The following is a 106,133-nucleotide window of genomic DNA, read 5'->3' as shown; positions in this document are numbered from 1 at the left end:
CACACCATCATTTCTCACTCACCTGGTCTCCCTGTCTACCCCCTCCTCCCTTGCCTCCCCAAATTCATTCTCCACACTACAGTCAGCACTATGTTTTAAACTAGAGCACATCACTTTCTCACTTAAAAACCCTTCAGTGAATCTCATTATACTTAGAATAAAATCTGAGATCTTTACTCAAAAGTGTCACTTCCCCGAACTAACTCATCTTCTATCTTCCACCCTCAGGTCCACTCCGCACTGTGCTCCAGTCTCTCTGGCCGTCTTTGTGTTCCTCTGACATGTCATGCTAGTTCCTACCTCAGGGCCTTTGTACTTGCAGTTACCCTTTTGGCTGAATCTCTTTCTCTCAAGATTTTTCCCTGGATGGGTTCTTGGTGTCCTTCAGGAAGGTCTCACTTCTTAGACAGGTCGTCCTTGACAACTCAAAAGCAGCTCCTTTAGTCTTACAGTCTCTTTACATAGTGTCTTCATAACACTCACTACTATCTGAAAATGTCTTATCCATTTATTTGCTTACTGAAAAATTTTTTTGTCTCCCCCACCTACCCTGGTAGAATCCAAGAGTCTTGAGAGCAGGAACCTTGCTCTCAAGTACCCAGCACAGCTCAGGACATGTAACAGGTCCTCAGTACACATGGGATGAAGGAATGGATGGCCTCAATCACATGCTGTGATAATTTTACTTGCTTCTTTTTTTTGAGATGAAAGTTTCATAAATAAAATTAACCATTTAAAAGTGCACAATTCAGAGGCATTTAGTACATTCACGATGTTGTGCAACCACCACTTCTACCAGGTTCTAAAACATTTTTATCATCCCCAAATAAAATCTTGTTCCCATTCCCCTCTCCCCTCAGCCCCTGGCAACCACTATCTACTTTCTATCTCTATGGATTTGCCGGTTTTGTATATTTCATTTAAACTAATCTTACACTGTGTGACATTTTGTGTCTGGGACCTCTTTCACTTAGTGTGATGTTTTTGAGGTTTGTCCAAGCTGTAGCATGTATCAGTACTTCATTCTTTTTTATGGTTGTATTCCATTATATTTATATACTGCAACTTTGTTTACTCATTGATTTATTGATGGACATTTAATGTATTTTTTACTCGTCTCCTTTGTCTACCTTCCCCATCAGACTGTGAGATTCATGAAGGCAGTGACCTTGCCTATTTTATATATCACTGCATCCCAGCACCCAGTACAGATGGTGGCTCATAGTAAGTACTCAATAAACATTTATTTAATGAATATATGAGTGAAGGAATGAATAAGTGTTTTCTTATTGAGTGACTGAGAAACGCAAGGAAGAGAAAGGAATGAATGACCCTGGCTTTGCAAAATCAAAGGATCATTTAGTAATGGGGAGGAATAAGATGGAAAACTGAAGGCTCCCAGGTCAGCCATGCTGGAGACCCACCAGGAAGAAATGGGGGTAGGTAACCTTTGGTGATGGAGGCTTGTTTCAAGGATTCTCAGGAATGTGGGTTTAGTACAGACATTAGCCCCTGGGCCCAATGGTATCTGACTCAACAGATCTTCACTAGAGTCAGGATAGTACCATGGTCAAGATTCTGGAGTCAGATGACTTGGGTTCAAATTATGATTCTGACACTTGCCATCTGTGCGATCTTGGGCAAGCCACTTGACTTCTCTGTGCTTCCGTTTCCTCATCTGTCAACTAGGATAATAGGATTGTGGCATGGATTAAATGAGTTAATATGAATGACGTGCTTAGCATGGTAAATCACACAGAGTAATCATTATGAAAGTGCTTACATTTCATTTTTACTAATTGAATAAATAGACGAATGAGCTATTTTAATACCAGGACATGCAGAGAGGGTTTCACAAAGAACCAGGGAGATAGCTCATTTGGGACAACATTCTGGACTCAACCATCCACCTTTGCTCTGTTCATTTAATGCTTCCATTTTCCTAACTGGAGGATTTCACTGGATTGGGTTGCTGCCTGGTGTATGGAGCACATCTATTGGGCAGTGTTTGTGCTAAGCTACCCGAGGGACGCCTGTGTCAGACCTACATATGGAGGATTTTGGCTCCAACTTGGGTCTTTGGTGAAATTCATTAGGGCGACGGGTGAGGGTGTGGTCTGTCCCATTCTGGCTTTTAATTTGTTCTCCTCTTTCTTGCCAATATACTCCTAGTGTGTATTACATCATCTGAGCATTGAAATTGGTGCATACTACTGCCCATTGCTCAGTCTGCCAACTTCTCCTCATTTTCATCTTCCAACACAAGTTTGACTATATCAACTTCTAAAACTCACCTCCAGTTCCTGGCTTTGGTGGCCCGTTTTGGACACTTTTTTTTCCCCTATCCTGACACACATGCCCATTTTTAGGAATAGGTGAACCATCTTCTGCACTGCTTTCAAAGTCTGCTGGTCAGAGCCTGGGTTGGCAGGTGCTAGAGACTGAAAGTTTGTGTCCTTCCAAAACTCATATGTTAAATCCTAATGCCCAACGTGATGGTATTTGGATGTGGGGCTCTGGGGAGAGGATTAGATCATGAAGGTGGTGCCCTCGTGAATGGGATTAGTGCCCTTTTAAAAGAGACCCCAGAGAGCTTCCTCACCCCTTCCACCATGTGAGGACATAGCGAGAAGAAGCTGTCTATGAGCCAGGAAGCTCTCACCAGACACATAATCTGCCACTACCTTGACCTTGAACTTCCCATCTTCCATAACTCTGAGAAATAAATGTCTGTTGTTTATAAGCCACCAGTCTGTTATTCTGTTATAGCAACATGAACACAGTAAGACAGCAGGTGCCTGGAAGGAACCAGAGCAGGGATGGGGTTGGCCCTCAGTCTCCAAGAGATTGAACTATGTGTGGCTGAACAGAAATAATGAAGTTTAAAAAATGCTACAGAAACACTTACATACATGAGTTGAGGGCTGGGAAACTACTCTCCAACCCCAAATACCTTCTCAAGCTAACAGATAAATCTATTTTCATGATATGAAAATAATGTATGCACATTGTGTAAAACACAGAAAATATGATGAGAATAAGAATCATCTGTAATTTTACCATCCAGAGATAACTATTCTGAACATGTTTTGATTTCACTCTAGCCATTTCCCTATCTCCCCCCCCTCCATATATATAGTTACAGGTATACACATCTCCCTCCTCCCAACATACTAAAGCTCAAATATTTCTAACTCAGGCCAGTGGGGAATAATACTTGTAAAATTAGCTCTCTGATTTTTATAACGAAGAACACTTTAAAGAAATTCCTTTTTGTAGCCATCTTTGGTGGGACCACCTGTTCTATATAATGAGTCCTACAAAGTGGGGAGCAGAAGTCTGCCCTTGCATTGAATAGAGTGAAAATGCAGAATGTATGAAGGAGGACCTTCTAAAACTTCTGGCTTTTCTTTCCTTTTTCTTTTGATGTTACATGGAGATGCCCTTCACTCTGAAATCTTGGCAGGTAATTATCAGAAACCCTTTTTTAGGTTCCCCGATGTCTTCCCTTCTGGGGCACCAGGTTCTACTTTTAGTAGGTGCCCCCTTTCTCTTGGAGATAATCACATCAATTGGTCTCTTGTTCCAGGGGGATATGACCTAGAATCAGTTTTGTCTTTGAGAAATGAGGTCGCTTTCCTGCGGGAGGTGTCAGGAGACTGTGGGAAGTCCCAGGCTGGGAGAGGAGGTTCTTCCTGGTTTTTCCTGGTCACCTCCTGCAGAGGTGGTGACCGTGCTGGTCAGTGAGGGATAAAGACTAGTCCGTATGTCTCTAGTCCCCATCAGTCCTCTGAAATGGTTTAGGCAAAGGTTATCAGTGTCCTCCTGCAACTGACCAATTCCTAGTTTCTTTTCCATCCCATTCAACTTGACCTCTAGGCAGTATTTGAAATTATCAACCATCTGAAACTTGAATATCCTCCCCTATACTCTTTCACACTCTTCCCTTTTGCCTTTAGTCTTGGTCTTTCACTGGCTGGTTGTCTGCCATCCACCCTCAAATACTGAGTGTTCTTTAGGTGAGTTAGGCAGTCTTGAAGATGGCTCCTAGTGGTCCCCACCACTGATCTTCATGCCCTGTGTAATTCCCTCTTTTTGAGTGTGGGCTGAACCTAGTGACTCACTTCTAACCAATAGAATATAGTGAAAGTGATAGGATGCCCTTTCTGAGATTAGGTTATAAAGAGATCATGGCTTCTGTCTTGCTCACTCTTTCAGAAAAGGAGAGGCCACATGGCAAGGAACTGAGGGAACCTCTGGTTATCAGCCACTGAGGACCTAAGACTCTCAGTCCAATATTTGTGAAGAACTGAATCTTGCCAACGACCCCATTAGTAAACTTGGAAGCATATCCTACCCCAGTCTAGCCTTGAGACTAGATAGATGACCTGGCTGACATCTTGTCTGCAGCCTGGTGAGAGACCCTGAGCCAGAAGACCCAGCTAAGCTCTGCCCAGATTCCTGACCCACAGAGACCCATGTAATAAATGTGTTGTTTTAAGTTTTATGCTGCTAAGTTTGGGGATAATTTGTTATGCAGCAATAGCTAGCTAATACATTAGATTTCCATTCTCCATTCACTTCTCATCCATCGCCTTCTCCCTGGAAAATCTCATCCACATTAGTGGATTTGGGTATCACTTATTTGGTTAGGATGACTGTGGCTTTAAGACCAATGGGTAGGTTTAGTGAGATGAGCCTCAAGTCTAGAATAGCATCCAAATTCCTTACCATGATCTACAGAATTCCAGTTCTTTACCATCTGGTCTACCTTTTCTTCCCCCTATCCCATCACTTTGTCCTTGGATCATGAAGCCATGCTGGTGCTCAGACTCCTCAAATTTATTTAATCTCATGGTCTTTGTACTTGCTTTCACCCTCTCTGGAATATTCTTCCCTTTCTGGAATGTTTTTCACCTGCATTTTTATATGGTTTACTCCCTCTCATCTTTTAGGTCTCTGCCCAGGTATTATCTCCTAAAGGGCCTTTCCTTGACCATCTGAAGTATCACACTGCCATGGTGTACTGCATCTCTCCTACATCAGTTTGTGATTCTCTCAGTTCCCTCTCTAAATATCAGCTCCTTGACAGGGACCTCACCTGTCCTAGTCATCACTGAATCCCTGGTGCCTAGCCCAGTTTCTGGCACAAAGCAGCTTCTTAATACTTATTTGTTGAATGACTGAATGATGGTGGCCCTACCATGCTTGGACTGAATTCATGTGTGGACCAACCAAAGAGTTTCTGCTGCTTCTGCCATGGGCATTCCTGTTTTGGTTGCTCAACCTCCAAGTGTCCTTCTTATGAGGGAACCCAAATCAGGTGGGAGGCAGGACAGATGAAGGGTCTTGCCCACTTTCGTGGGTTGAAGTGTGTCTTCCCCAAAAGATATGTTGAAGTTCAGACTCCTTGTACCTATGAACATGACCTTATTTGGAAATAGGGTCTTTGAAGATGTAATTAGTTAACATGAGTTTATACTGGAGTAGGGTGAGCTTTTAATCTAATGACTAGTGTCCTTGTAAGAAGACTGTGTGAAGAGACAGAAACACAGACAAGGAAGGTGGCCATGTGAGCAAAGAGGCATGGACTGGAGTGATGCCTACAAGTCGAGGAATGCCAAGGATTGCTGGCAACCACTCGAAGCTGGAAGAGGCAAAGAAGGATCCTCCCCTAGAGCCTTTGGAGGGAGCATGACCCTGCCAACCCAGGGTCAAACCAGTTTGGTCTCAGAATTCCGGGCCCCAGGACTGTGAGAGAATAAATTCTTATTCTTTTAAGCCACCCAGTTTGTGGTAATTTGTTATGGTAGCCCTAGGAAACTAATATAATGGTGTCTGTCTCTTTAAGTCTGGGGTCCCCTGATTACTTCTGGCCTGTCTCTACGTAACACTTCCTATCACCTGTGCACACTGGAAGCACCTCTTCAATGCTCAAAATGCAGAACCAGAGAGAATCAGCCATTTCTTCTCCTGACTGTCTGAGCTCATCTTCTAATTTCTAGGTTTCCCACCTCCATCTTAACCTTCCTCTCATCTCCTGCTGGGGCCTCCTTCAAACCAAACTCACCAGATCCCCGGAGGCATGGAGCTCACTGATATGGTCCACAAAGATCTGCCTCCTTGGGTTCAGAGCAGGTTGGAGGTAGATGGAGAGAGGATGTGAGGGTCCACCAGAAAAATCTGTCTTTCCTAATGGATTGATTGGTTGAGTTATTTGACAAATATTTACTGAGCACCTGCTCTGTGTCAGGCACTGGGCTAAGAACCAGGAGAAGAGAGTGACAAGACAAATCCCCTTCTCTCATGGACCTTCCCATCCAGTGGGGGAGACAGAAAATGAAAAGCTAAAATAAACCACCAAGATCATGTCAGATAGAGGTAATTGCTTAAGTTGCAATGACAAGTCATAATAATGACAGGCAGAACAACAAACTGCCAAAATGACATGATTCTTATTTTTTTTTATTGTGGTAAAACATACACAGCATAACATTTACCATCTTCACCATTTTTAGTGAAGCATAAGTACATTCACATTGTCATGCAATTATCATAACCATCCATCTGCAGAACTTGTTCATCTTCCCAAACTGGAACTCTGTCCCCATTAAGCACTAACTCCCTATTCCCCCTCCCCGGACCCCCTGGCACCCACCATGCTACTCTCTGTCTTTATGAATCTGACTGCTCTAGGGGCTTCATATAAGTGGAATCATAAAGTATTTGTCCTTTTGTCTCTGGCTTATTTCACCTAGCATAACGTCCTCAAGGCTCATCCACATTGTAACATATAGGCATGATTCTAATTTTGAACTGGGAAAAATATCCCCACTTGGAAAGTAACCCACCAACATTTTTTTTTTCTGTTTCTTTTTTCTCCCATCAACATTTTAATGATGATTATGAATAGGATTTCGGTGACTTTTTTGTCTCCTTCTACACTTTCTGCATTTCCCAAATTTTCTACAATGAATATGCATTACCTCGATCATAAAAAAAAGTCTTTAAAAAATTTGCCCTCTGTTCATCTCTCTCTCTTCCCTGTCAGCAATGCTGCTGGGGCTGCCCAGCTCCTGGATATGCCACCGAAGACACTTCTCCTACTACAGTCTACTCATTGCCTGTTTATGTTTTTATTGCCTCTTCTAAATACCTCTCTAGAGAGGAAGTCTCAGCAGGAAGCAGATATACCCTCAAGCTGGATAAGCTGAGGAGAGTTTGGTGAAGGTGTGGTCGGAGGGCAAGGAAACCACATGGGATGGCCCAGTAACAGAGCTAGCAGCACCTGGTAACAGTTGTCCATCCCTGGAAGAACATTCTGGAGAGGTGGGAAGCAAAAGCAGAGAGAGAGGAGGGAGCAGTTACTTCTAGAATTTGGAGAGAGCCACCTGCCAGGACCTGTGGTCTACAGCAGTGGTCCCCAGCCTTTTTGGTGCCAGGGACCGGTTTCGTGGAAGACAAATTTTCCATGGACGGGACGATGGGGGGCGGGTGGTGGTTCAGGTGATAATGTGAGTGATGGGGAGCTGCAGATGAAGCTTTGCTCCCTAGCCCGCCTCTCACCTCCTGCTGGGCGGCCCGGTTGCTAACAGCCCGCGGATCCAGTACGTGGCCCGGGGGTTGGGGACCCCGGTCTACAGTCTAGGGGCACAGACATCTGCAGTGAGTGTGTAAGGAGGAACCTGAGGGAAAAAATACCCTGGCCTCACTCTCCTCCATCCCTCTGCCCTCCTGAAAGGGTCTCCCTTGCCAGAATCCAACCAGAAGTCAGAGAGCGAAGGGAGCCTGTTGGTATGATCCATGAGGGTCAGCGTCCTAGGACACAGACCGAAGGGAGGATGGAGAGTGTCTTAGGCAGCATTATGCAAGTTCTCCAGGGCCATTTCTCCTTGAGATAGAGCTCTGAGCGCAGTGCTGGGCTTCCCCACCCAGTACAATGCTGGGAACAAAACAGGTGTTCATTAATGTTGAATAAATAATCATGAACTAGGAGACAGATTTTTAAATTTTAAAACACACTTGTTTACCACTGTAGCCATTTTTTCCAGCCTTATTGAGATATAATTGACACATAAGATTGTATAAGTTTGAGGTCTACAATGTGTTGATTTATTTATATGTTGCAAAATGATTACCACCATAGCCATTGTAACTATTTTAAAGTCATAAGTTAGTTTTATTCTTTTTAAAAAATTTTTTTAAATTTTTTGGCTGTGCCACGCAGCATGCCGGATCGTAGTTCCCCAACCAGGGATCGAACCTGCACCCCCTGCCTTGGAAGTATGGAGTCTTAACCACTGGACCGCCAGGGAAGTCCCTAAAGTCATAAGTTCGTGATGTTAAGTACATTCATGATGTTGTGCAGGTATCACCACTACCTAGCTCCAGAAATTTTTAATCACCCCAAAAGGAAACCCTGTACCAATAAAGCAGTCACTCCCCATACCCTCCTCCCTCTAGCTCCTGGTAACAACTAATCTGCTTTTTGTCTCTATAGATTTACCTATTCTGAATATCTCATATAAACATAAATGCAGGCTGAATTTTGGAGGTAGGTAACTTACACCTTCATCTCTGACTTTCTTCTCCCCTCCCCCATGAAATTCTGCTTGTAGTTTCAGACACTTTGCTTATCAGGCCACTCTGGTAATGAGGGTGGGGTCGGAGTATGGGGGCCTAGCCTTCCTCTTCCCCCTCCCTTGCTCCCTCTGGAGCCCAGGGGATGAGGGGGAAGCTGCCAGTGGATAATGAGACCCCTTTCTCCCTTAATGACTCTGGGGGCTGCGGGGATGCCGCAGGCTAGCTCTGCCCTAATTAATTAATAGGGAGTGCTTCCCACAGAGGAATTAGCCTCGATTCCTCCATCTCAGGCTCCTCTTGGCTCAGCCCTGGCTCAGGCCCCACCCCACAGCTGGAGCGATCATCTGGGACAATCTGGGGATGCTCTATCAGGGCTGGCCTGCCCTCCTAATGCTAGGGCCAGAGCTGGAGCCTCTGGTCAGAGTGGACCTGGGGTGGGCTCACACTCTGGCCACACCATTTATTAACAATGTGGGCTGTAACTTAAATTTCTTTGAGCCCCCTTTACACCTATAAAAGGGAGCCAGTAGCCTTTCCCTTATTGAAGGAATGAGAGAGAGACACAGGGCCGGGCTGAGGGTGAGGAGAATGAGGCACTCACCTGGGCTGTAAAATGTTTAGGAGAGCCAAAAAAACCTCTGTAATTAAGATAAATAATATTAGAATATTATTATTGGAATACTAACTTTGAGAAGTGGTAGATATGTTTATGGCCTTGATGGTGGTGATGGTTTCATGGGTGTATACTTGTTCCCAAACACATCAGTTTGTATACATTAAATACGTTCAGATTTTTTTTTTTAAAATAAATTTATGTATTTATTTTTGGCTGTGTTGGGTCTTCATTTCTGTGCGAGAGCTTTCTCCAGTTGCGGCGAGCGGGGGCCACTCTTCATCGCGGTGCGCGGGCCTCTCACTGTCACGGCCTCTCTTGTTGCGCAGCACAGGCTCCAGACGCGCAGGCTCAGTAGTTGTGGCTCACGGGCTTAGTTGCTCCGCGGCATGTGGGATCTTCCCAGACCAGGGCTCGAACTCGTGTCCCCTGCGTTGGCAGGCAGATTCTTAACCACTGCGCCACCAGGGAAGCCCCCACGTTCAGATTTTTACATGTCATTTTACCTCAGTAAAATGGTTAAAAAAAAGAAAAGAAAAGAATAGGGCAATGAGATACACAGTGAGTCTGTGTGTAACTGTAATTTTGAAATAATGAAATAAGTCAGATTTTTTTTCTTTATAAATTATTTGGGGATACAGTTATGTTATATTTTCCCCATTCAGAGATAATAAAGATATTCTCCTAGAAAAAAGATAAATAATATTCCAATGTGAATAATTAAAAAGTCACACAAAATTAATGCAAAAATCCATGGTAAGCAAATATCAAAATGTTAAAGATAGAAATCAGTAAGAGTGTTGAGCTGAGCCATATGGAAGTCTGAAGCACAAGGAAAAACCGGGAATTCTGATCCTGTCTTTATTTGAAATGTTGATATTTTGTTCATTGTGGATTTTTTGCGTTAATTTTGATTTTTAAAAATGTTGCATTGAAATATTATTTATATTAAATATCGAGGTTTTTTGGCACTCCTTTACTTTTCCTTAAATTGAGGTGAAATTCAAACAACATGAAATTAACCATTTCAAAGAGTACAATTCAACTACTCAGCCATGAAATGAATGAAATAATGCCATTTGTAGCAACATGGATGTAACTAGAAATTATCATATTAAATGAAATAAGTTAGAAAGAAAGATAAATGCCATATGAAATCACTTATATGTGAAATCTAAAATATGGCGCAAATGAACCTATCTATGGAACAGAAACAGAATCACGGACATAGAGAACAGACTGGTGGTTGCCAAGGGGGAGGGGGTTGGGGGAGGGATGGAGTGGGAGTTGTAAGCTTTTATATATAGAATGGATAAACAGCAAGGTCCTACTGTATATCACAGTAAGATGTTACAAAAACCCGAAAGAACTTTTGGGCCAACCCAATATATTCAATATGCCATGATAAAACATAATGGAAAAGAATATAAAAAATATATATATAAATATTATATCTACAATATGTATATTATAGATACAACTGAATTACTTTGCTGTACAGCAGAAATTAACATAACATTGTAAATCAACTATACTTCAATAAAAAATATTAAAACTAAAAAAAAAGTACAATTCAGTGGCATTTGGTACATTCACAATATTGTTCAACCATCATCTCTATCTAGTACTGAACATTTTAATCCTCTCTAAAGGACACCCACCCCCAGCCCCGGGAAACCACTAATCTGCTTTCTGTCTCTATGGATTTGCCTGTTTTGGACAATTCATATAAATAGAACCATACAATATGTGAACGTTTGTGTCTGGATTTTACCATTGTGCATAATGTTTTCGAGGTTGAGCTACGTTATAACATGCATCAGTGCTGCCTCATACATTTTGTACCCATGGTGAGTGCTTCACTTGCCTCAACCTCATCCAAGCCCTGAAGAATCACAGCAGCTAATTTTTTTTTTGGATTCCAATCTTTTTTATTTTAATAACAAATGCTCTCCTATCTGTGCCGCCCCTTCCTGCTGCTCCCACCCCGCATCATCCAAACTCATTCTCACACATCCTTTACTCTCTCCTAACCGCCTGCTTTCCATTCTTGCTCATCAACCCCATCAGCCCACTTCTAGCTTCTCCTGCCTTCACTCTGTGTCCCTTCCTTTTGCCTCTGCTCCTCTTTGTGTCCTACTGTCCAGTCTCATCCCTCCTGCCTCCATGTTTCCTTCAGTCTCTAATAGCAGCTAATTTTTATTGATCCCTTCATGTATGCTTCATTTTAAAAACTGAGATATAATTGACATATAACATTTTGTAAGATTAAGGTGTACAACATGTTGATCTGATACATTTATATATTGCGATATGAGTATCACCATAGCATTGGCTAACACCTCTATTACATCACCTAATTATCATTTCTTCTTTTGTAGTGAGAACATTTAAGATCTACTCTCTTAGCAACTTAGAAGTTTATAACACAGAATTGTTGATGATAATCACTATGCTGTGCATTAGATCTCCAGATCTTATTCATCTTCTGGCTCATGTAACCCTCACTACAACTCTACAGATGCAAAGGCTGTGAGCATTCCCATTTTACAGATAGGAAAACTGAAGCTTGGAGAAGTAAAGCAACCTGTTGTAAGCCTACAGAGCTAATTATTGGGGGAATGGATGGAATCCAGACTCAGGTAGCCTGATTCCAGGTGCAGTACCCTTAATACTGTGTAGGGAGAGTACCCGGGCAGTGCCTGGCATAGAGTGGGTTCTTGGTACATACAGAATAGCTCAGGTCATGTGGATCCAAAAAGGGCAGGCTCTGCCTGGGCCCAGACTAGGCTCCCTGATTTGCTTCCCAAAGGCTTCCTAGCTGGGGACAGGTAGATTTTGAATAGCCTGTTGGAATATGTTGGGGAGAGATGCACACGCTACCATCCTTGCTGTGTGTCAAACTCCCCAGGCACGTCCTGCTCATAGCCTTTGCATTTTCTGTTCCCTCTGCCTGGATTGCTCTTCCTCCAGATATCCTCATGGCTCTCTCCCTTATCTCCCTTGTGCCTTTGCTCAAATATCACCTTCACACCCAGATCTTTACCCAATAAAGAATGTTACTCCTTCCCTACCCTTCATACATTCTTTTCCTGATGATTATTTTTTCCATAGGGCTTATCACCATCTGACAACAGTTTACAAAGTGCAGTCTTGCAGAACCCTAAGGTGTGGTATCCCTGAGATTCTTTCAGGGGGTCTACGTGGTCAAAACTATTTTCATACTAATTTTTAAGGTATTAGGATACCCTAATTTACTAGGATATTATTTGCTTTTTTCACTATGTTAATTTATGCACTGATGGTACAAAAGCAATGGTAACAATTGCAACATTTTAGCATGGATCTTAATGGTAACATTTTAGCATGGATCCAGGCAGCAACACCAACCTGTGCTAGGAATTGTTATACTCTTTGCTGCTGCACACTAGTGGTTAAAAAACCCAACGAAAGCCAGTTTTGCTTTATCATGACCTTGATGAAGCAATCCTGGGTTGCGCAGTGGTTAAGAATCCACCTGCCAATGCAGGGGACACGGGTTCGAGCCCTGGTCCGGGAAGATCCCACATGCCGCGGAGCAACTAAGCCCGTGCGCCACAACTACTGAGCCTGCACTCTATAACTTGTGAGCCACAACTACTGAGCCCATGTGCCACAACTACTGAAGGCTACTACATGCCTAGAGCCTGTGCTCCGCAACAAGAGAAGCCATCACAATGAGAAGCCCGTGCACCACAGCGAAGAGTAGCCCCGCTCACCGCAACTAGAGAAAGCCTGTGCGCAGCGACGAAGACCCAACGCAGCCAAAAATAAATAAATAAATTTATATAAAAATTTCATGTGATTAAATAACAACTCTTGAGTGCATGTCTTTATTTTGCTCCGATTTTAATTGGAGTATTCTTTTCTTTTAGAGACAATTTTTTAGAGCAGTTTACGTTCACAGCAAAATTAAGCAGAAGGTACAGAGATTTCTCATACACATCCTGCCCCTACTCGTGCACAGCCTTCCTAGCTCTCAAAGTCCCCACCAAAGTAGTGTGTTTGTTACAACTGATGAGCCTACGTTGACAGGTCATTATCACCCAAAGTCCACTGTTTACATTAGAGTTCACTCTTAGTGTTGTATGTTCTAAGGGTTTGGAAAAATGTATAAAGGCATGTATCCATCTATACTACCTTACAGAGTAGTTTCACTGCCCTAGAACTCTTCTGTGCTCCATCTATTCATCCCTTCCTTTCCCCTAACCCTTGCCAACCACTGATCTTTTTACTGACTCTGTAGTTTTGCCTTTTCCACAGCGCCATATAATTGGAATCCTATAGTACGTAGCCTTTTCAGATTGGCTTCTTTTACTTAGTAATATGCATTTAAGATTCCTCCATGTCTTTTCATAGCTTGATACCTCATTTCTTTGTAACTTTGAACAATATTCCGTTGTCTGGATGTTCCACAGTTTATTTATCTATTCACCTACTCAAGGACGTCTTGGTTGCTTCCAGGTTTTGGCAATTATGAATAAAGCTGCTATAAACATCCATGTGTAGGTTTTGTGTGGACATAAGTTTTCAACTCCTTTGGGCAAACAGCATGGAGTGCAATTACTGGACAATATAGGAAAAGTATGTTTAGTTTTGTAAGAAATTGCCAAAATGTCTTCCAAGGTGGCTGTACCAGTTCATGTCTTTTTAATATCCAATATGATGAAATGAGAAGTATGCATAAAGCATTTTTGTTTCATGTTGAAGTACCGTGGTAGCTGTTCCCAGGAAAAAAACACTTGTGCGATTATTTGAATTGCAAGCTGAACAAGCCACTTTTTTCACGGAATACCATTTTTAGACAAACCTCAGTTATTCCAATATGGGTATTTGGCAGACGTTTTCACGAAAATGAAAGAAATGGGTCTGTCACTTCAAGGAAAACAGCTGATGGTATTTGTTGTCAATGATAAAATTTGGACTTTTAAGTGAAAATTAGAATTTTGAAAAACTTATATTTACTACTGCAATCTTGATGGCTTGCCAACCCTTAAAGACTTTTCTGATGAGATCAGTGGTCATACTAACAAATACTACTTTTTGATATTGAATAATGAAATGTGTTAATATTTGGATGATCTGTGTAATTCAGGAACCAATCTTTTTCAGATGACTAGTGAATGATGTTAAAAAGATGCACTCAATAGATTTTAATGTTAGTAGAATACTAAAGGTTCACTGACAGTTTCAGATTCCACTTTGCAACTATCCTTTAAAACGTGTCAAGTTTTGGTGTAGTCTCAAAGAATAGCCACGATAACTGAAAAAGCTGCTTAAAATATTCCTGTCTTTTCCAACCACCTGTCTGGGTGTTTCTGTTTAGAGACTCCTTATTTAATATATATTTTTGATTCATTAACGTTGAATTCACAGCCAACAGCCCTGTAACTCATGCCTGAATGAAGCTTATCTAACACATGGATTTCTTCCATAAGGCACAGCACATTCTTGTGCTAAAGAACATCAGACAGCACTTCAGCACTGTGTCTGGGGCCACTTCAAACAGCAAAATCAACCAAAAAAGCACAAAAATGGGGAAAATGCAGCATTAAACAGACCGTGGAAAGGACACTTTTTACAGAATGACACCTGAAACAAGAAGGTAGAGGGTTGCCTTGTTTGACCTTAGCTGGAAACTTGACCTTAGCATATCAACCAGTTCAAATTTTTTAACCATGCTGAGCATGTCTGCTAATGACCACAAAAGTGCCATGGGTGTCTATTTTGGGGTCACAGATAAATTTTAGCAAGTAGGTGAATTTGCAAATATGGGATCCTCACATACGGAGGATCAACTGTATGAGAATCTTGCTTTCTTTTTATTAAGCTAGTCATTAAGCAATTTGTAAAAGTGTAAAACATTGCCACTCTTCTAATAATTTTTTTCTTGGTTTGGAAAATATAGTTATTTTCATAAAAATCTGCTATTTATGTTAACATGTCATGAATTTATTATTATGCAAAAATGAATAAACAAATATTGAAATACTTTCTCAGTTTTCATTTCCAATAAAGATTAATAGGTATAACTTATACAGACAAAAACTCTTTCGAGTCTGCCATCATTTTTTTCCCCTCCATGATTTTTTTTAACCAATAGACACAATTTCTTAGAATGGTTTTAGATTTACAGAAAGACTGAAAAGATAGTGCAGAGTTCCCATATCCCTTCACCACCCCCCAAACATTTCCCCTATTATTTATTCCCCTATTATTAATACCTTCCATTAGTAGACACACTTGTTACAATTAATGAGCCAATATTGATACATTAGTATTAAAGTCCACACCCTATTCAGATTCCCTCAGTTTTCTCCTAATATCCTTTTTCTTTTCCAAAAACCCATGCAGGACCCCATATTACACTAGACAACATGTCTCCTTAGGCTCTTCTTTACTTGTTTGAGACTTTCCTTGTTTTTATGACTTGACAGTTTTGAGGAGTACTGGTTAGGCATATTGCAGGACGCCCCTATTGGAATTTGTGTGACTTAAAAAAACTCATGATTAGACTGGGGTTGTGAGTTTTGGGGGATCCTCCTTAATTTTAAGAGTGTAAAGGGGTTTCAAGACCCAATAGTTTGAGAATCACTGGTGTTTCTTCTTATTATTTTGTGTGAAAGAGCAAGGGGTGCTCTGTCTTCCAGCCTCTAGCACAGCTTGGAGCATAATGGGTGGATGAACAATAAATATGCGTGGAGTGAATGACTGTATGAACCAGGACCTCAGGGGCAGCTCGAGGCTCAGAAAAGGATGCAGAATCATCTGTGCACAGCTGGTGACTGAAACAGAGGGAGTGTGAAGGTTTCAGGGAGGAGTTGCAGGTGTGGCCCAGGAGAACCTGACATCTAGGGCAGGGGTTCAACTTCAGCCAGACATTGAAATCATTTGAGGAGCATTGAAATATGCCTGAGCCCCTCGCCCAGGGAAGCTGATGAGATTGGTCTGGGGTGCCACCTGGGTATCAGAATTTTTAAAGGCTCCCCTGGTGATTCTAAGGTACAGCTAAGTTTGAGAACTGCTTATCTAGAAGGTATTGTGTCAAGAAGGAGAGTGGGGGCTGTATGCACAAAGAATTGGAATCGGGGTGGCTGCTCCCTGGCTGTGTGACCTTGGTCAAGTTACTGAACCTCTCTGAGAGCCTGTCCCCTCATCTGCAAATGAGGGTAATGATATCTACTGCACAGGGGTGTGAAGATTAAATATGAGTAAAAGAGCCTGCCTAGACTAGGAAGTTGCCGTCAACAATTGCTCAATAACAATAATACCAGCAAACATGTATTGGGTTTTTATCACATGCCATGCTCTGTGCTCAGCTCTTAAAAATGGCAATTAGTTTTCAGGAGAGGTAGGAGATATTGGAAACAGCCAAGTCAGTGCCATTTGGGAAGAAAAGCAAAATCAACATTGCCCGGTGTATCCTAAAGAGTGCAAAGAAGAATATTAATTACAATACTAACAGCAATGATTTGCCTCCCACTTGCACAATGCTTCACGCTGCAGGGAGGATTTCCATGCTCACGCACTTCAATTTTCTCAGCTTTAATTTTCTGTGGGGTCGGCAGAGTCATCTCCGTTGTTTAAACGAGGAGACCAGGCACAGAGAGGGAGACGGGCTGGCCCAAGCTCACACAGCGGCCAAGTGGCCAAGGATGGAATGTGCACCCCGAGGGAGAAGAGGGCCAGCCGAGCCCACGCAGAGGCTGCTCTCACTCGGACGCTCACGCCCGCGCCTTCCCCAGACCTCCGCTGAGGATGCGGGCTTGGGCCCAGAGGTGCCAGGGCCTGGTCCCCGCGCTCTCCAGGGATGTTCTGGCCTCGGGAGGGCTCAGGAGGCGGTGGGAGGCTGGGGCTCGGAGGCGCGGCTCTGAGCTGGGGGGCGGGGGCTAGACGAGAGAGAGGCCAACCACCCCGCCTACCCCAGGATCCCCTCCCTCCCCAAACAGGCGGCGCCCTTTCTCCCGAGCTGCAGCTGAGCCAGGGCTGGGCGCGGGGGAGGCTGGGGGCATCCTGGAGGGGATCCCGCCCCCCCGACACCTCCAGCGACCCGGGGCCCCCACACCCACGTGATCGCAGGGCTGGCGCCGATCCCACTCGCTGCACAGCGCGTCGCGGCTCCGCGCGGGTACCTCGGCCTTTTGGTCCTGGAGCCGGCGCTGCGCGGTCTCTGGCGGGTCCCCGCTGCCCTGGCCGGGCGCTTCTCTGGGCTCCAGCTTCTGCCTCCCGGCGCAGCGCGTAGGCGGACACGCGGGCAGGCCGCCCCCGCAGCTCCTGGCCCTGGTGAGTGGGAACACCACGGCTCCTCGAGGGCGGGGGCTCTGAGGTTCAGGGCAGGCGCGATCCGAGGCCGGCTTGGCCTACCCTGGGGTCGGGCGGGTGGGGCGCCCCTGCGCCCACTGCGCCCACGTTCCCATCTCTCGGCTGATCTTTGTCTCAGCTGCTCCCCGACTCTTAGAGTCGTAACCTCCGCTTACCTCCCCGTAGCCCTGATCAGTTTCCTGTCGCCGTAGTTACCCCAGCTTATCCCTGCCCATCTGCCTTCCTTCTCATCCTGTCCCTCTATCCCTGGCCTCTACTGGTGGGCAGGTTTCCATCTCTGCCTGATGCCTGGTCCCTTTCCAGGGCTTGGTTCCCTTCCCTATCTGGGGCTTATTCCTCCAACTCCGGAGGGACCTGGTTGTGACAGACTTTGGCCATCGCTGCGGGGGGGGCGGGGGGCTGGGTCCGAAGTTGTGTGTGGGGTGGTGATGGTGTGTGTGTTTGTGTGTGTGTGTGAGACTGAACTTATGAGTAGGGTTGCCTTCCCAAAGAGGTGGGTGGGGCTGAATGTTTAAATGAGGGAAGGAATTTGGATGTCTGAAGTTTTGTGTCCCAAGTTGTGTGTGTAGGAATGGCATTTCTGCAAATGCCCGTATGGAGTTTCATTTACAAGGGGTGTTGTGCAAGGACGTGAAGGTGTGTATGTATGGGGTTGTGGAGGAGGGGTGTGGGGTTTTGTGTCTGACGGCATTCATGAATGTGTCAAGTGTGTGTGTGTGTGTGTGTAGGAATTGTATGACTGACGCTGCATGAATGGAGTTGCATTTTTTTTTTTAAATTGAAGTATAGTTGATGTACAATATTATATGTTACAGGTGTGCAACATAGTGATTCACAATTTTTAAAGGTTGTACTCCATTTATAGTTATTATAAAATATTGGCTATATTCCCTGTGTTGTACAATATATTCTTGTAGCTTATTTTATACATAATAGTTTGTACCTCTTAACCCCCTACCCTTAAGTTGCCCCTCCCCCCTTCCCTCTCCCCACTGGCAACCACTAGTTTGTCCTCTATACCTGTGAGTCTGTTTCTTTTTTGTTATATTCACTAGTTTGTTGTATTTTCTAGATCCTACATATAAGTGATATCATACAGTGTTTGTCTTTCTCTGTCTGACTTATTTCACTTAGCATAATACTTGGAGTTGTATTTCTGAAAGTGTGTGGGTTGTATGTTGAACAGTTCTGTGTGTGTGAGACTGTGTGTCTGTGTGCAGTTGTGTATATGTCAGTTGTACACAAGAGGTGTGTGAGGTTGTGTGTTCAAGTGTGTGTATGTGGTGTGTGATGTATGTGATTTCCTCCTTGTCTTTCCCTCCCTTCACTCACTCCTCAGGCTAGCAGAATATTGAGATAAAATGTATGGAAAGAATCCTTGTTTGCCCACTGTAGGTTGCTTCAGCTTTAGAATGTAGGAGTTCCTTCCTTTTTGCCCCTGGCTCTGAGAGATGCCCCTCTCATCACATCTAAGAGTCTGGAGGTTGTGAGAACCAGGTGGGGGACCCGTCCTTGAATACCTGAAGATCCTGGAACACTCGAAGGGCCGTTTCCTGAGTAGGAAGCCTAAGAAGCAGGGCCAAGAGAAGGCCTAGGACCAGGAAAGACTAGAAAAGAGAGAACCCAGGGTGAGGGGAGAAGGCCCCCGGGGGTCCAAGAGAGACTGAGAAGCGGCCAAGTGGAGGCCAAGATCCTGGGAAAACAAGTTCAAGTATTGCTTGGCAAGTAATGCAGTCAGGACCGAGCAAGGTTGATGGGAAGACCCTCTCCCTTGTCAACATTTTCCTCAGTCCTCAGTCATGTGTCTGTTGGATTTCTGCTTTTTATTAACCTTGGTTGTCATCTATTTCATGCTCACTAGGTGCTGTTCTAAGTGTCGCGTGAATTGGGCCATCAAAGCCACACAGAAAGTGACCAGTTCCTGAAAGGTGGAGTGGGATTTGAAACAAAGAGCTCATGTACGCTCTTCCTCTAGGCCAGGGACCTCCAAAATTTTTCAGTAAAGGGCCAGAGAGATTGTATGGAGACCCATAAAATCTCTGTTCCAACAACTCAACTCAGCAGTTGTAGCACAAAAGTAGCTGTAGACAGTACATAAAGAATGACTATGGCTATGTGCCTATAAAACTTTATTTACAAAGGCAAGCAGCGGGCCAGAATTGGTCCTTGGACCATTTTTTGTAAGGAAGAGATAGGAAATAGACAAAACTAGCTCTGGAGTTTTTTGTGACTAGTTTGGATCTCAGCTGAACACTCCCTTGGGACCCATGGGCAGCTTCATGCTATTTCTTGGTGACTGGGAACATACATCTTAAGAGATGAGGAAATAATTACACATTTCCTATGTAGTCTGTGGCCTCCTGTCCGGGATTTTTCACAGCCAGTTGAAAAAAAACCATCATGGTTTCAAGTGACAGATCCTTTGAAGCAGGACCCCAACTGGGGTTTGACACTGGGAACCAAGGCTTAGAGCTGGAGGAAGCAGGGCCTGGAAAGCTGAGGCAGATACCGCATCCTTGGGATATGGGGAAGGTGAAAGAGGATGAGAAAGATAATGATCTCAGAAAAGTAGCTGCTCAGCCAGCAGCAGCCAAAAAATAGTTCAGGGAACTACCTATTGGTCTGTCTCTGAAAGACTCCCTGCCTGATCTGGATGGATTCAGGCACTGGGGTTGGGGTTAGGGCTTGGGAGGGGGTTGGTGGCAAGGAGAGGTATCTGAAGCCCTGATACCTCAGAGAGGAGCTTGGGGAGGCCAAGTTCTCCTTACCTGTACAGCCATCCCAGGCAACCCAAATATGCACAGTCCAGCACAGGATACAATATTTACTGTCTTTCTGTGGCTTGGAGAGATTTTTCCTAGGAGTTAGATGAATCTAGTATATCTGTTGGGAAGCAGAGAGCACACTCAAAAAGGGGAATTGAAAATTAAGGACTATTTACAGGGTTAAACCAGTAAAGTTGGCACAGTACTCAGAGATCTGCAAGAGTCGGGGAGCTGCAGGGAGGGAGCAAGAGGGGGACCTGGGGAGAGCTGTGGCTGTAACAAAGGATTGTCTTTATTTTTTAATTATAATACATATCGATATATAACATTGTGTAAATTTAAGATGTACACCGTGTTGTTTTGATATATTTATATACTGTAATGTGATCTCCATTGTAGCAGTAGCACCTCTATCATGTCAAGGGAGCCAAGAACACTCAACGGGGAAAGGATAGTCTCTTTAACAAATGATGTTGGGAAACTGGATAAACAAACAAAGAATATTGAAATCAGACCCCTGTCTTACACCACTCACAAAAATTAACTTGAAGTGGATACATGTCATAAACATAAGGCCTGACACCGTAAAACTGCTAGAGGAAAATGTAAGGTAGAAGCTGCTCAACTTTGGTCCCAGCACTGATTTTTTTTTTTTTTTTGATATGACACCAAAAGCACAAACAACAAAAGCAAAAATCAAGTGTGACTACATCAAACTTAAAAGCATCTGCACAGCAAAAGAAACAACAAAATGAAAAGCCAACCTACAGAATGGTAGAAAAATTTTGCAGACCATATATTGGATAAAGGGTTAATATCCACAATATATAAAGATCTCATACAACTCAATAACAAAAGTCATAAACAATCTGATTGAAAAATGGGCAGAGGAACTAAATAGTCATTTTTCCAAAGAAGATGTCCACATGGCCAAGAGCTGCAGAGGATTGTTCAGTGGGAGCTGTGGCCTTAGGTAGAGGAATACAGTCAATGCCAAACAGGGGCCTGGCAGGGGGAGCTGAGAGAATGCTCCACCTACATCTCCTCCCACCGTCCATTCTCCTGCTGTTTTCCACTGGCCAGACTGAAAGGGCAAGGGAGCCCGGGCAATGCCAACTGTAGTGGTCAGCCTTTTGCCTGGGGATGAATCTATAGGGATAACAGAATTTCCAGTATGCCTACAAGAGGGGTGCTGCCACATTTTGCTGTGAGATCAATATAGGTAAGCCTGCTTATCTTTCTGGAATAGGAGGTGCCCAGGGCCCACGATACTTTTAGGGACACCCATGCAAACGTTTTTGCTTCTTTTAAAATCAGAATAAAGAATTTAACTTTCAAGTCAAAGAAAATGTTTTAATATGTAATATTACTGTTCTCATCTAAAAAATTGGGGTGAAATTTACACAACAGAAAACCAACCATTTTAAAGTGGCATTCAGTGGCATTTAGTTCCTTTGCAACATTGTACAACAATCACCTTGATCTAGTTCCAAAATAATATATTCCTTTTTATACCAATTTGGCATACCAAATTATACCAAATATAATTTTAATATATATTTTAATGGAGGAAGGGGCCTTGAAGGCAAATTTTCCTCAGACTCATGAAGGCAAATGTTCCTCACAATTTCCAAGCTGCCCTATACATGTAAGGTGTTTAGTTGGTAAAAGGTTAGGCAAGTTTTATTTCTTATATGCATTTTATTTAATGTGTATTAAGATATAATAAGCATTTCAAGTAATGATCTAAAGTTTCCAGTTTAGATTACATTTATTTAGGTAAGTAAATAAGGTGACATGGATATGGCTGAATGTAAAGAGTCTGAAGTTTGGGAAACAGTGCCTGGCACCCCAGAGTGACTGTGAACATCACATTTTTCCTCAAAAATGGATCCTGAGGAGGTGCTGGGATCAAGAATTATCACCATTTCCATCCCATGGGACTCTCCCTCTCCCTGTTGCTCACTTGGGCATTCACACAGAGCAGCTGCATTTATTGGGCACGAACTGTTCGCCAGGCACCTGCTGATTCTGTCGTTGTGGAAAGCCCATTTGGCGGCACCTCCAGGCTAGACACCAAACTGTACTAATTTGGGGGGCTAACCACAGAGTGCCTTGTTTAAGGCTCTGAGTGAAGTTGATGCTCAGCGAAGATTTGTGAGTCTGGTTTGTGAGCTGGGTCAGCTCTCAATTACTTGTGATGACCTCGTGAAATAAGGAGGGGGCTGGAGTTAGAGAATGGCAAAAAACGTCCATTATATTGTGACCTACTTCTCTGTCTCTTCCCAGCCATGCCTGGGAGTGATTCTGGAGACCTTGATCTTTTTCTGCCAGGACGTGACCGTTGAACCCCTGGTAGTGTTCTCAGGTGGCCCAGGCACACCCCAACAGACCGACACCGCCCCTCCCCTGCTGTTTGGACTCTCTCTGAGTTCATCACCAGCTTCTTCCACCTTTCCACTCTTCCCACATCCACCTTCTGTCCGGCCCCTCACCAGGCCCGGGCCCCTTTGTACCCCGCAGGTAGACGATGAGCAGCCATGGCAACAGCTTGTTTCTGCGGGAGAGTGGCCAGCGGCTGGGCCGGGTGGGCTGGCTGCAGCGGCTGCTGGACGGCCTGCAGCAGAGAGCGCTGCGAACGCGCTTGCGCCTGCAGACCATGACGCTTGAGCACGTGCTGCGCTTCCTGCGCCGGAACGCCTTCATCTTGCTGACCGTCAGCGCCGTGGTCATTGGTGAGTCGTCTGGGAGGGGCGGGCTCTGCCCCTGGAGGGCGAGGACTTGAGGGAAGTTCCCCGCACAGCATATTTCTTCCCTCCACTTACTTCTTCTCACCTGCACAGGTGCACACGTCCACCATGCCCCCTCCCCAGGACGTGCTCACACAAACAGGTATACATTCTTGCAAACACATCTGTGGGTACACACAATGTCACATCTATATGCATGTGTATATACAGGCATAAGTGTACACCATACAAACGCACACATTCTGCATACAAACACACAAACATGAACATGTTTTTATGCATGCACAAAACATACAGGTGCAAAAAAATAAACACACACTTGCACACATATACTAGAACTTATAAACACGTTCACACACACATGCATTCCTCTGCACACACATTGGCACACTTAAGAGCTTGAATACATGTGTACCCCCATGCTTGAAAACAGTAACATACACACAAGTCATACCTGTGTGACTTAAGAAAAACATGTGCATCTCATATACATGGACCCTCATATACAGGCACAGATACATGTGCACAGGTGAGTACACACTATCACATGTGTGTTCATATGTACACATGAATGTGTGCAGACATTTACACACATATCAACATAGTAACACATAAATTCATACATTCCACAATGTACACACAAACTCACACACTCATAGACTGTTTCTCTCTTTCTTTCACCTCTACCCACACACACGCCCTTCTTGGGATGGATGGATGGCCCCTGCTTGGGACTCAGTGACCAAATTCAACTCTACAGACCCCTCATTTTGGCCCTAGGGGTCAGCCTGGCCTTTGCCCTGCGCCCGTACCAGCTCAGCTATCGCCAGATCAAGTACTTCTCTTTCCCTGGAGAGCTTCTCATGAGGATGCTGCAGATGCTGGTGCTGCCACTCATTGTCTCCAGCCTGGTCACAGGTGAGAGAGCCCAGGCCAGTGTTGGCCTCCAAGACCCATCCCATAGTCCAAGCTCAAACCTGGAGCCGTGGCTGTTCCAAGCATGGGACCACCTCCCCAACTCAGGACCTCAAACATGGAGCATGCACGTAGCTCTGAGTCTTTGGCCAAAGCCCTGATCCCAATCAGACCTGGGTTCCAGAACCCAGATGATCTGCAATACTTATCTCAGTAGCTTTCCTGTACTTTTCCTTGGAGGTAAAATTACAGCCTGAGAGGGGCTTAGTATCATCCACAGATGAAAGGAAGGCTGTGGTGGGGCAGCCAGGGAAGGTAGCTGGGATGTGGTGTGGAAGGTAATGGGGTGAGACGTGGATGAAGGTGTTTGAGATAGAGGTGACAGGGTGGTGGGTGGAGGGGGGCGGTTGAAGTATGGATGGCCTATGCAGGGGTTGGCAAACTTTTTCTGTAAAGGGCCAGGTAGAAAACATTTTCAGCTTCAAGGACCATGTGGTCTCTGTTGCAACTCTTCAATTCTGTTGTAGTGCAAAAGCAGCAGCAGATTAGTATGTAAACAAATGGGCATGGCAGTGTTCCAATAAAACTTTATTTACAAAAACAGGCAGCGGGCCAGATTTGGCCCATGGGTGGTTGATTGCCAATCTCCAGATTTGGGGATGGGTACGAAGATAAAGGGATGGAAGAATGATTTCTTGGGTTGGGTTTCCTTAGAAGCAGAGACTGAGAAGGGGCTATTTGCACAAGTGATTTATTGAGGGGTAGCTCTCAAGAGAAACCTATGAGGAAGTGAGGTGAGCAGGATGGGATGGGGAAAGAAGCTAAGTAGAAATGTGGGTACAGAAGAAGGTTGGCCTCTCAGCCTGATCCCATGGGGAGCTCTGGAGAATGTGCAACACTACAGAATTGTTCTCCACAACTCTGCCACTGTCTAAATCAAAGGAGCTGACCTTTTGAATCCCTGGACCAATCAGTCATTGGCTGTAGGTCTCCCATGGGGACTTTGTGGGTGAGTAAGCTCCTGTTCTGCTGAGGGCAGCCCTTAAGAGAAGGGGGCAGCATGAGTTGTTAGCAGCCAAAACGCTCAGCTGTGGAAGGATAGGTGTATCAGCATGGTAAAGGGTGTCTTGATAGGGGACCAAAAGTATCTACTACAGATAGTGTATAGTGAGCTGGGTTGGAGGGAGGTGTGATTTTGGGGTGGATAGGAGGATGAAGAGAGCAATGCAGATGAGGTTATAGTGCAAAATAGGGGTGAATAGAGGATGGAGTGGGGGTTGAAAATGTTGGCTTGGAATAGAGGGAAGGTTAGTGAAGTGGTGCTTGGGATAAAGGATGGAGTGGAAGGTGTATTTGGAACATAGAATGGGAGTTGGAGGATGGCGATGTGGGGTGGGGCAAAGGAGGAGGGATGCTTGGTGGAATGGTTGTAGCAGTGTGGGGAGTGTGGAGCAAATGGATGGGAGAGTGGGTGGTGGGGTGTGGATGGGGCTGCTCGGGCTGCACCACCTGTCCTCCAGGTATGGCGTCCTTGGATAACAAGGCGACAGGGCGGATGGGTATGCGGGCAGCTGTATACTACATGGTGACCACCGTCATCGCGGTCTTCATCGGCATCCTCATGGTCACCATCATCCATCCTGGGAAGGGCTCCAAGGAGGGGCTGCACCGAGAGGGCCGGATCGAGACCATTCCCACGGCCGATGCCTTCATGGACCTGGTCAGGTGACGTCCTTTCCAATTTTGATGGGAATTCCAGCCCTACATGTAACAACCTATACTCAAGGGGAGACAAAGGGGACAGGCTAATCCAACCTGGAAATGCAACACCCAAGTTGGGCCTAGTTTTTTTGGTACCTATTTTCTGTCCTGGAGCCTTGCACAAATCCTCTGAGAGCAGCTTACTCCTAGGATATGATCTTTTGACCCGTAGGCTAGGGAGGCTATAGTAGCAGCATCTTGAGATGGGCTCAGGAAAAATGGTATTTGTCTGGTGTTCCCAAGATCCATTGGAAGGTGAATGATTCTATTAAAGTAGCAAGATTTTGCCTGCCAGAATCAAGGCTGATCATAGTTCTACCCTAGTCACTGACTTGGGGGAACCTAGCGTTGGAAGAGTTCAGGAGCTTTCCGTGTTTTTTTTTGGAGACATCACTGTGTGTGAAGTCCCTGAGGTGGCATAGGGTCCTACCAAAGGGCTCAGACAGGCCTGAATTTGAGGACCATCTGTACCCCTTAGGAGTTGTGTGGCTTTGGGTAACTTACATAAGTTCTTTGTGCTTTGGTTTCTTTGTATGTAAAATGGGGACATCAATAACACTCACTTTTAGGATTATTGTGGTGTTTAAATCAGATCACATAGGTAAGGCACTTAGATCAGTTTTCAGATGTTGCCTGCTATTATTATCGTTGCCATTGCAATTATTATTACTGTTATCAGTCTAGATTCTCTTCTAAGGTCTAACCACATTCATTCATCTGATATTTTTCTGCAGAAATATGTTTCCGCCCAACCTTGTGGAGGCCTGCTTCAAACAGGTCAGGGGGAAGTACATAGTCTGATCAAGGAGGTTTGGAGGGTTGGGGGAGCTTGCTGCTGAGTGAATGGTCCAGGAGTGAGGGATGGGAAGAAGGACCTGACAGAGAATTGCCCAGGGGCTTTTGGAAGAGTCTGAAAGAAAGAATGTGCTTCCTATTGGTGTGGTGATCAAGGCAAGGTTAGAGAGAAGGACTTAGGTCAAAGGCTGCCTGGGGATGGTAATGGAGGAGGAACCAAGGCTTCTGATCATAGACAGTTGAGGAGACAGACCCCAAAACCTGTCTGAGCATTGCCCAGGGAGCTTGTGAAAAATGCAGAATCTATACTCATTCTTCCATTCATTGGTTGTTCACTCCCTCATTAACCTGTTTATGCACTCAATTTACTATGCATTCGTCTATGGCCCAATATCTCCTTATTTCAGTTTAAGACGCAGTACAGCACGAGGTTGGTAACCAGGACCATTGTGAGGACAGATAATGGATCTGAGCTGGGCACCTCCATGCCTCCTTTATCCTCAATGGAGAACGGAAGCAGCCTCTTGGAAAATGTCACACGGGCCATGGGCACCTTGCAGGAGGTGCTGAGCTTTGAGGAGACTGTGCCTGTGCCTGGCTCAGCCAATGGCATCAACGCCCTGGGCCTTGTGGTCTTCTCGGTGGCCTTTGGGCTGGTCATTGGTGGCATGAAACACAAGGGCCGAGTCCTGCGGGATTTCTTCGACAGCCTCAATGAGGCTATTATGAGGCTGGTGGGCATCATTATCTGGTGAGTGCTGGGCTGTGACAGGGGCGGGGGGGTGGTGGTGATGGCACACAGAAGGGTGTTGTCAGGGCTGGGAAGTCAGGCTGTGGGGCAGCTCCTGAAGTGGTTGTTGGGACCACTTGGCCAAAGTCATTTATATATGTATTGGTTAATTCACACCCTCGCTCATTCACTCACTCATTCATTCATACCTTTGTGCAATGATTTATTCACTCATTCACTCCCTTGTTCATCTATTTATTCACTCATTTATTCATTTGTACTCAAGCTTCTGTGCATTGTTCATTCACTCCATCATTTATCTATTCATCTTCTCATTCTGCTATGGATTGGCCAAATTATCCATTCATTTATTTATCTATCTTCATTCTTCCATGAATTGGTTCATTCATTTTCCCATTCATTTGTTCATTTTTCTGTGCATTGGTTAATTCACTCATTCATACATTCATTCACTCATAAATTCATTCACAAACTCATCCATGCGTTAGTTAATTCTTTGATTGATTGATTTACTCACCAAGTCATCTATTCATTTGGACTCATTCTTTGACTCACTTGTTCATCTCTACATTTGTTATTCTCTCATTCACTCAGGCAAATATACCTTGTATTCATTCATCCATTTGCTTAACCCACTCATTCATTCACTCACCCATCATTCATATCTCATTTGCTCATTTTCTCACTCATTTATCCACTCACTGATTATTCCTTAATTGACGCATTCATTCATTCATTCTTTAAATCCCTTCACTCTTTCAGCTGACATTTTCCCAGGCTGACTTTGTTTTGAACTCTGGAATACAGAGATACATTGAATTCAGTCCTTGTCCTCAAAGAGCTTTCAAAGTCTTGGAGGAGACAGACACATATTAGATAAATATAATACAAGATGGAAGGTTCTAGAGTCAAGAGACATTAAAAAAGTATAGGGAATATGGATAAGTAAGCAGCCAATGAGGGATATGCAGTGAACTGTCTGGGAAGGTGAGGAGGAAGTCATGGAGACGTCCACCTCTTAGTTGGGTCTTGAAAGGTGAGTAGGAATCCAACAGGACAAGAAGAAGGGAGAGGCACTTCAATCAGAGGGAATAGAACATGCAAAGCTTGAAAGGACCTGAGTTGTTTGGAGAATGGTGAGGAGTTCAAGAAGGTGGGAGCATACCTTGGGAGTGGTGGTGGAAGATGTTAACGAGGCTGTCTTCCCAAATTGGGGAAGACTTTGTACATCATCCCAAATAATTTGAAAGTTGGGTGGGGGGCTAGAGGCTAAGTTGAGAGCTTGGAAAAGCAGCTGAGGGGATTTGGAGGGGAAGCTTATCAAGGACGAGCAAGAAGATTGAAAAGGAATATTGAAAGCTCAACTGAATTGGGAACCATGAGTTTATAGCGATGTCATTGGCATGTTTGGGAAAATATCCGTATGTGCCAGGTAGCCGAGTATAGGGGGAAAGAAGTCATGTGCAATTGATCCAGAGTTGAGGAATTTTGCAGAGTGTGAGAAAGGAAGGATGGAGGTGAGGGATTTGAGAAAAGAGTTTACAGATTATTCACAGAGGTAGGTCTAGGGTTGGAGACAACTCAGCAACCACCCACCAGGGCTAACCTCGAGCCCAGCTTGGGGAATACAGATGTGGCTGGAGGAGTCCCCTGTATCCTCATTCCCACAACCTCAGCTTGGGTCTCATCATTTCTGGCCTAAGCTGTTGTACCAACTCCCCAAGCGGTCCTCACCTCCTCCAGTACATCCCCCATGACAATGACCAAGTGTAGACTTCAATTTCTAAAGGGAGAGAAATAACAAAGGAAGCCTGGTGATGGGTTAATTATGGCATCACTGGCAGAAACTCACAAAACTAAGCAATGGGCTGGTTTGAGGGGAAAACAGGTGAGCCCCCTATGAACTTGCTTCATCTGTCTTCTCTACTCTTCTCACTGCTCCAGCTATACTGGTCTTCTTTCTGCTCCTCCAATACTCCTAGCTCACATCCATCTCAAGGTCTTTGAACTGTGTCTGCAATGCTTTCCCCTCAAATATGCATGGTTCCTTTTCATCATTCAGGTATCAGCATAAATGTCACCTCTTCAGAGAAGCCCTCCCTGACCACTCATTCTTACAGCCCCACTCACTGATTCTCTTTTGTAGTTATCACCACCTGAAGTTTTTAATGACATATTTCTCTGTGTATTGCATAGTTCCCCCATTAGGATGTAAGCACCATGAGGGCAGGGACCATGTGACTGGAACAGAGTAGGTGCTCAATGGATATTTGTTGAGTGAATGAACAGATAATTTAATAAGACAGATTGTTTATAATTAATTTTTTAGTGGAGTGTAGTTGATTTACAATGTTGTGTTAGCTTCTGCTATACAGCAAAGTGAGTCAGATATATATACATACATATATCCACTCTTTTTCAGATTTTATTCCATATAGGTCATTATAGAATATTGAATAGAGTTCCCTGTGCTCTATAGTAGGTTCTTATTAGTTATCTATTTTATCTATAGCAGTGTGTCTATGTCAATCCCAATCTCCCAATTTATCCCTCCCCCACCTTTCCCCCTTGGTATCCGTAAGTTTGTTTTCTACAGCTGTGACTCAATTTCTGTTTTGTAACTAGGTTCATTTGTACAATTTTTTTTAGATTCCACATATAAGCAATATCATATAATATTTAAGACAGGTTGTTTAAGACGTCTGTGGGAAATCCAGGTGAAATAACTTAGGGCTGGTGAATGAGTGAGAATATGCACTTATAGGAAAGAGAATAGGGGCATACAGGTTACAAATGTAGAGCAAAGAGTTGGGGGAAGTGAATAAGGGACGTTAGAAGGCCAGAGATAGGGAGTGTCTGGGCGATGTCTAGGGAAAGAGCCCTGAGGACAGTGATTATTTGGGGGGATTTGAGTCGGGGGGTGGAAGCAGGAAGAAAAGGTGGGATTTATTTGTGGGACCCAGCCCCATTTGTTGTCGTGTGGGGAAGGTTGGAGCGGGGTAGGGTGCTGTATGGGGGATGTTGTCTGGCTCCAGGGTCTATGTCGGCAAAGCCTGGGGGATGCTAGCTCCAGGCTTGTAGGGGAGGTCATGAGGGAGGCCTGACATGTGTCTGGCTTGGCCCAGGTATGCACCTGTGGGCATCCTGTTCCTGATTGCTGGCAAGATCCTAGAGATGGAAGACATGGCCGTCCTGGGGGGTCAGCTGGGCATGTACACCCTGACCGTCATCGTGGGTTTGTTCCTTCATGCCGGTGGCATCCTGCCTCTCATCTACTTCCTCATCACCCATCGGAATCCTTTCCCCTTCATTGGGGGAATACTGCAGGCCCTCATCACTGCCATGGGCACGTCTTCCAGGTATGGCCTTGCTCCTCACCACTGGTACCCTTCCTAGGTTCACTCTTTGCCTTTCACAGGCTCTCTTAGGAGTCCTGCCCTCTCTGCCACTATAGAACCTCATCTGGGTTGTATAGTAATGTCAGGTGCTCTTGAAGGTCTGCAGGTGGCTCAACACCTGGGCACTGATCTTTGTCCTGGGCTGGCTCTCCTAACCCCTTTCCCTCCTTTTCTGTTTCTCTATTTATTTGTTTATTTTTAAAAGATTTATTTATTTGGCTGCGCTGGATCTTAGTTGCAGCATGTAGGATCTTCGTTGCCACGTGTGGGATCGTCGGTGTAGCATGCGGGATCTTTTCAGTTGCGGCATGTGGGATTCAGTTCCCTGGCTAGGGATTGAACCCAGGCCCCCTGCATTGGGAGCATGGAGTCCTAGCCACTGGACCACCAGGGAAGTCCCTGTTTCTCTATTTAATATGGAGGGAGAACCAGCTGCAAATTTTGAGGTTAAGACAAAGGGTCCAACATGCCTCATGATCTCAGTCATTTTCTACCTCATAGGGTCTCATCTCCCCTTGAGATGGCCTCTGGGAGCTCCCTTGGCTTCCTTCTTTTTTGTGGTTTCAGGGGGTTCATAAAGAGCTCCCCTCTCCACCATCAATCAAATTCAAAGCAATCTGAGAGGTATCACTAGAGCCAATCAGATAGAAGAAAAGTATCATTTTTATTGCTTGTAACACCTATTGGAGAATGTGCCTTTTGATCTGTGGCCATGGAGGATTGGTGCCATTGTACCCCAGAATTAAACTCACCGGGTTGCCACAGGCATGGACACCCAAAGATCCCCTTTGTGGGTCCAGGATTCTCACTGCATGATATAAAGCTGACCAGACAGAGCACATGTTTTATGGACCAGCTGATCCCAAGTGGGGACAGAGACCTAGAAGGTTAGTGTAGCTGAGGTCACTCCCTGAGTAAACATGGGAAGTGGGGAATAGGAGTCTTCTGTAATACCCCTCTCTTAGCCCTGAGGTGTGGGAGCTCAGAAGGCCCTTTGCCTCCTTTCTGGGAGTGGATAGTTAGAGTGAACTGGTGACATGAACTAGTGTCTAGTAAGTAGCCCTCAGCTATTGGCTTTAGGTGGGTCCAGAGACCTTCAGCCTGGGGGACCTCATTGCTGTGTGCTCTCTGTGTCATGAGGAGTTCCTCTCCCCCACGCACAGTCTTCAGCCTCTGAAATGTTAGACAGCTGCCATCTTCCCCTTGCTCTAGCTCCCACTTTGCCTCCCAGTGTTCTCAGGGGGAGCCCTCCCTTGGCCCATTGCCACCACTTATTCTCAGCCCTTGGGGTTCTCTCTCCCAGCTCGGCGACACTGCCCATCACCTTCCGCTGTCTGGAGGAGGGCCTGGGTGTGGACCGCCGCATCACCAGGTTTGTGCTGCCTGTGGGGGCCACCGTCAACATGGATGGCACTGCCCTCTATGAGGCCCTGGCCGCCATCTTCATCGCTCAAGTCAACAACTACGAGCTCAACCTGGGTCAGATCACAACTATCAGGTGAGTTGGCCTTGGGTGGGACCTGCCAACAGCTGAGACCTAAGAAGTCATTAGCTTGGCTGGGGGTGTTGGAAGGGAGGGAGTCACAGCAAGAAGTAAAGGGAGCCTTTGGATGTTGGAAGGGGGATGTTTTGAGGGGTGCAGGAAAAAATAAGACATGGTTCCTGAACTCAGGGAAGATCCAGTCTAAGGAAGGAAAACGACACACTGATGATGATGATGATGATGATGATGATGATGGTGACAGTGTTGGTGATGATGATGTAGATTATGGAGTTGACAGTGGTGATGATGTTGATGGTGCTGATAGTGGTGATGGTAGTGATGGGGGTGATAAGGGTGGTGATGGTGATAGTGGTGATGATGATGATGGCCAACATTTGTAAAACACTTGCTATGTGCCATACACAGCATTAAATATTTTACAAGCGTGGGCTCTTTGAATGACATCTCATGATGTCCTATGCATAGTTCCATTACTGCCCTTGCCAAATTAAAAAAAAGATTATCTGCTTATTATGGGTAGCGTAAGAGTTTTGGGAATCCAGAGAAGGGTTATCTAACTCAACTGATGCTGTATAGCTTTCTTTTTCTTTCCATTCTCTTAGCCTCTCCCTGAATAATTTCAATATCCAAACAGGTGACTCTTCCATCATCTTCTTTTCAAAGTTCGCTGACTTTTGGAATTCCAGCCACCTACTCTTGGGGCCGTGTCCTGGACTTTGCCTCTGCTTAGCCCGCTCTGACATCTCGAGTATGTGCATCATGGCCACAGTCTCCAATCTCTCCATCCTCTTACTTTACTTCCCCTACGTATTTTCTTTAATTCCATGAAAATTTTTTTTCTTCAACTCCTCTCATTCCCTCCATTATGGTTTCACTTTCCCTTTTTGTGTTTTAGTTCAGTGCCTCTCAAACGTTTATGTGCATACTAATCACTTGGGAGTCTTGTTCAAAAGCAGATTCTGATTGAGTGGGTCTGGGTTGGGGCTTGAGATTCTGCATTTCGAACAAGTTCAGAGGGGATGCTGATGCTGCTGGTCTAGGGACCACACTTGGAACCATGAGCTTCCAGACCAGAGAGTATGGCGCTTCATTCTTTCATTTTCTTGAGAGCGTCTTTGACGTCCTTACCCCTTAGTCTTTCCAAATCCTCAACATTGGGGATTTCAACCAACCACTTTATCTATTCCTATGTCAAGGTGTCTGAACCCAGCTAGAGAAAAATCTACCCACTGTGGTGATTACTGCAGTGACCACTACAAGACGACGCACTACATTATCAGCTAAGTGTATTTCCACTCAGAAATCCCTTTATATCAGTGATTCGAAGTCTTGGCTACACATTAGCATTACCCAAGACCACCTGCTCCCTGAGGCTCTGACTTTGTTATGGTGGGGGTAGGGTATAGGCATCTGTATGTTTGTGAAGACTGCCCAGGTGATACTACTGTGCATCCAGGGTTGACAAACCACCCAGTTATATGGTGGCACCATTATCCATCCCTCATTCCAAATCTTCACTCTATTTATCTTCCAGCTCCATTCTCCAATTTTCTTCCGTGTAAAAGATCATATTGCCTTATACCTCAGGGGTGTCACTGAGGTTACTGAGTGTGAATGGACCCAACTTTCTGCTCCCACAACTCAAATTTATTGTGGTATGCATCCATCCATGCTTTCTTTCCCCTGATCTCAGTTTAAACATGGATCTGTTGCTCTATTCAAAACTCATTCCTCTACAATTCCCCAAATCTCATCCCTCCTATCTTCTAAGTCTGTCAGCTATTCCATTGCTTACTTGCATTTTCAACTCCACTGCCTCTACTTGACCTTTCTCTATAGCATATGAAGGCATGCTGATGTCTCTCACATATTATAAAAATAAAGACCTTAGACCTAGAATGCTAATGATCTCAGGGAAACTGGACTCCAGGGCCCATGCTCTTTAAGGGAGCATCCTACCCTCCCTAACAGCTCTCTGCCCCTCTTGGCTACATAGGGATTGTGGATAAAGGCAGGTACCACAGTGTCATGCAGTATAGTACAAAGCTGGCTTGGCTGGAGATACTGATAACTGGGGTCAGCAGCAGGATGGAGTGCTCTCTCTTTTTATAGGGGTTCTGAGAGACCACTCTGCAGATAAGGAAAACAGTCTGAACTTGGGTCCCAATGGCTTAGGGACATTCAGGGATACAGCTTATATCTGGGCACTATGGCTGATAGCATCTGGAGGTTCTGTGAGATGTTGAGCCCATGTGAAGTCCCTTCTACTATGGGTAGAGGAAGTCCCAGCTACCTTGTTACCACACAGCCCAGAGATCGCCTCTGAGTCTTTCGTCAAACAATCTTCCTTGCCTTTACAACAGAAGGCTGTGGTATGAGAAGCCTTTTCTAGGGGAAACCAAGGATGCAGTGAAGATGACATGAAGATAATTTCAAAGGATCACGTTTTGGTTTGTTTGTTTGTCTAGCTTAGGGTCCCAAACACTGCAGTGAGCACTTTTCATGGGGAGCTTTCACATTCTGGGGAGTAGAGAAGTCATCAAAAAGGGTAAGGACTTTTGAGGGGTGTTCTTAAATGGATCAGGGAACTGAGTATCACTTCTAGCTTCTAATCTATGCAAAGAGCTTGGTGGCAATGGCCAGCTTGAGACCCATCAGGTAATTGCTTCAGAATTTAGTGGCAGATTGTGATTGGATGGTTGGCGATTCCTAGTTTGGACCGAATCTAAACTTAAAAAAGTTTGAATTGGATTATTGGATCCAGGTGGAATTAGCTGGATCTTATCATTCCATTGAGAGCATGATGCCTGCCTCCCAAGGGCATGCACAGATCACTGTTTATGCCAGGGCCAGCACTTGGAAGAGATATTCTCTCTCACTTAGAATAATAGTAATAATGACCCTTCTTGGGGCCCTGTTCTCAAAGCACTGTTCTATTTTACTGCTCATAATAACCCCTCAAGGTAGGTATATGTCTACCATTCTATAGATGAGGGAATATAGGCTCTGAGTTATGTCCAAGGGTGTACAGCTGACGAATAAAATCTGCTGGACCCCAAAGTCCATTCCCTGTTCGTGAGCCCAAATGTTTGCTCAATCACTGTTCTGTAAGAGACATCATCTGTGTTAAGCATCTTGTGTAGCTTACGACTATAGAATTTGGGAAAGGGCTTCAGAATCCACCAGGGAGGGGGGGCGTCAACCTCAGGGCCCTAACGCCTTTCCTGGCAAGCCCAGTGGTTTTATAATTCTTCTTAGCACACCATGCTAGACATCCGAATTGATGCAGGAGCTAAAATCTAGCCTACTTGTGATCCAGTCTGACCCTCTACTTGATGGTGGATCACCATCTCTTTCATTTTCTATGTGTTTTACCTTTTAGTTTTCCAAAACCTTATATGTATAAATGTCTAATTTTTTAAAATTCACTCAACACCATAGACAATTTCTTCTTTTGACTCTAAATTTGGCCCACCTTCCAGAGTTCTGTTCCTGGCAGCTGGACCTGTCTATACTGACCTATTTACTTCTAGCATATGTGCACATGGGGAACTCAAGCTTCTGCTTTACGGCTGCTGCCCAGGTTGATTCTTCTGCCCTCTTCCAGTCCCCAGAAGCAGCTGGTTAAATCCTTACTCTTGCATCTGCAATCTGAATTGTTTAAAACCTCTATCATTGGGTGGACGTCTAACCAGATCCCAACAAAGGACGAGGGAACATAACTGCATTGGCATTCAATGAAAGTTGCTTTGGATTTGCTCTTTATTTTGGGGAATTTGATTTAAGACGCCCTGGGGAACTGACCCCTTCCCTTCTTTTGTGTCTCTTTTGCCACTGCCTCATCTCTCCCTTCCCTCCTCCTGCCTCGCTGTGTTCTCTCTCCACGTGCAGTATCACGGCTACAGCAGCCAGCGTTGGGGCTGCTGGCATCCCCCAGGCAGGTCTGGTCACCATGGTCATTGTGCTCACATCGGTCGGCCTGCCCACTGAAGACATCACACTCATCATAGCTGTGGACTGGTTCCTGTGAGTGCTCTTCCGACTCTGGTACCGTCTGTCCTCGAACCCTCCGCTTCCCCTGCAGCACTCCCAACACATGGGCTCTTATTCCAGCAAGGACAGAGTTCTAGAATTTTAGAATGAAAAGGTGGCCTGGGGGAATATCCCAAGCCATGTGGATCCCAAATTCTATAGAGTTAACCTTGGGAAGTAGGGCAGGGAGGAGGTAAACAATGGGGTCTTTACCCCATTATCCAGAAAAGCCCTGCTGTACCTGTTTTACGTAGAAGTCACCAAAAAAGGTGATCCTTGGGGGCAGAGCTGGCTTGCAAATTTTAAAAAAAATTCTCAACTTTAATTTTTTAATTATTTATTTATTTATTTTTGGCCACGCTGTGTGGCTCGAGGGATCATAATTCCCAGACCAGGGATCGAACCTGCACCTTCGGCAGTAAAAGCGCTGACTCCTAACCACTGGACCACCAGGGAATTCCCTCAACTTTTAAAAATAGGAGAGCTTCCCTGGTGGCGCAGTGGTTGAGAATCTGCCTGCCAATGCAGGGCACACGGGTTCGAGCCCTGGTCTGGGAGGATCCCACATGCCGCGGAGCAACTAAGGCCCGTGAGCCACAGCTGCTGAGCCTGCGCATCTGGAGCCTGTGCTCCGCAACAAGAGAGGCCACGATAGTGAGAGGCCCGCGCACCGCGATGAAGAGTGGCCCCCGCTTGCCACAACTAGAGAAAGCCCTCGCACAGAAACGAAGACCCAACACAGCCATAAATATATAAATAAATAAATAATTTTAAAAATAGGAGGTTTACATATAAAAATCTGGACTTTTGTCCCCACTTGGGAGCTGTCACCTGGATCTGAGGCTCATTTAGATGGTCTTCAGTCTGGCCTTGTTTTCTCACAGTGGTGACCTTCCTCATCCTGTACGCTGTTCAGCTCATAACCCCTAATTTTCTATATCAGATGTTTACATTTTTTTAAAAAAAGAATTGCATTGCTAATATCAAATATGAGCATATCAGAGCTTGGTCCACCCTGTGTTAGGCTGGAATGTGAACCCCAACTTCTAGGCACAAGGAGCTCCTGGCTGCTGCACCCTCTTCTCTGTGGAGCTCTTCAAACCTTGATTAACGGTGGCTTGTCTCTCCCCACCCTGCCCCCTCCAGTGATCGACTTCGCACCATGACCAATGTGCTGGGGGACTCTATTGGAGCAGCCGTCATTGAGCATTTGTCTCAGCGGGAGCTGGAGCTGCAGGAAGCTGAACTCACCCTCCCCAGCCTGGGGAAGCCCTACAAGTCTCTCATGGCACAAGAGAAGGGGGCGTCCAGGGGACGGGGAGGCAACGAGAGTGCCATGTGAGAGCCCCCAGCTCTGCCGCCTAGAGGACGGAAGGGGGCTGGGGAGGGGGTTCCTGGGGAAGACCACTGCATGAGTGACTGTGCACTGAACACACATGTTCTTTCCAGCGCGTCTGGGGGAAACAGATAAAAGAGCAGGGATGAAAGATGTCTAAGGGCCCTGTTTCTCACTGGGCATATGCTGAGAATTTGTGGGCGGGTGATGAGCAAGGCAGGGGAGGAGATGTTTTCCCTGGGATTGGGGGTAAGGGGAGCTTCAGGTTCCACAAGGTGAGCGATGAGCTCACGTTCCTCATTTTCTCAAGGATTGGTGGAACTCCACGAAGGTAAAGGAAAACTACTATTTCTCATAATAAAACAATATCCATGGCCTCTGTGTCGGGAGTCCCTATGACCACCTTCGGGTTTGATGATTTGCCAGAAGGACTCACAGAATTCAAAAAAGCTGTGATGCTCATATTTATGGTTTACTGCAGTGAAAGGACAGAGATTAAAATCAGCAAAGGCAAACGGTGCAGGGGGCAGGGGCCAGGAGAGACCAGGTGTGAGCTTCCAGTTGTTGTGTCCCAGTGGAATTGCATGGACAGCACTTATTTCTCCCAGCAATTATGTGTGACAACACATATGAAATACTGCCAACCATGGAAGCCCACCTGAGCCTTGGTGTCCAGAGATTTTATCAGGGTCTGTCATGTAGGCATGGAGTTCCTGCTGACCTTCACAACTCACTCTTTAGTACCCCCAGAGGTCAAACTAATGCAACATTGCCAGGGTCCCAGGTAAACAAAAACAGGCATTCATCATCAGCTACACTGTCAGCACAGACTACGTGGAATGGATTAAGGCCCCAGGTAAACAAAGACACTTTTTTTTTTTTTTTAAATTATTTATTTATTTAATTTATTTTATTTTTGGCTGTGTTGGGTCTTCGTTTCTGTGCGAGGGCTTTCTCCAGTTGCGGCGAGCGGGGGCCACTCTTCATCGCGGTGCGCGGGCCTCTCACTGTCACGGCCTCTCTTGTTGCGCAGCACAGGCTCCAGACGCGCAGGCTCAGTAGTTGTGGCTCACGGGCTTAGTTGCTCCGCGGCATGTGGGATCTTCCCAGACCAGGGCTCGAACCCGCGTCCCCTGCATTGGCAGGCAGATTCTCAACCACTGCGCCACCGGGGAAGCCCAACAAAGACACTTTTATCAGGCAGAATATTCCAGGGGCTTAGAGGTCATCTTTCAGGAGGCAGTCTAGGGCCAGTCCTTTATTTGGGATGTGCAGGCTTTGAGCACCCTTTATCCTCTGAGTTAACCCTTTACTGCATACACCCCATGGTTGGGAATAGGGGAAGCAGCTCCCATGGGGATGAGTAATTGGGACTTGTAGCCCTGACTCTTGACTTCTGGGGCTAATTGGCCTGGACATCCCCATGCTGGTGTCAGGGGGCTCTGTGTCTCCTTACTACACAAGGGTGGACGTTGGACTTTTAGCGTTATTTTCTTACAGCCTAATGAACCAAGTGGGACATTACATGAGACCTTACTAAAGGTGTGGGGAAAACACAAGTAAACAGAAGGTAACATGATTCTAGCTGCTATAGATATAACTCAACTCCATGATCCTTTTGTCCAAGAAACATGACATTAATTTTTTCTAAATCAAATTAAGCTTCATTTGAGCACCTACCTCTCCCAAAGAGGGGAGGGAAATTAAAGCATGGGTGTGTTTTGAGATGCTCCATCCTCCATTCCTTAGGATCCTAAGAGAACCCTTGAACATAAGCAATTGAGAGAACTTGGGAGAAGAGCTCCAGAAATCTTTAAGGTATTTTCAGTCACCATGGAGACAATTATGGTCAAAGTTTGGAAATAGTCCATGCAAAGGCAAAAGGCTCCTCCACTTATAAAACATCCTACTCTACATTTGACCATGGGTAACTTTTTTTGAGATCCCAGTCTCAAACCAGAATTTCAGCTTCTAGCCCCACCCACCCCATGGTCAGTGTTCTGTGTCCCCAGAGGGCTCCTCCGGAAGCAGGGTATATTAGTTTTCTAGGGCTAACATGACAAAGTACCACAGACTGGGTGGCTTAAACAACAGAAATTTATTTTTGTTTTGGAGGTTGGAAGTCTGAGATCAAAGTGCCAGGAGGGTTAGTTTCTTCTGAGGCCCCTCTCCTTGGCTTATAGATGGCCGTCTTCTCACTGTGTCTTCACGTGGTCTTCTCTGTATGTGTGTCTGTGTCCTAATCTCTTCTTATCAGGACACCAGTCAAATTGGAGTAGGGCCCACCTGAATGAACTCATTTTAACTTAACTACCTCTTTAAAGACCCTCTCTCCAAATACAGTCACATTCCGAGGTATGGGGAGTTAGGACTTCAACATATGAACTTTGGGGGGACACAACTCAGGCCATCACACAAGGTGTGACATACCATCAAGGGATGCATGACTTATCTCCTCCAATCCTTGGAAACTCCTCCAGCTCTATTTTTTTTATAAGTCTGGGTTTTAAAGAATAAAGGAGCAAGGGAAACATAGATCACTTTTTTGTTGGGGGGGATTGTGGCTTGGATTTGATTTTATCCCCTGGAGCAAGAGAAATATAGATCATTTTTTGAGGGGAATTGTGGATTGGATTAGATAATCTTTTCATTCTTTCACTCCTTCATGCCACCCAGAACAAGATAAATTTATCTCTGACCACAAAAGTTATCTGTTGTAAAATATGTGACCTGCTTTCTGGGTTTATCCTGAAAAGAGAAGATGGATGTAACGTGGGGTGTGATCAAAGGCAAACTGGAAGCTACAAGCAAGAGATGGAAACTCATAAGGCTGGAATAAAGCCTGTGACCAACTGTGTTGCTTCTGACCTCAGTGATGAGGGTATTCTGCAGAACCCAGAGCCCTTTGTCATGGAGATGAACACACACACTTGGCCCAAGAGGCAGAGATTCAAAGAGGATCTAGCAGAATGTAGAACATTTGCAGCTCCATCTGTTGCTTCATGTCAGTGAGGCAAATCAATAGATCTTCAGCAGTATGTATGTGTGCGTGTTTGTGTGTGTGTGTGTGTGTGTGTGTGTATTTCCACAAATAGCAGCTGCTTCCTGTAACCCTCCAAATATGCCAAGAATCTTCCTTATCATCTGTATTAGTTTCCTGTGGCTGCTGTTACACATTACCACAATGAGGGTGGCTTATAAGAACAGAAATTAATTTTCTTACAGTTCAGGAGGCCAAAAATCCAAAGTCAAGGTATCAGTAGGGGTGCAAGCCCTGTAAAGGCTTTAGGGGAGGATCCTTCTTTGCCTCTTCCAGCTTCTGGTGGCTCCAGGAGTTCCTTGGCTTGTGGCCTCATCACTCCAATTTCTGCCTTTACATCATAGGGCTTTCTCGTCTTTGTGTCTCTCCTCTTCTGTATCTTATAAGGACAATTGTCATTGGATTTAAGGCACACCTAAGTAATCCATAATTATGTCATCTCAAGATCCTTAACTAAATGAAATTGGCGAAGACACTTTTTCTAAATAAGGTCACATTCACAGGTTCTGAGTAGGCATATCTTTTGTGGGGCTGCCAATCAAGCCAATGTATGGCTCAGGAAATGTAGCTCAGTCTATTTAAGACAAAGATTTTAGTGGTCCCAGGCAGTGGAGTTGTGAGTCAGGCAAGGGAAAACAGCCATAAAGGGTATGTTTATCAAACCAGTTACCAACATGGTCAACTGGGATTCCTGCTGGGGAACGACTGGAGCCAGTGTAATATATGTGCTTCAGACTTATCTCACCCAATAAGCAAGTGAGTTATACACCAGCTCCTGTCAGTCTTTGGTTAAGGAGTGATTCTTGGGGCATTAATTCTCTGTGTACGTGGACAGGGAAGACTAGAGAAATTCTTCAGGCAAAAGATGCAGCTGTGAAAATTTGAAGCCAGACAGAATGCACTAAAATGGAAAATGATGATGGGATATCTTGTATATTATGCTTCTCCATCCTACCTTCCTGGAATGCAGTTGCAATGGCTGGAAGGGCAGAAGATATTTTGTGATCATGAGGGTGAAAACCCCATGCTAAAGGTGGTAGAGCAGAAAAGTAGGATCCTGAGTACTTGAGGGACAGCCTAGAACTGCTTAGCTCTAGAATTCATGTTTCAGGAGGAAAAAAGCTTTTTTGGTTAGGCCATGTAGTCTGGTTTCTACCATATGTAGCCAATTGCATTTTTTAACAGGAATAGGAGAAATTTGCTAGCAACATACCTGATCACCTTGACGGGGCATCCCTGTAGAGTGTTATAAAGAAAAGGCAGCGTCCTTCTACAGTCATACTCTCTGATAGAACTTTGTGAAATGTTCTCTATCTATATTGTCCACTATGGTGGACTAGCCATGCATAGCTTATTGAGCACTTGATATGTAGCTAGTATGACTGAAGCACTGAATTTTTAAAGTTTTTATTTATTTTTCATTATTTTAGACTTAGCCATATGTGGCCAATAGCTACCATATTGTATTGGACAGCACAGTTTTAAGGAATATTGTCTTTGGGGTAATGGAGCTATTTTAGTAACGTTAGGAGTGGGAGCTCTGATCCCTGTCCTAGAGTGTAGGGTTCAAGTTTCTTTATTTGACCTCATATCTATGACTAAAGTGAAACTGAGGGTTCCTTCTAAGGATGAGTATTTCTGGCTGAGACTCCAAAGCTGCTGTCCCTCTATGACCCCTTGAGGAGTCACATTCCTCTTAGAGCAGCTGAGACCTTGAAGTGACAAAGCTCAAGCCCAGATTTATAAATGACTGAGGAAAGGAGCTTCCTGTCTTGGAGATAAGGGAAATCAAAACCACAATGAGATATCACCTCACACCTGGCAAGGATGTAGAGAAAAAGGAACTCTAGTACACTCTTGGTGGGAATGTAAACTGGTGCTGCTGGAGCTTATATATATAAACCGGTGTGTGTGTATAAACACACACACAATGGAATATTACTCAGCCATAAAAAGAATGCAATTCTGCTATTTACAGCAAGATGGATGGACCTACAGAGTATTATGCTTAGTGAAATAAGTCAGAGAAAGACATATTCTGTATGATATCACTTCTATGTGGAATCTGAAAAAAAAAGAATGTGTACACAAAATAGGAAAAGACTCACAGATATAGAAAAGAAACCGTGGTTACCAAGGGGGGAGAGGGAAGGGGGGAGGGACAAATTAGGGGTATGGGATTAACAGATACAAAGTACTATGTATTAAATAGATAAGCAACGAAGATATACTGTATAGCACAGGGAATTATAGCCATTATCTTATAATAATCTATAATGGAGTATAATCTGCAAAAATACTGAATCACTATGCTGTACACCTGAAACTAATATAATATTGTAAGTCAACTACAATTTTAAAAAACCCCAGAAAAAACCGATAAGAATAGAAAACCTTAAGATGATAAAAGATCAAAGTATGTAAATAAAAATTTAGAAGGAATAGATACAAGTAAATATATATATATATATATATATATATATATATGATACTGTGCTCACCCTGATCACAATGAAAGGATGTCAGATTAAAATATTAGGGGAATCTTAATAAATCTTACTCTAGGGTTTGATTTATTTCTGAGCCTACAGCCTCAGAGACAGAATATTTCTTGCTGGGGGAGCTGACTTCCAGAAATAAGAGTTTTTATATTAGAGGGTTCCTGTTTCCTTGGAAATTGAGCTATTATTACAATAAGGTTTGACTAGAGACAACATAATACTGTGCTTAAGAGAGTGGTCTGATTTTTTTCTCTTTTTTTAAAATTCGTTTTTATTGGAGTACAGTTGATTTACAATGTTGTGTTAGTTTCTGCTGTACAGCAAAGTGAATCCGTTAATACATATACATGTATCCACTCTTTTTAAGATTCTTTTCCCATATAGGTTATTACAGAGTATTGCGTAGTGTTCCCCGAGAGTGGTCTGATTTAGACAGCCCTGGGTTTGAGCCTCCCTTCATCACATGTATGACCTTGAGCTAGTTATCAGATTACCATAATCTCTTACTTCCTCATCTGTAACTAGGGAAATGATAGTCATCACATAAAAGCGTTATTAGAAAACCTCAATGAGATAATGTGTTTAAAGTGCTGAAACAGTGCTAGCATATACCTAGTGCTGCTATTTTTGTTATCTATATCAATATCAAAAACGGAATCTATTTTCTAGCTCATAAGCTTTTATTAAATCAACACATTTGCATTTTTTGGTCCCGACTCTGTGTTTAATCATGCACTCATCCATTTTTCATGCCATTCAACAATATTCACTGGGCATAAAATTCTTCCTAAGAAATGTAGTAGGCACTGCAGTTTCAAAGATGGATAAGACATAGTTCAGAAATTCAAGATATCCATATTATGGATGAGTAGAGAAATTCACTAAGTTTGATGTGACTGAAAGGAAAGTGAATCAGAAAAAAAAGGCATTTTGAGTTGATTTCATTCACATAACTTCAGAAAACGTCTCTGTAAATGAGTTTGCTGGGCAACATTTCCATAATAGGTAAACATCCCATCACTTCGAGGATATATATTAAATACATGAGAATCTATTTTTTAAAAGAAATTTAAGTCGTCACTGGATATAACTGAGAAAATAACCAGGTTTTATTCATATGAAATTAAAATGATTACAAAGTGAAAAAGGGAACCTAAGATATAACCTGAAGGAAAGTAGAGAGGGCAGTGAAGACCCAAGGAAAGTTTTGCTTTAAAACATGAATATTAGGAAAGATAAAAATATTAAATGAAGGAAGCCAGGATTTCTGGTCCTCAATATTATGTGCCTAGTTACTTATGAGAGTCCTATAAAGGCCCCGTCACTGAGAGATGGTGCCCTGCTGAGGGGTCTCACCAGAGCTCCCTTCATGTCCCTGTTCCTCAGACTGTAGATGAAGGGGTTCAGCATGGGGGTGACCATGGTGTACATCACCGAAGCCACCAGACTTATCCTAGAGCATGAAGTGGCTATAGAACTAAGGTAGACCCCAAGGCCTGTGCCCTAGAACAAGGAAACCATCGAGAGGTGAGACCCACAGGTGGAAAAGGCTTTGTACTTGCCCCCGGCTGACGAAATTCTCAGGATGGAAGAGAAAATCTGCGAATAAGAAAAGAGGATCCCAGAGAGAGGAAAAACACCTAGGACAATAGTCACGAAATACACCGTTATGTTATTGGTGGGCGTGTTCATATAGGCGAACTTCAGGACTTCAGGAAAATCACAAAAAAAGTGTGCGATATTCATGTTTCTGCAGAAAGTCTCAAAAGGGTCAAGGTCTTGAGCAGGGATCCCATGACATTGATGCACCAGGACCCCAGAGCCAGCAGCCCGCAGAGCTGGGGGTTCATGATGACCGTGTAGTGCAGGGGATGACAGATGGCCACGAAGCAGTCATAGGCCATCAAGTCAGGAGTACATTGTCTAGGCATCCAAACACAATGAAAAAAAATACCTGGCTGAGACAGCCTGCATAGGGGATAACTTTGCTCTGTGTCTGGAGTTTCAGCAGCATCTTTGGGATGGTGGTGGAGGTGAAACAGATGTCAGCCAAGGACAGCTTGGAGAGGAAGAAGTACATGGGGGTGTGGAGGTGGGAGTCTGAGACAATGGCCAGGATGATGGGCAGGTTCCCAGTGAATGTGATCAAGTACATGGATAGAAACAGCCCAAAGAGGAGAGGTTGCAGGTCTGGGTCCTCTGTGAATCCCAGGAGGAGAAAGTTTCTGACTCCTGTTTGGTTTCCTCTTTCCATGAGTCTGTTGGGCTTGCCAACAAGGAGGAAAAAAAGCAATACAAAATTTACTCTAAATAAATATTCCCCAGAGTGACAAAAAAAAATATCCTTGATCCAAACGCAGGGAATTCATGAAGTCATTCATTTTTGGCTAAGGATTGGCTTTCTTGGATGACAGATTGTGGTTACTGTTGCTACCTAGAAAAATTGTCTCTAAGTCCAGCAGTTCTCAAATTGTGGTTCCTGGCCAGCACCATCAGAAACCCCTGGAAATGTTAGAAATGCACATTTTTAGGCTCATCTGACCTACTGAATCTAATACTCTGGGTGTGAAGCCAGCACGCTGTGCTTTAAGAAGCCCTTCTGAGAATTCTCACACACACAAGTCTGAGGAGCACTGCTTGCCTGCATCCCTAAGCAATCATCCTTTCCCAGCTCCCCCGGGGACTGCTCTTGTATTTTCTGCTTAGTGTTTATGAGAATGGGAAATTCCTTAACTCTAGGCAGATCTTCCAGTCATTGAGAGGTTCTTTCATTGTGCTGCCTTTCTGTCATTTCTATATCTTAGATCCTCTGGACCTTGGGTGCTCCTTCTGTTAAAAAATAATAACCCACATTATCATTAATCATCATTTACATTTCATTTGTATTATCACTGTCCCTATATAAATTTGACCAAAATTGAATTTCTAAATATAGTGTCCTAGAGTTTCTAAATATCGAGTTTGTCTTCATCTAATTTCATCTTTTATTTTTAGCTTTATTGAAGTATAAAACGATTTACAAAAACTTGCACATATGTGATGTATATATATCTCTGTAAGTTTGGACATAAGCATTCACCCTGATACCATCACCACAATCAAGTTAATAAACATATCTATCACCTCCAAAAATTTCCTTGTATTCTTTTGTGTGTTTGTTTTTTTTGTGTGGTAAGAGCCTTAAAATCTGTCCTCTAACATATTTTTTTTTTACATTCAAATAACTGTATTAAATGGATTGAATAAATATCTAACACTATCCCAAAGAAAATGTATATAATAACAATAAATTAATCACACCAAAATGGGTCTGTAATTTAAGATGAAATGGACAAAATCTTGGAAATAAAGAATAGGAAAATATACCTTTTAATACATAGTGGAGGAAGCAGTATTGAGGTTACAATTTTATCCTATATATAAAGGACTCAATCATGCTCATTAAAAAGATATGGTATCTTTAGTTGAATATGAAAGAATGTGTTCTACATCCTGAGCGATGATTGATATTTTTATTTTATTTATTTATTTATTAACGTCTTTATTGGAATATAATTGTTTTACAATGGTGTGTTAGTTTCTGCTTTATAACAAAGTGAATCAGCTATACATATACATATATCCCCATATCGCCTCCCTCTTGCGTCTCCCTCCCACCCTCCCTATCCCATCCCTCTAGGAGGTCACAAAGCACCGAGCTGATCTCCCTGTGCTATGCAGCTGCTTCCCACTAGCTATCTATTTTACATTTAGTAGTGTACATATGTGCATGCCACTCTCTCCCTTCGTCCCAGCTTACCCTTCCCACTCCCCGTGTCCTCAAGTCCATTCTCTACATCTGCGTCTTTATTCCTGTCCTTCCCCTAGGCTCTTCAGAACCGTTTTGTTTTGTTTTTTAGATTCCATATATATGTGTTAGCATATGGTATTTGTTTTTCTCTTTCTGACTTACTTCACTCTGTATGACAGACTCTAGCAACATCACTAATCATTAGAGAAGGGCAAATCAAAACTACAATGAGGTATCACCTCACACCTGTCAGAATGGCCATCATCAAAAAATCTACAAACAATAAATGCTGGAGAGGGTGTGGAGACAAGGGAACCCTCTTGCACTGTTGGTGGGAATGTAAATTGATACAGCCACTATGGACAACAGTATGGAGGTTCCTTAAAAAACTAAAAATAGAACTACCATACGACCCAGCAATCCCACTACTGGACATATACCCTGAGAAAACCATAATTCAAAAAGAGTCATGTACCACAATGTCCATTGCAGCACTATTTACAATAGGCAGGACATGGAAGCAACCTAAGTGTCCATCAACAGGTGAATGGATAAAGAAGATGTGGCACATATATACAATGGAATATTACTCAGCCATAAAAAGAAATGAAATTGAGTTATTTGTAGTGAGGTGGATGGACCTAGAGTGTGTCATACAGAGTGAAGTAAGTCAGAAAGAGAAAAACAAATACTGTACGTTAACACATATATATGGAATCTAAAAAACAAAAAAAAAATTGGTCATGAAGAACCTAGGGGCAAGATGGGAATAAAGACCTACTAGAGAATGGACTTGAGGATATGGGGAGGGGGAAGGGTAAGCTGGGACAAAGTGAGAGAGTGGCATGGACATATATACACTACCAAACGTAAAATAGATAGCTAGTGGGAAGAAGCCACATAGCACAGGGAGATCAGCTCGGTGCTTTGTGACCACCTAGAGGGGTGGGATAGAGAGGGTGGGAGGGAGGGAGATGCAGGAGGGAAGAGGTATGGGGATATATGTATATGTATAACTGATTCACTTTGTTATAAAGCAGAAACTAACACACCATTGTAAAGCAATTATACTCCAATAAAGATGGTAAAAAAAAAAAAAGAAATGAAGAGAACACAGTATGACATTGGTAGATGTGACTATACAAAATTTACATACAATCACAATTCCTCTAAATACGTCTATACTTACATTAAAAAAAACTAAAATCAAACAGCCAATTTTTGAGAAACTCGAATTCTCTGTTTGAGAGATTGCACTTAGAAAGAGGAATAAAAGTTCACAGATCCTACTGTACAAAGGAGGATTCACACAGATATTAGGAGATAGAGAAAGTAAATGGCTAAAAAATCCACATACATATTCAGCCTCAGAGGTAATGAAACAATTGCAAAGTAAGGTCATTAGTACACCCTTCTTCATATCTTAGGTTGTTTTTTCAATTTTTTCACAGAAGATAATGTGAAGGGTATGCCTTTTGCAACTGCTGTTTCAAGGATGCATTTGCAATAATTCCTTGGTGTGGATCTTTCTCATCAATATGGAAACATGGTCAAATATACCCTGTCATAAAAATTAAAAAGAAATGCCCTTACTATGTTTTATATGCCTCCATCGCTAATGCCCTATTTTTATACTCCAGTTAATTAATAAGATATAGGACACTGTTTCACTTTTACTGGAAGCAGTTTATGCCTTTCATCCCTCTTCTAATTGGGCTTCCATTCCTGTCATTTAACTGGTATCACTGAACATTGCCTTACTGACTTCAATGTTCAATTCTCTTTTTAGCATCATAAAAATACATTGATATTTAATCAAGCAAGCGAACAACCATACTGGTCTCTGGGCTCTGGGCTAGGCTGAAATGGTTCTCCGGTGACCTCTGGTAAATATTCTCTCTGACCTCTTCCTGCAGTGTCTTTTGGGCTCTTGGAATCTCTTGCATGGGAACTCTGAGAGGAAGGTCTCCGTGTGGAAATCTGAATCCATTCCTGGATGGTTGATAATGGAGACTGAAGCTCTGTCCCCAGATGACAGCAGAAAGGGGTCAAGCATTGGTCCTTTAGTCAGACTTAGGACTCCAAAAGCAACAACTGGGTCTTGTCTATGCCAAGGTTATACAAGCTCAGGGACTGCAGCAGAGGAGATGTTTACAGCTCTTTATGTCTGTTCATTAGGTACATCCACTCTTGTTACTACAAAACAAGACCCTGGTCTGGACAAAAAGGACTTTTTCTTCTGCTTCTCTGTTCCCAGGATACCAATTATAAGCCAGGAGATTTCAGTGTTTATTAATCCTTCTCCATTAACTCTCTTGCTTTCCAGAGGTCTAAACTCCCAGCACCTTATTCTAACCCTGAATTTAAGTTTTCTCCAACATATGAGACTAAGGCAACTGTCTTAACTAGGTCCCTTGGATCATTAAAGCATTGACTTGTGATGGCTACACAGCCCATAAAACCCTTAGAAAATTATTATTCCCCACTTTTTGAGAGGGACAACTTTGTTACTCTAATATAAAACATCGGGCAGTGCACTCTTTGGCTTCCTGACACTTTTGCACAATTTCATTCCCACCAACAGTGTACAAAGATTCCCTTTTCTCCACATCCTATCCAACATCTGTTGTTTGTAGACATTTGATGATAGCAATTCTGAGGTGATGTTTCATTGTTGTTTTGATTTGCATTTCTCTAATAATTAGCAGTGTTCAGTGTCTTTTCACGTGTTTGTTAGCTATCTGTATGTCTTCTATAGAAAAATGTCTATTCAGATCTTCAGCGCATTTTTTCATTGGGTTGTTTGGGTTTTTTTGATATTGAGTTGTATGAGTTGTTTGTATATTTGGGATATTAACCCCTTGTTGGCCATATTATTTGCAAATAAATTCACCCATTCAGTAGGTTGTCTTTTCATTTTGTCAATGATTTCCTTTGCTGTGCAAAAATGTTTAAGTTTAATTAGGTCCCATTTGTTTATTATTGTCTTTATTTCATTTGCCTTAGGAGATGGATCCAAGAAAATATTGCTATGATTTATGTCAAAAAGTTTTCTGCCTATGGTGCCTTTGAGTCAATGACTCCCGGGAACATACCTGTGATTGAATAAACTGGGCTTATTACTGGTTGCATCGAGGGAGAACACACAGCTGTGGTGTGCCAGAGGGTGTCTCAGTAAGAGACTGTTATAAAATAACGATGATAGAATTTGGTCTTTTGTTGGGTGATTTGGGGAAGGTCTATGGAAGTGAAGGGTTTGCTCTGGATTAGGTGTTGTTAGAAAGCAGGGCCAATTCTATAATTGGGTATTTTTGTGGATATACAAACACATAATCAGGTGGTAATTTAAAGTTTATACATACAGCTCTAAAATGTAATTTAACTGCCCGTTTACTAAATAAAACAATATATAGATCATATTACATTCATTATGTGAATGAACTGCAACAACTTTTAAAAATAAACACAGAAAATCAAAAAAAAAAAAAAGTTTTCTGCCTATGTACTCTTCTAGGACTTTTATGGTTCTGTTCTTACATTTAGGTCTTTAAAGCATTGTGAGTTTGTTTTTGTATATGATGTGAGGGAAGATTCTAATCTCATTGTTTTACATAGGGCTGTCCAGTTTTCCCAGTACCACTTGTTGAAGAGGCTGTCTTTTCCCCATTATATATATTCTTGCCTCCTTTGTCATAGAATAATTGACTATAGGTGCAGGGGTTTATTTCTGGGCTCTCTATTCTATTTCACTGATTTATGTGTCTGTTTTTGTGTTGATACCATGTTATTTTTATTACTGTAGCTTTGTAGTATGGTATGAAGTCTAGGATTGTTATACCTACAGCTTTGTTCTTTTTTTCTCAACATTGCTTTGGCAATTTGGGGTCTTCTCTGGTTCCATATGAATTTTAGGATTATTAGTTATAGTTCTGTGAAAAAGTCATGGGTATTTTGATGGGGATTGCACTTAATCCTTAGATTGCTTTGGGGAGTATGAACATTTTAACAATATTAATTCCTCCAATTCATGAACACAAGATATGCTTCCATTTCTTTGTACCATCTTCACTTTCCTTCATCAACATTTTATGGTTTTCATCATACAGATCTTTCACCTCCTTGGTTAAGTTTATTACTAGGTATTTTATTCTTTTTGATGTGACTTTAAATGGGATTTTTTTGTGCTTCCTTTTCCTGATAGTTCATTATTAGTGTATAGAAAAGCAATAGATTTATGTATATTGATCTTATATCTTGCAACTTTGCTGAATTAATTTATTATTTCTAATAGTTTTGGGGTGGAGACTTTAAGATTGTCTATATAAAATATAATGTCATCTGCAAATAGCAGCAGTTTAACCTCTTCCCTTCTAATTTGGATGCCTTTTATTTCTTTTTCTTGTCTGATTGCTGTGGCTAGAACTTCCAAATCTATGTTAAATAGAAGTGATGAGAGTGAGCATCCTTGCCTTGTTCCTGAATTTAGTGGGAAAACTTTCAACTTTTCATCATTAAGCATTAATTGGCTGTGAGTTTTTTGTAAATGGCCTTTATTATGTTGAGATATGTTTCTCTGTACCCACTTTGATGAAAGCTTTTATCATGAATGGATGTTGAATTTTGTCAAATGCTTTTTCTGTGTCTATTGAGATGATTGTGTGATTTTTATCCTTGCTTTTGTTAATATGGTGTATCACATTGATTGATTTGTGAATGTTGAACCACACTTGTATCCCTGGAATAAATCCAAGTTGATCATGCTGTATGATCCTTTTTATGTATTGTTGTATTTGCTTTGCTAATACTTTGTTGGGGGGTTTTTGCATCTATATTCATCAGATATTGGCCTGTAATTTTCCTTTTTTTGTAGTGTCTTTGTCTGGTTTTGGTATCAGGGTAATGGTGGCCTCATAAAATTAATTTGGGAGTGTTCCATCATCTTTGATTTTTTGAAAAGTTTGAGAAGGATAGGTATTAGTTCTTCTTTATATGTTTTGTAGAATTCCCCTGTGATCTGTCTGATCCTGGACTTTTGTTTTCTAAGAGTTTTTAAAATTTCAAATTCAATTTCACTTCTAGTGATCAGTCTGTTCAAATTGTCTGTTTCTTCTTGAATTGGTCTTGGCAGAACTTTATTTTTCTAGAAATTTGTCCATCTCTTCTAGGTTGTCCAATTTGTTGGCATATAACTGTTCATAGTATTCTCTTATGATTTTTTGTATTTCTGTGGTATCAGTTGTTATTTCTCCTGTATGATTTCTATTTTATTTGGGTCCTCTCTCTTTTTCTCTTTGTGAGCCTGGCTAAAGGTTTATCAATTTTTGTCTGTCTTTTTAGAAAAAACAGCTCTTGGTTTCATATATCTTTTCTATTGTTTTTTATCTCTATTTTATTTATTTCTGCTCTGATCTTTATAATTTCCTTCTTTCTGCTGACTTTGGGTTTTGTTTGTTCTTCTTTTTCTAATTATTTTAGGTGGTAGGTTAGGTTTTTTATTTTAGATTTTTCTTGTTTCTTGAGGGTGGCCTGTATCACTATGAACTTCCCTCTTAGAACTCTCATAGATTTTGGAAAGTTGTGTTTTCATTTTCATTCATCTCAAGGTATTTTCTGATTTCTTCTTTGATTTCTTCGTTGACCCATTGGTTTTTTTAGTAGCATGTTGTTTAGTCTCTACATGCTTGTTCTTTCTCTAGTTGATTTCTAGTTTCATACCATTTGGGTCACAAAAAATGCTTGATATAATTTCTATCCTCTTAAATTTGTTGAGGCTTGTTTTGTGACTAAGCATGTGATCTATCCTGAAGAACCTTCCATGTACACTTAAAGAGAATGTGTATTCTGCTGGTTTTTGATGTAAAGTCCTGTAGCTATTAATTAAGTCCAACTGATCTATTGTGTCATTTAAGACCACTGTAGCCTTATTGATTTTCTGTCTGGATGATCTGTCCATTGATGTCAGTGGGGGTGTTAAAGTCCCCTACAATTATTATATTATCATCAATTTCTCCCTTTATGTCTCTTAGTATTTGCTTTACATATTTAGGTGCTCCTGTATTGGGTGTGTATATGTTAACAAGTGTAATATCCTCTTCTTGTATTGATCCTATTATCATTACATAATGCCCTTTTTTGTCTTTTATTATAGACTTTGTTTTAAAGTCTATTTTGTCTTATATGAGTATTGCTAACCCTGCTTTCTTGTCATTTCTATTTCCATGAAATACCAACTTCATTCTGTGAGGTCATCATTACCCTGATACCAAAACCAGACAAAGACATGAAAAAGAAGGAATATTACAGGCCAATATATCTGATGTTTATAGATGCAAAATTCCTCAACAAAGCATTAGCAAAGTAAATTCAATCATATACTATGATCAAATGGGATTTATTCAATATTCCCGAATCAATCAATGCAGTACACCACATTAACAAAAGAAAGGATAAGAATCACATGATCATCTCAATAGATGTAGGAAAAGTATCTGACAAAATTCAACATCCATTCATGATAAAAACTCTCAACAAAGTTGCTACAGAGGGAACATATCTCAACATAATAAAGGCCATTTATGACAAACCTATAGATAATATCATATTCAATGGTGAAAAACTAAAGCTTTTCCTTTAAAATCAGGAACAAGACAAGGATGCCCATTCTCACCATTTCTATTTAATGTCGCAATCAGACCAAAAAAAAAAAAAAAAAAGAAATAAAAGGCATACAAATCGGAAGGAAAGAAGTATAACTGTCACTATTTATAGATTACATGATACTTTATATAGAAAACCCTAAAGTCTGCATCAAAACATTATTAGAACTAATAAATGAATTCAGTACAGTTGCAGGAGACAAGATTAATATACATAAATCTATTGCTTTTCTATACACTAATAATGAACTATCAGAAAAAGGAAGCAAGGAAACAATCCCATTCACAAAAAGAATGAAATACCAAAGAATAAACTTAACCAAGGAGGTGAAAAATCTATACTCTGAAAACTATAAAATGCTAATGAAGGAAACTGGAGATAATACAAAGAAATGGAAAGATACCCCTTGTTCATGAATTGGAAGAATTAATATTGTTAAAATGTCCATACTCCTCAAAGCAATCTAAGAATTTAGTGCAATCCCTATCAAAATACCCATAACATTTTCCACAGAACTATAACAAATAATCCTAAAATTCACACGGAATCACAAAAGACCCCAAATAGCCAAAGCAATCTTGAGAAAAATGAACAAAGTTAGCGGTATCATGCTCCCTGACTTTATACTATACCATAAAGCTATAGTAGTCAAAAGAGTACTGGCACAAAAAGAGGCACATAGATTAATGGAACAGAATAGAGAGCTCAGAAATTAACCCATGCACCTATGGTCAATTAATCTACGACAAAGGAGGCAAAAATATACAATGGGGAAAAGAGAGTCTCTTCAATATGTGGTGTTGGGAAAGCTGGACAGCTACATGTAAAAGAATAAAATTAGAACATTTTTTCAAACTGTATTTAAAAAAAAAACTCAAAATGGATTAAAGACCTGAAAATGTAAGACCAGAAACCATAAAACTCCTAGAAGAAAACATAAGCAGTACACTCTATGACATAAGTCTTAGCAATATTTTGGGGGATCTGTCTTCTCAGGCAAGGGAAACAAAAGCAAAAATAAACAAATGGGACCAAATTAAACTTAAAAACTTTTGTATAGTGAAGGAAACCATAGACAAAACAAAAAGACAACCTACTGAATGGGAGATAATATTTGCAAATGATATGTCCAATAAGGGGTTAATATCCAAAATATACAAAAAGCTCATACAACTCTGTATCAAAGAAACAAACAACCCAATCAAAAAATGGGCAGAAGAACTAAATAGACATTTCTCCAAAGAAGACATACAGATGGCCAACAGGCACATGAAAAAATGCTCATTGCTAATTATTAGAGAAATGCTAATCAAAACTACAATGAGGTACCACCTCATACCAGTCAGAATGGCCATCATGAAAAAGTCTACAAATAATAAATGCTGGAGAGGGTGTGGAGGAAAAGGAATCCTCCTACAATGCTGGTGGAAATGTAAATTTGTACAGCCACTATTGAGAACGGTATGGAGGTTCCTTAAAAAAACTAAAAATAGAGCTACCATATGATGCAGCAATCTCACTCCTGGGCATATATCTGGAGAAACCATAATTCAAAAAGACACATGCACCCCAACGTTCATTGTAGCACTATTTACAATAGCCAGGACAAGGAAGCAACCTAAATGTCCATCGACAGATGAATGGATAAAGAAGATGTGGTAGGTTGCTTCCTTGCAGCCGCGAGCTTTGGAGGCCGGGAGAGGTGGAGCTCGGGCGGGCTGAGATCTGCGCTGGGAAGGGCGCCGGACTTGGATCGGAGCAGCACTTAGGAGACACGGTGCAGTCGAACAGAGCCATCATGGGGACGACAGCCCCAGGGCCCATTCACTTGCTGGAGCTCTGTGACCAGAAGCTCATGGAGCTTGTCTGCAACGTGGACAATAAGGACATAGCGTGGCTGGAGGAGATCGAGGAGGAGGCCAAGCGCACGTTCACCAGAGAATTCAGCAAAGAGCCCGAGCTGATGCCCAAAACACCTTCTCAGAAGAACCGACAGCAAAAGAGACGGATTTCTTATGTTCAGGATGAAAACAGAGACCCCATCCGGAGAAGGTTGTCCCACAGAAAGACGCGGAGCAGCCGTCAGAGCTCCCGGCACCTCCGCAGCAAGGACAAGCTGGCCACAGTGGTCGGGGAGAACGGCTCCGTCCTGCGGCGGGTGACCCGTGCTGCGGCCGCAGCTGCAGCGACCTCCGCGGCAGCCGCTCCTTCGCCCACCCCTGAGTCTCCCACGGTGCTGACCAAGAAGCCCAAGGAGAGCCTGGCCCAGTGCCAGCTGGTACCCGTGGTGGAGACTGGCATCAGCGAGCGCCTGAGCGCTGAGCAGCACCTCAGCCAGCTCCAGTCTGCCCAGGCTCCGTCCCCCACCCCGGCTCCGGCCACGGCTTCGGCCTCCCAGATCACCTTGACCTCGGAGGAGGACTCAACACCCCCAGAAGCCAGAGGCCGGGAGACTGGAGTCTGTCACCGTGAGCTCCCTGATAACTACACCCCAGGACCCCAAGGGCCGAGGGGGCGTGGCAGAAAGGTCCGCCTCCAAGCTCAGAATTGCGGCGACCTCCCCAGGCCCGCAGGACTCGCCCAGCTCTCTGGCCTCCCCGTGGCGGGAGCGGGTGCTGGCTCCCATCCTGCGGGATAACTTTTCCACGCCTACGGGCTCCCGTGTGGACCGCGGGTCGTTGCGGCGCAGCCTGATAGCCCCGTCCTCCCCGGGTCCCCAGGTCCCGCTGGCCCAGAATGACTCCCTGGTTTCCAAAGAGGAGAGCACCGTCCGAAGATCAAGCAGAAGGATTGCCAGGAAGGCCACCAAAGAGCCGGCCGCCTCCGCCCGCATCATCTGCCACAGTTACCTGGAGAGGCTCCTGAATGTCGAGGTGCCCCAGAAAGCGAGCCCCAAGGTGGAGGAGGCGGCCGAGCCTGAGGTCCCCAAGAACAATGGCAGTGCCTTGCGGCTCCGCAGTGCCACCAAGATCGCCATTAGCATGCCCGGCTCGCAGCCTGCAGCCGGTGACCAGGGAACGCTCTCTGAACGGCGGCAGGAGGCCGAGACCGACCAAGCAGATGGCCCCAAGGAGCCGCCTCAGAGTGTCAGGAGGAAGCGCAGCTACAAGCAGGCAGTGGGTGAGCTGGACGAGGAACAGCAGCTGGAGGATGGGGGGCTGCAGCCCCCCAGCAGCAAGACCCCTTCCCCGCCCTGTCCCGCCAGCGAGGTGGTGCGGCCCCCCGCGCCTTCCTGCACGCCGTGCAGAGGAACGAGATGCTCATGACCCCGACCCCGACCCCCAACAGCAGCATCATGAAATCCTACATTAAGCGCAACGCTCCCCTGCGCGTGGACCCCAGGGAGCAGCGGCAGCGCCTGGAGAAGCTGCGGCGTTAGGAGGAGGCCGAGCAGCTCCGCGGGCAGAAGGTGGAGGAGGACAAGCGGCGGCGGCTGGAGGCGGTGAAGCTGAAGCGCGAGGAGCGCCTTCCTAAGGTGCTGCAGGCCCGGGAACGGGTGGAGCGGATGAAGCAGGAGAAGAAGAGGCAGATCGAGCAGAAGTTTGCTCAAATCGACGAGAAGACGGAGAAGGCCAAGGAGGAGCGGCTGGCCGAGGAGAAGGCCACGAAGAAGGCAGAGGCCGAGAAGATGGAGGAGGTGGAGGCGCTCAAAAGGCAGGAGGAGGAGGAGAGGCGCCACCAGGAGCTGCTGCAGAGGCGGAAGGAGTAGGAGCAAGAGCGGCTGCGGAAGGCGGCCGAGACCAAGAGGCTGGCGGAGCAGCGCGCAGGAGCGGCGGCGGGAGCGGGAGCAGGAGCGCTGCGGAAGGCGACCGAGGCCAAGAGGCTGGCGGAGCCGCACGCAGGAGCGGCGGCTGGCGGCGGAGCAGGAGCGGCTGCGGAAGGCGGCCGAGACCAAGAAGCTGGTGGAGCAGCGCGCAAGAGCGGCGGCGGGAGCGGGAGCGGCTGCGGAAGGCGGCCGAAGCCAAGAGGCTGGCGGAGCAGCGCGCAGGAGCGGCGCCTGGCGGCGGAGCAGGAGCGGCTCCAGGCCGAGAGGGAGCTGCAGCAGAGGGAGAAGGCCCTGCGGCTACAGAAGGAGCGGCTGCAGAGGGAGCTGGAGAAGAAGAAAAAGGAAGCACAGCAGCGCCTGGCTGAGCAGCGGCTGCAGGAGGAGCCGGAGAAGAAAGCCAAGGAGGCCGCGGCGGCCAGCAAAAGCCTGAACGTGACCGTGCAAGTGCAGTCTCCAGCTTGTACCTCGCATCAAATGACTCCACAGGGCCCCCCGCCCCAAGATCAACCCAGATAACTACGGGATGGATCTGAACAGTGATGACTCCACCGATGACGAGGCCCATCCCCGGAAGCCCATCCCCAACTGGGCCAGAGGCACCCAGCTTAGCCAGGCCATCATCCAGCAGTACTACCACCCCCCCGATCCTTCTGGAGCTCTTCGGAACCATTCTCCCACTGGACTTGGAGGACATCTTCAAGAAGAGCAAGCCCCGCTGCCATAAGCGCACCAGCTCTGCCGTGTGGAACTCGCTGCCCCTGCCGGGCACCAGGGTCCCTGGCAGCCTGACCTACAGCCCGAAGAAGCACTGAGCCAGGCCCTCGGGCCTACTCAGCAGTCTCAGCCTTCATCTGTGTCTGTATGTCTGTGTCTCTGTTGGTCTGGTGCCATCCTGCCTGGTATCCTGTGGCTGAGGGTTCGGTCAAGTGTATATAAACGTCCTCTGTGTGCTACAGGTGGAAAGCGGCTCGGGCCTGTCAGGAGGCTGAGCTTGTTGGGTGTTCGGGGAAGACCCAGGCCCAGCCTTGCCTGGTCTGCTGACAGCACTCTGTAAATAGATTGTTAGAGTTCAGCTGAATTTTAGCCTCTAGTGTTTGAGAGCTAGAGTAATAAAGTCTATTCCTTCAAGCCTGCTGTGAGTATCATGAAGACTGGGCTTCTCTGCAGAAAGCCCTGGACCCTGGCCCTGTCTCGGGCCGCTGGATGGGCTGGAGGAATAGGAACTGCTTATTCTCCTGGGGTGTGCGTCAAGGTCACCTGAGTCCCACCCCCAGAGATGCCGATGGAGTGGGTGATTCTGATGCCAGCCCTGGACAACCCTGAGAAACACTTCAGTTACTTTCATGTTGGGGCAGGTGACGATACTTCCTGTTCCTCTGGGGAGCGCCCTGCCTGTAAAGGGGGGCTCATTCGGTGGTAAGACCTGGAGTTGAGGTCAGGAGAATTGGGCTCTTGACACAGCTCTGCAGCTTAAGAGAGGCCCTCAGCCCCTCCACGCCTCAGGCTCCACCCACCCTTGCTGCACGGATGGTGAAAGGACTTAAGAACGTGGACGTGCTGCTGAAGCAGGAGATCTGGGTTAGGAAGGGAACGTCTCTTGAAACTCCCTCAGGACCAGTACGTGCAAGTAGTTGAGATGTTTCTCCAACAAATCCAGGCAGCTGCTAATTAAATGCTTAGTGTCCATGGAAGCTGGCCCTTCCCCATCGCTGCCAACCGTGTTCTAAACGTGCCACAGCTTCATCGTCTCCTACTCCAGCCCCTGGAACGGGGGTTGGTGAATTTGGGCCTATGGGCCAAATCAAGTCACAGTCCTTTTTTGTAAAGTTTCATTGGAACCCGCCCAGTAGAAATGAATGCCTGTTGAATCCGGCTACTCTGCTGAGGGCAGAGTTAAGTAGTTACAACAGAGGCCTTATGGTTTGCAAAGCTGAGAATATTTACTGTGAACCTTTACAGGAAATGTTTGCTGACCCTGCTTTAGGACAAAATCAGGGCTGAATATAAGAGAGCTTTTTAAAATGAGTAAAGAGTGAATGCACACAACAGGCTGAAATCTAGAAGATTCCACCATGCAAAGAAAATCATTTTACAGTTCATTCAAATATGGTGCAAATTTAAATTTGTTCCATATGTTCTCTGATGAGAAACTGTTGTGTTGAGTCAACTGGTGAGTGTGTCTTTGCCTGAAACCACGATGTCAATGTCAAAATATTACCTCTTATAAAAACATATTTATAGGGCTTCCCTGGTGGTGCAGTGGTTGGGAATCCACTTGCCAATGCAGGGCACGCGGGTTCGAGCCTTGGTCTGGGAAGATCCCACATGCCACGGAGCAACTGGGCCCGTGAGCCACAACTACTGAGCCTGCGCGTCCGGAGCCTGTGCTCTGCAACAAGAGAGGCCGCGATAGTGAGAGGCCCGTGCACCGCGATGAAGAGTGGCCCCCACTCGCCGCAACTAGAGAAAGCCCTCGCGTGGAAATGAAGACCCAACAGAGCCAAAAATAAATAAATAAATTTATTAAAAGAAAAAAAAGAAAAAACTTTTTAAAAAAAGACATATTTATATAGTGTGTATTTTTATAGTGTGTTTGAGAAAAAAATTGTTATTCAGCAAAAAGGTAGTTACAGGTTGCGCTGCATCTTCACTAGTACTTGATATTGTCCGTGCTTCTTATTTTAGCCATTCTAATAGACACGTAGTGAATTCTCATCGTGGTTTTAATTTGCATTTCCTTAATAGCTGGTGATGGTGAACATCTGCTCATGTGCTTACTTGCCATCTGTGTATCTTCTTTGGCAAAGTGTTTGTTCAACTCATTTGTTCTTTATTTTGGTTCCTTTTTTATTGGGCCACGATTCCCTCTTTCTTCATGTGCCTTGTGATTTTTTTTTTTGCCATGTCACATGGCATGTGAGATTTTAGTTCCCTTACCAGGGGACTAGGTATCAAACCCGTGCCCCCTGCAGTGGAAGCACGGAGTCTTAACCAGTGGACCACCAGGGAAGTCGCTCATTTGTTCATTTTTAAATTGAGTCATTAGTTTTCTTACTGTTGTGTTTAGAATCTCTATGTATTATGGATACAAATCTATTGTCAGATACGTACTTTGCAGTATTTTCTCCTAGTGTGCAACTTGTCTTTTCATTCACTTAACAGTATTTTTCATAGAGCAAAAATTTTAGTTTTGATGAAATCCAATTTATCAACTTTTTTTCCTTTTATGGATTGTGCTTTCTTTGGCTTCATGTCTAAGAAATCTTTGTCTAGCCCCAGTTCTCAAAGATTTTCTCCTATATTTTCTTCTAGATATTTTATAGATTTATATGTTACATTTAGGCTTATGATCTGTTTTGAGTTACTTTTTTTTTAATGTGAGGTTTATGTTTTTTGTTTTGGGGAGCATATAGATGGATGTCCAGTTGTTCTAGAGCCATTTGTTTAAAAGACTATTCTTTTTCACTGAATTTCTTTTGTATCTTTGTCAAGAGTCAATCAGCCATATTTGTATGGGTCTATTTCCAGACTTTGTATTCTCTTTCATTGATCTATGGGTCTCTCCTTTTACCAATACCACATGGTCAAGGTTACTGTAGCTTGTATAAATCTTAAAAATCTGGTAGTGTGATTTCTCCATCTTTATTCTTTTCAAAATTATTGTGGCTTTTCTATCAATTTTGCCTTTTTGTATAAATTTTAGAATCAGCTTATCTATACAAAAACACTGCTGGGATTTTGATTGAAATTACATTAAATCTATATAAGTTTGGGGAGAACTCACATGTTTATGATAGTGAGTCTCCTAATCCATGAACATGATATATCTCTTCATTTATTTACATCTTTAGTTTCTTTTATCAGCATTCTGTAGTTTCAGCACGCAGATCCTATATAAGTTTTGTTAGATTTATAGCTAAGTATTTGTTTTCTTGGAGCTGTTATAAATGGTATTGTCTTTCTAAAAAAAAAAAAGAAAGAAGATATGGTATATATATACAATGGAATATTACTCCACCATAAAAAGAATGAAATAATGCCATTTGCAGCAACGGATGGACCTAGAGATTATCATACTAAGTGAAGTAAACCAGACAAACATGTGATATTGTTTATATGTGGAATCAAATAAGTGAACTTATGTACAAAACAGAAATAGACTCACAGACATAGAAAACAAAGTTATGGTTACCAAAGGGGAAAGGGAGAGAAGAATAAATTAGGAGGTTGGGATTAACACATAAACACTACTATACGTAGAACAGATAACCAACAAGGACCTACTGTATAGCCCAAGGAACTATACTCAATATTTTGTAATAACCTATAAGGGAAAAGAATCTGAAAAATAATATATATGTATATAGATATATGTGTGTATATAACTGAATCACTTTGCTGTACACCTGAAACTAACATGACATTGTAAATCAACTATACTTCAAATTTTTTTTAATTAAAAAAAGGAATCTGAGGGCTTCCCTGGTGGCGCAGTGGTTGAGAATCTGCCTGCCAATGCAGGGGACACGGGTTCAAGCCCTGGTCTGGGAAGATCCCACATGCCGCGGAGCAACTAGGCCCGTGAGCCACAACTACTGAGCCTGCGCGTCTGGAGCCTGTGCTCCGCAACAAGAGAGGCCACGATAGTGAGAGGCCCGCACACTGCGATGAAGAGTGGGCCCCACTTGCCGCAACTAGAGAAAGCCCTCGCACAGAAATGAAGACCCAACACAGCCAAAAATAAATAAATAAATTAATTAATTAAAAAAAGGAATCTGAGAGATCAAAGTGAAAAAAAAGTGGGCAGAATACCTGAATAGAAATTTTTCCAAAAAAGACATACAGATGGCCAACAGGCACACGAAAAGATGCTCAACATATTAACCATCAGGGAATAGCAAATCGAAAGCACAATGAGATATCACTTAATACCTGTCAGAGCGGCTATCATCAAAAGACCAAAAATAGCAAGTGTCGGCAGGATGTGGAGAAAAGAGAACCCTAATACACTGTTGGCGGTTATGTAAATTAACACAGCCACTACGGAAAACAGTGTGGAGTTTCCTCAAAAAACTAAAAATCCAGCTATTCCATCATGGGTATATATCTGAAGAAAACAAAAGCCATAATTCAAAAAGATACATGCACTCCAATGTTCATAGCAGCATTATTTACAATTGCCAAGATTTGGAAGCAACCTAAGTGTCCATCAATGGTTGAATGAATAAAGAAGATGTGATATATATATCTAGGTATATATATATATATATATATATATATATATATATATATATATATATATGTATGTATATATACACACACATATAATTATATATCTAGTTATACATATAATTATATACCTAGTTATAGACATAGACATAGGTATAGATAGAGATAAAATGGAATATTACTCAGCCATAAAAAGAATGACATTTTGCCATTTGTAACAACATGGATGGATCTGGAGAGTTTTATGCTGAGTGAAATAAGTCAGAGAAAGACAAATAGTACATGTTTTCAGCTTATCTGTGGAACCTAAAAACAAACAAATGAATGTAATAAAACAGAAACAGACTCACAAATACAGAGAATAAACTAGTGGTTACCAGTAGGAAAAGGAGTAGAGGGAGAGGCAATATGAAGTAGGGGATTAAGAGGTACAAAATACAAGGTATAAAATAAATAAGACACAATATAATATGTTGCACGGAGACTATAGCCAATATTTTATAACAACTTCAAATGGAGTATAATCTACATAAATATCGAATAACTATGTTGTACACCTAAAACTAGCATAATACTGTAAATCAACTATACTTCAATTAAAAAAAAAAAGTATTCCCTGTCTATGTGACTTTGCCGAACATCAGAGTAGACCAGGAAGGAGGGTGTTTTGAAAAACAAGAACGGGGGTCGGAGACCTGTCTAGGTGGAGCTTGTCTATTTCCACACATTTGTAGCTCAAAGAACTCTGTGTGGCCTGGGGAAGGGCAGTTGTCTGGTACCCACTGAAAACTGGGTCTGACATTGTGAGCAGTGGCAGAGGTCAGGTATTTAAGAAGGCTTCCCACCTGCTAGTGGAGGTAAGATGAGAGCAGGTCCAGGTCAGCTTAAATGGAGAGCACTGAGAGAGATACATCTCCTCTAGATGTCATGTCATGGATCGCCATGTGCCAAACAAGCAGAGGGTTTGAGACTATTTCACATTCCATAGTATGAGGCTCTGGAGCCCCTTGGGAAGGAGCTGTGTGACATAAGGCAAAGTGAGGCAACAAGACAAGACTGTTGGCCAAAAAAGCTGAGAGCGACACGGTCCCATCTCTTCATTGCATGTCAGCCCACTCTACATTGATGCTTCCAGTGTTTGGAATGTTCAAATGCTCGTTCCCTCCTTCACTCCTCTCCCCACACTCTTACCACAAAGCCAGACTATTTTCCTTGAATTTTTCCTGATAGAAGGGGTATGACAATCAACCTTGAAAATGTTTAATTACTTTATTCATTCACGGTAACTTTAAAATCACTTCAGTTCCTGTCTAGCGTGGAATGGAGGCAGACAACAAGGTAATTCAGTGTGAGCTCACTGCGATGGCTATTTGGAACTCCTGAAGCAACAGGCAGAATACCACTTCCAGGGAAAGTGTGACTTCCTATGGGAAGGGAGGGAGGGAAGAATAGAGAGGGAGAGAAGGAGAATATTCTTTTTATAAATGTTACAGAGGCCTTGTTGTATAAATGTGAATACGTGAATTTGCTAATTTTCAGTAAGGCAGAAGTTGATAGAAAAAAGAACAAATGTGAAGTGAATTTACACCAGAGGCCCTAGAAGGTGGGAAGTATAAAGAAGACAAGATGTGGTTGGAGAAAAGGGGATAGGGAGGATGAATCAAAGGAAGGGAAAAAAAAGAATCTAGGAAAAAACAGTCAGTTCAGTTTGGGGAGAGAGGTGTTGGAACCACCTGTGTGTGCCGTGTAACCGGATGTAGAACTGCCAGGGTGTGGACTGGGGCTGGATGTCCATCTCTTATGGACAATAAAAGGGAGCAATAGAACAAGGAATGGTAGGTCAGACTAGCTGTTTCAGGTGAGGCCTCGCCCAAGCCTTTTTTTTTTTTTTTTTTTAAATTATTATTTATTTATTATTTATTTTTGGCTGTGTTGGGTCTTTGTTTCTGTGCGACGAGGGCTTTCTCTAGTCGCGGCAAGCGGGGACCACTCTTCATCGCGGTGCGCGGGCCTCTCATTATCGCGGCCTTTCTTGTTGCAGAGCACAGGCTCCAGACGCGCAGGCTCAGTAGTTGTGGCTCACGGGCCTAGTTGCTCCGCGGCATGTGGGATCTTCCCAGATCAGGGCTCGAACCCGTGTCCCCTGCATTGGCAGGCAGATTCTCACCCACTGCGCCACCAGGGAAGCCCCTCGCCCGAGACTTTGATGAAATCCCCAGGTAGGTGGCCATGGGGCTCAGGTCTGCAGTTTCAGAAACTCAGGTTTCTTGAATTATTCATAAATCTGAGGAATCAATGCAACCAAAATCCCCAAGAGACTATGTAAATGAAAATTCCACTCCCTGACAATTTACACTACTGTCAGCAGAGGGCGCCCCTGCCCAATGAAGACCAAATGCAAATTAAAAACTTGCCTCAAGGCAGTTAATCTGGGCAGTGGGGTTATGGATGAACTTTGTTTTCTTTTTATTTTTCTACATCTTACAAGAGTTATACAATGAAAATATACACTACTTATAAGATCAGAAAAATTATGGGAAAATAAGATTTATTCTGCAACTTTCTGTCAAATGGTATAGAAATTTATGTATATTTGCCATATTACAAAATATTAATTGTCATATCATCTCAATGGAAGGGATATGAGTTTTCTTGGTACCAGTCTTTCAACTTCTCTATGGGCTTGAAAATTTTCATAATAACAACTTGGGGAGTATTTTGAATATAAATTTGAAAACAAAAAAAAAGCTTGGGGAGGAAAAAAAAGATATTCACATCTATTAATTCAAGGACCACTTCTACCTAAAAAATAGAGCCAGTCTCCTAGATAGCAATATCCTCACCGCTAGGGATTGATGAGTAAATGTTTAAAAATTCTTATTCTCAAAATATTTGTTTAAACATTCCCTTCTGGTTACATAAAATCTTACATTTCAGTGACAGAACATAGTACCTAAGACCACCAGGTACCACTGTCCCTTAACAAACTACCCCAAAACTTGGCATCATGAAACAACTGTTTTATTTTGCTCCCTATTTGTGGGTCATAAATTCAGGAAGTGTTTGGCTGGGCAGTTGTCACTTGGGGTGTCCCATGCAGTTTCAGGTAGGTGTCAGCAGGGCAGCAGACGTCCAAGGATCCCCCCCCCCCACCCCGGACTGGATATACAATGTGGCTGTAGCCTCTCCAGCAATGCAGTCTCAGGGTCACTGGACTTCTTACAAGGCAGCTCCACACAGCTCAAGGCTCAGAATTTGTGCAGTCCAGCAAACGAGGCAGAACCCAGCTCCCCTTTCATGACCTGGGGCCTCACTCCTGCCCACTGCATGATTTCATGTAGGCCAAGGTGGCTAGTACCACCATGGTAAGAGAAGTTTTAGCTGAACACATGGCTGCCACCCCATTTCCCTGTCTCCCCTGCAACTGGGGGGACTAGAGCAAGTTCTGGTGACTGGGAGATGCGGGAAGGAGATATGCACAAATTCTAGGTTTCATTCTAAAAAGAAAGAGGCTTGCCCTCCCCTTCTCTTTCCTTCCTATCTGACTCGAGCCAGGGCACCATCTTTGACTGGGTGCTGTGAACCATGTGTTGAAGATGGTAGGACGAAGAAATGGAAGACTGAGTTCTTGGTGGGTGTGAATCTGCTGTAGCAGCCTCAAAATACCACCCACCTGGACTTCTGAGTGAATGAGAATTAAAACATCTTATTTAGGCCACCATCGTGTTGGGTTTCTGTGTTTCGGCTACCAGACTCGATACACTACAAGGTAAAAGTCTGCTGCTTTTAATACAAGCGCATCTCCTGGAAGGGACACACAGATCCCTGTGAAACAGAGCAGGACCCCGTGGGGCCTTTCTGGGGACAGATCTCCACCACCCCCACTCTCGTTGTGAAAAAGCTTTAGCTTTCTAGGCCTTCCCTGAGTTCCAAAGAGCAAATTTAATCAGCGAAGTGAGAAAATGCAGAAGCAATGGAAAGCAGTCAAGCAAGATTCTGTGCCTCAAGACAGGAGATACGGTGTCTGTCCCCATACCAGCAAGGGCCCTGACCTCTGCTCGTAGGTGGAGGGTATGTGGGAGAACAGACAGAGATTCAAGGCCCCAGCTGGGCTGTAGGCAAACCCCTGATCCCTAAGGAAATCCTTTCAGGTAGCCTGGAGTCCCAAGTGTTTGTTAAAGATATTTAAGGAAGAGGGTAAATGATTAAAATTATGGTGAAGGTGAATATTTGACATGGTTATACGTAAATGTTTAACTTACATAAAGCTAAATAAATATTTATGTAAATTTATGGCTTTTATAGATGATTTACCTATTTATCTACATATGGGAGAAAGAAGCCTGATAGGAGTAAACAGAGACGGGACTGGGGGTGGGTATGTACGTGTGAATGTTTTATTATCTGCTTTCTGATTTCTAAAATGAATATATTTTGCTTCTGTAACAAGAAAAAAAGGAAATGATACCTTTCACTTTATAAGGTTGTTGTATCTAACAATCTAAACCCAGCACACACACCCCCAAGCTCCTCTTCCCCCGACCCCACCTCCACCGGTCCCAATCCCCATCCTCAACTCCACGGTCAGCCCTACACCTGGCCCCCTACCACGCCCCCAGGTGTGACCCCCAGCCTTGGTCCGGTTTTGAACAAATCCCAGGGGATCAACCCAAGGCTCAGGGGGACCCTGGCCAGAGACTGTATCCAACACATGTGTCCACACCGGGATGACTCAGCCCACAAATAAAATCCCACCTGAATGACCCAGATAAGACAAGAGGACCTAGGCCGAGAGACTTGTGCAGTGGAGGGAAGGCGGAAACAGCAGTGGTTGGAGAGAACGGCAGGAAATGGAGGAGGAAGGGCTTTGGGTCACTGGCAGAGGCTGAAGGGCCAAGGCCAAGGCGCAGGAGTGATGGGATGGCCCAAGCCGTTTCTGGGCCCACAAACACACCAGGTCCCCGTGAGGCCTCCTGTAGGCAGCTGAGACGCGGACAAACCCTCCGCCCACAGGGACTTGCAACCTGCAAGCACCTTGCCAGTCGGTCCCCGACGTTTCAGTGAGGGCCTGAGGTAGGAGGTAGATGGGCCCCTGGGCTGGACAGCTGGTGTTTGTCAAGTGGAGTGAAACTGGAGCTTTTTTTCACCCAGACACTCCAAGGCCAAAGTTAATGTCAGGAGCTGAGCTCTGCTGGAGTAAAGAGATAAGATGACCATTCCTGAGATCAAGGAGACCTCCCTGACTACACATGCGCAGAAAGGCTCCTCGGGGGTCAAAAAGGAGGGGGTGCCCCCCCCACAATAGGTGATGCCAAAACTCCCACAGGCCTCTGTGCTAGAATCCATCTTGGCAAAATGTCGTGCACGCATATGGGGAGGGTCCTAGGGCAGGTCAGGTGTGGGAAAAGAAACAAGATAATTGGCCAAAGGTAAACAAAGACCGGGAAAAACTGCCCTATATAAATGATTTAACTGTCTTTTTACTGGGCTCCTCCCCACTAGGGAGGACACCTACACCCTTTCTCTCCTGGTGTATATTTCTGCCTTGCTCCTGTGTTAAATAAATCAACAGTTTCTCTGTGTGCTCTCCCACACGTTATGCTGTGTCTCTGATAATAAACTTTGTACCTGTTTTTTTACAGTTTTTGCCTCATTGAGAAATTCATTTTTCAAATGGGGCAAGAGCCAGGGGAACTTTGCTTCTAGCCTCTGGCCCCTGGTGGTCTAGCGGTTAGGGTCCCTGGTTTTTCACCCAGGTGACCCAGGTTCAGTTCCTGGGCAGGGGACTAAGATCCTGCTTTAAGCCACCACTCACTGCTGTCTCCCGAGATCAGGCCCACCCGGCCTGGGAGCCGTGTTGAGCTGGGTGAGCTCTTTGGTATTATCTTTAATCTCCAAAGTCAAGGTTAGCAGAATTCTGAAGGATTTAAGGACGCCATGTTTTTCCATTTGGCATGTCCGCTTGCTTTGTTATCCACAGGAGGCTCACGGTCCGAGGGATGGCAGCATGCACACATGAATCACACCTGAGGATGCCTTGGCATAGTGAACGTGGCCTCTCTGGGGACCCGCATCAAAAGGAAGAGAAACAGGACACAGAGACCCCCTGAAAGGGCTCCTCACTTGAGGAGAAACCTGAGAAACCAGCCTGAATCTTCTGAGGGTCTCCTCCTCTGCAATCTCCCTGGGAGGGCTGCCCTCCCACCCCCACCTGCTGTTTGGCCTGGGAGCCCAGGCCCACCCACCAACCTGGAGCCTGTGGGAGGGGAGACCAGAGTACAAGGAATGCAGAGGAGACGGCCTTGGAGGAAAGGCTGTAAAGGATAGAAAGGGAAGGGTCCTGATTAAGTAGTGATTAACAACGTGGGTTCCATCCAAATCCTGGCTCCACCCCAACCAGGTGTGTGGTCTTGGACAAAGGACCCTCTCTGTGCCCGTTTGCTCCTCACCTGTAAAATGGAGCAATATTTAACTACCCATGATCTCTTTGAGGATTAAAGGAGTTCATTTTAATTTGTGGAGCGCTCAGAACAATGCACTTGGTAAGCAACTGTTAAATTAATTTAGTGCTAAGAACATGGATTCTGTCAGCCAAAGCACACCTGGCCCAGTTGTGTCGAGACGGAGAGCCTTGCAAATCGCGGATAATGATCATCTCTCTACCCCCAAACAGGGTTTAAACATCCATCTAAGAGCACGTGGGAAGACAAAACTAGCTCTACAACGATCTGAAAGGTTAAAATGAATGTCTGACTCTGGTTCACTTAGCCCAGAAAGGAGGCCAGAGCTGCTCCCTCAGGGACCTGGTGACACCCCCTTCTCCACAACTCATCCATCTGGTGTGAAGCTCGAGGATGGTTTCTGTCAACAAAGTCACCTAGCCCAGGGTTTTCAAACCCACTGATGAAATAAAGTTGGTAGGTCACAAGCAGCATTAAAAAAAAATTAGTGGAAAACAGAAACTCTCAGGATAGTTTCAGGCGAAGTTTGCCATTTATGTGTGGGTGTTTTGGGTGGCAGTGTATAAGGCATCCTCACACTCTTAGTGCTACTGCCAGCGTTGATCCAGCTGTCAGCTCTGCGTCCTGGAAGGTGCTGAAAGGTGCCTAGGGAATGCTGCCTGGGCCAGCAGAGGGCATCCCACACAAGGTGCCCATTTCAGGAGGGACTGCCTGCATTCTCTCTCGGACCAGGCCTTGAGGGCCCCACAGCCCAGCTCTAGGGAAGATTAGCACTAGGGGAGTGAAGCCTTGGGCCCTCTCCACCTCCAAGCCTGGCCTTTCTTTCCCACCTAGGCCCCTCCTTAGCTCTCCTATGCCTTCTCTCCTACTCCCTGCTCTTATCTTCCCGTCATCTGCTTTCCTTCCTCCAACTGACCTACTTCCTCTTGCCTGTGCAGACCCTTCCTTTAGTCCTCATTCTTTTCCTTGCTTCCTCCACCTTTCTCCTCCCTTTTCCACCCCCAACTCCTTTACCAGGACACACAAACACACACAGTTTTTCAGACAATTCAGGCTTTATTTTTGAAAATAATTCTGTAGCTTCAACTTTCTTCCATGAACTGAGGTCAGGCAAGAAAGAAAAACACACACGTTGCTCTCCAACCCGCCATCTGCGTCCTAATCTGTGCACACGGGAAGGGAATGCTTGGGGGAGAAGGGAAGGAGGCTGGGCTGAATGGTCTTGGCTGCTCTACCTCACACCGAGAGGGCCTCCAGAAGCCACGGGCCGGGCTAGCATGAACCGTCCCAGAGCGACAGGGAAAGGATTGGTTTTTAGAAAGGACGGGATAGGGGGCAGTCTGTTTCTTGGAGGAAGGATGAGGGAGGGGCGCCCCAGCACCCAAGGCTTTTCCCCCCACCCCAGCGGGTGAGCTGAGGAGAGGTTCTGCTTTTCCCCTTCACCGTTTCATCTTGGAATCACGAACTGCTAGGCTGCAGGGAAAGAAGAGCTGAGAGGAGGTCAGGGATAAAGGAGAGGGGGAAGAAGAGAAATACAGGCAGGAGGGAGTAAACCCTGACAACCTAACAGCTCCGCCCAGACCCTGATGATGATGAAACCCCTTTAGTTAGTCTCATTTTGGCCACAAGTACATCTCCTTCTCACATAATCCAGCCTCCCACCTTGCTCCAATTGCGGGAAGGTGGAGATGGTGGGGGACAGGTATAGGAGGAGGGCTCATACTCTGGCTAGAATAGCCAGGACAGGGAAAAGAGGCCTCATCAAGAGAACTAAAGTTGCCAACCTCTCCACAGATGTCCTAGGAGAAAACCTGGAACGTGGATTTTGTGGCCCCAACAAGCCCAAGTCTCTCCCTACCACACAGTGGTTTCCTGCTTAGTAACTCCCCCAACATACCCCAGAAAGATTCCCCTGATTTGACCCCCTTGAGAACGGGAGATTAAGCCTCACCTTATCATCTGTGCACTTGAATGCCACTCAAAGAAAGAAAAAAAAAACAAAACCAGAAGATAAATGGACCCAAGAGAGAAACACAAGAGAGGATGATGCAGCCCAGGGACTGCGGTCCCATCTTAGGCCATGATATGGCCAGGAGGGGCCCCAGGAGGGGCAGGCAGGTGCTGCTAATTCCAGCTAGGGTCGTAGCCGGCCCAGGTCTGGGGTGGGGCCAGGTGGACACGGCGGCCCCGGAACAGGAAGCTGACGATGCCCTGGTAGCCGGCCCTGGGGACACCGGACTTGAGGTCATCCATGACTCCCAGGGCCTTGGCGAAGGCCTTGAAGCTGTCCCTGCTCGTGTACTGCACCCGCACCTCCCCCAGCTCACTCCGCTCACTGGTCCTCACTTTCTCCACCTGCAGCAGGGGAGCACCGTAGACACGCGCAAGGAAATCCCTGTCATAGGCCTCCCGTCGCAGGTAGGACAGGTCCAGCTGGGTGAAGGGCACGAAGTGCTGGTTCAGCTTGATAAACTTGAGGTGCTGGTCAAAGAACTGCCCATGGCTCACACCTTTGCGGCCAAAGGTCATCGTTCTGGAGATTTCAGGCCGCACACAGGCCCGGCCCTGTCGCTGCTCCGGCCGGCGCATCCAGTCGTCCCAGAAGGCCTTGGGCCACTTGGGCTCCAGCTCAGCCCAGAGCTCGGCCAACAGCAGCCAGCCCAGGCCAGGGAAAAAGTCTGTGCGGTAGAGCAGCTCAGGCTTGCTTGAGTCCACCATCTGCTCCTTGCCGTTGTCGTTCCAGGCGGACACACACCAGAGAGAGGGGTCGGCCCTCAGCAGCGGGTACGTGGCCTGGAAGTACTCGAAGAAGTCTGGAGCCACCTCCAGATCATCCTCCACCACCACCGCCGCTGGGAACTTGAACTTGTGAAAGACCTGGCCCAGCGCCCAGCGGTAGTGCCGAGCAATCTTGTAGTAGCCCTGGAACTTCCGGTGGTCGGGTGGCACCGCGATGTTGCTCAGGTCAGGCTGCCGGATGTGCGTGATGGCGCTGCCGTAGGAGGCGATGACCTGGGCTGTCTCCTCATGCCCGCAGTCCTGGCTGACGATGACGGGGAAGCGCTCAGCCGAAGGCCGATAATGCAGCAGCTTGTCCAGGCAGCGCCGGACAGTGCTGCGGTCACAGGCGATGACCAGGATGGGGATCACAGCCGGCGGAGAGGTCACAGGCGCTCGCGGCAGGACAGGCGGGGCTGCGGTGGGCGCCCTCCACCGCTGGCTCCACCTAGCATGATGCTCCCTGATCTGCTGCAACAGCCCCCGCTGCCGCTCCAACTCGACCTCGGCGTCCTGGGCCAGGCGGATCACCTCACGGGTGAGGCTGGCGGGGTCGTCATCGAGAGCACTGTCTGAGGGCAGCCTGCCAGGCGCGGGGCGCGTCCAAAAGAAGAGGAGCAACAGGGCGTTCCAGGCCACAAAGAGGATGGCGCCCCACAGCACAAGCCCTGCAGACTGCTTCTTCAGCATCCTGGCCCCCGCGGGGGAGGCGGGCAAGGCTGGGGCTCGAGGCTGCCCTTGGCTTGCCCGGCTCACGCTCCCACAGTCCTAGGGATGTTTCCTCTGGGCTCCAGGCTTAGGAAGCAGCCACGCACCTGAGGAGAGGAGAAAAACAACCATCATCACAAGGCGTGGGGCTGCCCTGGAGTGGAAGAATGGGGGGCAGAAACAGATGAAAAAGTGCAGGACAAGGAAGGCCAGGAGGTTAACTCCAAAGCTCTCTTAAAAGATAGCTGCCTGGGGGCTTCCCTGGTGGCACAGTGGTTGAGAATCTGCCTGCCAATGCAGGGGACACGGGTTCGAGCCCTGGTCTGGGAAGATCCCACATGCCGCGGAGCAACTGGGCCCGTGAGCCACAACTACTGAGCCTGCGCGTCTGGAGCCTGTGCTCCGCAACAAGAGAGGCCGCGATAGTGAAGAGGCCCGCGCACCGCGATGAAGAGTGGCCCCCGCTTGCCGCAACTAGAGAAAGCCCTCGCACAGAAACGAAGACCCAACACAGCCATAAATAAGTAAATAAATAAATAAATATTAAAAGATAGCTGCTTGTTCCCTAATTTGGAGGGTCCATCTGTGTGGAAGAACAGGATTAGGAGAGCATGTTCCCGCACTCCAAAATGAGTTCATGAGTCCTCTGAAAAGCAATGTGGTTTTTTTTTTTTTTTTGGGGGGGTGGTGGTGGTGGTGTAGAGAGTGATGTTGGTGGAAGACAGGAAGCAAAGGAATCCCACTTCTCCCTTCCCTACCTGACAGATTTTATCATCTTCTATCCAGAGTTTAGGAGAGGTGGGAGTTAGACCATCTGCCTCCCATGCCTCAAATCAAACTGCCCAAAGATTACTGATTTTAAAACTCTAATATCACACCTCAGGGCTAAAGCCAGCACCTTATCTAATAAGGAAGCACCAGAGGCATTCTCACGAAGGTCAGGAGCAAAGCCAAGCCACCCCAGGTCTACACGACTGTTTAACGTTCTGTTGGAGGGATCAGCCAACGCAACTGGACTGCAGAACACAATTATAGGCAGAAGAAGTGGAAAAGAAGCAAAAGTATCTCAATGTACTGATGCTATGAGAATATGCCTGGAAAACTCTAAGAGAATCAATGACAAATCCAACCTAAACAATCAAAGAATTGAGCAAGGTAGTGGGATATAAAAATTAACATGCAAAAATCAATAGCCTTCATATCCACAAATAATAACTCATTAAAAAAACAACAAATGAGAAAACCCTATTTATAACAGCCATGAAAATGATAAACTATTTAGGAATTAACAAGAAATATTCAAAAACCTACATGAACCTATAATTCCCGAAAAGACACAAAATAAGACTTAAATATCCCTTGTTCTTGGTTGGGACATCTCAGCATCATCAAAAATCTCAATAAAAATACTTTTTTATAGAGCTAGACAAAAGTTCATAACAGAACATCTAGGAAAATGATGAAAACGAATGAGCAGTGAAGAGGGACTAGCCCTACCAGATATTAACATACTAAACATTACAAAGCCTCTATAATTAAAAGTATGTGGTGTTGGCATGTAAACAAACAGATCATCCAAAGGAATAGAATTTAAACTCCAGAAATACACCCAACTACACGCAGAAATCTAATGTATGATAAAGGGGATATTTAGAATTACTGACGCAAAAAATGGTCTTATTAATAGTGCTACAACAATTATATAGTTACTTGGGGAAAAAAAATAAGATCCGTACACAAGAATAAATTCCAAGTGAACTAGACATCTAAGTAGAAAAATAAAACCATACAAGTGCTGAAAGAAAATACACGTCAATTCCTCTATAACCTTAGTATAGGGAAAGGCTTTCTAAGTATGACTTAAAATACAGATACAGTAATAAATAAAACACTTTTTGCATGGCTAAAAACACCATAAGCCAAGTCAAAGGACAAATAACAAACTGGGAGAGAATATTTGCAACATACATCACAAATAATACACCAATACCCTAAAAGACAAAGAACTTTTTAAAAACTGAGGGGAAAAAAGGCCAAAACTCTTGTCTAGAAGACTAGGGCAACTCACACACAAAAATATTAAAATGGTCCTTAGACATATGAAAAGGTATTTAATTTCACTCATGATAAGAAAAATTCTAATTAAACCTATACTAAGATAACATTTCTCCACCCATCAGACTGGCAAAAATTCAAACACTTGTCCTATTCTCGTAACAGAGTCAGCTGAAGAACAGAAGTTCTTGATTTTGATGATGTCCAATTATCAGGGTTTTTTTCTTTTATGAATCATGCTTTTGGCCTTGTATCTAAGAAATCTTTGCCAAAGTCACAAAGATTTTTCCCTGTGTTTTCTTTTTTAGGTTTTATAGTTTTAGGTTTTACATTTAGGTTTACGATTCATCTTGAGTTAATTTGTGTATACGGTGTGAGATATGGAACTAATGTCCTTTTATAGCAGTTTGGCAGCTAGCCAAAATGCTAAAGAGAGTTACCATATGACCCAGCAAGTCCACTCCTACATACAGACCCAAGAGAAATGAAAACATATGTCCATACAAAAACCTATATGGAGTGTTTATAGCAGCTTTATTCATAATTGCCAAAAAGTGGAAACAACTCAAATGCCCATCAACATGGGAATATGGATAAACAAATTGTGGTTTACCCGTGGAACGGAATAATATTCAGCAATTAAAAAGGAACGTATTACTGAGACACACGACACATGTACGAATCTCAAAATAATTATTCAAGATGTGAAAGAGTACATGCAGATCAGTGGCTGCCTGGGGATGGGGCAGTGAGAACATCAGGGGAGGTATTACAAAGGGACACTAGGAAACTTTGTGGGATCATAGTTTCATGGGTATATACATATGTACAAACTTATGAAAATGTACATTTTTTTTTAAATAACATTTCCATCTTTTTTTTTTTTTTTTATAAATTTATTTATTTATTTATTCATTTCTGGCTGTGTTGGGTCTTCGTTTCTGTGCGAGGGCTTTCTCTAGTTGTGGCAAGTGGGGGCCACTCCTCATCGCGGTGCGCGGGCCTCTCACTATCGCGGCCTCTACTTCCTGCGGAGCACAGGCTCCAGGCGCGCAGGCTCAGCAGCTGTGGCTCACGGGCATAGTCGCTCCACGGCATGTGGGATCTTCCCAGACCAGGGCTCGAGCCCGTCTCCCCTGCATTGGCAGGCAGATTCTCAACCACTGCGCCACCAGGGAAGCCCGAAAATGTACATTTTAACTATGTAAAGTTTACTGTATGTCATTTATACCTCAATAAAACTTTTTAAAAAAGATACTACTGGGTCAAATGACAAAATTAGAATATAGACAGTAGATCAAAGTATCAGTGTTGACTGATAACCATAATGTGGTTATATAAAAGAATATCCCAATTCTTAGGTAATACACGCTGAAGTAATTAGGGGTAGAGGGCCATGGTAGGTGCAACTTCTCAAATGGTTCAGAACAAAAATACCATGTATGTATATGAACAGCAAATGGAGCAAAATGTTAATAGGTGGATCTGAGTAATGGGAATATGAGTATTCTTATACCATTTTTATTCTTGCAACCTTTTTATAGTTTGAAGTTATTTTCTTTTTTTTTTTTTTTTTTTAAATAGATTTATTTAATTAATTTGTGTGTTTGTTTATTTTTTGGCTGCGTTGGGTCTTCGTTGCTGTGCGCGGGCTTTCCCTAGTTGCACTGAGTGGGGGCTACTCTTCATTGAGTTGCGCGGGCTTCTCATTGCGGTGGCTTCTCTTGTTGTGGAGCACAGGCTCTAGGCGTGCGGGCTTCAGTAGTTGTGGCTCGCGGGCTCTAGAGCACAGGCTCAGTAGTTGTGGCACACAGGCTTAGTTGCTCCGTGGCATGTGGGATCTTCCCAGACCAGGGCTTGAACCCGTGTCCCCCGCATTGGCAGGCGGATTCTTAACCACTGCACCACCAAGGAAGCCCTGAAGTTATTTTCAAATACAACTTCTTATAATCAAATATAGGGACATAGCCCACAGCTCTGACTAGCTTCATCCAATATGGCCCCAGCTGGGCACATCAGTAAGAAGAACTGGGACACAATCCATTTTTCCTGAACTCCTCAATCACGCCATGACATGCATCACACACCTGCTCTCTGCCAGGCTCTGGGAAGGGACTGGGACACGCATCCAACAAGAAAAAGGCATGGTCCTGCCAACCCCCTCACTCCACCAGACCTCATGACTGAAAGGATCTACCGTACCCTCCCATTCCAGGACAGCTGCCATTCCTGACCATGCCACCCTCTCCCTGGCATTCCCGCCTCTGGTCTCAACACCTCATACCCCAAAGCTTCAGGTCTGCACTCTCCTGTGCTGACTGCTCTGTCAGTTCCCCTCTGCCTCACAGACCAGTTCTCTAACCCTAGCTAAAACCCAGATCTCATCTCTGTGCTCCTGGACTCTCAAGCAGGCAGATCCAGTATCCAAGGATCAAAGGGCTGATCTTTAAGAGTCTCTAAAGGGAATGGATTCTGCCTCCCTCCTCAGAGGCCCCTCCAGCCCCTGCAAGCACTACCACCCCCTGTCTTCCTCCTAGAAACCAGCCACCCTCACAACTCCATAGCAGCAGTCTTCTCAGAAACCTCAAGTCCATTTCAGTTTTACTGTCATTAAATTTCCATTTTATTAGTGCTCATATACCAATTAGGGTTTCCTAGAAGAGAAACACACACAGATTTCCAGTTTCTTCCTCACTCCCCCTCAGGATGTGGTCAATGTTGGATTCCCTGACCCCCAACATCCTGCCTCCCAACTGACTGGGCAGGAATAGTCTTTAGATAAAGAGATGGGGGAAAGAAAAGAGAAACTGAGCTCCATCAGCCGAAGCGTTGGCTTCAGGGCTGGAGGAGGAGGCTTGTCTCTGACTTATCGATGAGCCACCTGAAACCAGCAGGCTCTCAGAGTGGTAGCAAAACCCCACGGGACCACATCCTCTCTACCCTGCACCCTGCTCCAGACATTAGAATTAGGTGGCCCACACCCACTACCCTGAGGCCTGGAAGACCTCCCAACACCTTCTAAGCCAGGCAGATCAAAGCAATCTTCTCAGCCCCTCTGCAGACTGTATTCCTAGCAAGTCTATCAACCTCGAGAAATGTTAGATAGCTCACAGGAAACAGCTGCCCCAGTCCAGCCAGGCCTCCACCCCACAACCCTTTTGTCTAAATTCTCAAACAGGACTTTCTTCTCTTGCCGTAAGAGTACGTGATGCACCTATTCCCAGGCCCCACCCCTTCTCCACACGGACTCACCCAGAGTCCCAGTGCCACTTTCTACTGCTTCTCCACATATTCTCCAGGGCAGGATCCTCCACTCTGTCTAGAAGTTAGTGGTGTGTGAACACACAAGCGCAGGCACTCTCCAGCAGCTGGCTGTGCCTGCGGAATGAGCAAGTCCAGAAGGCCAGCTTTTGGCCAGCAGAGCCCATGCACTCATCCAGGAAGCACTGCTCTGAGTCCTACCATCAGGAGGGTACGGCAGACACAAGGGCAAGTCAAACAGCCCAGGGCAACGCTTGGCATCGCTCCGAGTTTTTTTCACATCGCTGAGACTCAATTCTCTCACCTCTAAGATGGAAACCATAACAGAATACCTCATTGGGTTGCTGTGAGGATTGGGTGAGATAATTCACATCAGGTGTTTAGAACAGTGCTCAGCACATGACAGCATAAATGCTAGCCAGTCACTCTGCTAGCCAGTCCCCTCTCTCGCTGGCTCTCTTTACTCCACTCTACGAGATTCCTTCCAGGACCCAAACACTCGAGCCTGCCTCAGGGCCTCTGCATGTGCCGGTATGCCTGGTCGGCTCTTCTCTCTCTTCTTCACCTAGTGAGTTCTGACTCACACCTCGCCAGGACACCTTCCCTGATGCTTTCAGACCCTGTGAGGTCCACCTCCCCTTCACAACCAACAGCACCAGCACAACCCCGTGCTCAACATCTGTCAAATCCCCTCTACTACCAGCTACCTGAGGAGGCGGACCAGCTCCCCCAGTGCTGCCAAGCTGCTATGCTAGGATCCTCGACATTCAGATTTGCCTGCAACAAAAAAGTGGCTTCCATGTGGATGCCACACACCCACGATCACTTAACTGCAATTCCCAAGTCCAAAAAGTGCTGAAAAACAGAAGTTTTCCACACTTGTTTGGCTTAACCTCATTTGGAGAAATCTGATCTAATGTGCAGCTACGTATAGTCTTTATTTATCCCGTTCATATGTTTTGCTACAGAAATAAGCATGTTGGATTATGGTATGCTGTTCCAGACCTTCACTACATCATAAATGCACCAGATCATCTTTTTTAAATCCAAAAAATTCTAAATTCTGAAACATATCCAGCCCCAAGAATTTCAGAATTATGAAAATGGAAGAGAAAGTTACTCATTCACTGACATCATCCCATTTCAAGATCTCAAACGCTTAAACCTGAACTCTCTTCCCTTATTATTAAATACTGAACTCTTGATGTGGCTTCTCAGCTGGTTCACCTATCACGCACTTTGCTTCCCTCTAAGCAATCTTCCCAATAGTGACAGAGCATCCTTCTTAAAAGTACACAACTGGTCCCAACACTAACCTGCCTTAAAAACCATACTGCCACTGCCCACAGACTAAAACTCAAAATCATTATTATGACACACAGGGCCTTCACGACAAACTGACTCAAACATTCCTTTTCAACCTCACCTCCGACCACTAACCCCATGAACCCCGTACTCTGGCCTCAACAGGCTACTTTTTTCCCTCAATAAGTACCCTTTGTACACTGCTTTCTTTCCTCTGGCTGGTCCCGCATCCTGAAATATTATCCAAAGCCCCACTGACAAGCATTATACATCCTTAAGAACCCAGTTCCTTAACATCCAGGCAGAGCCAGGCTTCCCACAGCTATACTCCCACCGTACTCTCTCCACACCTCCTGTCTTTCCTCTCCACACTGTAACAGAACCTGTGGCTGTACTTACCTGGCTCTCACCTTACTCCTTAGAAAAGAGGCTCTATGATCTGTATACCTATGACAATGTTTGGCACATGTACGAAGTTCAAGTAGCTAGGTGGAGGGCTGCTTGCATTATTCACTAAATCGGGGAGAAAGAAGACCAAACTAGCAGCCTAACAGTGAAAGATTACATTTTCCGAAGATGACTACCAAATATCCCATCCCACATGCTCTTCTTACAAAGTGACAATGACACTCCTCCCTCTAGAGCTGGGGGAGATGTGGTCTATGTTCCCTCTCTTTGATCTGTGACTACAGAGGAAGTGAGGACTATGCGACTTACGAGACTAGCTCATGAAAGGCAATAGTTTCCACTTGGTGCTCCTGAGATGCCTGCTCTTGGAACCCAGCCACCAAGGTAAGAGGAAGCCCAGGCCATGTGGACAGGATACCTCTAGGTATTCCAGCTGACAACCACAGCTAAGGTATTCCATGCAAACGAAAATCAAAAACTAACAGTCAGCATCAGCCACTAGACATGGGAGGAAGCCTTCCAGATGATTCCAACCCCAGCCACATATGACTGCAACTACATGAAAGGCCAGGAGCAAAACCACAGTGATCCAAAACCTTGGATCACTTCTGACTTACTCACAGGCCAGGGGTATCACGAGTCGTTGCCTACATTCAAGCGAAAAGGAACACAGACCCCACCCCCTCAACCGGGTGCGAGGAGGGCAACGTCTTATTGTAACAATGTAGAGTGGGATATTTAAAGTTGTGGCCATTTTGGGAAAAGACAATCTGCCACATCTTCCTTTTCTAAAATAGAACAACAGTCCTTAACCTTGACCTGAGTACCTGATGTTCTGTTATTAATGACATTTGCCTGCAAAAGGCACAAACTCACACTAGGTGTTTTTTTTGCCAGAGTTTTCACAACTCCTTCAGGGAAGTCACATAGTTGGTCCACACCACCAAGTACAAAGACATCTGCACTGTGGTGGGAGATGAGGCGTGAGCCTTTTTAGTGAATAAGACCCTCAACCAAAACTCAGGAGGTTCTGGGCAGGTGCCACCAACTCCCGTGGGTCTCAGCTTCTTCTTTTTTTTCTTTTTAAATTAACTTTTATGGAGTATAGCTGCTTTACAATGTTGTGTTAGCTTCTACTGCACAGCAAAATGAATCAGCCATACATATACATATAGCCCCTCCCTTTTGGATATCCCTCCCATTTAGAACACCAGAGTGCATTAAGTAGAGTTCCCTGTGCTATACAGTATGCTCCCATCAGTTGTCTATTTTACGCATAGTATCAATAATGTATATGTGTCAAGCCCAATCTCCCAATTCCTCCCACCCCACCCCTTTCCCCCTTGGTGGCCATATGTTTGTTATCCATGTCTGTGTCTCTATTTCTGCTTGGCAAATAAGATCATCTATACCATTTTTCTAGATTCCACATATATGCGGTAATATACAACATTTGCTTTTCTCTTTCTGACTTACTTCACTCTGTATGACACTCTCTAGGTCCATCCATGTCTCTACAAATGACCCAGTTTCGTTCCTTTTTATGGCTGTGTAACATTCCATTGTATATATGTACCACATCTTCTTTATCCATTCCTCTGTTGATGGACATTTAGCTCAGTTTCTTATTTTGAAGAACTGCCTATGAGCTGTGAGATCCCTTTTTAAAACTCTGATTCCTATGGTATTCTCTAGCCAGTTCTCTCTCTTTGACAAAAAAATGTTTCTTAAACAGCAAGAGAACGCCAGATAGTCAACTTCTCACTGTGAGCAATAATGGAGAAGTCTTATTTAGCTTTTAGAAAGTATGGAAGTCGAAGGAATGTTGACAGAACTTCCTTTCTATCTCTGTGTTGCTTAGTAGTTAAAAAGCATTGCCTGAAAAAAACCAGAAAGTATAGAACATGCCACAGATAATGGAGACTTAACTGAATCACTTTCTTGTTCATTAGACCTCTGCTAGGCTCCTGTACCTTGTACCAGGCTCCATAATTTCAAAAGGATGTTAGAACTGAAAGGGAGTCAGAGAAGATACACTAAATAATTCAAGGACTTAGAGAATAAGACCTAGAGGGAAGGGATGCAGGCTAAAGGGATATATGATGCTAGTGCAGCAAAAAGCATGAAGCCCTGGGAAACCAAGTAACCTTGGGCAAGTCACTTGCGCCTTAGTTCCCTCATTTGAACAGGGAGAGGGTTGATTTGGATCATCTCCAAGGCCCCTGGGCTCTGATGATGAAAAGGACAGTGACAATTTCCCCAGTGTCCCAAACAGGAAATGAGTTTAACCTGCCACATAAGCCACTGAGGTTAGACATACTACATTGCCTTCTAATCTGAGAAAAGGACAGGGGAGATCCAAGAGACCTCAATGGTCTCGGGTAATGGGGTCAGGCAGGGGTGATTCACAGTTCGAGGCAGACGCAGGGGGGATGTAAGCATCTAAAAGAAAAGTCTACATGGTCTGAGAAGTATTATAAACGACAGAAAATAAAGCTGGACAATCTCAGCCAGTGATGTTCGTAAAGGGAGGACTAATTAAACGCATCACAGGGGCAAAGGTTAACCAAGGCGGAGCCTCACTCCAGGGTCCACTGTGCCGTGGAGACACAGACCAGCCGGCCACAGCCCCTGCGCTCCAGGGTTTATAATATGATGGGGCCCTGCACGGCTCAGGGGCCCCCTACTCCACACACATGAGCTAACAAGTAGGAGAAAGTTTTCTTGACAATTTACTTATTTCCACATCGAGTCAATTCTTCCTCCCGGCAGAGGAGAAAGAACCCCTAGTAACTTTTGGAATGGAGGCGCGGGTGGGGTCTGGGGAAAGGCCACCTCGCATTCCGCTCCCCAAACCCTCTCCAGCGACCCCAGCGCCTCCAGGCCCCACACCCACGTCGGCCCAGAGGCTGAGTTTCACAACCAGCCCCCTCCCCGCGGAGCCCGCCCTCTCTCACCAGCTGGAGGCCCGGGATTCCGAAAGCGGAACGCAGAGCTCCACTTCCCGGCTCCAAAGGGGCCCGTGGCCGGGACCCGGGGCGACCCGGGCCAAGTCCCTCTCTCGGGCACCGGGGCTGTCGGGGGACACGGAGGGCTCGGAAAGGGACAGCTTCCCAAGCCGGGACCCCAGCTCCGGAGCGCCCTCTCCGCTCCTGCGGGGCCTCCTTCAGTCAGACCTCGGTCCCTTTCCGGGGACAAGCCCCAGAACTGACGGACGCTGGCGTCCCCCGGCCCCCACTCACCAGGTCCTCCCAACTTCCCGGCCCTGAACTTGGCCCGCCCCGGGGCTTGGGGAGCGAGCCCGGCGCCCCGGCGCGTTCCAGGCGCTAGCGCGGAGGCCGCCGGCGCCTTCCGCCAGGCAGGCTCTTCCTGCGGCGCTCGAGGGCCGGACCGCCGGGCGGGCAACGTGGCCCTTCCCCGGGGAGGGCGGGGCGGGGCAGGCCGAGGGGCGGGGCCGGCTGCCCCTACTCGCCCGGGACCCCTTCTCCCCGGCTCGCCTCCAACGCCCGACCTCTCAGAAGAACTCGCGGTCTGCGCACCCCAAGTTTTCCGGGGTCCCCAACTTTTGGAGATGCTGTGGAGACAGCTGTTACCTTTGGGCCCTTTGCCGCTCTCAGTCGCAACTCCACGGGTCATAAACCCAACCACACTCAACCCATTCCAGTCAGACTTCTCCTCGGGTCTCCCCAGCCCCAGAGCCCAGAGCCTCGTGGGGCTGAGGGGAAGAGCCCTGCCAGAGATAGGCCAAGCAGCCTGCCTCAGTAGTGCGTTTACCAAACCCGAAGCCAAGGATCTGGGGGCCTGCTCCTCCCAACCCCTGGCTTCCAGGAGGGAGGAGTCCAGGGCATTTGAGAGGCTAGAGGGTGCAGGGAAGTAAGAACAAGAACCAGGATGCCAAAAAGGAAGCCAAGGAGGAAACACCTGCAGCCAAAATCGAGAAAGAGCAAGCTGGCTTTTTTTTTTTTTTTTGGGGCTTCCTGTTTTTTGTTTTGTTTGTTTTTTCCTTTCGGGGTGGGTAATGAGTGCTGTTAGTTTGGAGCAAAAGAGCAAAGAGAGACAGACCTTTCCCTAGGGTAGACCCACCAGACCTAAAGAGGAAAGGCCTCAATCAGGCTTTGTGGTAGCCCTGTGAAAGGGGGTGAGGGAGGACCCTGGAAAAGCCTAGATGTCCGTATCTGACCCTAACAAGTGAGGGTGGGGAGCTGAGAACTACTGGCTACTCATGCAGATGACTTTCCTGAGAAGCACTGAGTCCAGGGCCAGCCCTACCATGTGATCAGGACACACTCTTCTGGCACTAGCACGTGCCCCCATCCACTTCCCTCCCTGTGTTCCAGAGCACAGGGCAGGCCAGAACTTTGTGGTATATGGTTACTGACTTCCCTCACTAACTTGTTGCTAGGTGAAACTAGGAATTACGTGGGGTTTTAGAGAAACGAAGGCAGGACATGCCCTAAAGGTCCCTGCATGGGGGTGAGGAGCTAAAACAAAATTGCACAGAGGCCATCACATGCCACACCTGCATCCTGCCCCACACCCAGCCTCTCCTTTAACCCTCCTAGCAGCTCTGCAGAGTACACATTGTCATCCCATTCTACAGATGAAGAGTTTGAGACTCAAGCTAAGTGCCAACTTGCTGAAGGTCACAAGACCTAATGAGGGTCATGGCCAAGTTTTAGACCCAGGCATTCCTGCTTCCAAAGATGGCACTCATTCCCTCTCCTCATGCAGCCTTGAGTGCAAGTGCTCTTTGTGATAGCTGTGTGTCCAGCATGACAGGCACACAGTGGGGCAGCAGGGAAATCCTGCAGTTGGAGCCCAGCCCTGAAGGAGAAGAGTGAAAGAAGAGCTGACACCTCAGTGAGGCTGCACTGGGGTGTGTGTGTGTGTGTGTGAGTGTGTGTGTGTGTGTGTGCAAGGTCTCCAGTTTAGCTGATTGTGTGGACTGTGGCAGGAGATGGGAGCCAGCCAGCAGCCAATGTTTCTGTACCTCTGCCCCTTCTCTAAGCTTTTCCTCATGTAGGAGACATGGAAGGCCTATATACTAATACTCCATGTCAAGGCAAGAGGGAAAAACCACAGTTTCTTAAAATGTAAAAAGTTGGGAAACACTGTAGAGCCAAGATATCAGGAGCTAAAGTCACTGTCCCAGGACAAAGGCCAGAGTGGGATGCTGAAAGGTGGGGAAACCAACCAGCCCATGAGATGTCGGATTCCCACCTCTACCAATAAGCCTTCTCCATCTAAGGCTGTTCAATGGGGAACAGGACAGGTAACTGTGTACCAAAACTCTCGCCCCATCATTATAGTCCTCTGTTTAAATTCCAGGGCTCACAGGAAGAAATTCCATGACTGTCCCAAAACAAAGGGCCTGGTTAGAGAATAAGAATGAGCTGAATTCTTGGATGGAAGCAAGAGAAAACATTTGGTCTGAGAGGCAAGAAGCAGGGTGATGAGTGCCAAATTGACCTGGGAAAAGAGGCCCTGGGCTCCTGATGGAGGTTTCATGCAGAAGGGTTATAGGGGAAGGAGGGCAGAAACAAGGAGCCAGGTGCCTGAATTCTGGGGATGAAACTGGGAATGGATTATGTGAAAATGGAAGGAATAGGAAGATCTGGTCCCAGCCAACCCCCACTACTTCCAAAAGAGGAGAGGAGAGATAAGAAGGAAGTGAAAATTGTTCCAGGAAACTACCCTCCCATAAACAATGCCCAAGATACCCTGAATTTTTGTATAATTTGGAAATAATTCATGCTCTGAACTTCAGAATTCATGCCCTGAAACCATCAGTAGAGGTAAAAGCAAAGTTTTAAATCAATGATGTATCTATTTTCCCCTCTCCCTTCCTCTCAATATCCCTACTCCCCATAAAGACCCAGAAACTCAGCTCATTAAGATCAAAGAGAAGAGAAAAGATTAATACAATAATCACTGAGCAATGCCTGTGAAATGGAACTTTTGGTTAGCCACCTACAGTTCCTTCGGGAAAAAAGAAGGGTATAAATAAATTCAGTTACAACACACACACAATATGTGGTTTCAGTCTATCATTGTGGATATAAGTAGCTGGACACCCAATGAGTGCTGTGCCCTGACATCCTGGTACCCCTGTGAGAAGGCTGTGACTGTCTTGAGAAGACTGTCTTGTGGAAGGGTCAGGCTGAGGGCAGGGCTACTGCTTTTGGTGGAAACAACAGGAGAGAGGAATACTGGCTCACTCCAGGGAAGAAACATCTTAGCAGAGAGGCTGTCTGACACGGCACTTGAGTTCCCCTCCCTGGAGGTTTGCAGCAGAATCCGAATGGCCCTTCTCAGGTCAGATGCTGTAGGAGCAGCACAGCACTGGGCAGGCAATCACAGCATCTGCCACTCCACACTTAGGCAAGCCCTTCCTAATCGGGGCTTCTGTAGCTTCCCCTCACGTATCAAACTGGGAGAATAATCCCTGCTCTGTTCTCCCCACAACAATGTGGTGACGAAAAACTTACACAACACAACTGCCTGGACACTTCACATAATGTAAGCACTGTACAAATACAGCACGACTCTGTGGTACTTCAAGTGCTTCGAAGCACTCACTGTCCTCCCAGGCACTCACCGTCCTCCCAGGCACGACGAGGGCTGCAGAGGCATCCTGGGACCACACATCCCTGAGGGATCACTGTGATCCCGGTGTCTAAGCAAAGACTAGCCACCAGGAATTTGCTGGACAAAGCTAGGGGAGGTGACAGGCCCACCCTGAAATCCAGACCTTCTAAAGTAGAAGCCTGGCCTCAAAGGGGGCCACCTGAGGCATCAGACTAGAGAAGAAACATCTAGGGCCAGGAACTCCACCCAGGTCTGCCTGCCCAGCCCTCAGGCCACTGGGGGACTCAGGGACTCCTATGGCAAGGAAGGAAGGGAAAAAAGAAATTAAGTCATAAATATGTGATTTTCAGCTTGCAAACGACCTCTGTTATTGTTGCCAGCCCCCAGTGTATGTGAGGCCCAGGTGTTACACAGCTAGTGAGAGGCAAAGAAGTGCTAGGAGCCAAGCTTCCTACCCCTTGCCCAGGCCACCATACCCCACTGTCTATCAAAATTCCCAACATCTCTCCCTTCTACTGTTATCGTCACTGAGAAAAGCAGGCATCTTGGCATAGGTAAACTGGAGTTCAAAGAAGGAGTGAGCAGCAGGTAAGAAGGTAACCAGGGACAGCCTATAGATGGCTAAAAAATGGCAGTCTGAGCAGGAGAGAAGACCACGATATGGCATAGGAAGGAAAGGCCCAGCACTCCATCTCCTAAACAGACACTCGGTCCTTGAGACTTCCACCTTCCTCCACCCCTCTTTAATCTGCTACCCCAAAGAGGCACACTTGCCATGCTGACTGGAGAGCTCTGAGAGCCAACAAGGTATCTGGCAGAATCCCTCAATTTCAGTTCTCCTTGAACCCGTGCACCTTTGCCACCAATTCATGATCCCAGGTATTGTTTAACAGCAACAGGATGAGACAAATTCAGGGCAGGCTTTTAATTAAGGACAAATAAGGCTTTTGCCAGAACCCTATTTCAATAAAAGAACAAAACTCCTAATGTAGAGTTTTCCTCTGTGTAACTATACAGGCATATGAAGCAATGGCAATGTTACTGTTTTACATGTACATGGCCCTGGATACTTCTCAAAATCTATCATTTCATTTGTTCCTTGTGAACAACCTGTGAGGGACTTGGAAAGTTAGTTATCCCCATTTTGCAAGTGAAGAGAACATGGCAGAGCTTAACCAACATACCTAGGGCTGTACACTAAGAAAGGCAGAGCTAGAATGCAAATCCTGATTCCCAAACCTGTGTTCTGTTCCTCTGCTCTTACCATGAGGTTTCACGGCCTACACTCCCTTATAGGGGAAGGAGGAGAGGCAACTTAGGAGGTTACCTAGACCATCTGCTACCTGCCCCCCCAGGCAGTTCTATTCAGTTAGCTGCCCAAAACACAGCAGCCTGCCTCAGCCTGGGTAATCCATTCCAGAGTTGTGCTTAGCCCAAACTGACTTGGAATCCTACTACCTCAGCATTGAAAAAGCCCTTACAAATAATCGAACACAACCTCCCTTCAGAGGCCTAAATTATTTTCATGTTCTCCTTGGTCTAACCTCACAATTGCCATTGCTCACAACCCCTTACAAGGTACTCCTACCTGGGTAAGGAGCAGCTGGGAACAAGCCTGCACCCCGAGAGTGAAGGAGAGGTGAAGTTTTCTGTGTATCCATCAGGGTAAGGGTTCCCATCACGGCAATTCCTCAATTGTCAAAATTCCTCAATTCCTCAAAAGTCAAGTTCCCAGACTTACCCCACTCAACATTTTCTGCACAGGAGCAGCAAGACACCAAGTGGGAAATGAGACAGGAACCTTACCTTTCTTCTCTTCTCTCAGCTGCTCCCCTGGAGATCATCAAACCCCCATCCAGCACTCCATTTCCAAACTGAGAATCCCAAATCAGATACACCAAACAAAGTGCGGCTTCTCTCCTCTTGTCCAGGTCCAAAGTCCATGGCTGAGTGGACTCTGAGGGGGAGGAGTCTGGGGGGGAAGGGGTATGTCCAGGCCCCTCCCCCCCCACTGCAGGCTTCAGTGTCCCTCCCAGAGGTCTATTACATCCCTTCATTCAGCTGGTTTATTAAGCCCAGAGTCTGGTGATAGGCAGATCCCCGGTACTATCCCATCTCTTGTTCAGGGAGAGGAAGTCATCCACTGTGAGCGCTGGCGAGTCCGTCTTCTGCTGAGGCTCATGACAGGAAACAGGCCTTAGAACCGACATGGCCCAGGAGGCTGATTTCTGTGTTAACCTGCAGAATATTTAAACATCATGATACTCTCTAATCTATTATATACCCAAAAGGATTTCTAAGACTCCCTACCTAAATTAGACCCCTTGACTCTATCATCAAAAACCCTTCCTTAAACACTCCACAAGGTTATACAAAGTTCCTACCTCACTCACATATTGCACCCCAAAACAGCCATCTCATCAATATGTATACACATATAAGGCTCAAGATAAAGGAAAGACAGCACCTAACCGCACTGTAGGAAAAGTAACCGAAAGCACTAGTGTGTGGAGACTGTCTTCTAAGAAATACAGAAAAGAACATTTCTCCTCCTGTTCTCGCCTTGTTAGTGCCACACACTAATCGCCCTACATCTCCCAAGCTTCTTAGGGTGTGCAGTGTTTTAATCGGCCAGCTCTCCCAGTCTGAACTAAATCCATTCCACACCTAGATGCTGGCACCTTCTACAAGCATTCTTTGCTCCCTTCCCTTCACCCGCACCTCCCGCTCTGCTTCCAAAACTGTGCCATGGATGTAATTCCCAATCTCCGTCAAACTCCTTCCCGGGGCCAACCCCCGAGAGCACTCTCCTGAAACGTTAGAAGCCTGAGTCCTACCAGCAATAGCCCCAGTGATGTTCCAATTTTTCAATCCGGTGGCCCACCCTGGCCGCCCCCTCCCTTCTAAGTGTATTCCTAAACACACACACACACACACACACACGTACACACACGCGCGCACACACACAAACGCGCGCGCGCTCTCCCCCTTCCTTCCTGTAGGGGCGTGGCGCCCACAAGAACGCCCCCCACCCAGCCAAGAATTTAACTCCTCCCACCCTTCTCAGAACCCCGCGTTCGGTGTTCACGGGGAAAGGGGGTGACAACGCGACCCTCTCTAGGTTCTGACCCCCTACCCCTCCGCTGCCCAGACGACCCTCGCCCTATCTGCGCTGGGTCGTTACCCGGGGCCCGCCCCCCACCCCCAACCTCAGCAGGGAGCCGCGGCCCGCCCCAGGTCAGACTCCAGGGCCCAGGCCGGGTCCCGGTTGCCCGCCCAGGCCCCACCCCCTCGACCCCCGGCGGCCCGGCCCTCCCCTCGCACTCCTTTCCCCCTCCCACCACCTACCGCAGCCACTTCCGTCCGTCCTCCGGAAGTGAGTCCGTGGTAACTGCCACCACCCGTCACCCGCCTTATCTCCCCCGGCCCATCACCACCGCCACCAAGGGAGCAGGACTTGAGGTTGCTCTGCAGTCACTATTAAAAGGACTGGGGACGAGGCGTGGGCAGGACAGGGTGTGAGTGAGAACGGAGCTGGGGACGACAGTAACGGCCGTGCAAGAAGTGGGGGGACAGAGTTTGTGACGGAAAGCGGGAGCTCGTGTCAAGTCGAGCCGCGCGGGAAGAAGAGCGCATGCGTCACGACGCCTTGGTCGGGTGGCGAGGGTTGGTGCTTGGACGGCCTGGTCTGGAGGGAGTTGGGCGGGAAGGGGGCGGAGCGAGGAGCCCGGAAGTGGGGGCGGAGCCGGCCTGGGGCCGGTTCACCTCGTCCACCTCGGTCTTAGGGTCGCCTAGCAACCGCCCGCTTGTTCAGGGTTCTGGAGAAAGCCCAGAGTGCTCCCCTCTCTGGATGCGAGGCCTGGTGAGAAGCAATTCTGGAAGCACCAAGGCTTGTGTTCACCCGTTCCTGTGCTGAGAGCTCTGTAACCGTACTGAAGGAAAGCTGTTTTGTTCATTGCTTACTTTTTCTCGCTGCATCTCTCACGGAGGCAGGACCTTCCTTGGGTCTGAAAAGAGAAGGAAGAGAGTGAGACTACTCATAAAGTAAGCCCCACCCCCAACCCGCGCGTCCCCAGGACAGCTCTCTGTTGAACACGCCTCGTGCGAAACACTTTTCTATTTTTAGTACCCACAGGTCGGGACCACGGTTACCATTCCCCGAGCAGCAGAGAGCTCTGCCCGAGGTTACGTGGCTAGAAAGTGATAAAGGCTGGACGCGAACTTCCCAGCCTGTGACACTAACCTATGTTGCCACTATCGTGTGCCACCTGTGACCAGTCTCCTCTTAAACCTTTCTGCACCTTCAAACATTAGACTTCCAAGTTCCAAAATTTCCCTGGTTGCTTTTTTCTAAATGTATTGGTCTGACTTGCTTTTGACTTCAAACTGAATCCAAGAGAAGCTACTACTAATTTTTGTTCATATGTCATCCATTTAATGACGTGTTCTAGAATTTTGCCAGGACTGTGGACGGATTCGCAGCCTTTGTTTTTTTTCCCCTCTTATTGAAAACTGGAACTTCGGCTCCAGTCTTCCGGCATATCTTCTTTGATACTGTGATTTATAAGAAGAAGTATATGTATTTGGTCTTTGTCTAGTTTCTGATACCGAGCTCCTAAAATCCTTGGAATTTTCATAAGTGATAAGAGCACTGGGAGGATCTTTTGTTCCAATATTTGATCTTTGACCCTAGTTCCTGACACAGGGCCACTGAAACCCTTGGCATTTCCTGGGTGATAAGAGTGTCATTTTTTATAATGAGGCAACTTTGGGTGGGCTCCTGGATAGCTTCTGGATGGGGGCTGATCATTGGAAAGACCAAGCTGTGATTAGAAGGTTGGAATTTTTTAGCACCCCCCTCCCCAGGTACTCCCCCACCCCCGCCATTTTCTTGAGATGAGAGAAGGGTTGAAAATGGAGCTAATGATAGATTATGCTTAGGTGATGAAGCATCCATTAAAATCCCAATAGTATGGGGTTCAGAGAGCTTCCAGGTCGGTGAACACATCTACAAACCGGGAGGGTGCCACACCCCCAACTCCAGAAGGACAGACGCTCCTGTGCTCAGGACCCTCCCAGGCCTTGACCGCTGTATCTCATCTGGCATTCATCTGTATCCTTTAATAAACTAATACACAGAAGTGTTTCCCTGAGTTCTGTGAGCTACTCTAGCAAATAATCGAATCCAAGGGGTAGGAGGTCACGGGAACCTCCAGGTAGAACAGAAGTTGTGAGTAACTTGGGGGCCTACTACTTGCAATTGGTATCTGATGCGGAGTCAGTCTGGTGGTACTGAGCCCCTAACCTGTGGGATCTGATGTTATTCCAGATTGTGTCAGAATTGAGTTAATTGTAGGACAAGCAGCCGGTGTCACAGAGAACTGCTTGGTGGGAGAAAACCTCCACACATTTGGTGTCAGAACTTAAGTGCTCTGTATGAGTAGTAAAGAAGACACACAGGATAAAAGACTGGGTTTTTCTAGTACATACATTGATCTGACTTGCTCTTAACTTAAGGCTGAATCCAAGAGGAGCTACTACTAATTTTAGGAGTTCATCCATTTAATGACATGTTCTAGAATCTTGCCAGGACTATGGATGGATTTACAGCATCTGTCTTTGCCCCCTTTTTGAAGACTGGAATCTAGGTTCCAGTCTTATGGAATATCTTCTATCCACATGATTTCTCCAGATTACTAGCAGTGACCAACTTGCATATTTTCAATACTGGGAATGTAATAGTTGCTAGGTCAGGAGTCATGAAATGATTTTTTTTTACTTGGAAAAATGTCATAATATTAGAAACATTCTTAAAACAAAATTTATATTGCTGCTACACTCAAACAATACAGGTCCACAAATAAGTTCCTGATCTTTTCGCAAAAAGCTGTCTTTCTCATCTGAATTAATGGTAACTCCACTTCATTTTCTCAGGCTGGAATGCCAAGAGCCATCCTCATCTTCCTCTCTTACGTCCTCTACCCAGTCTGTCAGGAAATCCTGTTGGCTCTATCTTCAAGCTCTGTCTAGGGTTCAACACCTCAGCATTCTCACGGCCCCCTTCATCGCGCACCTGGACAACCAGGTCCCTCTGTCCTTACTCCCCTTCTCCAGTAGCCTAGTCTTCACACAGCAGCTAGAGGGATCCTGGCATTTCTCTGCTTAAAACCCCACAGTGGCTCCCCAGTTCACTTGGAATAAAAAGCCAAAGTCCTTACAGCAGCCTACAGAGCCCAACACCAACTGGCCTGCTTACCCCTAACTCGCTCTCCCTTTGCTTACTCTGTCTCAGCCACACTACCCTCATTGCTATTCCTTGAACCCACCTCAGGGCCTTTGCACTAGTTGTTCTCTCTGCGTATAAAGCTCTTCTTCTGGATACTTTCATTACTCTTTCAAATATTTTCTCAAATGTCACCTTTCTCAGTGAGGCCTTCCCTGGCCAACCTATTTAAACCCTGCCGCTCACCCACAGCACTGCCAGTTTCCCTTTACTGTGCTCCATTTTTTCAGTAGCACTCACTTACCAACTCCCAACATGTTTATTATGCTTACTGTTTCCCGTCTGTCTCTCCCCGCTAGAATGTCAGTTCCATGAGGGGAGGCATATTTGGCTGTTTGATTCCTTGCTGTATCCTAAGTCCCTGGAACAGGGCCATGTGCCTGGCCCTTAGTAGGTGCTCAACAAACATTTGTGGAATGAATGAATGAATGAATGAACTTGAACAACTATTTTCATGGTGGAGTATTCTTATCCTGCAGATACCTGAACATAGTGATAAGCATAGTATGCATATTTTGCATTATGATATTTTAATCATCATAAAATAGATAGTATCATGTTTCTAAATACTTTCAAAATTATACCACTTTTTAAAACGTACTTAGACTTTTTGCATGCTTGTTATAATAAAGCAAACAATAGAGTTGTGTAAAGAAAAAGTTAATATCTTCCCACCTCCACTAATCCCTTCCTGCTGAAGGGAACTACTTTTAAATTTAGCGGATATCTTTCCAAATATTTTCTCCATACCCACATATATATGTAACAGATACAGATGTCACAGTTCAAAGACAAGTATGTCTGAACTGTAACTTTATTTTGTATAACACAAGGCAGTTTCTATTTTTAGGCGTCATTGCCTCTGATAGTAGAAAAACTGAATCTGGTTAACTCAGGATAAATGTTAGCACTTTATGATTTGCTTATTTATCAATTATCAGTTATAGTTTAATTCTAGTGAACTCTTTTCTCCCTTCACCTTTACAAAATTACCAGGTTTTTAAAAATTATTGTAAAAGAAGTATATATTCATTACAGAAAAATAGTAAATCACAAATAAGCAAAATTTTAAAATAACCATATGTAAAGCCAGCAGCCAGAAATAAGCAATTTGTTCTGTTCATATATATGCATATTTGAGATCCTATTATAATTAGTTTTTATTGCTTTATATAGTGTAAACATTTTTCCATGTTAGAAAATATACTTCTATGGCATTTTTAATGACTGTGTGATCTCCCATTATACAAATGTACCATAATTATTGTCCCTGTTTTTGTACATTTGGTTTCCAACTTTTTACTTTTGCGAAATTACTTGTAGCTAAATGTCTGAGCATATCCCTAATTATTTCCTCAGGATAAAATCCTGAAACTGTTGTCAAAAGGTGCAGTCACTGTTGAAGGCTTTTGACGCATGTGAGACCTACAGAAAGGTGTCACTGCTTTGACTCCAGCGAGCAGGAGGGTCCTTTTCTTCACACCCTGCCAGCACCATCTTAAGTCTTCCCTATTATCTTGTTTTTCGATGTTTTCTTGGATATTTTCACAAATATATTTTTTCCAACATATATTTTTCAGATGATAATTATTTTGGATTCATTTTAGAAGCTAGATATCTTTTATAATTTAATGGGCTCCTCCTTACCTTTTCAAGTATTCTTTGTACTGATTTTAGTCTAAAGTCAGATAGATACAAAAGTCAGTTTGTATATTTGCTATTTCTCACATGTTCTTTTATCCTGGAATGTATTTTAGAATTCTGACCCATAAGGAAACAGCATATTCATTTTCTCCTTTTATCTTACTGTACCTCTTAGCAACTTCTGACCCACTCATCTGTGCACCTCTGACTGTGCACCTCTCCTTCCAACTCTTCCCCCTTGACTCCCATGCCCCCACACTCTCCCCCCTTGACTCCCATGCCCCCACACTCTCCTGGGTGCCCTCCTCCCTCTCTGACCACTCCTTCTCAGCCTTCCTGACTAGCTTCTTCCTCCTCCCTCTTATTCTCTACCCAACACTTTCTCTTTAGATGATCCTGTTACCAAACTCAGGTCTGGCTGCTCACCGCTCAAAAATCAGTACTCAAGAGAGACAAATGTTGGTAGAAAGGAAAGTTACTTTTAATCCGAGTGCCGGCAATCTGGGGAGATGGTGGACTCAGTTTCCCCACAAAGCCATCTCTGAAGATTCTGCTCAGCCATGAAAGTTTTTAAAGGGAAAAAAGGAAGTAATCTCAGTTAACCACTGAAATGGGGTCAGAATCGGCGATTCCCCACTGTGTGCATGTTTGTCGACTTCCTGTGATTTTTCTTTAGATGCTATCTTGTTCACACAGTTTGTTCACGAGGTTACTGAAGGGGAAGCTAGGGAAGAGATCTGGTCATCGGTTACTTATTCTTCACTTCTACTTCTTTGATCTACAGAAAGAACCCACATGTTAGGCAAGGTATTATGTGATCAAAAGATTTGAAAGGTGTGCTAGGGCCAGAGATGAGTAGAGCATGGGGATGCCAGGTTTAACGTTAGTGTCAAGACAAAAGGGTCCTCCCGCAGAGAGCTCTTTCCTGCAAAGAGCTCTTTCCTGCCAAAAGCTGCTTACAATCCACAGAAGTCACGTGGCTTCCATTATCAACTCTGTGTCAGAGACACCGAAATAAGCCCCCCAGGTCCCTTCTCCTCCGTCCTCCAGGCCCATATATCCAGCTGTGTGCTTGATATCTCAACTTGGTTCCCTCACAGATAGCTCTAATTCAAGTGTCTAAAACTGAACTCACAGTATTCCTCCCAGCTCCTCTCCCAGCATTCCCCTTCTCAGTGAGTAGCTCCATCATCCAGCCAAATGCTTGTGCCAGAAATCCAAGTCCTCCACAAAGTTCCCACATCCAATCAATCAGCACACCCCTCAAAGTTCATCTCCCAATTATTTCATGACTGTGTGCTTCTGTCTGTCTCTTCCCAACCTGGGCCAGTCAGTACAGCTCATACTGTGACCATAGGAATTGGGTCACACAGGACTCAAGCCTGGCCAGCCAGCTCCTTCCTGAGATTTGCTGAATTCAGAGTAAGTTTCTCTCAGGTAGCAAAGGTCAAGCATGAATGGTGATAGTTTCAGATTTTCTACTTAAAGGACAAAAGTCTTGGAGGACACTTGCTCAAGATTTGTTGGCCCTGCTCAACCTTCTGACCTTCTGACATGAGTTGATGCTAAGGAGCAATCTGAAGCCACTTGATGTTTCCCTTTGGGAGAAATAGATTTTTCAGTCTGTTGCCCATGTAGGTTTTCCATTATCCATGAAGTGCAGTACACTTAACCAGAATGACTTAGTTATACCAGTTTTTCCTGGACACATTACACCCTTTAAATCTGCAGGTACGAGTTTTATTTTATTCCAGTTATGCCACTTATTGCAGGATTTCCTTTAGCAAGTTACTAACCCTCTCTGTGCCTTAGTTTTCTCATGAATACAGTGGGGATGATAACACTACCTAACATTACTCAATTATCATGAGCATTCAATGAGATCGTGCATGTCAAGTTCTTCAAACTATGCCCAACATATATAGTAAGTGCTCAGTAAATGTCGGTTACTATTTTTACAATTAATTCAGAAAAGTTTCAGACTAGTACTTCTTTACTTTTTTTTTCTGTTTCATTTGTTCTATTCTCATCTTAGGAATATCAGTTTTGTATATGTTGGGACTCATTTGACTATCTTCCACCTCCCTCATTTTTATGTCTTTGTTTCTTTGCCATTTTTCATGTTTTGTGAATAGTTTTTTAGTTTTGCTTATTCTATTTTTGATGTTTCTAATGTTCCCAGGCAAATATCAGGTTAATACAATTTAGTTAATACTAAATTGTATTAACCTGATAACTAAAACTCTAACATTGTACACCTGTTTTTTTTTTTTTTTGCATCCTTCCAAAGTGTATGGTTCAGTGGTATTTGGTATACTGACATAGTTATACAACCATCACCACTAATCCAGAACACTTTCATCACCTTTGAAAGAAACCCCATGTCCATTAGCAGTCACTCCCCATTTCTGCCTCCCTCGCCCCTGGCAACCATTGATCTACTTTACGTCTCTACCATTTGGCCTGTTCTGGACATTTCATACAAATGGCATCAGACATTATGTGTCTGGCTTCTTTCACTTAGCATAGTTTTTAAGGTTCATCAATGTTATAGTATGTATTAGCACTTCGTTCCCTTTTGTGGCTGAATAACATTCCACTGTATGTATGTGGTTTATTCATTCATTGGTTGATGGATATTTAAGTTGTTTCCACTGTGTAGTATCTGTTTTTCCCAGTGTGATATAAGGAATGAATAAAGAGACTGGACCACAGCCTCCACATAAAAGCCTACAGAATCCCCAGATGAAGAAAGAGGTATTTGGGAGGAATTTGTGTTTTCTGGAAAGCAGTGGACATGGGCCAGTGCCCTCCTAGATGTGGGGAAATCCCAATTTTAAATGATCTGTTATCTCTACTCTTAGTATGCACATAATCATCACACCATGTTTCTTCTGTGTCAGGTGGAGACAGTCCTGACTATAGGCATGTTCTGACTTTCCCCTTGTCTTCTCACTCACTCTGTCCTTGGCCTGGTTGGTTTTCCTTCCTGAAATGCCCTCTGCCTATAGGTCTCTCTTCATGTGTGATTTATTAGTCATTATTATTATTCATTAGTCATTTTCTAAAATCTGCTCCCTTCAGCACTTCCAGGAGGTGAGGGTGGACTTTCCGGAACACTGAAGACAGATAACCCCCACTCCCTTTTTTATGTTCCTTGTGGCTAAAAGTAAATAAATAAATTAATAATTGGGTGTGGGGGCCCGGAGTTGCACTGCAAATATGGAACTGAAGAGAATGTGACAAGCCCAGACATCTCCAGAGCTAAGGTGTAAAGCTGAAGATGGTGCAGATGCCGTAAGGAATCTGAGTGAAACTCAGGATATTAAGCAGAGACTTAGGATGAAGGTGGGGTGGTGGATGGGAGGACACTTGGGAATTTCAGTTCAACCATTTCAATTCATGAAAGCTATTTAAGTACACTTAAAATCAGAGCACTTTCTTGCTTCATTTCACAATGAAGGATGAACTTACTATCTTGTGTCTGGTCTTCCCTTATTTAATCCTAGTATTATTTTAAGTATGTTAATTTGGGGCATTTCTCCCCAACTAGATTATGAGCTTCTGAAAGGAAGAGAACCTGTTTACCTTATCATACTCATATATTTCTGAATTTGTTCAATAAACATTAACCTGCCAGCTCAGATTCTGGCTCCTCTGATTTCAGTGGACTTAGGAGATTTGATTTCCTTTCCCAAGGCTCAGGTTGTAAAATCTGTCCTTCATTCCTGGCAAGGCATTCATGAGGATCAAATGAAACCAAGACTGTGAGAACGCTTTTAAAACTGAAAAGAGCTATGTAAATATTTATTGTGTTTAGAAGTTTCCAGATAGCAATCACAAAGTGCCAGGGTGCTAGTAGCTTTGAGCTTTCAGGGGAGAACCCCTCAATGCCCCCTCCATCTGAGAACAGAGAAAGCCCTCAGCATCCCCTACCTTAGGAAGCTGCTTCCGTTTCTCACGTGGCCTCTCCCTTTTTCAGGGCTCTCAAAGTGTTATCGTGTCATAGAGAAAGCCAGTCTGCTTTTAAACACCTTTCTTTAACAATATTATAAGTTCTGATTGTCACTGGGTTGGTGGGTTGGTTGGTTGGTGGGTTGGTTGGTTGGTTGGTTGGTTTTAAATCTGAATTTGCATTTAAACCAGAAGCCTTTTTCTCAGGTCAGTATTCCCTGAGACCAGCTCCATCAGGAGGGGTTGTCCAGTTACCTAGTGAATATTTGAAACCTCGGATACTGATGCCAGGAAGCTGAGGTTTTCCTGTACGGGCCTCCACTGGTGGGGAGTGGTGGGGAGAGGGGTGGAGAGGGAGAAGGGGCAGTCAAGTGAGAACACTCTGAAATAAAAGTGTCTTTTGCCTTCAGGATGTATCAGTTCACAGGGAGAGAGGAGACTGGTTCTCAAGAAAGAACAAAGAAGCTTACAAGTAAAACACTGAAGACATGCAGAAGTGCTGGTGTAAAGAATAAAGAAGTGTTTAGAGGGATGTAAACTTAAATTAGGAATACTTCCTGAGGGTAGGTGGCTCACCAGCAAGGTCTTGAAGGGAACCAGGAGAGAGGAACCCTTGGTGTAGGTGTCATAAATCCTTCCTTACTTCAAGTAGAACCAAGCTCAAATAGGAATATTTCTAATCCTTATCATCTAAGCTGGGCCTGGTGCCAGGAGCTTGGATGCTTGTCCTGATTGCAGAGACCAGGTTTCACACACCCCCATCAAATCCTTTAAAGCATTTCCTTCTGCAGGAGCAGTTGAAAAGTACTTTGGGGAAAACAACTACAACTATTACCCCCAAACCAAAATTATAACCTTCTCATAATTCCTTTATTTTTTTGAAATGGGCTTTAAACCAGAACAACTATTTTTAATTGTTAGAAACATTTTAAATAATTGTCAGTAATAGTCTTTATTAATCATAAAAAGAGAAATACATATATTAGTCTTTGAAAGCACCATCTCTGATATTAGGCCTTTTAGTATTTAAAAAAAAACAGCAGAAAAGAGCAAGCAAAAGCATGTGAGAGACAATAACATAACTGTACCGAACAAAACAAAGAGGCTGAGATGGGAGACAGAATGAAAGAGAAATATTTAAGTTGGGGATGGAAGTCAGTGATGGAGGTCTAAGTAATTAATAGGATGAGAAATATAGATATCTACATGCTGAAACAGGCAAGAGAGAGCCATCAAAATTCTGAGTCATGAGAAGCAAGAAGAACTACAATCCTGCAGCCTGTGGAACAAAAACCACATTCACAGAAAGATAGACAAGATGAAAAGGCAGAGGGCTATGTACCAGATGAAGGAACAAGACAAAACCCCAGAAAAACAACTAAATGAAGTGGAGATAGTCAACCTTCCAGAAAAACAATTCAGAATAATGATAGTGAAGATGATCCAGGACCTCAGAAAAAGAATGGAGGCAAAGATGGAGAAGATGCAAGAAATGTTTAACAAAGATCTAGAAGAATTAAAGAACAAACAGAGATGAACAATACATTAACTGAAATGAAAAATACACTAGAAGGAATCAATAGCAGAATAACTGAGGCAGAAGAACGGATAAGTGACCTGGAAGACAGAATGGTGGAACTCACTGCTGTGGAACAGAATAAAGAAAACAGAATGAAAAGAAATGAAAACAGCCTAAGAGACCTCTGGGACAACATTAAACGCAACAACATTCACATTATAGGGGTCCCAGAAGGAGAACAGAGAGAGGAAGGACCCAAGAAAATATTTGAAGAGATTATAGTTGAAAACTTCTCTAACATGGGAAAGGAAATAGCCACCCAAGTCCAGGAAGCACAGAGAGTCCTATATAGGATAAACCCAAGGAGAAACATGCCGAGACACATAGTAATCAAATTGGCAAAAATTAAAGACAAAGAAAAATTATTGAAAGCAGCAAGGGAAAAACAAAAAATAACATACAAGGGAACTCCCATAAGGTTAACAGCTGATTTCTCAGCAGAAACTCTACAAGCCAGAAGGGAGTGGCATGATATACTTAAAGTGATGAAAGGGAAGAACCTACAACCAAGATTACTCTACCCGGCAAGGATCTCATTCACATTTGATGGAGAAATCAAAAGCTTTAGAGACAAGCAAAAGCTAAGAGAATTCAGCACCACCAAACCAGCTCTACAACAAATGCTAAAGGAACTTCTCTAAGTGGGAAACACAAGAGAAGAAAAGGACCTACAAAAACAAAACCAAAACAGTTAAGAAAATGGTAATAGGAACATACATATCGATAATTAGCTTAAATGTGAATGGATTAAAAGCTCCAACCAAAAGACACAGGCTTGCTTAATGGATACAAAAACAAGACCCATATTTATGCTGTCTACAAGAGACCCACTTCAGACCTAAGGACACATACAGACTGAAAGTGAGGGGATGGAAAAAGATATTCCATGCAAATGGAAATCAAAAGAAAGCTGGAGTAGCAATACTCATATCAGATAAAATAGACTTTAAAATAAAGAATGTTACAAGAGACAAGGAAGGACATTACATAATGATCAAGGGATCAATCCAAGAAGAAGATATAACAATTATAAATATATATGCACCCAACATAGGAGCACCTCAATACATAAGGCAACTGCTAACAGCTCTAAAAGAGGAAATCGACAGTAACACAATAACTGGGGGACTTTAACACCTCCCTTACACCAATGCACAGATAGTCCAAAATGAAAATAAGGAAACACAAGCTTTAAATGACACAATAGACCAGATAGATTTAATTGATATTTATAGGACATTCCATCCAAAAACAGCAGATTACACTTTCTTCTCAAGTGCGCACGGAACATTCTCCAGGATAGATCACATCTTGGTCACAAATCAAGCCTCAGTAAATTTAAGAAAATTGAAATCCTATCCAGCGTCTTTTCTGACCACAGTGCTATGAGATTAGAAATGAATTACAGGGAAAAAAAATGTAAAAAACACAAACACATGGAGGCTAAACAATACGTTACTAAATAACCAAGAGATCACTGAAGAAATCAAAGAGGAAATCAAAAAATACCTAGAGAAAAATGAGAATGAAAATACTATGATCCAAAACCTACAGGATGTAGCAAAAGCAGTTCTAAGAGGGAAGTTTATAGCTATACAAGCCTACCTCAAGAAACAAGAAAAATCTCAAACAATCTAACCTCACACCTAAAGGAACTAGAGAAAGAAGAACAAACAAAACCCAAAGTTAGCAGAAGGAAAGAATTCGTAAAGATCAGAGCAGAAATAAATGAAATAGAAGCAATGAAAACAATAGCAAAGATCAATAAAACTAAAAGCTGGTTCTTTGAGAAGATAAACAAAATTGATAAACCATTATCCAGACTCATCAAGAAAATGAGGGAGAGGACTCAAATCAATAAAATTAGAAATGAAAAAGGAGAAGTTACAACAGACACTGCAGAAATACAAAGCATCCTAAGAGACTACTACAAGCAACTCTATGCCAATAAAATGGACAACCTGGAAGAAATGGACAAATTCTTAGAAAGGTATAACCTTCCAAGACTGAACCAGGAAAAAATAGAAAATATTAACAGACCAATCACAAGTAATGAAATTGAAACTATGATTAAAAATCTTCCAACAAACAAAAGTTCAGGACCACATGGCTTCACAGGTGAATTCTATCAAACATTAAGAGAAGAGCTAACACCCATCCTTCTCAAACTCTTCCAAAAAATTGCAGAGGAAGGAACACTCCCAAACTCATTCTATGAGGCCACCATCACCCTGATACCAAAACCAGACAAAGATACTACAAAAAAAGAAAATTACAGACCAATATCACTGATGAATATAGATGCAAAAATCCTCAACAAAATACTAGCAAACAGAATCCAACAACATATTAAAAGGATCATACACCATGATCAAGTGGGATTTATCCCAGGGATGCAAGGATTCTTCAATATACACAAATCAATCAATATGATACACCATATTAACAAATTGAAGAAGAAAAACCATATGATTATCTCAATAGATGCAGAAAAAGCTTTTGACAAAATTCAACACCCATTTATGATAAAAACTCTCCAGAAAGTGGGCATAGAGGGAACCTACCTCAACATAATAAAGGCCATACACGACAAACCCACAGCAAACATCATTCTCAATGGTAAAAAACTGAAAGAACTGTCCCTATAAGATCAGGGGCAAGACAAGGATGTCCACTCTCACCACTATTATTCAACATAGTTTTGGAAGTCCTAGCCACGGCAATCAGAGAAAAAAGAAAAGGAATACAAATTGGAAAAGAAGAAGTAAAACTGTCACTGTTTGCAGATGACATGATACTATACGTAGAGAACCCTAAAGATGCCACCAGAAAACTAATAGAGCTAATCAATGAGTTTGGTAAAGTTGCAGGATACAAAATTAATGCACAGAAATCTCTTGCATTCCTATACACTAATGATGAAAAATCTGAAAGAGAAATTAAGGAAACACTCCCATTTACCACTGCAACAAAAAGAATAAAATACCTAAGAATAAACCTACCTAGGGAGACAAAAGACCTGTATGCAGAAAACTCTAAGACACTGATGAAAGAAATTAAAGATGATACCAACAGATGGAGAGATATACCATGTTCTTGGATTGGAAGACTCAACATTGTGAAAATGCCTATACTACCCAAAGCAATCTACAGATTCAATGCCATCCCTATCAAATTACCAATGGCATTTTTTACAGAACTAGAACAAAAAAATCTTAAAATTTGTATGGAGACACAAAAGACCCTGAATAACCAAAGCAGTCTTGAGGGAAAAAAGTGGAGCTGGAGGAATCAGACTCCCTGACTTCAGACTATACTACAAAGCTACAGTCGTCAAGACAATATGGTACTGGCATGAAAACAGAAATATAGATCAATGGAACAAGATAGAAAGCCCAGAGGTAAACCCACGCACCTATGGTCAACTAGTCTGACAAAGGAGGCAAGGATATACAATGGAGAAAAGACAGTCTCTTCAGTAAGTGGTGTTGGGAAAACTGGACAGCTACATGTAAAAGAATGAAATTAGAACACTCCCTAACACCACACATAAAAATAAACTCAAAATGGATTCAAGACCTAAATGTAAGATCGGACAGTATAAAACTCTTAGAGGAAAACATAGGAAGAACACTCTTTGACATACATCACAACAACATCTTTCTTGATCCACCTCCTAGAGTAATGGAAATAAAAACAAAAATAAACAAATGGGACCTAATGAAACTTCAAAGCTTTTGCACAGCAAAGGAAACCATAAACAAAATGAAAAGACAACCCTCAGAATGGGGGAAAATATTTGCAAACGAATCAACAGACAAAGGATTCATCTCCAAAATATATAAACAGCTCATGCAGCTCAATATTAAAAAAACAAACAACCCAATCCAAAAATGGGCAGAAGACCTAAATAGACATTTCTCCAAAGAAGACATACAGATGGCCAAGAAGCACATGAAAAGCTGCTCAACCTCACTAATTATTAGAGAAATGCAAATCAAAACTACAATGAGGTATCACCTCACACCAGTGAGAATGGGCATCATCAGAAAATCTACAAACAACAAATGCTGGAGAGGGTGTGGAGAAAAGGGAACCCTCTTGCACTGTTGGTGGGAATGTAAATTGATACAGCCACCATGGAGAACAGTATGGAGGTTCCTTAAAAAACTAAAAATAGAACTACCATACGACCCAGCAATCCCACTACTGGGCATATACCCTGAGAAAACCATAACTCAAAAAGACACATGCACCCCAATGTTCATTGCAGCACTGTTTACAATAGCCAGGTTATGGAAGCAATCTAAATGCCCATTGACAGATGAATGGATAAAGAAGAAGTGGTACATATATACAATGGAATATTACTCAGCCATAAAAAGGAACGAAATTTGGTCATTTGTAGAGACGTGGATGGATCTAGAGACTGTCATACAGAGTGAAGTAAGTCAGAAAGAGAAAAAGAATTACCGTATATTAATGCATATATGTGGAACCCAGAAAAATGGTACAGATGAACTGGTTTGCAGGGCAGCAATTGAGACAGATGTAGAGAACAAACGTATGGACACCAAGGGGGGAAAGCAGCAGGGGGTGGGGGTTGTGGTGTGATGAATTGGGAGACTGGGATTGACATGTATACACTGATGTGTATAAAATGGATGACTAATAAGAACCTGCTGTATAAAAAAAAAAATTCTGAGTCATGAGGAAATATACACTAGCAGTCAGGAAATCATAGCATTTCCACCTTGAAAGTATTACAACCATATTTGAACCATTCTAATAAAACTTTTTTTATGCTAAAAAAAATACCATCTGTGATCTTTTGCTAGGTGTGTGATTCACTGTTTTCCACCTTGTTTGGGGACAAAGGTGTGGTTCTCACATGCCCTACCCCCCACCCCCAAACCAATATTAGACTCCTCCAGAATAATGGAAGAACAGAAATTAAAGGTAATCCAACACCCCTAGCAAACACTCATTAGGTATCATCTGGAAACTGTTCATGGCAAAAAGTAAAAAAAATTTTTAAAGAGCCACCAGTTTCTTGGAGTTAATCCACTCCTTCCTCTGCCTGCCACCTCCCAGTTATCTCACTGCTGTGTGGCAATCACCTCTGCATTGTGTCATGCACTGATTCACTCCTGGTAACTGTTAAAGGACTGAGCTTTTCAGATGATTGCTGCTTTTAAATAAATCAGACCCATTTGAGGTCACGTCTCAGGGAATATTAAACTTGCATTCTGACATGCCTTCTTGAGTGGGTGAAAAATAATTGGAATTTCAGTAGAGAATTGGGTGTGATGTATGAAATGGATCGCATTACTCAGCTGCAACCCAGAGCGAGGAGAAGATTTCAAGTAAAACATTTGATTTACTTTTTTTCCTGGGCTTTGTCAGTACCTGAAAAACCAGAGGCAGTTTGCTCCAGGGAAGAGATCAGGGCTGGCTGGTCTGAGGAGCACAGAGACTCCAGATTCATCTCCCCTCCCTCAGCTTGGGGTGCCACCTCTTCCTTCTCCACCCACCAAAGTCCTCAGAAGTCCTCTATTACCAGCTCAAATGCCACTCCCTCCTTGAAACCTCAGTAGCTGTCAGCACTGATTCTTCTTTGACTTGTATTGGAATTCATTGTGGTACAGCTGTCCCTAGTCTCACTCCTTTCCTCATCCCTCAGTTCCACTTCACCCTCAGCAGTATCTCGAGAGACTCCAGTGGAGTGTGAGCAGCTGCAGGGTGTAGTAGACGTGTGAGCAGCCACAGAAGAAGTCGCAGTTTCAGTGAAGACCTTTAGCATGGAAATCCTCCCAGGGAGGCTGTGGAATCAAAATTAAGAAAGACAGGTAGAGGGGCTTCCCTGGTGGCGCAGTGGTTGAGAATCTGCCTGCTAATGCAGAGGACACGGGTTTGAGCCCTGGTCTGGGAAGATCCCACATGACGCAGAGCAACTAGGCCGTGAGCCACAACTACTGAGCCTGCGCGTCTGGAGCCTGTGCTCCGCAACAAGAGAGGCTGCAACAGTGAGAGGCCCACGCACCGTGATGAAGAGTGGCCCCCACTTGCCACAACTAGAGAAAGCCCTCGCACAGAAATGAAGACCCAACACAGCCAAAAATAAAGAAAGAAAGAAAGAAAGAAAGAAAGAAAGAAAGAAAGAAAGAAAGAAAGAAAGGTAGAAAAGAAAAATACAAAATGTTGAAGATTTAACCTGATAAATTTTGAGAAAAAGAAGAAATGTGGTGTAGTGGATGAGGCAGGACATCGGGCTCAAATCTGAATGAAATTTATAGATTCCACTCAAACAAATCCCCGGAGAAGAGATACAGCCAAGAAAATGTTAGAAACTTGGTTGCAGACTGTACAGGTTTGAACAAAGACAGCCAAGTTTGTGGGGTAATGGAAAATAGAATAGGCATTCCAAGAATAATACATGGTTTTCCCATTTAAAAAGTAAGGAAGTGCAATCTGAAAAGTACAGGAAAGTGCAAGTTTAGGTCTGTGTAGAGAGACGCCATGCATGGCACAGCCATTATGTTCACACTCAAGGTCCTCATGC

General features: G+C 44.5%; 3 protein-coding genes, 1 non-coding gene and 1 pseudogene across 8 annotated transcripts; 2 read left to right on the top strand and 3 right to left on the bottom strand.

Moving 5' to 3' along the window:
• Positions 1-17,155: 17,155 nt before the first annotated feature.
• On the top strand, positions 17,156-37,932 carry SLC1A6 (solute carrier family 1 member 6). The gene is made up of 10 exons (XM_007173468.3): positions 17,156-17,518; positions 22,846-23,057; positions 23,853-23,990; positions 25,508-25,712; positions 26,483-26,525; positions 26,951-27,294; positions 30,420-30,653; positions 31,996-32,190; positions 36,088-36,222; positions 37,375-37,932. Exons 2-10 carry the CDS (start codon positions 22,853-22,855, stop codon positions 37,568-37,570), a joined length of 1,695 nt encoding a protein of 564 aa, XP_007173530.2. The 5' UTR covers positions 17,156-17,518; positions 22,846-22,852; the 3' UTR covers positions 37,571-37,932.
• TRNAW-CCA (transfer RNA tryptophan (anticodon CCA)) lies at positions 31,014-31,086 on the bottom strand. The gene has a single exon. It is a non-coding gene; the product is annotated as a tRNA-Trp (tRNA).
• Positions 37,933-44,401: 6,469 nt separating the features above from the next.
• On the bottom strand, positions 44,402-45,260 carry LOC103013967 (olfactory receptor 7C2). The gene is given in 3 exon segments (XM_028164319.2): positions 44,402-44,868; positions 44,871-45,020; positions 45,023-45,260. Coding segments are annotated over 3 exon segments (855 nt in total).
• A 10,040-nt stretch (positions 45,261-55,300) lies between these two features.
• Positions 55,301-59,661, top strand: LOC103014251 (inner centromere protein-like; annotated as a pseudogene).
• Positions 59,662-70,050: 10,389 nt separating this feature from the next.
• Positions 70,051-89,589, bottom strand: MGAT1 (alpha-1,3-mannosyl-glycoprotein 2-beta-N-acetylglucosaminyltransferase). Of its 5 annotated transcripts, none has more exons than XM_007173471.3 (3): positions 89,460-89,589; positions 87,918-88,349; positions 70,051-72,601 (listed from the first exon to the last, which is right to left on the bottom strand). In XM_007173471.3, the coding sequence occupies exon 3, from the start codon at positions 72,474-72,476 to the stop codon at positions 71,133-71,135; it is 1,344 nt and encodes a 447-aa protein (XP_007173533.2). In that variant the 5' UTR covers positions 72,477-72,601; positions 87,918-88,349; positions 89,460-89,589; the 3' UTR covers positions 70,051-71,132. The 5 variants fall into 5 exon arrangements, with proteins under 5 accessions (XP_007173533.2, XP_007173535.2, XP_007173534.2 ...); XM_007173473.2 differs by lacking the exon at positions 89,460-89,589 and adding an exon at positions 89,321-89,380; XM_007173472.3 differs by lacking the exon at positions 89,460-89,589 and adding an exon at positions 88,949-89,209.
• Between the last annotated feature and the right edge of the window lie 16,544 nt (positions 89,590-106,133).

The sequence above is a fragment of the Balaenoptera acutorostrata genome, chromosome 2, assembly GCF_949987535.1.
Source record: "Balaenoptera acutorostrata chromosome 2, mBalAcu1.1, whole genome shotgun sequence".
Taxonomy (NCBI): domain Eukaryota; kingdom Metazoa; phylum Chordata; class Mammalia; order Artiodactyla; family Balaenopteridae; genus Balaenoptera; species Balaenoptera acutorostrata.
The sequence above is the reverse complement of the archived record's forward strand: the minus strand, read 5'-3'. Positions and strand labels throughout refer to the sequence as shown.

Coding starts and splice junctions, on each gene's coding strand:
- SLC1A6 (XM_007173468.3), top strand. CDS start 22,853: ATGAGCAGCCATGGCAACAGCTTGTTTCTGCGGGAGAGTGGCCAGCGG. Junction 25,713..26,482: donor GCCTTCATGGACCTGGTCAG/GTGACGTCCTTT, acceptor ATTTTTCTGCAG/AAATATGTTTCCGCCCAACC. Junction 27,295..30,419: donor CTGGTGGGCATCATTATCTG/GTGAGTGCTGGG, acceptor GGCTTGGCCCAG/GTATGCACCTGTGGGCATCC.
- MGAT1 (XM_007173471.3), bottom strand. CDS start 72,476: ATGCTGAAGAAGCAGTCTGCAGGGCTTGTGCTGTGGGGCGCCATCCTC.